The sequence below is a fragment of the Enhydra lutris genome, unplaced genomic scaffold (genome assembly GCF_002288905.1).
Source record: "Enhydra lutris kenyoni isolate GAN:26980312 unplaced genomic scaffold, ASM228890v2 scaffoldscaffold45, whole genome shotgun sequence".
In the NCBI taxonomy this organism is placed as follows: Eukaryota; Metazoa; Chordata; class Mammalia; order Carnivora; family Mustelidae; genus Enhydra; species Enhydra lutris.
Window position 1 is genome coordinate 8,579,715 of NW_019154129.1, and position 137,818 is coordinate 8,717,532.

A 137,818-nucleotide genomic window follows, 5' to 3' on the forward strand; every position below is an offset into this window, starting at 1 on the left:
AACTTAAATTAAAAAAAAAAAACGGTGCTTGATTTTGTTACTGGAAGACTTTTAAGTACATTTGAAACAATTTGGTATGTGGTTCTACTCTTTAAAAAATTAGGGGCGCCTGGGTGGCGCAGTGGGTTGAAGCCTCTGCCTTCGGCTCAGGTCATGATCTCAGGGTCCTGGGATCGAGCCCCGCATCGGGCTCTCTGCTGAGCAGGGAGCCTGTTTCCTCCTCCCTCTCTCTCTGCCTGCCTCTCTGCCTGCTTGTGATTTCTCTCTGTGTGTGTCAAATAAATAAAAAAATCTTAAAAAAAAAAAAAAAAATTAGTATATTCAGGGGCACCTGGGTGGCTCAGTGGGTTAAGCCTCTGTCTTCAGCTCGGGTCATGATCTCAGGGTCCTGGTTTCGAGCCCCACGTTGGGCTCTCTGCTCCTCAGGGAGCCTGCTTCTCCCTCTCTCTCTCTGCCTGCTGCTCTACCTACTTGTGATCTCTCTCTCTCTCTGTCAAGTAAATAAATAAAATCTTTAAAAAAAATTAGTATATTCAAAGGAAATTTGAAAATATACATTAAGACATGTATTTAAACATGATAACATTTTGACTCTACTTTTTCAAACGTAAGTTTGATGAAATCTAGATGCAGATCAAGTATTCCCAATGGAATTTTAACATCTAAGTTGAGATGGGCTGTGTGAAATATATACCAGGAGCGCGTGGGTGGCTCAGTGGGTTAAAGCCTCTGTCTTTGGCTCAGGTCATAATCTCAGGGTCCTGGGATCCAGCCCCTCATCGGGCTCTATGCTCAGCAGGAAGTCTGCTTCCCCCTCTCTCTCTGCCTGCCTCTCTGCCTACTTGTGAGCTCTCCGTTAAATAAATAAATAAAATTTAAAAAATAAAAAGCTTTAAAAAGAAAAATTAACGTAAAATGTCTCATCAATAACCTATTGAAATGATATTTTGGATATAGTTAGGTTAAGTTAGGTGTATTATTACAATTAATATCACCAATTCTCTTTACTTGTATGTGTGTGTGTATATATATATATATCTACATATATATGTATATATTTTTTAAGATTTTCTTTTTTTTTAGTTTTTTTTTGTTGTTTTTAAAGATTTTATTTATTTGTTAGAGGGAGCGGGAGAGAGAGCGAGCACAGGCAGACAGAATGGCAGGCAGAGGCAGAGGGAGAAGCAGGCTCCCCGCCAAGCAAGGAGCCCGATGTGGGACTCGATCCCAGGACGCCGGGATCATGACCCGAGCTGAAGGCAGCCGCCCAACCAACCGAGCCACCCAGGCGTCCCTAAGATTTTATTTTTAAGTAATGTAGGGATTACATGGGCTCAAACTTCTGACCAAAGATCAAGAGTCTCCATGCTTCATGGAGTAAGCCTGCCAGGCACCCCCTTTTATATATATGTATTTTTAACCGAGGTATAACTCACAAACCCAATATTCACCCTTTTAATGTGTGCAGTTTGGTAGATTTTAGTATATTCACAAAACTGTACAAGCTTTGCTATAATTGTAATCTCAGGATATTTGCCTTGCTCCCCAAAGATAGCCCTACCCGTGCCAATTAGCTGGCACTCCCCACTCTTCCTCCCCCAGCGCCGGCTACCACTAATATCCTTTCTGTCTAGGACTGGCCTCTTCGGGACATTTCCTATAAAAGGAAGTATATACTATGTAGCCTTTTGTGACTGTCTTCTTTCACTTAATATATTGTTTCCGAAGGCCGCGCATGTCCGGCCTCTGTCAGTACTTCATTCCTTCTTAAGGCTGAATAATAGTGTGTTGTATGGATATGTTCTACATGCTGTTTATCCAAGAGTGGAGGAACATACGAGTTGCCTCCACTACTTGGCTGTTAAGAATCAAGTTGCTATGAACATTTGCATATATGGTTTTGTGTGGACAGAAATGTTCAGTTCTCTTGGATTTATCTCTAGCAGAGTTGTTGGGTCATATGGTAACTGTTTAACTTCCTGAGGAACTGTGTTTTACTTTTTTAAAAGATTTTATTTATTTATTTGACAGCGAGAGATCACAAGTAGGCAGAGAGGTAGGCAGAGAGAGAGGAGGAAGCAGGCTCCCCGCTGAGCAGAGAGCCCGATGTGGGGCTTGATTCCAGGACCCTGAGATCATGACCTGATCTGAAGGCAGAGGCTTTAACCCACTGAGCCACCCAGGTGCCCCTGTGTTTTACTTTTTAAAATGTGACTCCTGGAATGTCTGCTTTAGGCTCAGGTCATGATCCCAGGGTCAAGTCCTGCATGGGCTCCTTGCTCAGCAGGGCGTCTACTTCTCCCTCTGCCTGCTGCTCCCCTTGTTTGTGCGCTCTCTTTCTCTCTCTCTCTGAAAAATAAATGAATCAAGTCTTTTTTTAAATTAAAGAATAAAATGTGACCCCTAGGGGTGCCTGGGTGGTTCAGTCAGTTAAGCGTCTGCCTTTGCATGATCCCAGAGTCCTGGAATCGAGCCTTGCATCGGGCTCCGTGCTCATGGGGAGCCTGCTTCTCCCTCTGCCTCTCCCCCTGCTTGTGCTCTCTCTCCCATATAAATAAATAAAAACTTTAAAATGTGACTCCTAGAGAGGCGCCTGGCTGGCTCAGGCGGTAGAGCGTTGGACTCTTGATGTCGGGGTCATGAGTTCAAGCCCCACACTGGGCGGAGATGTTAACTTAAAAATAAATACATAAATAAAATGTGACTCTTAGAAGGTTAAGAATCACAAATGTGGCTCATATGATACTTGGTTCATACAGCTGGCCTGGAGTGTCTACTTTGGGCCCAAGCATTATTGTGAAAGGTTGAAAAGAACGTGCTGAAGTGTCCCTCATAGGTGAGGCAAAGGTAGTGCTGGGCAGAGCGGTGGTTGGTACCCTTGAGTAACTTTTCTATTTTATTTTATGTACCTTCTTCATCTCTCGATGGTAATTGACAAAGCCTGCTAACTGGTCTCTCTGCCCCAGGGCTAAATCTCCACCCAGTAGCCAAAGAGATATTTTTAAAAGTGTAAATCTGGTCATGCCATCCCCTGCTAGAAACCCTGCAGTGGCTTTCCATTGCAATTTTATCAAATGTAAATTCTTTCTCAGGGGCTGGCACTCATTTGATGCTCCTAAAATATTTGTCAAATAAATAATGGAAAATGTTTTATGTCTTTTTGTTCCAAACCTATGTATTTTTTTAAAAGGCATTTTAAATGTAAAGAGGTTAACACATTTAAAATTATCTCATATTCAGGGAACCATCCCATGTGCCATGAATGTCCATTTTTCCTGCATCTTTTCTGTCCCTGGGTATTCCATCTTTTAAATTTTAACCGTGGCTAATCTACAGGATGAAAAATTACCTTGTGTTTAATTTGGATTTCTTACTAAGTTGAACATCTTTCACTATTTGTTATTTGGTTTTATGACCAAATAAATGAATATAAGCTTAGTTTGTCTGTATCTAAAATCCACATCAAGGATTTCTGCCCTTTGTCTATATCACGAGTATTTTTTCCCGTATTTGTCATTTGTTGGGTTAATATCTAGAAAAATATAAAAGATACTGCATGCTCACAAATTAATCTCATAGTTCACAAATATAGGAGGTTAAAAGAACTTGGATGTGTATATTGGGAACATTGTTAATAAGGAAGAATAAACAGTAACTGATTTTTATATATTATATGTGCTATTTTACCAAGATCATTCTTTATCTTGGGGGGCAGTAGTCTCTCTCTTTTTTTTTAAGATTTTATTTATTTATTTGACAGAGAGAGATGACAAGTAGGCAGAGAGCAGGCAGAGAGAGAGAGGAGGAAGCAGGCTCCCTACTGAGCAGAGAGCCTGATGCGGGGCTCCATCCCAGGACCCCGAGATCATGACCTGAGCTGAAGGCAGAGGCTTTAACCCACTGAGCCACCCAGGTGCCCCCCCACCCTTTTAAAAAGATTTATTTATTTGAGAGAGCGAGAGAATGAAGGAAAGAGTGAGAGTGAGCCAGAGCAGGGGGAAGGGCACAGGGAGAGACAAGCAGACTCCCCATGGAGTACAGATCCCAGTACCACTAGGTCTCCACTGGAGCTAAAATCAAGAGTCAGATACTCAACTGACTGAGCCACCCAGGTGCCCTGGCAGTCTTTTTTTTTTTTTTTTTAAGATTTTATTTATTTATTTGACAGACAGAGATCACAAGTAGGCAGAGAGGCGGGCAGGGGGGCGGGGGCGCGGGCTCCCTGCTGAGCAGAGAGCCCAATGTGGGGCTCGATCCCAGGACCCTGAGATCATGACCTGAGCCGAACGAAGTCAGAGGCTTTAACCCACTGAGCCACCCAGGCGCCCCGCCCTGGCAGTCTTTTTATAAAGGTGCATTAGGAATTAGTCGTCACTCAGTCTGTCCCAACTGTTTCGCTCGGCCAGTCTAACAGCCATAGACAATAAGTACATGAACGGGTGTGGCAGTATTCAAACAAAACCTTGTTAATGGACACTGAAATGTGAAATGAACATAATATTCCTTTGCCATGACATATCATTCTTTGATTTTGTTTTTCAACCATTGGAAAACGTAAAAAGCATTTTTATCTCCTGGGCTCTACGAAAACAGGAAAGAAACCAGACAAATGTGGCCAACGAGTTGTAGTTTGCCAGCTTCTGTTTTATCCCATCTGAACTTGACTATCTCTCGGTGAGGAGGACAGGGAGGCGTGAATCTCTATTTCCAGTACGTGCAGAAGCAAGTTCTGACAGATGAGGGCTTTGAGCTCACGTGGTCTGAATGTGTTCTGCTCCATCACATGCCTGCTCCGCAGAAAAACAAATGAGAGCAAAGGGGTCAGTGAAGTCAAAAGCTTCTGTTCAAATCCAAAGCATTTACTTTTATTTTTTAATTTTTTTTTATTTTAAAGTTTTTTTTTTAAGATTGTATTTATTTGAGAGAGAGAGAGAGATCACTACTTAGGCAGAGAGGCAGGCAGAGAGAGGGGGGAAGCAGTCTCCCTGCTGAGCAGAGAGCCCGATGTGGGGCTTGATCCCAGGACTCCGAGACCATGACCTGAGCTGAAGGCAGAGGCCCAACCCATTGAGCCACCCAGGCGCCCCTCAAATCCAAAGTATTAATAGGTTTTAGAAACTTAAACCTTTGGAAACTAAGGGTGTTTTTTTTTTTTTTTTAAAGATTTTATTTGTTTGACAGAGAGAAACACAGCAAGAGAGGGAAACACAAACAGGGGGAGTCGGGGAGGGAGAAGCAGGCCTCCCGCCGAGCAGGGAGCTGGATACGGGGCTCGATCCCAGGACCCTGAGATCAATACCTGGGTAGATGCTTAACAACTGGGCCACCCAGGTGCCCCAGAAACTTGGGTTTTTTGTTGTTGTTTTTTTTTTTTTTTGGAACTAAGGTTTTAATCTAAGGTTTGTTGTTGTTGTTGTTAAAGATTTTATTTATTTGAGAGAGAGAGAAAGAAAGCACAGAGGGAGAGAGAGAGGGAGATGCAGACTCCCCGATGAGCAGAGAGCCTGATGTGGGACTTGATCCCAGGATCCTGAGATCATGACCTGGGCCCAAGGCAGAGGCTTAACCAACTGAGACACCCAGACATCCCCAGACCAGATACTTTTAAAAAGGCATACTCTCCTGTCCCTCTGGGAGTAACTGTCTCAACGGTTTCCTTTCCCAGCTGGATCCCATCAATGCTGCCCACTTCAAACTCTGCAGATGAGCCTTTCAAAGGAGACCAGGATACCAGGAGGGAGGTGGAGCCTTAGGAGGCTGGGAGGCTGGAGCTCCAGCCTCACCGAGTTAGACAGGCTTACTCAGAATCCTGGTTCCATCAATCATTTGCTGTGTGACTTTGGAGAAGAAGTTGCCAACCTCTCCGGAAAAGAAAGATAGTCACGTAGGGTTGTTGTTTTCAGTGCGAATTTGAATCGGTGCGATACAAATCGGGGTAAGGCTCACTTTCTTTTTGTCTTGAAGTGAAATCATGCCAGTTCCTTACGTCCCACATAAATTTAAGACTCCAGGAACCTCAGGGTGGGGAGGACCCAGAGGTCTGTAGCACCTTCTGTCTCTGCCACCCCTCCCTGATCTGACAAACAGAAATACCTCCCCCCATGGTCAAAGGTAGTGCTCAGGGGCACCTGGGTGGCTCAGTGGGTTGAGTCTCTGACTGCGGCTCAGGTCATGATCTCGGGGTCCTGGGATTGAGCCCCGTATAGGGCTCTCTGCTCAGCAGGGAGCCTGCTTCCTCCTCTCTCTCTGCCTGCCTCTCTGCCTACTTGTGATCTCTCTGTCAAATAAATAAATAAAATATAAAAAAAAAAGTAGTGTTCAATGATTAGCTTTAAATGTTGCCATATTGTCCCAGAACATATGGGAGCCTAGAACCAACCTGCCGGGCTGCTGTGAAAAAGTGGAGTTAATATAGGAAACGCAGCTGGCACAGAGTGGACCAGGCAAAACAATGGCTACTTGTGTGCCTCCGGGATTCATGGGCAGAGCTTTAATTTAGGAATTCCTTGCATGTGGGTTTTGAAATATTACCCAGGTCTGCCTAGGTGAGGGCAACGTGGCGCGTCTGCGAAGAGCTCCCACGGTGTAGCATGCGCGCTGTCAGAGCTGAACTTTTTTTTTTAATAACAGCTTTATTGGGATGTAATTTACACACTACGTAATTCTCCTGTTTTAAGTGCATAGTTAATTCAGTGGTTTGTGGGGTATGCAGGACTCGTGCAACCATCAGCAGAGTCAATTTACAACGTCTTCGTCCCCCCCACCGCCTGTACCCCATGCCGGACCTACTAGCCATTCCCTGCTCCCCCACCCCCAGCCCCTGGCAACTTCTAATTCACTTTCTGTCTCTATGGATTTGCCTGTTCTGGACATGTCATATAAATGGAATCCTACAGTAAGTGGTCTTTTGTGTCTAGCAGCTTTCACTTTAGTGTACTGATTTCACGACTCATCCATGTCGAAGCAGGTGTCCGTGTGCTCTTCCTTTTCATGGCTGAATAATATTCCGTTGTTTGGAGAGACCAGTATTTTATTTATCCATCTGTCAGTGGACCTTCCGAGTTGTTTCCATACGTGAAATCTTGGTGCTTTATTGGATCTGTTCTTGGGCCGGTTAACCTCCTGTTGCCTTGGCTTCCTCATCTGTAAAATGGGGACAATAAAGGACCTTGATCATAGGCAGGGGCAATACCACCGTCTTTGGACCGTCCATGCAAATTCAAAAGAGGTGCCCCTCTTGGCAGATACCTTTCTCATCCCATGGGAGGGCGAGCAGATGGAGGCTTTGTTGCCAGAAGCAAGGTTAGCTGGGGTTTCCTGGGCTGGATTTCAGCCCTTCTCCCTTAAGTGTATGGTTCTTTGATTTCAGCTTTACAGTATCCATTAAAAATGCCAGTTTCCAAAGTCACGTAAGTCAGCTCCTTCTTTCCTTCTCCTCCTTTAACGAGGTGAGAGCTCCTTTGTCATACACTCATTTGTCACTGTCTACATTCCATTTTTGGATCCCCAATATCCCCATGGACCTTTTTTTTCTTTTTTTTTTTTTTTTAAAGATTTTATTTTTTTATTTTATTTTTTTTAAAGATTTTATTTATTTATTTGACAGACAGAGATCACAAATAGGCAGAGAGGCAGGCAGAGAGAGAGAGAGGAGGAAGCAGGCTCCCTGCCGAGCAGAGAGCCTGATGTGGGGCTCGATCCCAGGACCCTGAGATCATGACCTGAGCTGAAGGCAGAGGCTTTAACCCACGGAGCCACCCAGGCGCCCCTAAAGATTTTATTTTTTATTTATTTGACAGAGAGATCACAAGTAGGCAGAGAGGCAGGCAGAGAGAGAGAAAGAGAGAGGAGGCAGCAGGCTCCCCGCCGAGCAGAGAACCCAGTGCGGGACTCATTCCCAGGACCCTGTGATCACGACCTGAGCCGAAGGCAGAGGCCAAACCCACTGAGCCACCCAGGTGCCCGGACTTTTTTTTCTTTAAGGATTTATTTAGGGGCACCTGAGTGGCTCAGAGGGTTAAGCGTCTGCCTTCAGCTCAGGTTATGGTCTGTGGGTCCTGGGATTAAGCTCTGCCTTGGGCTCCCAGTTCAGCAGAGAGTCTGCTCCTCCCTTTCCCTCTACCTCTCCCCTCTGCTCATGCTCTCTTTCTCTGTCTCAAGTGAATAAATAAAATCTTAAAAAAATAAAAATAAAAATTTATTTTTATTTTGAGGAGGGGAGGGACAGAGTCTCAAGCAGACTCTGTACTGGGCATGGAGCCTGATCCCACAACCCTGAGATCATGGCCTGAGCCGAAACTAAGAGTCAGATGCTCCGGCGCTTGGGTGGCTCGGTGGGTTGAGCGACTGCCTTCGGCTCAGGTCATGATCCTGGAGTACCCACATTGAGTTCCACCATCTGGCTCCCAGCTCCACCGGGGGGCAGGGGGCGCTGCTTCTCCCTCTGATCTCCTCTCTCATGCTCTCTCTCACTGTCTCTCTCTCAAATAAATAAATAAAATCTTTAAAAAAACAAAGAGTCAGATGCTCAACTAACTGCACCACCCAGGTACCCCAAAATTTTTTAAGGTTTTATGTACTTATTTATTTTTTATTTTTTTAAAAAGACTTATTTATTTATTGGACAGAGAGAGAGCGAGCGAGCTAGCACAAGCAGGGGGAATGGCAGGCAGGGGAGAAGCAGGTTCCTGCTCAGCAAGGAGCCTGATGTGGGGCTCAATTCCCGGACTCTGGAATCATGACCTGAGCTGAAGGCAGCCGCCCAACCAGCTGAGCCACCCAGGCGCCCCTTACTTATTTTTTTTATAAAGTAATCTCTGTGCCCAATGTGGGGCTTAAACTTACAACCCTGAGATAAAGAGTGGGGTGCCCTACCATCTGAGCCAGCCAGGCACCTCTCCCTCCTGGACTTTTTTTTAAATATCAGTATTCTTTTTTTTTTTTTTTAATTTTATTTATTTATTTGACAGAGGAGAGAGAGATCACAAGTAGGCAGAGAGGCAGGCTGGCAGGAAGAGAGGAGGAAGCAGGCTCCCCGCTGAGCGGAGAGCCCGACGTGGGGCTCGATCCCAGGACCCTAAGATCATGACCTGAGCTGAAGGCAGAGGCTTAACCCACTGAGCCACCCAGGTGCCCCCCTCCTTGACTTTTTCAAAAAGTTTATCTACATTAGACTTCACTCTTTGTGACGTAAGGTTCTATGGATTTTGCAAATGCATAGTCACCTTGGGTGGGAGAGTTAATGGAGCCTTTCCTGGGCTGGCGGCACAAAGGATCATGGGACTACACGCACCCTGAGAAGTGGCTTTTGCTTGTTTAATGAGGATCAGAAAGCACTGGAGAAATCCTGGTATCTCTAGGGCGAAAGGGGACAAAGGAAGTGTCCGCTGCCTTCTCTGGCAGAACTTGGGAGACCACTGTACCCAGAGAGGCAACCAAGAAAAATGGTGTTAGAATGGAGGTCTCAGATAACAGTCACCAGGATTCCCTCCACCCACCCCAAAGCCCTGGGTAACGCCTGTGTCCTGGGCTCTCAGGCTTCGCTATCTTGGAGGTTCCCAATGCCATAGTGTCAGCGTATGATTCCTCCAAATGTTATTATTAAAGTATTATACGCATGTGATAAAAGAAGAAATTCTAACAGTACAGCCAAGGTCAACAAACTTTCCGTAAAGGGCCAGATAGTGAATATTTTGAGTTTGTAGGCCACACGATCTCTGGTTCGGCTACTCAACTCAGCCTTTGCGGGGTGAAAGCAGCCTCAGACAATACCTAAATGAATGAATACACTTTTCTAATAAAACTTTATTCAAAAAAGCAGACACATGCAGAGTTGGCCTACAGGCCATCGTTGGCTGATCCCTGTAGAAGAGAAAAGCATAGGGGCGCCTGAGTGGCTCAGTGGGTTAAGCCTCTGCCTTCGGCTTGGGTCATGGTCTCAGGGTCCTGGGATCGAGCCCCGCATTGGGCTCTCTGCTCAGTGGCGAGCCTGCTTCCCCATCTCTCTCTGCCTGCTGCTCTGCCTACTTGTGATTTCTGTCAAATAGAATAAATAAAATCTTAAAAAAAAAAGAGAGAGAAAAGCATAAAGTGAGAGGTAGACATGGTACCCCCTCTCTCCAATTCCTGTTACCATTCCTCAGAAGGAACCTCTGTTAATAGTTTCTTGTACATAGTACTGTAGCTCAAAGTGGGGCTTGGAAGCCAGATGCCTTAGATCCTGCCTGGGCTCCTGTGTGCCCAGGGATATATAACATAGGGATACTATTAATATTATTGTATAAAAATGAAATAAAACAAGCCAGGTAACATCATAATTTATGGTAAAATGGAAAAAGCCCAGGCGTATCTGGTTGGCTCTGTCGGTAGGACATGTATGTGACTCTTGATCTCAGGGGTTCTAAGTTTGAGCCCCATGTTGGAGGTAGAGTTTACTTTAAAAAAAAAAAAAATTAAAAGAAAAAGCCCAATCCACTTCCCACCGTCACTGCCTTGCTTATAATAGACATACAGAAATGTATTGTGGAATTGATAAAATCAAAAAGAGTTGAGAAGTAACGAAGATGTTCTACCATAAATGGTTGATATATTTGGGTTCATGACCAACTCAATAGTTGTTCCAAAAATGTTTATTGCATTATTTGATTTAAAATACTCCAAAAAAAAAAAAATCCAGAATTAACGATCATTCTCCTCAGCCAGGAATCAGGGCTGTTCAGTTTAAATTTGGCCCAGCCAATTAGGGGCTCCTGGCTGGCTCGATCCTTAGTGTGGGTGACTCTTGATCTGAGGGTTTTGAGTTCAAGCCCCATATTGTGCCAGGAGCCCACTTAAAAAAATAATGATGGCAAAATAAAATCCTTAAAAATATGTAAGTAAATAACACCCGACCCTGAAACACATTGTTCTTTGCCATTTCAAAATATTATTACTATTTTTAAAACAAATTCCAAAGGCTCTCATAAAAGATAATTGAATTATAAACAAGGGTTTCCTTTATGCTTTACTTTAGTAGATATGGTCAAGGAGCATCAGAGAGTCTTTAAGGACAAAAAGTATTCTGTAAAGAAATGTGACAGTTATTAACGCGGGACATTATCTTTCTGTATTAAGTCTTTGGGGGTTCTGGGTTATTAAAGAAGCCAGGGGAAACACTCACCAGGTTGCCTGGTACACAGTAAGTGCTTAATAAATGTTCTCCATTGCTCGCGTGTCATTTTCTTTAATACAGAAGGGATCTCGATGTTCTCAAGCTTGCTTGTTGCCCTGAGAACCTGAGACTGAAACTCTTCCCCTATCAACCCAGATATCAAATGCCATTATTTTAATTAATTTAAATTCCACGAGTTGCCATCTGGCAGATAAAATCCAGGTGCTGTTTGCAGCAGTCGCTGGACTCTTCCTGTGGTGTAAGAAATCTGCCTGTGAGTGGTATCAGCGTCTGTATTCATTGATTCGATAGAACGTATTTCCTGAGCAAGAGCTATGAAAGGGACCGAGAGCCCAGCCACCTGTGTCCTATGTTTAAGGTGTCCAGAGACTGCGGAGGAGGGGTTCCAAGAATAGGTGTTTCCAGCTCAAGGATGAACCACGGTCTCATGAGACAGGGGACCCACCTTGCTCTCGTGAAGCAGCATTTCTTTTTTTCTGCTCCTGATGGAGCAGCCTCCAATCCAGACCTCGAACATGGTGCCAGGAGAGGCACTCTTTCCCTTGTTTGTTGAATGAATGAATGCGTGTGAGGTTCAGAAGTGTTGAATGAATTTTGCTTTTAACACATAGATCCTCTCCAACCCTCCTTGCCAGATGTCTTTGGGAATAATGTAATTATCCAGGTCAGAAGTTTATTTTTGGAGTTATTAATAGGAAAGTAAATTGAGTCACTGAATAACCCAGTGGCAATTCTGGAGGCGTTTTTGGTTGCCGCAGCTGGGGTTGAGGTGCTCCTGGCATCTGGTGGGTGGACCAGGGATGCTGCTAAACATCCTACAGAGCATAGAACAGCCCCCACCACCACACCCTCCCACAAAGAATTAGGGGGTCCAAGTGGCAGTCATGCTGAACCTGTCCCAAGTAAGGAGCTTGGGAACATTGGCTAGAAGCTTGTGGTGTCTTTGCAGCTGGCAGAGTTCTTTGAAACCCATTTCTGCCACTGCCTACCTATGCCTCAGTTTCCTCTAATGTATAATAATGAAAATAGTAATGCTTTCTTTCAGAATGCAAAGCATGACATAGTGGTTAGAGACATGCTGTGGAATGAGAGAATGCCCTACTTCAAATCTTTTTTTTTTTTTTTTTTTTAGCGTAGTAAAATACAGATAGCAAAATTTGCCATTAGTAACATTATGTACATTCGTATTATGTAGTTATGACTGCTCAATCTCCAGAACATTTTTATGACCCCCGCAACAGGAAACCCCCATAGCCATTGAAGCAGCCCCTCCCTCCACCCCCATAACCCATCCCCTGGCACCACTAACCTGTTTTCTGTCTGTGGATTTGTCCACTCTGGTTATTTCATACAAGTAGACTCCGAGAACATGAGGCCTTTTGTGTCTGGCTTTTTTCATTTACTTGCAATTTTTTTTTTAGATTTTATTTTATTATTTTTTTAAAGATTTTATTTATTTATTTGACAGAGAGAGATCACAAGTAGGCAGAGCAGCAGGCAGAAAGAGAGGGAGAAGCAGGCTCCCCACTGAGCAGCGGAGAGCCCAATGCTGGGCTCTATCCCAGGAGCCACCTTGGAGCCACCCAGGCGCTCTAAGATTTTATTTTTTAGTAATCTCTGCACCCAGAGTGGGGCTCGAAGTTAAAAAGGTGAGATCTAGAGTCGCACGCTCCACTGGCAGAGTCAGCCAGGCGCCCCCTCATTTACTAGCTTGTCTTCAAGGTTTGTCTGTCTCATAGCATGGACTGGTCCTTCATTTCTCCTAGCGGCCGAATGACGTGTGGATAGACCCCATTTTGTTACCCATTCATCTCTCCACGGACATTTGGGCTGTTTTCACCATTTTAGCTATTGCAAATAGGGCTGCTATGGACAGTGAGTGTGCGAAGTTTTGTTGGAGACCCTGTTTCCAGTTCTGCTGGGAAGAGACCCAAGTGTGGAAAAGCTGGATCGCTTTTGCTAGTTCTGTGTCTATGAATTAACCCTTCTGAGACACCGATCTCCTTCCTTCTCTTCTGTCTTGGCTTTGTCATCTCTTAAAAAGGGCTGCATGAGGGGTTCCTGAGTGGCTCAGTGGGTTAAGCCTCTGCCTTTGGCTCAGGTCATGATCGCGGGGTCCTGGGATCGAGCCCCACATTGGGCTCTCTGCTCAGTAGGAGGCCTGCTTCCCTTCCTGCCTTTCTGCCTACTTGTGGCCTCTGTCTGTCAAATAAATAAATAAAATCTTTAAAAAAAAAAGGGGGCTGCATGACAGTTTTATTTCTCAGGGTTGTTGACAGATAATTTTTTTTTATTTTTTTATTTTTTAAAAGATTTTATTTATTTATTTGACAGAGAGAGATCACAAGTAGATGGAGAGGCAGGCAGAGAGAGAGAGAGAGAGAGAGAGGGAAGCAGGCTCCCTGCTGAGCAGAGAGCCCGACGCGGGACTCGATCCCAGGACCCTGAGATCATGACCTGAGCCGAAGGCAGCGGCTTAACCCACTGAGCCACCCAGGCGCCCCGACAGATAATTTTTTTAAAAAAGATCTTATTTTTATTTATCTGAGAGAGAGAGGGGGAATGGGAGACAGAGCATGAGAGGGGAGAGGTCAGAGGGAGAAGCAGGCTCTCAGCTGAGCAGGGAGCCCGATGCAGGACTCGATTCCAGAACTCCAGGATCATAACCTGAGCCAAAGGCAGACGCTTAACCAACTGAGCCACCCAGGTGCCCTGTTGATTGATTAAATGAAGGAGTTAACATCAAGTCCTTCGGACAGTGCCCGGCGGGATGAAAGCACTCAGTGATCATTAGCGATGATTACTGCTCGTGCCTGGTTGTGAGGGTTAAGTAGGATAGCCACTTAAACGTGTTACCTGGCGGGGGGTGCCTGGGTGGCTCGGTGGGTTAAAGTCTCTGCCTTTGGCTCAGGTCACGATCCCAGGGTCCTGGAATCAAACCCCGCATGGGGCTCTCTGCTCAGCAGGAAGCCTGCTTCCTCATCTCTCTCTCTGTGCCTACCTCTCTGCCTACTTGTGGTCTCTGTCTGTCAAATAAATAAATCTTTAAAAAAAAAAAAAGTGTTACCTGGAATGTACCTAAGGTGACAAACTTCTAGGTGAATATTGTCCAAATAAAAACACAGAACTTTGAAGCAAAGGATGCTTACTGAATTTTGCACGATTGAAGAACAGTTGTCTTTTTTTTTTTTTTTAAGATTTTATTTATTTATTTGACAGAGAGAGACCCAGTGAGAGAGGGGACACAAGCAGGGGGAGTGGGTGAGGGAGAAGCAGGCTTCCCGCTGAGCAGGGAGCCCAATGTGGGCAGACGTGTAGTGACTGAGCCACCTAGACGCCCCTCAAGAATGTTTCTGGGGGGGGGGCGCGCCTGGGTGGCTCAGTGGGTTGGACCTCTGCCTTTGGCTCAGGTCATGGTCTCGGGGTCCTGGGATCGAGTCCCGGGATCGAGTCCCGGGATCGAGTCCCGGGTCGGGCTCTCTGCTCAGCAGGGAGCCTGCTTCCTCCTCTCTCTCTCTGCTTGCCTCTCTGCCTACTTGTGATCTCTCTCTGTCATATAAATAAATAAAATCTTTAAAAAAAAAAAAAAAAAGGAATGGTTCTGGGGAAAGGTGGCCCATGTCTGTTTTCCGGCTAACATGGATGAGAAAACAGTGTAAACGCGTTGGGAAGTCATGGGACTCCTGATCACATTTGGTGTGTAAGTCTCTTATTAATATATATATATATATATATATATATTTTTTTTTTTAATTTATTTGACAGACAGATCATAAGCAGGCAGAGAGGCAGGCAGAGAGAGAGAGGAGGAGGAGGCAGGCTCCCTGCTGAGCAGAGAGCCCGATGTGGACTCGATCCCAGGACCCTGAGATCATGACCCGAGCCGAAGGCAGAGGCCTTAACCACTGAGCCACCCAGGCGCCCTCTTGTTAATATTTTTCTGTTGGGTTCTATGGAGCCAGATGGCCTAGGTTCAGATGTGGACTTGTCTTTGGCAAGCTGTGTGACCTTGAACTAGCTACTTCATCTGGAGACTGCACCTCAGGGACCTCAACTGTAAAACAGCACCTGCCTTGTAGGGTTGACATGAGAAGTAAAGAGTTAACATACGGAATGCTCTATGCAGTCCCCTGGGCTCACAGAAAGGGCTCTGCAACCCTGTGAGTCACTTATCTCCCCCCACCCCCCAAATCACATAATAGAAAATATCCCGTTGTTCTCTCTTCTTACCCTTTCAAGAGGGTCTGACCAAGAGGGATGGATAATGGTTTGACTAATTTTCCTAAGAACAGATAAACCAACAAACGCAGGGAAAAAAAGGAAGGGAGGAAAAAGCACCGATATCTACCCACGTTTTCTGGGCCTCTCATCACTGGATCTTTGTTCTGAGTCAGCCGGGTCCCACTACCAAAGCATCTTCTTGAGCCGTTTTTCAAAAATAAAAACGAGACGCTACAATCTACATGCACGAGTGACCAGCCATGGGCAGTCACTGTAGTAAAGAACTTGAATTAACATCTTGCCTCTCCTTTCCCAAAACGCATCCCGGGAAGATGTTGGTCATAGGACTTTGTTTCCATGAGACACCCTGTGGTCATTTCTTTGCTCCTCGTTTTTCCTGAAGGTAGCCCAGTCCCTGGAGCGTGGTAGGTCCTCAACCTATGAAAGAATGGTGTGGGTCAGGATCTGGGGGCTGGGGGTCTCAGGTCATCCTTGCAATAACTATCTCACACCTTCTGAATCATTAAGTGTTTAAAGTTTTATCATTTCATTTGACTCCCAACGGCCCCTTTATTTTTATTTTTTTAAATTTTTAAAAGATTTTGTTTTATTTATTAGACACATAGAGATCACAAGTAAGCAGAGAGGCAGGCAGAGGGGGAGGGGGAAGCAGGTTCCCCGCTGAGCAGAGAATCCTAAGCAGGGCTTGATCCCAGGACCCCGAGACCACCACCGGAGCCAAAAGCAGAGGCCCAACCCACTGAGCCACCCAGGCGCCGCCCCCCCCCCCCCAAACAGCCCCTTTAGACAGAAACTGCCTTCCTCATTTTCCTGGGCAAGAATCTTGAGTTCAGAGAGGTTGTTGGCTTCCCAAATTCAACTTTGCACAATTTCCTGTGAAAACCTAGGTCTTTTGGTTCCAAATCTTAAAGCCCCTTACCCTCCCAAACTGCTTCTAGCTTCACGACCTTGACCTTGGTCAAATGCCTTATCTCCTTTAAGCTCATATCCTCCTAACTAACCCAGTGGTTGTGGGGTTAGGTCATCTTTCCAGGCATGGATTATCTAAGAGTTTAGTTATCCTGAGAAATAAAAAGCGCCTATTAATTCCATTTTTCCCTCTGACACTTCCGTTAAACTATTTTAGACCCTGTCCAACATTGCTTCCAGGTAGATAAATATTTTGGTTCTCAAGAAGGAAAACCAACCGGCTGTTTATGCCAAGTCATGGCACGGGCCCTGGGAGCAGCAAAAATATGTTTTGCTCAGAGAGTAATGATAGGGTGCCCCTCCCTGCACCTACTGATCTACCTAATGACAAGTCAGCGGCTCTAGCCGTTCCTGTCTCCCCGGTTTCCCGTCCCTTCCTTAGGTCCCCAGTTTCTGAACCAGGGTGAGGGCTGTGCAATTAAAAAAAAAAAATTGGCAATGATTAGAAATGGTGCCCCAAGTTGCCTTGCCCTTTGCAGCTCCCGGTGCTTTGGAGACATCTCGGTATTCAGCCTCGCAGGAAGCCAGCATTACTCAGCTGATTTGCGCCTTCTCTAGCGTTCCTCCCCACACACCCGTTCTGGGAGCAAATGGGCTCTACAGCTAATGCCAGGGGAACATGCAGACAGGCTAGCCCGAGCCTCGGGAGTAAACTAAGTCTGGGTCTTCTTCACAGGCCTCAAAGAGCACTGGCATTGTTTTTTTCCAGTAGCTGAGGTGGCCTAGAAGTGAACTCCTCACTCACCAGCTACCCCTAGAGCAAGGCAGGAAAGAGGAAAGAAGTAGTGTCAATGCATCCTCGTGAAAGGCCTTTAAAGTGAGCAGTCTTTTGTCTCCCAAGCAAACCCCTAGCTCCTAGCAGTTAGTAAACATTAGCTGAGGTTTTGAATCCATTCACTCCATCTTTATTGAGCATCTACATGTATGTACCAGGCACTGTGCTAGGCGCTGAGAGGATACAGCTGTGATGTTTCCCTCCTTGAGATGCTTCTAGGATGGGAGACAGGTATTATTTTTCTTCACGTTTTATTATTGTGTAATAAATCACCACAAGCTCAGAGGCTTAAAACAAGCTCTCTTCCCCTCCCACCCAACTCCAGCCTATCCGCAGGTCCAGCCAGTTCAACCTGTCAACACACCTAGACCTGAACTCTTTTCTCCGTGTCCACCACACCTGTCCAGTTCATCTCTGTCTCTCCCATAGACTGTGACCAGCTCCCATCCTGGCCTTCCTCACTCATTCTTGTCCTTTGCAAGATAGCGCTTTTAAAAAACCAGTTTTACTGCAATATGATTCATGTATCATACAATTCACCCACTTGAAGCGTTTTTTTAGCATATTTGCAGAGTGGTGCAACCATTAGCAGAATCGAGTTTTAGGATATTTTCAGAACTCCCCAAAAGAAGTCCTGTGCCTAGGAGCTGACACTGCTTAAACCCTCAACCCCTCAGTCCATAATCTACTTTCTGTTTCTATAGTTTGCTTTGCCTGGTCTGGAGTTTCACGTAGTGGGAATCATTCACTATGTGGTCTTTTGTGTCTGGCTTCTTTCACTGGGCACCATATTTTCAAGGCTCCTATACGTGGCAGCATGTCTCAGTACTTCATTCTTTTTAATTTCCAAATAGTATTTCATGGGATGGGTATACCCGGTTTAAGGTACCCACCATACAGGGCATCGTTTTTACTCATCTATTTCCCTGGTTGGTTTTGAATCCATCCATGAAGATAAGATTCGGTGGTGTAAAACCTGAGTAAGCATTGTGTATCGCTCCCTGCCCCCCCTTTCTCCACCCCAAAGGTCCTTTCTACCCTCCCCCAAGCCTCTAGAGAGCTGGAGGAGAGGATTCCTTTGCATCTGAGAACATCTCATTAGCATTTGTGAGAATTTGTGTGAATAACAACACCTCTTTGGGATCTGGGGGTGACCCAGGGACTGGGATTGATTCCTGGTGAAGTCACTCCTTCCCTCTTGTTTGCTGGCTTCCTTGGTCTAGCAAGAAATCCCACTGGTGGGAATCCTTCCCGTATCTGAAATGCTTGGGGGGCGAGGCTGCCCAGTCACATTTGAATCCTACATTCATTGAACAAATATTTGTTGGGTCCTTGCGGTGTCCCACGTATTTGGGACACCACAGCTCACAAGACGTTCTTTTCGGTGTGGGGAGATGGGACAGTAACTGCGCTGGAGAAAAGTGCAGGGAAAAGGAGATAGGGAGATAGAAAGTGGGACGGGAATCACAATTTTTCTGGCCGTTTTAGGGCAAAAATAATACTCTCCCTGGAGATGGTCACTTAGATGGACAGATGTGTGGAGTTGTATATCCTTTTTGCCCATTTTCTTATTCACCTGTGCAGCCTCGGTTACCATAGAAAAGCTAAGACGCTAATCACTAGTCTGGGCTGCTGTGAGGGGAACCGATGAATGCCAGATGAAGAGGTATTTGGGCCGGTTCCGAGGGACTAAACTTTTCTGGTTTGGACTAGAGCGAGAACATAAGATCTCGCACGTTAGGTTCTGGGTGTATATATGGCAGCTCGGTGAAGGGGTGCGGGGTTAAATACAACTAGTACTAAGGACCACGGTAGTCACTGGTGGTACGTGTCTTCCCACTTCTGTCCCGGACCCTGTTCTAAGCAGCCTGGTCAGCTACACACCCAAGGTCACACGGCTGCCTCTCCCAGGGCCCCCGGGTCTGCGGGGGCGAACCCAGGTCCCCGCGCTGGGCCGGGCTCCGGGCGCTCCTCCCCCAAGGACGGGACACTAGCACCGGCGCTCCCGGGGGCTCAGGGGCTGGGTGGCGCGAGGGGCGCGGGGGGGGGGGGCGGCGCGGGGGGCGCGGCCCCGCGGGAGCGGGGGCCTGAGCAAGCTGGCGGGCCGAGGCGGCGGTGGCTGCGCGGGCGGCGGGCGGGCCGCTCCCTGCTCCGCCTCCCCTGCTCCGCCCTCCGCTCCTGCTCCGCCCTCCGGCTCGGCGCCCGCCCGCCCGCTCCCTGCGCCGCCCGCCCGCTCTCCGCTCGCTCGCTCGCTCGCTCTCGGGCCCCCCATGCGGATGTGACATTTCACGCCGCCGCCATTTTGAGAGCGAGCCGAGCCGAGCCGCCGGGCGCCGCGTCCGCTGCCGGAGCCCCGACGACGACGCCGAGGAGGCGGAGGCCGGAGCGCCCCGAGCGCGGCCGGCCCCTCACCCGCCCGCGCCGCAGCCGCTCCCGCCGGCCCCAGGCCCCGCAGGCCCGCCGCGGCCGGCCAGGCCTCCCTCCCGCCGCGCCCGGCCCGAGGCGGGGCTGACTCCGCGGCCCCCGCCCGGCCGCCCTCCGCCCCCGGCCGGCCCGCGGCCTCGCAGCCCCGGCCCCGGCGGCGGGAGGCGGGCCCCGCGGCGGCGGCGGCGGCGGCGGCCGCAGCGAGCGACGAGGCCGCCCGGCCCGGCCCGCCGGCCGCCCGCCCGCCTCGGCGCCGAGATTGGGCGAATCGCGAGCAAGTACGTGCGCGTCTCCCTGCCGCCGCCGCCGCCGCCGCCGCCGCCCGCCGCGGGCCGCCCCGGGGCCGCCGCCGCCGCCGACGACGCGCGGGAGGAGGAGGAGGAGGCCGCCCCGCCGCCGCCGCCGCCGCCGCCGCCCCGGCTCGCCGCCGCCGCCGCCGCCCGCCCGCCGGGCCCGCAGCCCGGGCTCCCGGCCGCAGGCGAGGCCCAGGCCGCGGCCGACATGAACCACCAGCAGCAGCAGCAGCAGCAGCAGAAAGCGGGCGAGCAGCAGCTGAGCGAGCCCGAGGACATGGAGATGGAAGGTGAGGCCCGCGGGCCGGCCGCGGCGGGGCCGGGGGGCGCCTTCCATTGTGGCCGGGGGGAGCCGCGGGAGCCACGCGAGGGGCTCGCCATCTTTAAGCAGGCCCCGGCGGCCGCGGGCCTGGGCCTGGCCGGGCGAGGCTGCACCGTCATGCCGGGCCCGCGGCGGGGGGCGGTCGGCGGCCCCCTGCCCGGCTCATTGTCCGGGGCGCCTCCCGGCACAAAGCGCCCGCAGCCCGGGCTTGTGAATTAGGGCGCCCCGGCCGCCGAGGGACGGGGCGTGCTCTGGCTGCTGGCGGCCGCCGGGTCGGGAGCCGGGCTCCGGGGGGCCGTGCCCCTTCGCGGGCGTCCCCGGGGCCTGCCTCGTCTGGCCTGGTTCCGGCCGGCGAGCTCAGGGAGCGCTCTGGCCCTCCGCGGACGCGGGGCTCGCCCGCACCTGCTCTCGTGCGATCCCCCGGAGAGCCCGCCCGGGCTGTGAGGCGTTCCCCCCGGATCGCTTTTAAAACGCCACTTCCTAGCGTCGGGCTTCATTTTGAAACACCTGCAAGGAAGGCACATGTTCTCAGCCTTTGGACTGGCCCCGAGTTCTGAGCCGCGCGCGCGCGCTCTTCGTTTCTAAGTTACCTCTTTTGGGGGGCCGTTTGGTGTCACACTCTGTGCGGTGCAGTCAGCATCCTGCCAGGTGTGTGTTTGAAACTACGCCAAAGCCCTCGCTGCACATGACTACCTACATCCGAATCAAAGCTGACTCCAAAGGTAACTAAATTTCCTGCCCATGTGCCCGCAGTTTTCCCAAGTACTTTGAGATACGAGGTGTTGGTTGTAAAGGTTTGATGTAAAGAGTCTTGGGTTTACATGGCTCGGGCGGAGGTGGTCATTGGAAGGCATCTTTTATTTCTCGTGGTCCCAACTACTTTAAGGGCAAAGGCAAAGAAGTCTTAAAAGATCGCTTTCTTACCTACGTCGAGGAGTGAGACTGGCAGGAGTAAAAAGGGGGTACCTGAGTGAGCGGGGCAGTGAATGTTCTTACTTGCTTTGAACGGGGATCTCGCGTTGTGTAAATGAATGGAATCTTGCTCAGGGAGCGGAGGCAAAGCACCATTTGTCCTGTGGAGCGGGTACACGTGTGGGGGCATTGCACCATGGTTGGTGGGAACGCTTACCCAGGACTGGTATTCCCCTGTGAATGACTTACTGCCAGTAACTGGATGTTCACTGAAAAAAATGGCTTGCCGGATTGCAGGACGCAAAGCGATGGAAATGCCTGCAGAAAGCGCTTCCCAGTGGCACTTAACAATGGCAGTAATGGGGGACAGGAGAGCAGAGTCCACACCAGGGCCCTGGGCTGTGTATCTTGGTTGGCCTCAGCAAGGCAGTAGCTTCCCCAGAGCTTTTGGCACATGTGATTAAAGCAGCCAGTCGAGGGAATATGTCGTTGAGACAATTTTGTATATTCTTTTTATGCGGTATAACAAAAAGGGTTGCTGTTCAGTGTCCTTCTTGAATATCAGTCCGTCAAGACAAAAGTCCATTAGTGGTGGCATACCGATGTCCCATGTCCACTGTCTCACCACTTTTCAAGTGTTTTTGAACACGGGTGAGAAGTAATAAACGTGGACATCGCTGAAGAGCCTATTTCTGGGACAGAGCTGTGTGTTTGGGGAAGGAGTCCTGCCCACAAGTTCCGAGGACTTTTCTGTAAGATTGGGGAGTGTAGAAGGGTGGTGGGAGAGGTTTCAGAAGTCCATGCATGCTTCCCAGACTACTTTCTTTCCTCCTGGGCTTTTATTTTTATATCATCAAAGTTCGCTTTGGAAAGGTCACTCCTAAAATCATTAATGTGGGGATGCACTAAAATCTCAAAATTGGTTGGTGAAGGTTGCAGTTAGTAATGCTGATTCCTTAAACTTAAGAAACTGGGTTCTTTTGAGTGGACCCGTGTCCCACATTCGTTATCAGAAGGTACCTTGTCTCTGTAGGACTTGTGATTGCCACGATTGTCAGCGCCCTGTGAGCACCCACAGGTGTGTGGTTTAGAAAGCTGCCTGTGCCTTAGGCCGTCTATGCCAGCCTTTCTTAGCCTTCTCACTGCAAAAACGTGGTGCTAGGTTTATATACTGTAGTTGAGGATCGGAAAGCATGAAAGAAACCTTGGTATTAAAAAGCCAGAGGGGTGGAATTTAGTGAATATCAACTCTAGTTGGCTTCATATGTCGGGCTGTGGTAGTACCTTGAACCTGTTGGGTGTCTTTGCCCTGAGTCCAGTCGAATCAGCAGCTGCAAACTGTCAGGGTTCTGATGAGCTTAAGGAAAGGCAGGCTTTGTCAATGAGGAGCACCCTACCCACCCCTCCTGGGCAGGGCAGGTTTCGAAGGAGCTTGGGAGACTGGTTTGGTTGGTTGGTTTTTTCCTATCAATAGGTCAATGTTAGTTTGCTCTCCTCCTGCTCCACTTTATTGGGATAGCATCTGCTTTCGACTGAACTCTGCGCAGTGCACAGTCCTAGCCTATCCACGGGAGAACAACAACGCTCGGGGATTAGTTATTTTAAAGATGGCTCGTTCTGAGCAGTTGGGAGAGTTATGAAGGGTGACGGGCAAACAGGGAGGGGATGGGGGAACGTGCTGACAGTTCATCGGGGTCGGACCACATGCTTCCTGTGAGGCCTGGAGCCGTTGATCCCCACGGTTCAGGGCGGGAGGCACACAGAGCTGTGGAGCAGTGGCATTAGTGGGTCTGGCCAGGAAGGAATTTGCTTAGCAGTTTATTCATTGTCTAACTCAGAGGCGGTGCAGTCCGAGGGGCTGAAGGAGTGACTTGTGCAGCCCTCTGCCCCCTGAGTACTTGGAGAGGTGATAATCTGGTCTGTGTTATGCCGGGTCCAGTCAACAGGAAGTTTTCCCAAGGCCTTGTTCCTGCTGCATAGACTGGCTAGCGCAAATGTAAGTACCCTGATGTTCCTTCCCTGGTTCTTCTGCCCTGCCCGTGTGAGCAGTCTGTGTTTCACGGTGTAATCTCTGAGACTAATGGGGACAGACAGTTTTGTTTGACTTTTTTTTGTACAACACTCAGACCCCTGCTCTCAGGACCCCAAGCTGGGAGCAAATCAGTGAGTCATCTGCAGTTTTTGCAAAGAATTCATCATTGACGTCTGTGTTTTCTGTCTGGGGGGCAGCAGCCCGGGTGGGTTTGTGTTTCTTTTAAATTCCTGAGGGTAGGTAGAGTTTCAAGTTACTGTGCTGCCGAGGCAGGTTTGAGAGTGGAAAGTGAGTTGCCTTGCACACATGCACCCGGATAAACCAAACCCGTGCATTTTATTCTAAAATGCAGGTTTCTGTAACCAGACAAAAATCACAGAATATGAGAGTCTTGGTTTTTTTCTCAATGTTAGTTTTGGTTGGTAAAAGAACTCTTCGAGGCTACGAAATGAAAACCAACTCTGAAAACCCAGAAGAAATAGAGAAGAAATTAGGCCAGACCTAGAAACATCTGACTCTGAGCTTGTCAGGTTTTGATAGGATTGGAAGTTACTCCCCACAGGCATCACCCCTCCTGAGTTTCTCAGGCTGCTGATTTTGACTATCGGTGAACAAATAAAAGATTGATAACCGCAAATACGGGAAGAAAGCAAATAATTTCCTCCTTCATTTTTATTTTCTTGGGATTAGTTTTGTGGAAAGGGAGAAAGGGGCCGTTGAGTAAACAGCTCCTCGTTGCAGGGCGGTGTGGTGTCTGAGCACAGGCTTCGGGCCAGGCCTGAGTCTGAGTGTGGACTTTGCCTTTTCATTGTGTGACCTCATGGCACGTTGCTTAAGCTCTGGGTGCCTCAGTTTTTCTGCATCCTCCAAAAGGAGGTCAGTCCTATCTTGTAATTGTGAGGGAGGAGGGACAAAGCCCTCGTAAAGTGCCTCGCAACCGAGGAAGCGATCTACTTAGGAACGGAGCAGGTTGTGATTTTGGGTGGTGTGGAGACCGTGCCCTACAGGAATTTTATCTTCATGTGGATTAGGAAGAAAACATAACGAGCCTCAGTTTAAGCACCATTATGGAATCCTGGACTTGAGATGCCTCAATAGTTACTCAAGATTAATGGCCTAATATTTTAAGAAACATGAAGTGGGTAATGGAGGAGACCAGGGGGTCTGGGGCATTGTGACACAGGTACTGAAGTGTGCTGAGCTCAGTAACCCTCCGATGAGCGTATTCTTGTTCTTAGAAAACTTTTCAAGCATCTAGTGATGAATTTGGAGTGGAGAATCAGGTCACTGCGTCTCCAGACTTTGGGAGTCGGCCTTGCATCCTTCCCTGGGTCCCCACCTCCTGTTACGAAGCCCTTTTGGTTTTCCAGCCACCACCCTAAAGGAGGCCCCTGTTGCCTCATGCTGGGACTTTGCAACAACCTTCTTACTGGTTTCTGCTTCCATCGTTCTGAAAGCTCACACGCCTATGAAAACAGACTGCCCACAGGCCTGCTGTGCCCTGTCACCTCCCCCTGCTTAGGAGGGCACGGGTGGGCTGTCTTCCCTGGATGTGGGAACTCGTCCAGTCCAGGCTGGGCCATCGGGATCCTCAGGATTGGCCTGGGCTTCCTTTGTGCTTTGAGCTCTGAGCACACGCAGGTTTGTGCTTCATGGGGGCAGCCCTGGCTTTGGTGGCCTCTCCTTCTGGAATGCAAACAGAACAGATACCCCAGGACGGTGGTTCAGAACCTGTTCCAGTGTCCCCTTCTACACCAGAAACGTCGTCTCAGCTGCTTGGCTTGCATTAGAGTCCTGTAGATGATGCGGTCACCACACGTGTCCCCGCCTCTTCCTTGGCGGTGGTCTCTGTGGAAGGCATCCTTTTTTTTTTGTCCACTGTACTGTGGGAGATCCTCATTCAGGAAACAGCAATTCTAAATCTAAGTGGTAGAACAGGCGCTGGCTGGCTGGCTGGCTGGCAAGGTGGTGTGTGGAAGGGAAAGCCGCAGTAAAGTAAACCCATGTTGCTTCCATAAGCTGCTAATTCAGTGTCATTGTTTTGAAGGTCAGTTGCTTCAAGTGGCATTTTTTTTTTAAAGATTTTATTTATTTGACAGATCACAAGTAGGCAGAGAGGCAGGCAGAGAGAGAGGAGGAAGCAGGCTCCCCGCTGAGCAGAGAGCCCGATGTGGGGCTCGATCCTAGGACCCTGAGATCATGACCTGAGCCGAGGGCAGAGGCTTTAACGCACTGAGCCACCCAGGCGCCCCTCAAGTGGCATCTTTGATCCTTTTGGAAGGAGAAGCTTGTTTTCCAGACAGGGCATTGATGGACATTCTTGAATGACTGAAGGTTTCTTCTGAGTATTTTGAAAGGTGTTTTTGTCATTCTTTCTGCTTTTGTGGATCAGTAGTACGTGTGTAGCCTGGGTATTTCTGTTTGATTTCCAGGTTGAAAGGCTCTTACTCTGGAGGCCAAGCGGTGTAACCAGGTATTTCTTAGCGCGCACTGTGGCAGTTAAATGTTCGGGTCACCTGCTCGTGAACTTGCTGTGAACTAATTTGGACTTAAGAAAGTTGGAGGAAGCAGGATTTTGAGTGTCATGCATAGGCAAGAGTCAGTTCTGCCATCTTTCTAGTAAGTTAACACATGCCTTGGCGATGAGTTGAGAAGTCAGACGTGTTGAAATTCTCTTCAAGAGAAGCAGACCTACTTCTGAGGGCTGGTGAATTCAGCGTGGGAGTAGGGGGTGGGGGTAACAAGAAAGTTTCTTATCTCATGAAATACACTGACCTGTGCAAGAGCTAAATGCTTCCAGAACGTGATGATGACTTGGCTAAGCGAGAGACTAGCAGGAGACTGGGGAGGGAGAGTGGCGTCTGGGAGGACACACCCTGAGAAGTGGTGACTGCACGTTGTCGTCGTTGGGGTTGAGGAGAGCTGGGGATAGGAACCTCCAGGGGGTTACAGTGAGTGCAGAGCTCCGTGCTGTGTGTGGGCTGGGCCCTCATTGGGCTTTGCGTATGCTGCCTTGTAGACAGTTCAGTTCTTTTTCTTTTTTTTTTTTTTTTTTAAGATTATTTATTTATTTATTTGACAGAGATCACAAGTAGACAGAGAGGCAGGCAGAGAGAGAGAGAGAGAGAGAGAGAGGGAAGCAGGCTCCCTGCCGAGCAGAGAGCCCGATGCGGGACTCGATCCCAGGACCCTGAGATCATGACCTGAGCCGAAGGCAGCGGCTTAACCCACTGAGCCACCCAGGCGCCCGACAGTTCAGTTCTGAGGGCAACCTTGAGGGGTGCAGCCCTCCGTTCTGAGGTCACCGCTGCTCATAGGGTCGGAGATGGCCAGGTGTTCTTTACAAGCGCCCAGGACACCTGGCCCGAGGGGGCTTTAGCTTACCCAGTGTTTGAAGCGTGAGTGTTGAGAGACTTGAGTCCAAGTCTCAAGGTGGTGGTCCTCTGTTCTTTTGGCGGGGGGGGGCAGGGGAAGTGTCATTGAAAATCTAAAAGCTGTAGAGGAAGAGGTTCCCTTGTGTGACCACAACTCTTTTTTGTGATTTTTCTGCCTGGCATAGAGTATGAAAACCCAGGGCTGTCTCTGGTTTGAATTCCATGCTGGTGACTAAATCGGTTTTCCTGCCGTCCTGAGACCGATAGGGCAGTGTCTTGCGTTAGTTACCAGCCCTCGGGAGTACCCACCTGGGCAAGGTCTGGCTCTCACAGCGAGTTGCTCAACTGCCTCTGGTGTGGAAATTGGTTGTATGAGTGTATTAAGGTGACCTCTGTTGGAGAGCGCGATACGCCCCAGGGTGTCTGGCTGGCTTTCTAACTTTTCTCTGCTCCCCCTTCTGCCACCCGATTCCTAGTACTTTGAGGAGTTGATGGGGGCTTTTTCAGGAGAAGCCACGAGCTGTTGCTTCGATGTGTCTGCTGAGCAAACCGCGTTGCTGGAGGGCCCCTTATAAGCAGGCGTAAGGGCAGTGCGGCTGGGGTTGCAGGTGTATTTCATCAATGCACTTTTGGGAATACCTTCTGTCTCAGGGCGCTTAATTGACCCTGTGCGGTGGCTTTCGTCAAACAAGTACCTGTAAGCCTTCTCCACTGTTCCCTGTGGCTGCAGCGCCCAGTTCTTCCTCGTGCTTCCTGCCCCCGTTCGGTATGTCTTACCGAACCGGTATGTCTTACCCCGTTCGGTATGTTCTTACGCCGGGGGAGACGTTACTCGGAGAAACTATGTGCAGTGGTTTTAAAACGTTCCTCAGTCCACATTGTTGTCGTGTAAGCATCAGACACTTGGAAGGATCGCCCCCACGATTCTCAGCCACACTCTCGTGTATTTTGAGGAGTGTGTTAAGGATTGAGAGGGTGTACAGAGAGGGTGGACTAGCAGAATGCCCTCGGAAGCATCTGGAGGGGGAGGCGGGCAGGGTGCTCTGGTCCCTTCTTGAGCCCCAGCCTTTGGGCTGACCCTCCCTCTCAAGACTGGGAGCTGCGGTGGCTGAGGAGCTGCTTCTCCTGGGAGGGAGCAGTGTGCGGCCCTCGCTGGAAGGATTCCTCATTCTCTGAAGCTCTTGAGGTCTCCTGGTTCTGATGAGAACAAATCGAGGTCATGTTCCAACTTTAGACCCATCTTTCTCCAGAAATCCACTTGTTTTCATGTGGGGGGCGGGGGGAGATGCCATCTTAGGATGAGGACCTGTGCAGTGCGATGTGGTAGCCACTAGCCGCGGGGCAGAGATTTTGGGATTGGAATAAAATTGGGGCACCCAGCTGGCTCAGTCCAGTCGGTGGAGTGTGTAACTGTTGATCTAGGGTCGTGAGTTCAAGCCCCACAGTGGGTGTAGGGCTTCCATTAAAACAAACAAACAAAAAGCATTCCTCAACTGACTGGCCACATTTCAAGTGTTGAATAGCCACATGTAGTTGGTGGCCACCACCTTGGGCAGTGCAGGTCCAGGGCGTGTCCATCAGTGGCAGAATGTCAGTGGCCAGCGCTGGCCTACACGGTCTCTCTTCAGATCGTGGAGGGGTCTCAGGTAGCATTGAAACTACAGTATGTCTTGGGAAAATTCAGGTAAAATGAATAAAATAGTTCTTTGGGGCAAGCCCTATACAGCAAGGTTTCTCTGGTTATTTGTGATGAAGAACCGGGTTTCTTCCCCTAAATTTCTAGTCCATTATGGACAGTTTCTAAACCATATTTTGTAGAAATACAGTGTAAAAAATTACTTAAGTGAAATAAAATAGAACAACAAAAGACAAGCCCCAGTTGATTATTAAAGTCAACAAATGTAAAGTTAACTGTTGAAATCAGTTATTAGAACAAACACATACGGAAAAAGAAAATTTCAGAAACTGTTTAAGTTCATTGAAAGTGTGTGTATAGGCTGTTAATATAAAGAAACTCGATTACACTTGTAACTGTGTCGTTCCAACATGGTAACCAAACACAGTTTTGTGTGAAATAGCCGTTTCCCCCTATTGAAAGCCTACATGCACACTTTGAAGGAATGCAGAGTACAGGAGTAGTTTTTAAAGTAACAAATAGGGGCGCCTGGGTGGCTCGGTGGGTTGAGCCGCTGCCTTCGGCTCAGGTCATGATCCCGGGTCCGGGGTTCGAGCCCTGCATCTGGCTTTCTGCTCAGCGGGGAGCCTGCTTCCTCCTCTCTCTCTGCCTGCCTCTCTGCTTACTTGTGATTTCTCTCTGTCAAATAAATAAATAAAATCTTTAAAAAAAAAAAATAAAGTAACAAATAATCTTGCTTCCTGCTCGGATGGACGGCATGTCTTACTACTCGTAGGGGATGATGTTTTACCCAGACCATTTCTGTTTTGCTGAAACTCCTGTGAGCCCACCACTGTGGAGGTATACTCATGAGAATTGGGGGTGGGTGGTTTACAGTGGTTTTCCAGAATTTTTCTATGGACAGCTTCAACTGTATCCTATTAAATGTATAGCTAAGTTACCTTTCATTCAGAGAAATGCTTGTGGGTGACACCTACTTTCGGGTTACAGTTAACACATGAACACTAGACTCTCACAAGGTGTGACATAGTCCCCCATGTGATGTGCCACACTGCTTTGACCACACCCTTACTGGCCCCATGCTTTGGTGTTGGGGGAAAGTCAGATTGCTGGAAAGTTTCTACGCTGGTGCTTCATTGTGCTTTTGGTCCACAGAGGGACACCAGTTTGCAGACTCTGCGCAGGGCATGTCCGTTTTAGCCCTGTCCTTTCTGCTTGCTTGTTTGGTTCTGGGATGGAGCCTTGCTTCTGACTCTGTCACACCCTAGTGGCCGCAGGCTTTGCTTGCCGTGGTGCTCAAAGAGTCCGGTTTGCAGGACAGACATTTTGGATCCGCTTCTCAACTGGCAGGTGTAGTGCTGGCCTCCCCGGGGTGTGACTGCCTGAGTGCGGGTTCCTGGAACCCATGTGCAGGGGAGGCCCTCAGGGGAGGGCTCTGAGGAGTGGTGGACAGGAGGGGTCTGTGCCACAAAGCAGGGACAGGACTGGCTCCCCTGGGGAGGGGTGTGGGTCAGCTGCGGCTTTGTTGAGGAGAGGACACAGCTTGGTTTGGGTAGGGACCGCTGGGGTGGTCAGAGGCTGATGTAGAATGGCATGATAAGGTTGGTCGGATCGGGACCTGTGCGTCTGTTGCAGAGGGTTAGGATCTGTGGTGGGTGGCATAATGGCCCCCAAAGATGTCCATGTCACAGTCCCGAGAGCCTGTGAATGTACTCCCGTACATGGCAAAGGTGATGAAGGATCCCTAATGGGGAGATCATCCAGTGCCGCCCAGTGGGCCCAGTGCGATCACAAGGGTCCTTATATGTGAGAGGAGGAGGTCCAGGTCCAGGTTGGGTGGTGTGGGGTGGGATGGGGTGGGAAGGCGGTCGCTGGCTCTGAGGATGAAAAGGGGAACCGAGGAATGGGGGAAGCTGGAAAAGGCAAGAAAAGAGTTTGTCCCCTGGAGCTTCCAGAAGGGAGTCCTGCTGACGCCTTGATGATAGCCCAGTGAGCCCCGTTTTCCGACTTCTAATCTCCAGGACTGTAAAAGAATCAGTGTGCGTGGTTCAGGCCGCTGTTTATGTAATCCTTGGGAGCAGCAACCAGAAACTAATGCGGGACCCGGGAAGTGGGTGAGAAGCAGCAGGTGTGTGCCCGATATATGTAGCCGGCCCCAAACCTGTAGGAGGCTTTGGAGCCGCTCCATGAGTGTGTGGCAGCTCACTCTCACTGAGGGCTCCTCACTGTGTGCCAGACTGTCCGTGTGTTAACTCATACGCTTCTTACTACAGCTCTCACATGCGCCATCATCCCTGGTTCCCAGCAGAGCGAGACCGGGCACTGGGTCATCCTCAGGGTCAGTGGTAGGATTCGAACCCGTGCAGTCTGGCTTCACGGCTATTTACAAGTCGTCATACCCAGTAGGCCCCATTGGTCATAGAAGTTGTGGTTACTGCTTCTTAGTGACACCCCTGTGCTGCCTTCTCCTGCGTCGCTTACCTCACTAGCCTAAAGTGCTGCGCGGCAGTTGGCCGTCCGAGTTGAACGTTTTTTGTGTGGTTCACCACATGCTTTGAATAGAGAAAGTAGCTTACTGCCAAAATAGGCGGGGGCCGCATGTATGCTTCAGCAAGAGGAATATGGTGGCATAAGAAGATCCAGAGCAAAATGGTGTGTCTTTACAGGTAGACAGATGCCTCCCCGCTTAGAGAATGGAAGTAACTGGATCAGGTGTTCAGTAACAGGTTATAATAAGATCCTGAGCTGAAATGAAATCATCCCCAAAGCAGACCATTCAGAACTCTGGGTATGCGGAGTGATAAAAAATTGAGAAGGCTTAGTGGTGGCTCAGGGCGCAAACGTCCTGCATTTCAGAGTCCCTGATTCTGTGGACCTGGGTACCAGAGCCCCAGATTCCTTAAGGAAGCAGGGGCTGGAAGAAGCGGGGTGACCTGGGTGGCCACTCTCCTTGCCTCATTAGCTGCCAGCTAGCTTTGTGGCATTGCTTTTATGGCATATTTTGAATATTTTCCTTTCGGGCCTCTTTCTATGACAGGGAATTAAAAAAAGTTTAAGTGTGTTTATATGTATATGGGTGTGTGTGTAGGCTACTTTGGGAAGCATGTTTATTTTTTTTAATTATTTATTTATTTCTCAGGGAGAGGGAGAGAACACAAGCAGGCAGGGTGGCAGGTAGAGGTAGAGAGAGAAGCAGGCTCCCCACTGAGCAAGGAGCCCGATGCGGGACTCGATCCCAGGACCCTGGGATCAGGACCTGAGCTGAAGACAGCAGCTTAACCAACTGAGCCACCCAGGTGTCCCAGCATGTTTGCTTTGAAAAGTGATTGTAGCAGTCAAAAACTGTAGCAGAGCAGTTTTATTTATTTATTTATTTTTTAAGATTTTATTTCTTTATGATAGAGATCACAAGTAGGCAGAGAGAGAGGGGGAAGCAGGCTCCCCGCTGAGCAGAGAGCCCGATGTGGGGCTCGATCCCAGGACCCTGGGATCATGACCTGAGCCGAAGGCAGAGGCTTTTACCCACTGAGCCACCCAGGTGCCCCAACAGAGCAGTTTTAAATAAAGAAACCCTTACATGGTGAGTGCTAGCTAGTCCTTGCCTGTTGAGTAACCAATTGAAGAAAGCTCAAGTCAGCATGGCCTCTTGGTCTTAGTTTTCCTGAACGTCCCCTCTGCCCACACAGCACAACACAAGACCTCGCACTGTGTGAGAACAGGATCTTTCATTTCTATAATTCCCTCTAAAATGTGCCTTTTTGGACATCACATCAGATGACTTCCCTCCCTCATGCTACAGTAATAGATTCAGGATATTTATTGGTCATGGGTTGTGCTTGAGTTTCTCAGGGAAAAAAGAGGAAGATAGGGGACACAAGTTTTGGCCTCAAAGGATGTGGCCAGGAGTGAAGATGTCCAGAACCATGGGTAACACGCAGTAATGCCCAGGTAGCTGCTACCACAGTGAGCAGCACCCTGGCAGTATTGAGGCCTTCAAGCCGGTTGACTTGGGAGTGTCTAGAGAAGGTGAAGATGAGGGAGGTGGCTCATGGGTGTCCTAGTTGGGGTGTGTGCGCGCACATGATCTCTGAGATGAGCGTCATGTTACCGGATGCCAGCCCCACAAGTCTGTGTGCTCACCCACCATGGGTGGGTGCTGGTGGTCATCTTGATGGGGAACTCAGTCCCAGTATCGCGGGGTTACGTGGAAAGCATGGTCGCTGCCACACTCGTAAGTCTTGAGGACGATTTAGAGTCGGTTATGAATTACTTTGGAGGTACATGGGGAGAGGGAGAACTACTATTGCAAATCCCAATGTTTTAGGGCCAGTATTTCCTTGGAAATCAGAGGCTGTTATTTACAATCTAATTTCTTTTTATTTATTTATTTATTTATTTATTTATTTTTAAAAAAGATTTTATTTATTTATTTGAGAGAGAGACAGTGAGAGAGAGCATGAGCGAGGAGAAGGTCAGAGAGAGAAGCAGACTCCCCGCGGAGCCGGGAGCCCGATGTGGGGCTCGATCCCGGGACTCCAGGATCATGACCTGAGCCGAAGGCAGTCGTCCAACCAACTGAGCCACCCAGGCGTCCCTGCAATCTAATTTCTATTTTGATGAATGAAGTCCTTTCATTTTCTTTTAAAGCCTTTATATTTTTCTTGAAATTCAGTGTTTGGGTATTTTATCAGAAGGCACTTGGTCATGGAGTTTTGCTTTTGAGCACAAAGTGTCACGCCTCCTGCTCAGCAGATGAAGAGACCAAGGCTCTGAGAGATGGAGCAGTTTCTAGACTTAGACCGTCCAGTAGCGCAACCACTCATGGCTGAGTAGGTTTAAGCTAATTCAGATTAAGGAAAATTAAAAACTCAGTTTCTGAGTCTAACTAGCTGTCTTCAGGGGCCCCTTGGGTGCCACGTGCGGTCATGGCTTTGGTATCGGATGGCACAGCCATGGAAGGTCTCCAAGAGCACAGAACATTTGCAGGGGCAGGGATGCTCCCTGTGAGCTGGATTTTAGCTCTGCCTGTAGCGCGCGCTGCCTTGAATAGAACGGGCTAGCATGGCGGAAAACCAGCCGCTGTCTTCTGTAATCACTGAGGAAGAAGTTGCCCCAAACCAGCTCAGCAAAGCGCAGACTTGCTGGTTAATCTGTCACCTCCTCAGACACTGAGTGGGGCTGGGGCTGGCGGGGGAGGCGTGGTCTGCAGACACGTAGGAGTAATAAGATGCCTTCACGTCAGGAGGGTCCACGGACCATGACAGGTCCTGTGAGCGCGTTGTTACTATAGGGTAGAAACAGAGTGCCCCGGAGGTGAGGAGGTGGTGTTCTGGAAGTGGAGAGGAGGACTGCATCAGCTGTGGGGAAGCCACCAGGCCTGGGGTGGTTGCTGGGGAGTGGGCTGTGAGGGACAGATGCCTGGATGCCGAGCGCATGAGTTCCAGGGAACTGGAGGTGAGAGCCAGAGGCAAGGCTTCCAGTAGATGAGGAGAAGCACCTTTGTATTTCCTGGACATGTTCATGGTCGTGTAATTAACACATTGTATGTGCTGTTTCTTTGCTTTACTCCCCATCAGACTTTGAGGTCAGAGGACCAGCGGAGAGCCTGGGTCATTTTCTGTGCCAGTCCGGGTGTACTGCGTTTTTGTATTTTAGTTTCAATCCGATGGGAACATGCCACAATGTTTAATGCTAACTCTTCATTTTACCTGCTTTGGTAACAGTTATAAATCGTTAGATTTGCACCTGCCCTTCTGTAATAAGTCGTTTCAATAAAATGTGTTAGTCACCATGATTTTTAAAATAGCAACTTCTGTTGAGACATAATCCACATAGATCACCATCCCCCATCAAAGCATGCTCCTCAGTGGGTTCGAATATGTTCACAGTTGTGCAACCCTCAGCAGTCAGATTTTGAACATTTTCATCGCTCCCAGATGAAATCCTGTCTGTATTCTTTTGGGACACTCCCCTCTCCCTGCAGTCTCGGCAAGCACCAGTCTCTTCTTTCTTCAGCTTTGCCACTTCTGGACATTTCATGTAATTGGAACCCTACAGTATGTGGTCTCTCGTGTCCAGCCTCTTGCGTGGAGAGTCCCACCCCAGGTTTCTCCACGTTGTAGTTGGATTCGTGCTCCGTTGCGTAGAACCTCGGCTGTGGTTCATGCTGGGTCAGGAAGATGCTTCGGCGCTCGTGGTTCTGCCATTTGCAATAGGTTTTATTCAGAATGTTTTAAGTGGACTTGGGGAACGCCTGGGAGGCTCAGTCAGTTAAGCATCTGCCTTCGGCTCAGGTCATGCTCCCCGGATCCTGGGACTGAGCCCTGCATCAGGGCTCCTTGCTCAGCAGGGAGCCTGCTTCTCCCTTTGCCTGCTGCTCCCCCGATTGTGCTCTCTCTCTGGCAAATAAATAAAGTCTTAAAAAAATAAAGGGACTTGAAACTTTTTGTGGTTATGCATGCGCTTCACTACTAAATTGAATTAACTGGGTGGTGCACAGTGGGGAGATCCGTGTCATTTGAGGGTTCGAGCAGAGCTGCAGAGTGGCAGTAGAGGGATTAGATTTTTTTTTTTTTAAGATTTTATTTATTTATTTGACAGAGATCACAAGTAGGCAGAGAGGCAGACGGGGGGGGGGGGGGTGGGGGGGAAGCAGGCTCCCTGCCGAGCAGAGCCCGATGCAGGGCTCTATCCCAGGACCCTGAGATCATGACCTGAGCCAAAGGCAGAGGATTAACCCACTGAGCCACCCAGGCGCCCCAGATTTTTTTTAAAAAGATTTAATTTTTTTGTTTTAGATCAAGAGTGAGAGAGCACAAGCAGTGGGGGAGCAGTATAGAGGGAGAGAGAAGCAGATTCCTCAGTGTGCAGGGAGCCTGTTGTAGGGCTCCATCCTGAGATCATGACCTGAGCCGAAGGCAGGTGCTTAACTGACTGAGCCACTCAGGTGCCCCGGATTTACTGGATTTTACCATGCATAGCTGTGGGGGCTGCTGCCAGTCCGTTGCTAATGGATCTGGTGCTGGAGTCCATAGGGCATGTAGTCCGCAAGGAAAGATGAGTGAGAAGCAGGGTAGGGGAGGCTGAGCTGGAACCATATCCTTGTGAGCCTCTCATAACTTCCAGGTGCCCTAATGGCCCAGAAGGCAGAGAAACCCCCAGGCATAAAGGAACATGGGCTTCTTGCTCCGGCCTGTCAAGTTGGGGCACAGTGGCTCCCAGGTGGGAACTCTGCAAAGTAGGGCTTGTAATTCCGGTTTAGCTAACCTGGCACACCATAGATCTGCCATTTGGTGTGGTCTTTGGCCTATCAGAGTTTTTGCTGTCAGGATCCTGTTACAGTTTTAAAACTGATGAGAACGCCGAAGAGCTATCAGGAGGCTGGATTACATTTGTCATTGATTGCCATCTGAAAAGCTAAAACTAGGACGAGTCTTACTTATTGAGGAATGATAAACACAAATAACATATGTCTTATAGGAAATAAGTATTTTTCAAAACAAAAAAATTTAATGGGGAATGGCGTTATTTTTATATTTTTTACCAGTTATTGTCTGGGAAGACAGCTGGATTCTGCTTTCTCTCTGTCTCTGCTTTCTGTCAGTTACAGTGTATTTTAGTAGAAATAGAAAACCCAGTCTCACAGAGGCATCTAGTTCGTAAAGGGAACAGTAGTTTAATAGCCTTTTCAGATAATTGTGACAGTTTTTTGATACTATACCAACTTCGGTAGCTTCTTAAGGTTAATTGCAATGTTCCAGTTTGAAACCCTACGAATTAACTATTCTATTATATTGAAATTCATTGGTCTTTAAAAAAAAAAAGATATGTATTTATTTGAGAGAGAGAGAAAGCACGAGCTGGGGAGGAGCAGAGAGAGGGAGAAGCAGACCTGTGCTGAGCATGGAACCGGGGACCTTCAGCTGAGGATGGCCTGAGGTGGAATCAAGAGTCAGACCCTTTGGGGACTAAGCCACCCAGGTGCCCGTCTTGTACTTTGAATCAACCTTGTCTGTACCATTCATTAGTGATTTGGAAAAGTGAGTTATCCAGGTCTTCTGAATGTTGACATACTGCATAGTATAGTTACATTTTAAAAAAACTGAGTGTAAGTCCCTAAGTCACGTTTATGTGCGGTGGCAGCCTTGTGCTGTTACTTAATTGGGAATAAGGTTGTGGTTAACAGTTCTAGAAAGCTCAGTTGGGACAGAGACACCTCTGACTTGGGTTGTGTATGAAAAGTCTTGATACTAACTGACAGCATGGGGGAAGGTGTGGTTGGGTGGTAATCAGGGCAGCATAGTAGCTGTCGACTCCCCTGTCCCCTGTCCCAGCTGCTCTGGGTGCTGCCGTGGGGAGGGAGCAGGCGCTGTTGGCTGGCCCCCTGTGGAGGGGAGGGGCCAGGGACTGGGATGTATAGATGATTCTGTTAAGATGAGTAACAGACTGCACGAGAATCCACGGAGACAGCACTTGAGCCAAAAATACCTGGTGATTCTGGTTATTTTCCTCCCTAACCCTTTATAACAGCTACCATTCCTCTTGTTAATATTCATTTTATTTATATCTCCCCCTCCTCCCATTTTCTCTGTTTTCCAGTAGTTTGTGTGAGTAGTTTGTGTGAGTGGAACAGTTGGAAGTCATTGGGAAATTTTTCTGGATTTAAACATGATTTGTTAACCAGCACACCTAGTTTATGTACCTCAGTGTATCGGCATGTGGTATGCATGTGTTCTTAGACGAGGGTTTCAGTACATACGTGCTTTCAGTTCTGTTCCCGTCGCCCTTCCCTGGCTCCTTGACATTTGGGGCTCCCTCTCCCCTCAAAAAGCAAATTTTGATGCAGACCATTTGTGTACTGCTTTGCACAAGACCATATGAAGATCTTGGGGGCAAGGAAGAGTCAGACTGTACATTGTTTTGTATAGAATCCTTTAGTTCTCTTTTCCCAAGTACTTAAAAGATCTGAAACTTTTATATCAAGGGAGTGTGTGTTTAGAGAGTCAGTAGGGGCGCCTGGCTGGCTCAGCGGGTTAAGCCTCTGCCTTCGGCTCAGGTCATGATCCCAGGGTCCTGATCTGAGGGTCCTGGAATCGAGTCCTGCATTAGGCTCTCTGCTTAGCGGGGAGCCTGCTTCCCTCTCTCTCTCTGCCTGCTGCTATGCCTGCTTGTGATCTCTCTCTCTGTCAAATAAATAAATAAAAATCTTAAAAAAAAATAAAGAGTCAGTAAATTATTTCTTCTTTCTGCCCTACAGGTGATTCCCCCCACCTTTTCTTAAGATCTTGTTTTTATTTATTTGATAGAGATCACAAGTAGGCAGAGAGGCAGGCAGGGTGGGGAGGGGGAAGCAGGCTCCCCGCAGAGCAGAGAGCACAATGTTGATCTCTATCCCAAGACCCTGGGATCATGACCTGAGCCTAAGGCAGAGGCTTTAACCCACTGAGCCACCCAGGTACCCCCCTTTTGTTTTTTTAAATTACTATAAAGTAGAACTGACTTTGGCGGGGGTGGGGGTGGGGTTCTGTGAATTTAACACCCGTATAGCTTTGTGTGACCACTGCCGCAGTCAGGATACAGAGCAGTTCTCTCGGCCCGAAACCTCCTCGGGCTTTTTCTGTGTAGTCATGCCTTCCCCTGCTGCAGACCCCTGGCAATCACGGATGTGTCCTCAGTCCCTCACTGTTTTGCAGACGTCATGTAAATGGAATTGTATAGCATGTAACCTTTTAGATTGGCTGCTTTCTTCAGAGTAGCGTCCGAGGTGGGTGTTTGAATGGTCCATTCCCGTCTGTGGCTGAGCCGTTCTCCCGTGTACGTGCGTTCCCTGCTCCCACTGAAGGACGGAATGAAGCCTCTCGAAATCTTTGTGGCAGCTTTTGTGTGGACGCGAGTTTTCCTTTCTCTGGAGTAAGATGCAGAAGTGTTGGATCACGTGGCACAGTATGGTTGACCTTACGAGAAACTGCCAGACGCCTCACTGGGCGGCTGTGCCATCTTGCGTCCATCGTCCGTGCCTGGGAGAGCCAGTTGATTCGCAGCCTTGCAGCACTTCGTCTTGTCGGTACTCTGAGTTTTAGGCACCCTTACTGGTGGGCAGTAGTATCTTACTGTGGCTCTGATCTGCGCACACCTCACAGCTGCTGGGCAGACAGCTCTGCCGGTGTTCGTTTGCTGTCTGTGTTGTGCTTGGAGTGTCTGTCCGAGTGTTGGGTTGTTTTATTGCTGTCAAGTGCGGAGCCTTTATCTGTTGGGGACGCACGTCCTTTGTCAGGGAGGTGACGCACACGCGTTTTCTCCTAATCTGTAGCTTGTCCGTTCTCATAATGGTGTCCTTCTGGAGCAGAACCGTTCAGTTTGAAAAGCGAAGTCTAGTTTGTCAAAGTGTTCTTGTATGGATTCTTCGCCCCACTACACGTGTTTTCTTCTTAAAGACTTAGAGTGTTACATCTTACATTCGTATCTGAGATCCATTATGAGTTAATTTTTGTGTAAGTTATGGGGTTGAGGTTTTTTCCTTGTGGCTTGTGGATGTCCAGTTGTTCCTTGACCGTAGGTGGTAAAGACCATCCCTTTTCCGTGGAATGGCTTACTCCTTTGTCAAGAAGAGTAACGTTTGTGTAGGTCTGTTACTGGGCTCTCCTGTGCCATTCGCGTGCTCATTCCTTTGCTGCAGCAACACACCCTGTCATTACTCTGGTTGCCATATTGATTACTGAAGCTTTAGAGTGAGTTTAATCAGGTGGTGTAATTACTCAGACTGTGTTCTCTCCAAAATCGCTTTATTTGCTATATTCCGTTCATTTTTCCATAAAAACCTAGAATCAGCTGTAAGTATAAAAATCTTCAAGGTGCATGGGTGGCTCAGTGGGTTGGGCCTCTGGCTTTGGCTCGGGTCATGATCTCAGGGTCCTGGGACCGAGCCCCTCATCGGGCTCTCTGCTCAACAGGGAGCCTGCTTCTCTCTCTCTGTGCCTGCCTCTCTGCCTACTTGTGCTCTCTCTGTCAAATAAACGAATGAAATCTTAAAAAAAAAAATCTTCAGGAGTCTGTCTGGTGTTCAAACATACAGGTGAATTTGTGGAGCTGATATCTTGACTAGGAAGGAGTCTTTCAGTCCATGAACGTGGTGTCTCCTGTTCTGCTGACCCTTCCGTCTTAAATGTCCAGTTCTCACAGGAGACTTTGCTTGCGCACAGCAGATGGTCGAGGTCTCCACTGGTTTGTAGGTGGAAGTGTCTCCTCCCCATCATTTTTTGTTTTTGATTTTTAAACAAAACCAGATTTTCTTTGCTGTTCTCTGGGAAGCTAGTCTTCCTCCCAGGGACTTTTAAACAATTTCTGTGGCCACTAGTGGTTTAAAAGGTATTGATTGTGACTGTTTCTTCATAGCCCTGTGAGTCCCCTAAAAAGGAGGTTGAGGAGGAGGTGTGGTAAGTGGTAGTCTCCCTGCACCAGTGCGTAAAGAAACCAGAAACAACTGAGTGTTCTGTCCTAGGTTGCTGTTTATTTTTTTGTTTGTTTTTAAAAGTTTGTTCTGTGCCCAGCGTGGGGCTCTGACTCTTGACCCTGACCAAGATCAAGAGCCCCTTGTTCTGCTGACTGAGCCAGCCAGGTGCCCTTCTAGGTTGCTGTTTGTGGTTTTATTCAAATAGAGGAACCTATTTGAAATGGCTCTTTCTGGCTACTTTTTTTTTTTTTTTTTAAGTTTTTAATTAGGACAATCAAGAGTTTGCTTAAAATCTCTCCTCTGAGTTTGACCTCATCCCCAGTCCCTAGATTCCTTTTTTAAAAAATCTAGTTCTTAAGAAAAATCTGGACATTTAAGAAGATGCTGCCGTTTGCCAAGGTGTAAACAGACTTCCCAGGCCACACGTAGTTGAGTCAGTCTGTGCTCCGGGACTGTTGTAGGACTCCCAGTCTCTTCCAGTTCCAGATGTGCTGCTAGTGCGTCTCCTCCGCACTCTTGGGCTGATGTCATGCCTTAGGCAGGACTTGGTTTGTACCTTTTATACCCGGGTTGCTTTGCTCTGTGTATGTGTTTACTTTGTTTTAAGGTTGTACATATTCTCTGAACCATTCATACAAACAACACGGAAGCAAGAAGGCAAGGAAGAAAGACACCGTTCCTCAGAAGGAAGCGTTGTGTGCCTAATGTATGGTGGGTCTTCGTCGGTGACCCCTCTCTGGGCGGGCATTCCCCCTTCCTCTAGTTCACTTTCTTTAAGACTGCCTGAGTGAGAGTGGATTTCCGCACGTAAGTGAATTCTGTTAGATAATTGAAGTTTGAAAATACCAAAATGTTTAATACTCTTTTTAGAGAAAAACTGCAGAAAGTGGAGCAAGTGTGTTCAGCTGCACTGACTCTGTCGTTCGGGGTGCATGTCACTCAGTACGCGGGAGCCCTCGGAAGTAGTTGGGATTGTGGAGCTCTGTCCCCGTGCAGAGCGGCCCGTTTCTGTTCCGTTCTGTCTCTCCAGTATTTTTGTTTGTTTGTTTAAATATTTATGTATTAGAGAGCGGGCATGGGCCGGGGGTGGGGGCCAGAGGGAGAAGCAGACTCCCCGCTGAGCAGGGCTCAAGGATCATGACCTGAGCTGAAGGCAGATGCCCAGAGGACAGGCACCCGGCTGCCTCATCTTCATCTGGTTAAACACAGCTTCATCAATGTCTACTTCACCTTGAACTTCACTCATTTCAGGTACAGTGCAGTGACTTTTTGCATATTTACTAGTTGTGCAGCTGTCACCACAGTTTTGCAAGATTCTTAGGCCAAAATGAAACACTTGGAGTCCCTAGTCAGGACCCCTCCTGCCTTCCGCACCCCCCTCTAGGCAACCGTTAATCAGCGTCCCATAGATTTGCCTGTTCTGGGCACTTTGTACTATATGTAATCCTTAATATGCCTATAAATGGGCATTTATGTTTTTAACTTTTCTCTAAAAAATGATGCTTCAGGGGTGCTTGAGTGGCTCAGTCGATGACGTGTCTGCCTTTGGCTGTCATGATCCCTGGGTCCTGGGATCAAGCCCCCCCATTGGGCTCCCTGCTCCTCGAGGAGTCAGCTTCTCCCCCCACCCCGCCCGCTTGTGCTCTCTCTCTCTCTGTCAAATAAATGAATGAATAAAATCTTAAAAAAGAAAATGGAAATGGTATGCTTAGTGTAGATCTTTGGGAATGAATGCTGGTTTTCTTTAGAATAGATTCCTAGGAATGACATTCGAGTAAAAGGGTGTTTGGCTTTTTGGTTTTAATACATACAGCCTTTGGGTCAAATGGTTGACAGCCATTTGACACCACTGATTTTGTGAGACCCTCCGCATCAGTGGGCATTTCCAATATTTTTCTGTGTTAATTTGGTAGATAAAAAGTGGTATCACCTTAGTTAGGGAAGTTGAGCATATATATTAGGTGTTTGTATTTTTTATGAATTTTTTGTTTGTTGTAGTTGGGCTGTTTGTTGAGTTTTAGGAACTGTGTGCATTCTGGATATCAATCCTTTGGCCATGGTGTGATGCAAGTACTTCCTACCTTAGTCTTGTGGCTTCCCTGAAGCTCGGTCTCTGCTGGGGATGCCGGGACTTCCTTTTCTTTCCCACAAGTGGTTTCTTCAATACAAGCTAGCAGATCGTGCCGTTTCTCTTTTTCTGCGGAACAAGATGGTACGTGTGCACCAGCGACACGGACATAATTACGGGCTCTTCAGTCGTGCAGATGGTAGCCCCTCTTGGTGCCCACCGGCATTCACACCAGTCGCCAGAGTGTGTGATGTGACTGGCAGGGCGATCCTCTTGGGAGCTGATGATTTTTGCATAATCAGGCCAAACTGGAGGCCCCAAACAAATGTTTTCATTTAAGGAGCACAAATTCATATGTGACTGTCTTTGGGGATTTTATTTTTGTATACCTCATTTAAATCTGGGTTATTTCAGAGTGTAGAGCTGTCTGTCGGGTCTCAACACAGGGGGTCTGCTTTGAACTGTCAGGCCCCGTGACTTAGAGAAGCTGTGTGGGCGCTGCCTTTGGGCCCTGCAGTGGCCCACCAGAGATGGAGGACCAAGGAAGTCCCTGGTTAGTAGGACAGGACTGCCTCCTGGAAGTGGGCTCCCAGCCACCCTCATGGGAGTTGCATGTGGCCAAGTTGTATATAAAATCATACAAGTCATAAAACCAGAGCACTCGAGAGTAGCGGTGTTAAGCTTTGGTTTCGTTGTTTACAACGCTGCCGATCTGGTCGCCCAGTCTTGAGGAGCCAGATAGTAATAAACAGTAATAAAACCAGAGGAATGGCCAGAGGAGCTCCTGCCTGTGTTGGTCAGGACGGGCTCGATCAGATAGGTGCTTGGGGGTGGCAGCCCAGGTTTGAGCACTGGGACCATCTCAGGTTGGGCAGCAGAAGGTTGCATCTTTTGTCGCAGTGCCCTGAAGGTCATGGGCGGCTTGCTGAGAGAGCGGGAACATTTAAAAAATTCAGAGTCCTTATTGTAGCCTTCAGGGCCCTCCGTGGCCTTGGCCCTGCCTACCTTCTGTCTGAACCTCATCTCCCACTTTTTCCTTCGCCCAGTGCCCTTGTCCCTGTTGGCTCTATCCAGAGTGTGCTTCTCTAGGGCCTCTGCCAGCCTGGCTCCTTTTCATTCGGTGGTCTCCACCCAGATGTCCCCTCTTCCTTCAAGGCTAGCGCTCCTGCGGCTCCGTGACCGTACTGTGTTTTCCCCTCTGTTGCAATTATCCTCTCTTGTCTCCTCCCCCAAGAAAGCGAGCACCAGCACACCAGGGGGCTTATCTCTCTGTTCCTCCTGAACCCCAGAGCCCAGCCCAGCTCTGGGCACATAGGAGACATTTGATAAGTAGATTGACTAAAATACTGAGAAGGGAGCTGGCTCTGCCCAGCCCCACTGGAAATGCAAGCCTTTGCCTCAAATTATTCCCGCCTGGAAAAGGCAGTGTGTGCAGCAAGGAAGTAATTAGAATATTGTCTTAGTTGGTAGTTACTGTAATTGCTGGCACACAGGGCATGCCCGTGTTCTAGGGAGGTAGGTTGAATCCTTGGTCATGTAATGGGAATGGATTAGAAAGCATGTTTTTGAAGCCCGATTGAAGTTTTCCATCTAGGACTATATTCAGAAACTGCTTCTGAGAGGCTCCACTTTCCTTGCAAGGCAGAGAGAGCAGTCAGGGAAACGTATTTCCTCATGGCGCCCAGGCGTGTGTGGTCTTCGTGACTGGGGAGGCAAGTGCGGCAGATGGGCTGTGCTCCTGGTCTGCACCAGCTTCTTGAAATCCAGTGGCTGTGACGGGCGGTTACCTTCAGGAGCCGCAGAGTCCTGGAAGAGAAGGCCCGTTGTGGCGGGGCTGTGAGGAGAGTTACTGGGACCCACTGTCCTCACTTTATTGTCTCCTTGGGAGACTGTCACCTCTTTGTGACTCCCAGGTACTGTCCAAGGGCTGGAGGTGGTCTATGGTTTTGCCTGAGGCCCTGTGTTGCCTTGGAAGAATCCCCCAGGGGGCCTGGGGTCGACCCCCCCCCCCCCAAGGCGCCCACGTACTCTCATTCGCCAGGAGCGCTTCTTGTATCTTAGAGGTTCTGCTTTCTTAGGGAGTGTGCCATCTTACACCGGTGAGACCCTGGTTTGGGGGATGCCCTTCTCCCTCCCCTGCCAGGGCCTCATCAGCTGCCTCCCTGCTTGCCGCTTGCTGGGTCCCATGCATCAGCCGCCTGCTGTCTCTCTTTGCCTCCCCTTGTAGCTAGGCCCAGCGGCTGCACTCTGCCTCTCACCGTTGGCTTCTCAGCTGTCACTTTGCTCCTCTCAGTGAGCTCAGAGCTAGGGCCTGCATGTTAGCATTTATTCTGTGGACCAGAACATCAGCACATGACTTGGATTTGAATTCTGCAATGGAAGAGGGAAGGAGCTGTGTCTGAGCGTTGGAAGAGCTCTCCGGAACGGTGCCGGACGGTGTACAGGACTTGGGTCATCTGATGGGTCGCTCGGTGTCATTTGGCAGACTTGTGGTCTTAGATGCTCTGCTCTAAGGGGGCAGAGCATGGGGAAGAGTTTGGCTAACTGCTTGAGGGGAGGGGTCTAGTGCGTTCGGGAAGGATGACCTGGTGATAAAATGCAGGAGGACAAAAATCATAATACCGATGGTCACATCACTCAAGTGGCAGGAAACAAAAATAGGTAACTGTAGGCATGAGTAAATCATGGCCCGTTAATGGCGCTATTCAGAAATAAATTTCTGTGCATATTATTGTATACCGACTTGGCGTAGCTCTAGTTTATTCGTGTAGTGTGAATACCATTTTTTGTTCAGGAGAAGACGCGTGTACATTGTTGCATATGCGTATGTAGAAACAGTGAGGACGCCCGGAAGGGTATGCATGAGACAGTGGGTTTCTTCATGTTAGGATTGGGAACGGAGGAATCATCACCCCTTATTCATCTCTGTACTGCTCGCCTTGCTCCTGTGAGGTTTCATTCTTTCAAATCCATAGTAGAAATATAGAACCAGGACTTGCACAAAAATGTTTATAGCCCCTTTACTTTGTAATAGCCTCAAATTGGAAAGAACTCAGATGTTTGCAGGTCAGATGGCGTGTCCTGTCCCTGCCGTGGAATCCTGCTCTGCAATACAAAGAAATCAGTTGTTGACCTGAGTCTCCGGAGTTATTATGCTCAGTGGCAGAAGGCATTCCAAATGGTTATATACCTTGTTCATTTATATAACATTCTTGAAATGAAAAATTACGGGAATGGAGAAGGTGTGTTGTTTCCAGGAGTTAGGGGAGGGGCGTGTGCACAAGGCGGGTGGGGATGGCTATGAAAGGGCAGCCCAAGGGTCCCTGTGTTGGAACTGTTCAGTGTCTTTCCTGGGTGGACACACCCACCCACATGTGTCTTAAGAGTGCAAGTGAACAGGAATAGGATTAGTGTGTTGTGTCACCGTTGGTGTCCTGGTTATACATTGTACTATGATTTTGCAAAGTAGTGCCGGGGGATCTGGGTGAAGGGAAGTGGAGCTCTATTACTTCTATAATAATTGTGAAGCTACACTTATCTTAACAGTATGTTTAATAAAGAATGAAATCAGGGTGATCTAATAGAAATTTTCAGGGGTATAGGTTTTGTTGGGAGTAGGCACTTAATAAAGCATATAAAGAAATTCAGCCTTCAAAGCAGCATCGTGCTGCGGTACCTGCGTGGCTCAGTCACTTTGGCGTCCAGCTCTTGGTTTCGGTTCAGGTCATGACCAGGGTGGTGGGGTGGAGCCTGCACTGGGCTCTGCGCTCAGAAGGGAGTCTGCTTCATGTTCGCACTCTCTCTGGTCCTCTCCCATGCCCGCTTGCATGCGAGCTCTCTCTCTTAAATAAATAAATCTGTGTCATCATCAACAACAGAAAACGACACTGTGCCTCTTCACTCAGGACTTTTCCTTCTTTATTTCTTCCTGACTGGTGCCTCTGGGTTCACTTGGGGCCTCCATCTAACTTGTACTTTTATCTGAGGAGTGAACTCTCCTTCTGGAGGACAGACCATGTGGGCAGAGCTGGGCTTTTAGAGGAAGAACGGAGAATGGTCCCCCCTGGGGGCAGTGCCCCTCACATCCAGCTGTAGCCTTAAGCCGCTGGATCCAATGGTAAAGGGAGCTTGTGGTCATCACCTGAATGTCTGCACTGGGCCCAGCACTCAGTAGGGGCTCAGTAAATGGAGTTACAGACTCATGAAACACTTGAAGCAAACTTTACATCCTGTTTGCTCTTCAGGTCCTGCTTCAGCACAGACCCAAGCTCGCTCTTAGGCTGCCCTTTTCTGCCTTGAATGGTGTTGAGAATGGCGGGCATGCTCTGGTGCCTGCTTCATGCTGAAGCTTTCCATATGGAAGTTTAACATCAGTTACATTCCTTGCTTCTTAGGCTTAAGGGTGTTCTGTTTTCTCTTTTTTCAACTAAACTTTTGATTTGAGATGATTTTTAGATTTACAGGAGAGATGTAGTTCATGTGCTGTGTGCCTGTGATCCCCTTCACTAGTTTCCTCCTCTGTTAGCAACTTAGATCAGCAGCTAAGGAACTGGTAACCCAACTCCTGACTTCTTTTTTTCCCCTTTCTTTCTGGACCACTTTGCCTTTTGGAAGTGATTATCTAAATTGATGAAGTTGCTTAAATATGTTCCTTGTCCCAAACCCAAGAATCCTGTGTGTGTGTTGGGGGGGCTTTAAAAAAAAAAAGAATGCTGAGGTAGAGCTCCTGGAGATTCTATGCAGTCACTCTGATGTGGACGAGAGAACCCCCCCCGCCCCAGCCCCCACAGATAGCACTGCAGAGCCATGCAGACATGGCGGGCAACCACAAGCTTGGACGAGAAGGTGACTTGGGGCAGGGAGGGGTTCAGGTAGGGGGTCCATAGGCACTAATGGATTTCCACAACCAGTACTGACATTTCTGAACTATCCTACTGAAATATATTTGGGGTTCTTAATTAAGAAATCAGTATTTAGGAAGATACTGGTGTTCTCATTTACCGTGTGAACTTCTACTTGATGTAACATTCCTTAAAATGGGTGCCAGGAGAGGAGACAAGGGGAGGAGGACCGAGCAGCGGCCAGAGGGCTTTTGACTTGGAATTCCAGGTGAACTGGTGGAGTTGGGAGTTTAGGCCGAGTATGCTGCGTTGGCGCTCCGTGTGCTCTGGCCTTATACTGAGCTGTGGTTTTGCTCACTGCATTGGATCCCTAGTTGGAAGGATTGAGGAGGAATCGGGGGCCTGAGCTGAGACTGGATCTGAGGTGTGTGCTGGGGTCTGTGTGGCTTAGGCAGCACCTGGCGGCAGTACACAGCTGTCGTAGTTAGAAGCCTGTGCGGTGGTTTGTCCCCTCAGTTCCAGCCTTGTTGGGGAGAGGTGTGTGAGTAATCTTTGTGAAGTGGCAGAAGATGTCAAAGCCAGCAAATTGAAAAATCTGCTTTGTTATTTCATCCAGGAGTGGGATTCAGCACTGTTAGCGCCACATCATTTCCATAGCAATCGGCCAGTGTTCTTTGTTGCATAGTCCTGTGTTATGACATCACAGAGGGAAGTCCGTGGGAAGGGAAGCTGAATGTAAGAATGGCCTCCTCAGGAGAAAGAGGAGGAAAATCTGTGTGCTCCGTAACCAGCCACGTTAGCCTCTTCTGTGTGTTTCTAGTCTTGAGAAAAGGCATTTTGTGTCCTTTTGTATATATATAAAATTGGACCTCTGATGCATATCACAGGGTTTGGCATCAGGAGCTTTACTAGTCACAGGAATGGAAATGATCTTTGATTGTATTTGAGTGTCATAAATACATTTTGGAATAACTCCCCTCTCTTCCCCCAATATATGGCATATTTCGGACTTTTTTTTTTTTTTTTTTGAGGCATGCCCTATTGTCCTTGGTGCTTGCCAGGCATGTCCCCAATCTTATTGGAGACCATTGTGTGTCCGAAATTGAGCGCTCTGGTTCACAAATGGCCAAATGAGAGTTCACACATCTGGGGAAGGTCCAATCAGATGGGACATAAAATTCAGGAACAGGATCACTTTATATATAGTGATAAATTCATATACACACACCAATCTTGCACTTCTTTGATGATAATGAAGGCAGTCTTAACCGTTGAAGATATTTCTGGAAGTCAAATGCAGAGGTTTTGTGGGCTTCAGGTACTTTCATCATTGAATTCAGGTCCAGGGATTTACTGTGTCTTAATTAAATTTTTAATCCTCTTGCTGAACTAACTCATTTATGAGGAGCTTTTTTTAACTGGATATTCAGTCCCTTAGGAGCTAGACTTGAGTTGCCAGCTTTTTCTTCCAAGGCCCCATGGCAGTTGGTTGGGAGCTTCCTGAGGCCTTGTCTCTGGCCAGATCGCTCATGTACGTGGTGGACCTAAGAGGGACGTTTTGTCATTCCATAGCCACTGGCCTGACCAGCATCTGCATGCTTGAGGATGGAAAAGAGCAAATTGATCAACACAGCACAAATGTGTAAAAAGTTTGGGGTATTGCTCAGGAGAACCCAGTTCATACGTAGAACTCTATTTATTTTGTCTTTAGGGACCAACTGCAGAGAAATCCTGTCTTAATTAACACTAGAATAGGATGTCTCATTTATAAAATACTAGATTTTTGTCAGTCATTGCATTTAGTTAATCCTACTTCTGAAAAACTGTGGCCCATTTCCCCCCTACCCTACACCGTAGAGTGCTGTGGATGTTGATCGGTAGATCTTTTGAATTGATCTTAATTTTTTTTAAAGATTTATTGTAGAGACTCAATCTTTTTAAAAAATAAAAAAGAGAGAGAGAGAGAGAGAGAGCATGAGCCCATGGAGGGCCAGAGGGGGAGGGAGAAGCAGACTTCCTGCTGAGTGTGGAACCCAGGCTTGATCCCATGACCCTGAGATCAGGACCTGAGCCAAAATCAAGAGTTGGGCACTTAATTGACCGAGCCACTCAGGCGCCCCACCTTGATCTTGACTTATTATTACTATAACTTCCGGTGAAAAAGTACTCCAAGACCCTTAAAGATAGCCTTGTTTCAGCTATAAACTGAATTCACTTGGATCTCAGAATCTTCAGGATTACGAATCAGTTGGGGAATTCTATGACCCGCTGTAGTTCAGACTGCTTATGTCTACAAAGCATCCTAGTTTTAGGTGTGATGCTGTTTTGTATACAGAGTTTATTTTTGAATCATGCATGAAAAACCATATTTTAAGGCAATTGTAGTGGGACAGATTTGAACTGGGGAACTAAGTTAAAATACCAAGCTTACATCAAGCAAATTATTTTAAGATTTATGGTGCATTCGTGTGGTGTGAGAGTGTGTATAGTGCTGACTCGAGCTACTGCTGCTTCTGGAGAGCCTTTGAATAGTTGATGTGTCCTTCCGGTGTTTGTTTATCATGTAAAGGGAAATGAGAATTTATTTGTTCTTATTCCAGCACACTCTGTCTCTTTTATAACAGAGGTTACATGTGATGATATTTATTGCTTGGTATCTTTTTTTTTTTTTTAACTTATAGTTTAGAGAACTTCCCAGATAGGTACATTGAAACACTGCTTTATAAAACACTGCTACATAATATTCTATTGGTGGAATGTGCCATAATTTATTTCATAGTCCTTCATAGGGGTTTTTCCTCATAAAATATTTTTAATGATGGTTTGGTGTTTATTTAGGAGGCTATATGTGGATGAAGTACATTTCAAAATGCCTTTTTAAAAATGTTGCTTTTTAAGCACGTTTTAGAGTTTGAGCTAATTAAACATCAGCAAAAAGGATTTCTTCTCCCCACTCCACTTTGTGTGTGTGTGTGATGGTTGAGGGACCAGTTCAAAAATGTGTGTGTGTGTGTGTGTGTGTGTGTGTGTATATATATATATATATATATATATATATATATATTTAAATAACTTTAACACAGTTGTTAAATACATGTATTGATAGTTAATAAGACGAGTATCAGAATTGGAAGTGATATAAATTTGGCAATATCTGTTTATTGGCCTCCAGAGAGTTCTAAGGTGTATTTTGAGATGCTTAAGGGAAAAAACATGTTTTATATTCAGGCATTACTTAAGATGTAATCTGATAATAGGGAGTTGGTCTAGAGGGGAACCATGGAGGGTGCTGTCCGTGGTGCTGAATCAGACCGCCTGCCGATCTGAATGGGGGGGAAAGGCTCTGAAATGTCACAGGCCTAGAACACACTTAGGTAGCTGTTTTTAAAACCAGATCTCCTGTTCATAGCTAAGACTGTTGTTCAGTCAGCATGTGTACAGGCAGCATAAAGGGGCCACATTAGTTGCAGTGAGCTGTTCTTACATCTGGAAGCAGGGGAGGGTTTATATATGAAGTATGGACCCTTTTGGCTAGTGAAGGCTATTTAAATCCCAAGTCCTGAGGTAACCTTTTTTTCCTTAAAAGTCAAGGACTTGCGTCAGTGCGAGATGATTGTTTTTTTTTTTTTTTCTTTTTAAGATTTTATTTATTTTTTTGCCAGAGATCACGATTAGGCAGAGAGGCAGGCAGAGAGAGAGGAAAGGAAGGAGGCCCCCCACTGAGCAGAGAGCCCGATGCAGGACTCGATCCCAGGACCCTGGGATCACGACCCAAGCCGAAGGTCGAGGCTTCAACCCACTGAGCCACCCAGGCAGTTTACCTTGTATTTGCCATTCATTGCTTCACAGTTTTGAATCCATGCCTTTGATCATATGTAAATGTTTGTCAAGCTGCATTTCAGCAAGCATTTAGAAATCTATAGCACAGGGGTGCCTGGGTGGCTCCAGTTGGTTAAGCATCTGCCTTTGGCTCAGGTCATGATCCCAGGGTCCTGGGACTGAGCCCAGGGAGTCTGTTTCTCCTCTTCTCCCCTTCCCACCCCACTCGTGTACTCTCTCTCTCTCTCTCTCTCTCTCTCTCTCTCTCAAATAAATAAATAAATAAATAACATCTTTTTTTTTTTTTTAAACAAAGAAGAAGTCTTAGCGCATCTTTTTTTTTTTTTTTAAGATTTTTATTTTATTTATTTATTTGAGAGAGAGACAGTGAGAGAGAGCATGAGCGAGAAGGTCAGAGGGAGAAGCAGACTCCCCATGGAGCTGGGAGCCCGATGCGGGACTCGATCCCAGGACTCCGGGATCATGACCTGAGCCAAAGGCAGTCGTCCAACCAACTCAGCCACCCAGGCGTCCCTTAGCGCATCTTTTTATGTGCTTCTCAATCCTTTCCAACTCTTTATAAATGCCAATCCTCCTAGGGACCCCATTTCACACTCCCTCTGCCCCCTCCCCTCAATCTCCAGTTTGTTTTTTGCATGGATTTATACTTCAGTTATCACAGTAATTGTCCAGTGACACTCTGAGTCTCACAATGTGATGTTTTAAAGTGCTGATTTGTGATTGAAAGTTCTAATACACACTGCTATGTGTGTGTATATATATATATATATATTTTTTTTTTTTTTAAACATTTTTATTTATTTATTTGACAGAGAGAGATCACAAGTAGGCAGAGAGGCAGGCAGAGAGAGAGGAGGAAGCAGGCTTTCCACAGAGCAGAGAGCCCGATGCGGGGCTTGATCCCAGGACCCTGGGATCATGACCTGAGCCGAAGGCAGAGGCTTTAACCCACTGAGCCACCCAGGCGCCCCAACACTGCTATGTATATATTTAGTTAACAATATTTCCCTTGGGTTGAGTTTTATTTTCGTTTTTTTTAAGATTTATTTGAGAGTGAGCAAGCGCAGGTTGAGGAGCAGAGGGAGAGGGAGAAGCCGGCTTCCCATTGAGCAGGGAGCCCGCTGTGGGGTTTGGGGCTTGAATCTGGGGACTCTGGATTCATGACCTGAGCCGAAGGCAGACGCTTAACCGACTGAGCCACCCTGGCACTTCGTGGGGTTGAGTTTTAATGAGTAGGAAGGCCGTCTCAGAATATTACTGCAGATAGAGCAAATGTGGCATAGTGATTGTTTGCATCCCATTTAGCATTTTGAAAGCAAAGTTCATATTTAGTGAACATATTAGTAAACACCTTTTGAGTTAGAGTGTGTTCATTATGGTACATTTGGATGATATTAGTGACTGGAAATCATCAAAAGTACAAATATGCTTTTCTTTATTTAATCCAAGACCTGAAGGTAAAAACCATGGAATTTCTCTGTTTTCTTTAAAGCTGGAGATACAGATGACCCACCAAGAATTACTCAAAACCCTGTTATCAACGGGAATGTAGCCATGAGTGATGGGCACAACAACACAGAGGAAGATATGGAGGACGGTGAGTACACGCGGTTTACTTGCACTGGGCAGAAAACTATCAGAAACACAACTAGACGTGCTGTAGGTTTCTTCCCTGAGTACTTCTGAGCTCCTTAGGAGTAGCTAGCTTTCAGGTTTGTATCTGAGGCAAATTTAGGAGACTGTTTTGGTTTTGAATTTCAAGATTAGCTGCAAATTTCAGGGTAAAGTGGTTCTCCCCAGCCTAGGTGAGAAGGTTTAAGTACAGAAGTTTGTAATTGACGGGGGTTTACTCAGGTTTGCAATTTCCCAGCCACTGTTAGTGTTCAGAACAAGTGTATCTTACTCTCCTTTCCTTTTTGTTTGCAGCAAGATACTTCTAGACATTGGAACTTGGCTTTCCATTGCACTCTTTTTGTAGCGTGTATCAGTTGTCTGTAGCTGATAATCCCTCCCCGCTCCCGTTAGGTGTGAAGTCTGAATCGAGCTTCGGGCTTCATTCTCCCACACTGACTTTTGGTGTGTATCATCTATGCAAAAAGTGTATGCATAGGTATATGCATGGACATTTTGTGCCCAGGAGATGACTTTCTTTCAAGGCTGTTTCTTCTTTATAATTTACCAGATAGGTGACCTGTACACTTAATTGCCAGGTCAAAGTCATGAAACGGTAGCGGCCAGTAATCGCTTTATGCGGCCCCTGGAATCTTGCAGTGTGATATGAAACCATGTTCTGTCAAAAGCATGTCCGTCCATCCTCATGAGGGTTGTGTCCTTCCCAGGGGAGTAACGGGGCAGTTGAAAGGAACCGTCAGTCACGGGCTGCACCACCAGAAGGACTGCTGTTCAGACCTCCTGCCAAAAGTTCAGCCTCCGTGAGAAACTGCAGCCGTAGTTGAGCGTTCTCTCACAGAGCCGTTTACCCCCTGGCAGCTGGCTGAGGCAATATCTGAGGAAGGTAAAGAGGCGTGGTCTCCACCCCGCTGCTTTGTTACCTGTGGAGTGCGCTTTCCACGGTAGCTCAAGGGCAATGGTGTGGGTATGGTCTCCGGTCGCCGGGCTCTTGGTTTTAGTGCGGACACCGGAGGTGCCGAAAGTGATTCAGAGAGTGCGGTTGGGAAGGTGTGGCCAGGCCCGGTGTGCAGGTGTGAGGCGGAGACGGTTCCAGTCCCTTGAGGAGCAGTACCTGGCCCACCCCAGGCAGAGAGCTCCCCGTCTAGTTCCACAGAGCAATTCCAAAGGAGTATTTCCTCGCGTGTGTTTTTGGGGGGGGGGCTGGGAGGAGGTGCAGATGTAGATAAAGGGCAGAGTTTCTCGACTTGGGCACTGTTGCCTTTTTGGGTGAATCATTCTTTGTTGTAGGGGCTGTCCTCGTTGTGATTGGATGCCAATGTCATCCCACCCTTACGCCCTCTCCTTGCAGTCCTGACAACCAGAAATAGGACACTGCCAGATGTCTCTGGGGGTTCAGAGTGCCTCATTTGAGAACCACTGTTAGGAGATCCGTAATGTACATGAAAACCCCTTTCCTTTTCAGGCAAATTTTACTACATTAGTAGTAGTAAATAATGTGCCAAACCATAGAACCTAATAGTGGAAATATTCCTGTAGTGAGTTACCAAACGGGGAAAGGGTATTAAAGGACAAAGCAGAGCAGTCTTCGGTAGCACCATGTTCCTGGTTTGGGATTTTAGGTGTCTTTTGAAAGGCCCAGTATAAGAGAGTGAAAAGATTTTTATCTCTTTCATGGTAAGGGGCTGGGAGGGAGATTGTTCTGGTTCTAGGAGTAGAAGCCTTAGTTGAAGGCAGCATTTTCCCAGTTGTGATAAGTATTTTGAAACTCTTTTCTGTGGGATGTTAGCATGTGGCGAGATGTCTAGGAAGTTTGAGGGGTGCTGGGCCAACCAGAAGTCCCTATCGCGGGCTTCTCTGGGCTGTCTGTACCTTAATGTCTTTCTCCAAAAGACTTGTTTTGTTAACGCTTCCCCAAGACTCTGAACTTTAGAAACCCTTTTCTTGAATCTCCTTCTGACATGGGAAAGTACGACACACGATCCAGGAAATGCTGGATTAGGCTTATCTACTGGGCAGAAGGGCCTTCTTTGGGAGCGGAGTTTCTCTGCAAAAGCTAAATGGCCGACAGCACAGACAGGTGTTGGGTGGAGATAGCGAACGTGTCTAAAAGTCCTGGTAACGTGGGATTACGGGCAAGAGTCAGAATCCTTTTCTGGTTGCACCTGCCCATGCTACTTTGGTTTTAGTTTCTTACTCTGTTTTTCCGTAGTTGAAGAGGAGAAGTTTTAGTGTCATTGCAGCCCCAGTAGAAGTTGGTACCCATGAAACAAAAGTAATGTCTGGGGATTAAGGAGGACTTGAAAAGAATGAAAAACAGAGGTCTGATAAAATGACTGTGAGAGCGCTGTCTGGGGACCCTTCAGGCTCAGCTTCTGGCATAAGATAAAACAACAGACCGTATCGCCCTCTACCTTTTTTTCAAGCAACTGGACCCTGGGCTGGTTCATTGGCCTTTGCCCTGCGAAGATGAGGCGGGAGCACGAACCGGCGTGGGGCGCTGCTGTGTGAGGGCAGGGTGGAGGTGGTAGGTGACTGAGTGTTGAGGCTGAGGATGTGTGGTGACAGCAGGGAGCAGACATGCATCGTCCTGTTCTGGACAGTGCAAAGAGCTACGCAGTAACGCACCAAGTGTGGCGTCTGGGCAGGTTGTAGAGTCTGTTCAGATGAAGCTGATTCTGCAGGGTGTGGGACATTCCTCAGAATCCCACGTGAACTGCTTTCCTTTTTTTTTTTTTTTTTTTAAATTTTAAAGTAATTATAGACACAGGAAAGTCGCAAAAATAGAATCCTGAGTAACTTTCACCTGTTTTCTTGGGCAAAGACATTTATGTCTCCTGTAATTGCTTACGGAAGTATGATCAGGCCAGGCCTTTCTGCCAAAGATGGGTTTCTAGCCTGCTCTGCTCTTTCGTAGACCCTCTTGCCTTGACCTTTCAGTATATAATGTTATTTTTCATTTATGTAATTAGTTACAAAGAGTTGAGAGCCATAAGGTGACATTTTATTCACATGAAAGCTCATGTTAAATGTCCCAGTTAGCATATTTCCCGAAGTAAGTCTGTCCTGAGGATGTGCCTGGAATGGGAGGTGGAAGGTCAGTCCACGCATGTGAGCGGAGCGTGTGAGGCAGGGGCTGCGGGACGTCTCTGCCTCTGAAGGGAGGGTTCGCTCTAGGCAGCTTGGTGCCCTCTGCGTTTTGTTGGGTTCTATTTAATATTTAGGATGAATTCTGGAATTCTTTATAAAGTGTGGGGGAGAACAAAAAAGTAGGATACGTTTCATTTTGTGTCTGTGTAAAAACCGAATGCGACAAAGAATGGAATCGTATCGGAAAGCCAGTAGTTGAGTTAGAAGCGTGGCAGAGCTTCGGGACAGTGAGCTCTTCAGGGTCTCATGAGTGTGTGCCTTGAGGTGATTTCTCATTTGGTTGATGGCATTTCTTTGGTCCCCATAAAGCAGGCCTGTTTGATTGGACTCCGCATTTGGGAGTTGCTAAACCCTAGAATACGGCATTTTGTAAACCAGAGGCAAGATCACCATTTAGGGGCCACAGATCTTGAGTAATGAAACCTGCTGTACTCATTTTGTGAGTCACCTCGGATGAGATACACCACAGCCTCGGCGAGCCTCAGTTCCCTCGTCTGCAAAGTGGGAGTGACCTCTGTCTTGGGCCCCCTTGCAGGATTGAGAGGCAGCTCACGTGTGAGTCTGAAATAGTGGCCCACTTTGTTCCTAAGCCGTTCTGACACATGACCTTGAACCCATCTCTTGGCCTTTTCGGGGACTTTTGCCCCTCCGAGGGGCTTAAGTCCTTGCTGCCTCTTGAAGAATCTTGGGTACATACTGCAGCTCTGAGACGGGACGCCCCCTCTGGAGCAGCCCTTCCTTCCGAAGGGCCTGTGCCGTATGTGGAGCTGGGTTACATGGAGCCGAGACATTGGGGGAGGAAGAGTGTCGACACGAGGGGTCAGGGCCAGCTGTCACGCTTACTTTTGGTTCTCATTTCTTTGGTAAAGAATGCCGCCCTCTCATGAGGATTGATGGACATGTTTTCTTCAGAGCAATTCAGGTAGTCGCACACATGCACGCTTTGGAGCCCAAGGAGTCTGTATCCCGGGCACTTGGTTGTCTTAGCGAAGTTTGGAGACTGAAGGATGGAGGCAGCGTGTCCTTACCATGCTCTTCCCCAAGCCCGAGAGCCTCCCTTGGCGCTTCAGGGGCTTGGGGGTCAGGGATACCAGAACAGCCCCCGGTGCCAAACCAGGCAGACCTTCCGTGTTCCTTACAGGGGCACACCTCTCTGCTGGTTCTCGTCCCACCCGGTCAGCTGCAGCCTGTCTGTGGCCACGAGGTACCAAAGTGGAGAGAAAGCACGTAGAGATTAGTATAGCACCTTGACCTTGGGTAGCCGCTTCCTGGCGTTCTGTAAAAGTGCCAGCCAGTAAGATGGCGCGGCCTGGGGAGGGCTGCCCTTCACGGGAGCTGAGAAGCGCCCACACAGATGCTGCTGGGCTTGTCAGGGCTCATCAGCAGCCAATGTCACCTGTAAATGAAGAGTCACCATCTCAGTCAAAGGTGCAGTTCTAAAGTGTGACTTTTTTCCCCTCCCCAAGATCTTACTTACTTATTTGAGAGAGAAACAGGCTCCCCGCGGAGCAGGAAGGCCGCTGCGGGACTCGACCCCAGGACCCTGGGATCATGACCAGAGCAGAAGGCAGATGCTTAACCCACTGAGCCACCCAGGTGCCCCTAAAGTGGGACTTGTAATTGAAAGTCTGCTAAGAAAGAGGCACTCTATCCATACTCCACTTTCTATTGGAGGAAACCTTAATTTCCTAAATTGGCCTTCAGATCTTGTTGAGTAAATGTAACGATTTTTATGATTCATGTGGAGAAGAATACCAGTTTCTTTCTCTTTAAGTTAATCCCCCTTCAGGAGTCCAGGCTGCTATTTTCACAGAAATGGAGAACTGGTGAATTTAACATTTATTTTGGGGATCACTTCTTAGCAGTCTTGTCTCTCAAACAGCGCTGGGCTGCGGCGGGCGTGGCTGTGGCACTCTCTCCGGGTGCCCTGTGGGCCCCGAGCGCCCACAAGCACCTCGCCCCCCTCCCTGCTCCTCTGCAGACCGGGCCCAAGTCAGCTCTTCCCTCTTCCTCCCGGTGCCCCTGCCTTTAGCAGGTATCCCACGAGCGGGGGCCTGTCCACCCACTGAGGGTGACTTGGGAATTGCCAGAGTAGAGTAGACCTTTCTTACAGGCCGAACTCTGGAATCGAGGAGGGCAGGCAGGTGCGTGTCGTTAGCCCTCTGGGTTTGGATGTCACTCACACATGAGCTTGTGTCACCGCACTGTTGTGGGTTATCAGTGCTTAGGAAGGATGCTCTTGCTTCCCTCAGTCAGGGTTAGCTTGCGGGTTCCCGCAGGTGTCGGTTGTCCCACGCGGGGTCCCACGGCTGCTGGCCGTTGGTGCTGTTTGACAATGCCCGAGCCCTGTGATTGACACGGCCTTTTCTTGCAGACACGAGTTGGCGCTCCGAGGCGACCTTTCAGTTCACTGTCGAGCGCTTCAGCAGACTGAGTGAGTCGGTCCTTAGCCCTCCGTGTTTTGTGCGAAATCTGCCATGGAAGATTATGGTGATGCCACGCTTTTATCCAGACAGACCACACCAAAAAAGCGTAGGATTCTTTCTCCAGTGCAATGCTGAATCTGATTCCACGTAAGACAGTTTAAATGATGCGATTACAAACCCACAAATAGTTACGCTATGCGATTGAAGGCCCGATCTGATCGGCCTCTTTGAACTTAACGGTATTGAGTTTCCTTGCTGCCTCTACATAGCCCTTTGATTTTACATTTGATGAAATACATTCCCCTCCTTAAAACTCACTGGTAGGTATTCTGTCCAAATTAGAAAAGGTGTCAGTTTTTCTTGCAAATGAGAAAGTGAGGTTCACGTGTTAGGATCTTCCAGCCCATGGAACCTCGAATCGGGCCCCTGTGCACGGGCTCACTACTGAATTCCGGGCTTTGGTAGGTTATCAGTCCCTGCCCGAAGGGAAAACTGTAGTCCCGGAAAGTCCTCCGGTCCCGTGGCCTCCCCATCGTTGTGTTAACCAGTTCCTGTGTGTGGATTCAGAAAGATCGAATTAAAACGCTCCTGGAGGGTATAACAACATGGGCCTCTTCAGCTTATTTTAGGAATATTGTTTTGTTCCTGTCATTTTAAAAAAGAAGTGTGTAATAAAATGTCTTCAAATTGAGAAAAGTCTTCACGGTCCCATCATTCAGATGAAACTAAAGATTAAGGCTTCACATTTTCTCCCCACTGATTCCTTCTCAAAAGGAGAAGGAATTAAAAACTGTCACCGTTCAGCATTTCTCAGAGGCTTAATTCACATTGTTTGAAGGGGTCCCCGGATCACTAGGTCACCATGTCCTTCTCGTTCCCTATCGAGGATCCCATGAGAAGGCTGTTTCCTTGGGCCATGATTGTGTGGTCACCCCCAGATGGTGGCCCTTTGGAGCTCTCATTGAAGGCTGTTACCCAAAGGGCACTGGCCCTCCCTGTTCTGTCCAGGCCCCAGGGAATGCAGTCCGTTTCCTTGGGCTCTTGGCTGGGATGGGTAAGAAGTGCGAAGCCGGGTGTGTGCTACAGCCTGTGTGTAGGTTAAATTTTTTTCCCCTGTGTTCCCATTATGATCTGGTTTCCGGTGAGTATTTGGGCTGCACATTAGTCTAACAGGCAACTTCACGCTGACAGTCACTGGGGAAACAGCGAGCGGGCCGTGTCCAGTGTGGCCGGCCCGAGCCAGCGTAGTGCCGGTACTGACACTGCGCTCAGGTCTCTAGCTCCAAGCCCTTAGTGGACCTTTCAAGGGCTGTAGCCTTTTGGTTTTTAGACATTGGTCCAGAGGCCCTTTTGTGATCTCTGCTCACCTTGACGGCAGCAGGGCTCTTGGGCTGTGCCGGGATTCGGTGGCTCTTCTTGGAGTCCCCCAGGAGCGGCCGGCGCAGCTCTCCCCGGGAGCTGCTGTGGCGGCGGGGGGGAGGGGGCTCCTGGAGGGCACGACTCTCACCATCTCTCGTTCTGTTGTGTCACTAATACCCGGAGTAGATACTAAAACTACCATGTGACCAGAAAACCAGCCTCTCATAGAATCTGAAGATCAGTGTCTAAAATTCAGAAACTTTTCTGTTTTACTGGTAGCAATAAAAAAAAAAAGAACCTGACCTAAAACTTCGTAAAGAAATTAAAATGAATAAAACCACGGGTTAGATCACTACAGGTGGCCTACGAGCACCCCCAGACTCTTAGCTGTGTTCCCCATTAGAGGTAAATGTGTCGCTCTCCCAGCTCCTCCCACCCCTCCCAAAAAATAAAAGAGGAAGAAGGAGAACTAATGTGGGAAGTTCTGTGTACTGCGTTACTGAAGTGAGCAGACGTCCGTTAAATCGGTCAACTGAGGCTTAGGTTTTCCTTGAACAGGTCGTGGTCCTGCCACGCGCAAGCCGTGCTGAAGATCATAAACTACAGAGACGACGAGAAGTCGTTCAGCCGCCGCATTAGTCACCTGTTCTTCCACAAGGAGAACGACTGGGGGTTTTCCAACTTCATGGCCTGGAGCGTAAGTAACCGACTGTTGACACGGAGTCATCTGAGCCTTACTCCTTCCCGAGTTCCTTCACTCCTCAGAGCCCTGTGTCTTGTAGCATCAAATGCGTGCTTCCTAAGTGGGGCAGGTGTCCGGAACTGTGTGTCCTCCTGTTTGCTGGCTGACGTTTTTAAGCAGCCGGCAGGGCAGTATTGGGGTGGGGGGCACCCAAGTCGGGCATGGTTTCAGGGAACCTCCTCAGTTCTCAGGCCCAGGTTTTTTGGCTGCTCTTGGGAGAGGTGGAACCCAGGAGCGCGCTGTCAGGAGTGTCCTGCTCAGCCCTCCAGCACTGGATCCCCGGAACCTCTCCGAGCCCTTGCTCTGGGGCCCGAGTGCTGGTGCCTCAGGCCATGCCCTGGATCAGCCCCCAGTGCCTCCCGGAGCTTCCTGGAGGGATCTAGCCCTTGCCGGTCTTGTTCAGAGACATTAGTTAAAGCAGATCAAAACGCTGCAAAATCAGAAGCACCATGTGGGGGTTGGAAAAGTAGTGTTTTCCTCTAATACGTAGAGGGCACTGGGGTAATTGTTTAGAACGAAGCGAGCATTCGTGTGTTCTTATGCAAGTTGGATATTCTTATTTTTTATAGGAAGTGACTGATCCTGAGAAAGGATTTATAGATGATGACAAAGTTACTTTTGAAGTCTTTGTACAGGCGGATGCTCCCCATGGAGTTGCGTAAGTTTTTCTTTAATTGGGTGCTCTTAAGAAACACCTTTTGTGCTGTGATGAGAGAAGCACTAGCATGTGAGCAGAGACACACATACTTAACAGATACGCACCCTCTCTGCGCTTGCCCACACAGTCGGGGGGTGTGCGGCTCTGCACGCCAGCCTCACGTTCACTCCTTTGCTTGGCCTGTTTTCTGGAGCGGTTTCTGTAGGCCGGACACTGCTGTGCATTAGGAAGGTGATGGTGGTCGGCAAGATAGCCGTGCATTTCTGTCCTCAAATATCCAGACTGGTGGGGCAGTTCATAAATCCTGCAGAGGAAATGCCCAGATTTTACTCTGAAGACGGCAGGGATAGGAGGGTCTGGGAGCGGCGAGTCTGAGTCAGGAAGCAGGGGCGGAATGAGTGGGTTGAAGATGGTGAGGAAGGTGGACCCCAGCACGGAGGACCGGCAGGAGATGGGATGATTGCTCAGTGGTGGGAGGTCTGTGTGCACAAGGCAGTGTTCAGCCTTACAGGAGGCATGGAGGGGTGCTGGGCTACTTGGCAAGGAGGGGAAGAGGTTGGGGCAGGGAGAGCAGCAGGAGCCAGGAGACCAGCAGGGAAGGCTGGGGTGAAGGTGTGGAGCTTGAGCCGGAAGCTGGACTCTGGCTGTGGGGCCCTACTGCCTTGTCCAGGCCCCAGGGTGAGGCGGCGAGTGCAGTCTGGGAAGACGCTGAGCGGCAGGCACCCGTTTCTTGCTCCCCTTATTTTATCTCCACATGGTCCTGTTCTGGCAAGAGCGCGGGTGTGGGTTGACCCGGATGGCCGGGGCTGGGAACTGTGGGGCGGCCGAGGAGGAGCTGTTACTGAGTCCGGCCCGGCTGCTGTGGGCTGGGGCGTGTGCAGGAAGAATCCAGCTTTCCCTGAGCCTTTTCAGAGCTCAGGTTAGATTCAGACATCAGGACTGGAAGTACAAACAAGAAGATTAAATTTTTGTGGGATTTTAAGCCACCCCCCCATTTTGAAAGTCTTCCCCTATGTTTATGATGGTACTTTACTTGACTGAAAAAGTGGATTGGGGTTTTCCAGCCTCACTAATCACAGCAGATTTCTTGCTTTAGTTTGATCTGTTCAGCCATTATTGCTTAATTTTTATGATTGTAGTTTTTAAAATAACCATCTATAATTGAGGATTCTTGCATTTTCTTGCCAGTTTTTAAAATTCTCCATGGGTGCATTCATACACACGGACACTCACACCCACTCACACACACACACTTGAGCCAGGGCCCTTTGGGACACCTGAGTGTGGCAGCAAGGTCATAGGCTAACCCCTGGAATCACAGAGTACTATGGACCCTGGCCTCGGCCAACAGTAAACATCTCTAGGGTTGATCACGCTTGGTGGCAGTCATATTTGTTCATGGCTTTGCGTTATATACAGAGGGTGCTGGGGAAGGGGGTGGCTTTAGCTGGCATTCTCTTCCTGTGACGATGGGGGCAGTGTGCAGCACGGGCTGCTAATTCTGAGAAAATACATCTTTTCTCCTCAGCAACCACCACTGTAGACTAGGGAGAAAGAGAACTGGGAGTTGAGAAGCCGAACTAGAATTTGCCCCAGTGTACATGCTTGTCTTCGCTTCTCTGTATAACTGCAAAGAGAGGGGTCCTGACTGTGCGTTTCTTGCTGACTCCACATGTGACCTAGTATGTATGCCGTGGACCCACACGGGCCAATCGCACAGGATTCACGGTTGTGTGTGAGTGGTGTGTTGGACAAAGAAGGCAGGGCTGCCGTCAGCGGCCTTAAGCTGCTTCTCCAGTGCTGGGTTTGTGCACTTGGGCGAACAGAGCCTGTGACGGTGCTAAGAACTCCTGGCCCCGGTGCTCTTGGTGCCTGGGGGCCTGGCGTTGAGTTTCTCCCTCGGAGGGGTGCGTTGGCCGTTGTTCCCGTGTCAGGATGGTGGGCAGGAGGTGACGGTGCACGGCAGCGCGGGGGCTCGCCGGCATCTCGCCGAATCGCTCCACACACACTGCAGAAGCGAGGAGGTGTCCTGTGCGGTTTTTCCCTCAACCTCCAACTGATCTTGTAGGTGGGATTCAAAGAAGCACACGGGCTATGTCGGTTTAAAGAATCAGGGAGCGACTTGTTACATGAACAGCCTGCTGCAGACTTTATTTTTCACAAATCAACTACGAAAGGTAAATGGATGGTATTTCTCCCCCTCAACCTTCCACCCACCCTGTTGCTCAAGTCCTAAGGGACAAGCAAAGTCCTGTCACCCGACTTTGCCGTGTCCCTCCCAGTACCACAGTGCTGTCTCCAGAGAGGGCCCTCTTTTATGCGAATGCGTATCTTTATTCCTCAGCGTGTGGACACTTGTGAAGCTAACTTGGGGGATAAAAGTTGGCTGGCTAACAGACCTAACTTCATGGGGCTCTGTAGCCCCGTGATACAGTTTGTTGGTTTTTAATACGAAAGCCATTAGCGGCAACATTTGAAAGTTTTATATCAAAACTGAATGGACAAAGCCACTGGCCGTGAAGTCTAATTTTCACTTACAGGTAAAACTTAGGCTCGTGAGAATACTAATAAAAACCACAGACATGCTTTGGCTCTAATGGAGGATAACTAGTCGGCTGTCCCTTTAGAATGCCGTGTGAACAGCACAGAGCGGTGCAGGCGACATGGGCCCCTGGTTGTGGGGGGCCGCTGGCTGGTCTGCTGGCTGTTCCTGCTCCAGCGGCACTGTCGGTCGCTGCCCCGATAGGACGGTGTCGCGGGGACAGGCGGATGTGGGTCATTGCAATGGCACTTAGGTCTTAACCACAGCTTCTGTTCACAAGTAACGTTAAGCTAAAAAGTGTGGCTTTAAGAGGTAGGAAATAAAAGTGGTTCTCTTTGGATGGTGAGCCGTGGGTAATTTTTTAAATTCGTTTTTACTTTCTTGTGTTTTTTATACTGCCTCTAAAGACTTTCATGATTATTGTTTTTAAAACGTCCTGACCTGTTTGGGGGATAGTTACAAGCCCTGTCCACTGCCTTAAGCCGTGGTGATATTAGAAATGATGCTTTCACATAAAATTCCATTTTTATTTCTTAATCAATCATTTTAGGCTGTGTACATGATGCCAACAGAGGGTGATGATTCCTCCAAAAGCGTCCCCTTAGCGTTACAAAGAGTGTTCTACGAATTACAGCACAGCGATAAGCCTGTAGGAACAAAAAAGCTAACAAAGTCCTTCGGGTATGTATCAGAAACCTGCCTTTCCTTCTTCCTTCTCCAAGGAAGAGTCATGAGTGCATAGTAGGAGGATGGAGAGCAGGGTGTAGGCATTTAAGTACACCCAAGTATTTTTATCACCGTACTTGGTTGGTCCTTTTTGGACATAAAGGCTCTGTTTTAGAATTTTGCTTGAGACCTGATTTACCACATAACGATGTCCCCTCACACACGGAGGAGGACAAAGCTGTGGTGTCCTGCTAGAATCCGGGGTGTCTTTAAACCAGGGCCCCCGAAATAACCTCTGGAAATGAATTTCAGAATAATGGCTGATTATGCAGTTTACTTTTTTAAGTCTGAGTTGCTTAATATGCACTTATTTGAAACGCGGAGGATTAAATATAAATGTTCCTTCTCTCTTTCCAAGGTGGGAAACCTTAGATAGCTTCATGCAGCACGACGTTCAAGAGCTTTGTCGAGTGGTAAGTTCTGCGCCGAAATCGTACACTCCTTAACACTGACTGCAACGGAGCAGCATCAGACGCGGTGGCCCAGCTCAGACCTGCTCCATGCCACACGCGCCCGTCCTCAAGCGGGGCAGAACCAGGCCAGGAAGGAGAGGCAGTATCTGTCTCATTTATGAGCCAGAAAAAATGAGCGGAATTGCTGTTGGAGAGGGCAGTGTGAGGGGAAACTTGGATTTACAGAGCAGGAGGTAGTATGGTTTGATTTTGTTAAACTGGTACATCTGCCCCAGTTACTAATCTGAGAAACCGCAGACTGGCCTAAGGAGCTGTCCTGACCCCCTGCTTCGCTGTTAGAACCGGGACTTCCGTTGTCTCTCCAGAGCGTCCTGACTGCCCCCTCGGCACAGAGGTTCTAACTGGGGCAGCCCTCTGTGCAGGAGATTCTCCCCCAAACCGTCTTTAGTCAGTAGCAGATTCCTGTCCTTCCAGTTGTGGTCAGAGATGCACATGGAGACACACACACACACACAACATGAAATGGTTATTCAAGGTGATTGGCTGGGCAAGGTGTGTTTTCTTTTTTGCAGCACTAGCTGGATTGAATCCAGTTCATTAAATATCCATGGACAAACCAGTCAATCCTGTTGACAGGCTCAACCTCATTAATCTCTTGGTGTGGACCAATACGAGTTAAGTTTAGTGCTCAATTTACATGCTTTCCACAGAGGTAAAATAAATATAAAAAATGCTTCTAAAGGCACTACAGATTACTAATTCATTCCAAAGGCTGTACTGAGGTTAATCTCAACTGTTGCATGTAGATATTTTTGTAAATATCCAACCAAGGAAGAAGACTTTGTATGTTTTCATAATTGCATGCTAAAGGTCTTAATATTTATAGTCTAGAGCTCCTTTGACCGTTGAAATTTCCTAGTCAAGTTTCAAATTACTGTAAATTGAGCATAACATTTTCTTAAAGTCACAACTTTCTCTTCCAGTTGCTTGATAATGTGGAGAATAAGATGAAAGGCACGTGTGTGGAAGGCACCATACCTAAATTATTCAGAGGCAAAATGGTGGTATGTGGTTACCAGCTTTCAATAATGATCTTAAGTGATTTAAGAATGAGAGTATTTTGACAATTAATACTTAAGCCATCTTGTTTTCCTTATTTGTAGTCCTACATCCAGTGTAAAGAAGTAGACTATCGATCTGATAGAAGAGAAGATTATTATGATATCCAGCTAAGTATAAAAGGAAAGAAAAATAGTAAGTCCTATGTACATTTTGGCACGACCTTTTGCTCATTTCTGTTTTGCTTTAATGCTTCATTTACCCGAGTGGTTTTTCGTTGAAATACTGCTCAGAGAAGGTAGCCCAAGTGACGAGTGTGCAGCTCGCTGAGCGCACACGGGCTCAGTCCCCCACCTGGCTCAGGCCGCACGGTGTGGCTGCCTAGATGCCGGTGCTTCCCCACCCTGACCTCCCCTTCTCAAAAGAAACTGCTGTTGGGGCTTTTAACTTCCCCTCCTAAGTTGCGTTTGCATACTTGAAATATTTCCAGAGAGGGGATCGTGTGGGTTACAGCCTCTGCTCTGCACTTCCCTGCATCATATCCACAAGGAGCGATAGTGGGTTCGTTTTCACCGCTTGATGGCGGTCCGTGTGGGGGGTGCATCATAGGCATGTCGAAACCATCCTCTCCTTGATGTGGGGGTCTTCAGCGTGGGGCTCTTGTGCCTAAGGCTCCTTGGCTGTTCTGTGCCCAGTTCCGGTGCATGTGTTTGCGTTCACGGTGAGCGGAATTGTTGGCTCCGTAGCGGAAGCCAGTTTCTCAGTTTCTCAGTTCTAGTCCCTCCAGGGCTGTGTGAGAGCAGCCACTGCTCCCCAGCCACAGCGGAACTGTTGGCTCTCAGACCAAACATTCTGATGGGAGTAGGGTGCCCTCTCAGTTTTAGTACACATGTCCCTGAAGGTCATCGACATTGTGGCCTTTCCAAATGCTTACTGGCCATTTGGATATCTTCTTGAACATCAGGAACGTATTCAGTTGACTTAATGTTGTCGTTGAGCAATTCTGTCACCTGGGATTTATGGGTCTGTGTGGATTTACTTGTCATCCTGGGCGCTGTTTCCCAGCTTGTTTGCATGTCTGGTGGTTTGCGTCGCTGGGTGTTGGAGATCCTTAACCTTTTGTTCTGGCGCGTGTCGAAGTGACTTGCACATAGTGTGGTTCTTCGGAGGCTCATTCTGTGCTCTTTCAGGCAGGAGCCCAGCAGTGTTCAGTGAGGGCTGCTTGGGCGCACAGCTGAGGCAGCACCGTTCTGAGTCTTCTGCCTGGAGCTCCACGTGTGTGGGGCTTGTCGCTGTGGCTGGGGGATCAGAGACCGTTCTCAGGCCGGCGTGAGCTCTGGGGCCTGGGCCCCTCCCCCCCGCTACTATCTTTTGGGCGGTTCTTTCCCCGGCCCCAGATGGTTATCTGCCTTCTGTCGGGGAGGGGGGGCTGCTGGGCCCTGTGTGGGTTTCTCTTCCGCACATGAGCTGGGACCGGGGACAGGCTCTTTCCAGATCCCAGTCCTGGACTGCCCGTTGTCCAGGGTGTGAGTTCGTGCAGCACAGGAGAGTGAGGCCCGTGCGTGTCAGTCCGGCTGGAGCAGCGCAGAAGGGCTTCTGCGTGTGCTCGGGGTGCTTGCCTGGCGGTGTCGCTGAGTTGCTCCCCTGCTTGGGGCTCTCCTCTGTTGCTAAATGGCATTTCAGAATTTTGAGTGAAATCAGCCTGTTCTCTGCTTTTTGTGTTAAGGACACCTGCCCTGACATCCAACTGTTCTCTTATCTGTTACTATTTTATCTTTTCTCTTTATCTGTAGTCCACCCAGAATGGTTTTCTGCCCGTGGTAGGATGTCAGGCCTGCCCCTCCGCATGCGGGTCTCTGGTGAACCTGTCACGTGCTCCCCATGCTCTGCACCTCCCCAGCAGTTGGACGTCCTGTCCGTGTGGATTTGCGTTTAGATGCTGTCTTTTGTCCACTGGTTGTCCTTGGCGAATTCTCCATCTTCCCCACGCCCCCTCGCTTTGTTGTGGTTTAATTGACAGAACTGTAAGCTGTTCGGAGGGAGCCTTGTGATTCTTCTGGACACCCTGTGAGAGGAGCACTCCATCCCGGTGAACACACCTGTCCCTGCACAGGGTCCTCTGTGTGCGAGGCAGGGCATTTGAGTTCTGCTGTCATAGCAACGGGAGGTTCTCGGCTCAGTCCCTGTGTTTGATGCTCGGTCCTTGCCCTGATTCATCTTACTCATGTCCCAGCCTGTCCCTCCCATCCCCACGGTCCCGTTCTCGTCCTGCCCGGCTTCAGCTGTAGCTTTATGATAAGTGTTTGGGTCAGAACCATGTCTGTGTTCTTAGAGGTTCCGGACTTCTGCGGAGCCGTGGTGGGGATGGTCGCGGCAGGTGTGGCGGGTCTCGGGCAGGGGTGGGGAGCCGCCGCCCAGGGCTGTCATGCTGTCGGCTCTCCTCCCCTGCCTGAGGGAGGGTTCTGGGACGGCTGCGTTACCATCAAGGCTCCAGTGAAATCGTTGGCTGACTTTCTTCTCTTTCTGTCTTTCAAGTATTTGAATCATTTGTGGATTACGTGGCTGTGGAACAACTAGACGGTGACAATAAATACGACGCGGGGGAGCACGGCTTGCAGGTAACGTGGGAACCGTGGGCCGCCTTCCCCGTCACTGTGTTTTCGCGTCCTTTGCTTCATTTGTGGATGAAACAGGCATTTGTACCTTTTCATCCACTGCTTGTGGTTAGAGCTCGGGTTAGAGCTTGGGGTTTTACTCCTTCGTGCAGACACTGTATTCTGGGGCCTCCGATCGTGCTGCTGGTGGGGCTGAGCTGCGGGCGGGAGGCTGACATGCAGCTTCTCGGGTAGAGCCGTCCCCCAGCACCCGGGAGACCCTGTGCCGCTGTTGGGTGGCGTCTGTGACTCTGCTCCTCTCCTCACTGGTTTCCACCGGGACCTTTTCCTCCTCTTCTGGTTACAGCGGACATTTTGACTCTCTTGCACGTCTGGTTCGTGGTGGTTCGCGCTTAGGCGTGTGTGTGTGAGATGGAGTTCGTTTTCTCAAGGATCAGGACCTGTAGAATGAGGAGTGCATTTTCTTTTGCTTGTTCTGTGAACACGTTGTGTCCCTGCTTGGTTCCACGAAGCCCCACAGGTACTGTCAGCTGCTGGCAGAGCAGTGAACTCTGTGCACGAGGGACTGGTCCGTCTGTGCTCCGGTGGAGAGACACGGACTGCGGCCTGTCCCGGCTGCCGTCAGGCGGTGTGAGCGGGTCAGCTGCGTCCTCACGGATGCAGCTGACGCATGGGCTCAGCAGTTCGCGATTCCCCACACCGTCCCGTGTGTCCCGAACTGGCCGACTTGGAACAGTGTCCCCGCTTTGCGGGGCGTCACGGGTCAGGGTGCTGCGTTGTGTGCGGCTCAGAAAGTCACTTGGCAAACGCGTGGCTGAGATGTGTTCAGGATACACTTCAGCAACTCACAAGAGTTGTCCTGCCACACCGGGTAGTTTGGGGTCCGGGTTTAAGTGGTACCTGAGAATCATGACCTTGGTGGACTGTGGTAGAGAAACGGTTCTTCTAAGCTGCATGGAAACCATGCTGTGCCTTTGTGTGGCAGGTTCCTCGGGTTTTCGTTTTTCTTTGCAGAGGTACTTTGTCCTCTTGAGCAGCTTCAGGAGACATCAGGGCGCCTTGCCTGTGGCTTGTCACAGACCCAGCTCCGGCTGGACGTACCCGGGCCTGGAAGGAAGGTGTGACTGGGAAGCTGGGCTGGGATGAGAGCCCGGGGCTCTGGTAGTAGTAGGGTTGGGCAGAGGCTTATTTTCGTGAGGAAACGCGTGTCGGCCGAGGTGGGGCCCAGGGTGTGGGAGCTGTGGAGTTGGGCCCCCCAGAGGCCTTGTTGAGAAGCGGGCCGCGTTGCTGGTGTGAGGGTCTGTCTGCTGCTGAGTGAGGACCGTCTCCAGAAGTGGGTTGGACTGTAAGCGCCGAGCGTGTGCGCTGCGTCATGTGCTCGGAAGTGACCGTGCCCAGAGTCGAGGGGCAGGAAGCCGCTGACCAGTGTTGTCCCGCCTGGGACCGTGAGCGGCCGCACTCGCTCCAGCCCGGGGGTCCGTGAGCGCGCCTGCTCTCGCGTCGCCGCAGCCCCAGCTTCTGCTTTCCCAGCGCACGATTTTCTGTGTGTTCCTGCTTCCCGCGGGATTTAATGACCGTGTAACACGGCAGCTAGTGATGAAGCCCTGATTCACTTAGCTGCTACCCCGTGTTGGGCGTCAGAATATAATCCGGAGTAAATTGCTCACACGCAAGCTACTTTAGCAAACCTGAGAGAGATCTAAGCGCAACAGTGGACTTCAGTTTCTGGTTGAAGCATCGTTGACGTGCAGCATCGGTTACTCCGGGAGGGCCACACCGGGGTGTGGCGTTCACGTGCTCTGACCCTGGCACGCCTGTGTCTGGGACCTGTGCTGTAACCAGAAGTTCGGATCTCTTGACCCCCCTCACCTCTAGTGGCCCTTCCCACTTCCTATCCCCTGTCCTCTGACAACCACCAGTTCTCTGTTTGAGCTTGGTTCTTTTCTGTATGTGTGTGTGTGTGTGTGTGTGTGTGTGTGTGTGTGTGTAAGATTTTATTTATCTGAGGGAGAGAGGGGTGTGGAGAACGTGCGAGCTGGGGGAGAGGGAGAAAGTCTCAAGCAGATTCCCCTGAGTGTGGAGCTCAACACGGGGCTCGATCTCACGACCCTGGGATCATGACCCGAGTGAAACCAAGAGTCGACGCTTAACCAGCTGAGCCACCCGCAAGCCTGTTTCTTAAACGGCATTTTAAATGCACCGTAGCTGGACACCTGAAGCTCTTCCTCTCCCACCGAATCTCGCTGACCGCTGTTGCTGTCCTTGCTTCAAGGACTAAGTAGGGCTGAACTAAACTTGCATTTCTTTTTCAATGTTCAGGAAGCAGAGAAAGGTGTGAAATTCCTAACTTTGCCACCAGTGTTACATCTACAGCTGATGAGATTTATGTATGACCCTCAGACGGACCAAAATATCAAGATCAATGATAGGTAATCTATAGTGGGGTGTGAAAGTTAAGATTGAGTCATCGCCTGACTTCGGGGGTCAGTCTCAGTGTTTTGTTTGGTCTTTCTATATTTTCAGTCCATCTCTGATGTATTTAGGTCTGTTTCCTGTCTCAGTGTCCCAAGAACAATGGTTTTAAAGGGACTATTTCCCTTAAGGGATTTCAGGGGCTGCTGCTCCCCTTACTCGCTCTTAGGGATCCCCAGCTCCCTCCGCACTGTGGCAGATGAGGTCCCAGAGGGAAGGGGACTTTCCGCTCTGCCTGTTGTGCATTCACCAGAACGTCACTTTTACCTCAGGAGTGGAATTTGATGTTGTATTCGTTTAAGTAGGATTCTCCCAACATTTTGTAACTACTCAGTTGGTATTCTAGAATGTGCTGGAATTTTCAGGAAGATGATGTAGATGTATGTGTGTGCCTTATTGCAGGTGTTTTCCCCATTCTTACAATGCCAGTTAAAAAGAATGATAGTAAATACTTTATCTGGTTTACAATACGGAAGTTTTGTCCTGGTTCGTTTGGGCACAGGGTAGAGGATGGTTAGTCACTCATCAAACTGGAGAGAGAACGGACCCAGTCAGGTTATTTGCCACCAGCCTGCTCTTTGCGCTTTCATTTTTGCCCATCACTGTGGAGTCTCTAAGAAGCCGTCTCCACCACACATCACAGACTGCAGCCAGCTTGCCGGTGTGTGTCTCTAGGCCCTCACCTTGTTTTTGTTTGTCTGTTTGTTTGCTTGTTTTTTTAGATTTTTTTATTTATTTATTTGACAGAGATCACAAGTAGGCAGAGAGGCAGGCAGAGAGAGGAGGAAGCAGGCTCCCGCTGAGCAGAGAGCCCGATGCAGGGCTCGATCCCAGGACCCAGGGATCATGACCCGAGCCGAAGGCAGAGGCTTTAACCCACTGAGCCACGCAGGCGCCCCTGTTTTTGTTTGTTTTTATTGGCATTAGTTGCCAGCATGAAAAAAAGAAATCATGAGATTTCGCATAAAAGCCCAGATTTTTGGCATCCTTTAGGAATTCTGAACATTTGGCAGAGCAGCCAGGATTGGGCGGCACTGGGCTGGGGTGGCTGCCCCTTCAGGCTCCATGTGCTTGATCTCCTCCGAGTCCTTGCCAACCCGCCTCTCAAGGCACTTCTCCTGATTAACTTTGACCATGTTGTTAAAATGTTTACGGACCCCAGTCATTTAAAGGCAGGTCAAGTTCAGTATGTGAACTAGAAATCACGGGGCACAGGGGATCCTTTCTTCCATGTCTTACCTGTTCAGATCTGATGTCCCGTGTTTCTCAGACTCAAGTATATGCTCTGTGGTCTATGAGCTGGGCAGTCAGAATTACTCGTTAGTAACATTGGAATTATCCGCATCCTAGAGAAGTCATGGTGTATGTTTATCACAAGACTGGCCATTGTGTAATATCTTCAATGTAAAATTCTGTCCAGTATCTCAGTGCGCTTAGAGGCATTTTCCTGCTGCCTGGCTTCAAGTTTCTTCTGATGTCTGAGTAATTAAGTGTTTGATGAATGGGAGCTGCCTCAGAAGTAGTTCATGGGACCTCCTGGGTCCCATTGATGCTTCCCTTTCCAGATAAAGATTAGCCAGTAAATTAGACCGTCTAGCAATAAATAAAAGCCTAAAGGTAAACTATTTCACGTGTGAATGAAACCTGGATTTCTTTAAAAATGTTTTTTGATAGGTTTGAATTCCCAGAACAGTTACCACTCGATGAATTTTTGCAAAAAACAGATCCTAAGGACCCTGCAAATTATATCCTTCATGCAGTCCTGGTTCACAGTGGAGATAATCATGGTGGACATTATGTGGTTTATCTGAACCCCAAAGGGGACGGCAAAGTAAGTGCTGGGCAGGGGGTGGAGTTGGATGTGATGGTGTGTAGGGCATTCACCCTGACCCTGAGCTGTGCCTTTGTCCATGCCTGTCGGGTGGCCTGGACAGCGAAGGAGTCCACTCTGGGCTCTGGGGTATCTGTGTGCCCTCATGCATTAATCGCTGCTACTTCAGAGGTGAATAGTAAATCAGTGATTATACGTGGTGTGCCTCTTGTTATTAGTGTCGAGCTTGGCCCTTTATCCCTTCGTATGTCCAGTGAGGCATGTATTTGGCACTTACGGATGCCAGCAGAGTCCTCCCCACGGCCCGGGCCTGGGTGGGGGCCCCTGTCGATTGCAATCCCTCTGGGTGCCTGGTGGTCCCCACTTGGTGACGCACCGTCTTCCCCTGGTTTGCCTGGATCTGCTCTCGTAGTCTTCCCCAGGGGACAAGGGTGTCCTCGGGGTCTGTGTCCAGGACCCTAGGGCCAGTGAGGAACCGAGCAGAGGCCAAGCCCGCCTCGCTTGACCTGAGAGTTGGTGGAGGGACCCACACGGCACCAGACCACAGTGAGCCTTTCACTGTGAGATTTAGTACTGTTGAAAGTGACTCGGTCCACAATGAGATGGGAAGATCAGTATAATGTACAACTCTGCTGACTTTTATTTAAGTCAGGCCCTCACTTGCTGAGATAATATGTCATGATAGGATCAAATGTCTCCTTTTAATTTCATAACTACACCATAAAATTCAGCTTTACTAGCAGAGGGAGGTGTGCCCTGTCTGATTATCTCAGATCTGTAAAGAGTTGTATGGTCTATTGATTCCCAGTTGAAGTGGGCTGATGGCGTGTAAGACAGAACAGCCAACAGATGCGCCTTCCCGGTCCCCCCGAGTGCGGGCTGGGGTCGGCCAGGGTGCCAGGCAGCTCGGTGGAGGCCCCCTGGTTTGGCACATCCTCGGGTGCCTTGTTTTAGGAAAACCCCACCTCTTCCCCTGTGCGCTTTATCTCTGCACGTCTCCTTGCTCTCCCTGCCAGTGGTGCAAATTCGACGACGACGTGGTGTCCAGGTGTACGAAGGAGGAGGCCATCGAACATAACTACGGGGGCCACGACGACGACCTGTCTGTGCGGCACTGCACCAACGCCTACATGCTGGTGTACATCAGGGAGTCCAAGCTCAGTGAGTAGTGCCCCTCGCTCGGCTCAGCTCGGCTCTGTGGGCCCGAGTCCCCGCTCCCGGGGTGCTCTCCTCCACCGGGCTCACGTGGCCTCCTGGCCAGCTGGGTGGGGCGTGTGGGTTTTCATGTGGACTCTCGGTCCCGAGGACTTGGATTTGAAGATGACTGTGTTGACGAGGACATGGCATTGGGGCCTTCTGAGGAGGTGAGTGACCGTACTTTGTCATGCAGGTGAGGTTTTACAAGCGGTCACCGACCACGATATCCCTCAGCAGCTGGTAGAGCGACTCCAGGAGGAGAAAAGGATTGAGGCGCAGAAGCGGAAGGAGCGGCAGGAAGCCCACCTCTACATGCAAGTGCAGGTCGGCCCCCGGACTGGGCTGCGCACTGTCTGTGCTAGGGTGTCGTGTGTGGGGGCAGGGGGGGCAGGGTGGCGGGGGAGGGCCGGCCAACGGTGGGAGGCGGTGCTCCAGACCATAGAGAAACGTAACCGGTGACAGGGAAGGAAGGAGACCTGGACAAGGGGGTGAACTTTTCGAGAAGGTTTGGGTTCATGGTTCGGTCGCTGCTCTCCGCAGGTTGGTTGCCTGGGAAGAGAAACGCGCTGAGCCTCCTGGCTGGGCCTGGGCAGTAACCCGAGGCACCAGGCAGTGGGCTTCCAGCTCGCCCTGCAGGGAGGGCGTGTGAGTGTGTGGGGGCGCAGGTGTTCGTACTTTCTGACTCAGCACCGATTCCATCCTTCGTCATCTTGATTCTTGTCTGCTTGGGTCTCCTGAAGAAGGGTGCTAGAAACAATGAGATTAGCTCATGTTACTGTTGAAACTTTGCTTTGCTCGGGGTGGTCTCACGGTTGGAAACTCTGTTGCGTGTTTTCTGTGTATTTTCAGATAGTTGCAGAGGACCAGTTTTGTGGCCACCAAGGAAATGACATGTACGATGAAGAAAAAGTGAAATACACTGTGTTCAAAGTATTGAAAAACTCCTCCCTGACTGAATTTGTCCAGAACCTCTCTCAGACCATGGTGAGTGCCGGCCGTTCTGGGGGTGGTTGTTTTGACTTCCAGGTTCTGCCTCCTTTCCTCACTCACTGGACCAGCAGGGACCAGGCATTCAAGCCCTGGCGTACTGGGGACCCTGATGGGGACGGCGGGGTGGTGGGTGGTCTCTGTTGTCCAAGTCAGCAGGGAGAGCTCTGTTGTTTTATTTCTTCTAATCCTGGAATCCTGGCATGCATAAGGAATTAAAGTACGAGCTGATTTTGTTTTAATTAATTTAGCTTTAATTTTTTTTCAGGGATTTCCACAAGATCAAATTCGATTATGGCCCATGCAGGCGAGGAGCAATGGAACCAAACGGCCCGCCATGTTGGATAACGAGGCAGACGGCAACAAGACGGTGAGGGCCATGTGCGGGAGGCGCCGGGCGCCGCCGTGACTTGTCTGCCTCTGGCCTGCTGACTCGTGGGTGGCTGTGGTCTTCACTCTCATTGGCCCCTGAAGTAGTCTAACACCAGCGTCTCTTTTGGAAATAGATGATTGAACTGAGCGATAATGAAAATCCATGGACGATATTCCTGGAGACCGTTGATCCGGAGCTGGCTGCCAGCGGGGCCACGTTACCCAAGTTTGACAAAGATCGTAAGTGTCCCTGGAGCAGCAGCACTGGATCCCAGCGTCTAGACACACATGGGGTTTGGTGTCCTTCCTTTGCCGTGGAGTCCAGTTCCAGATACTCCCCGGACCCCTTCCCATGCTCAGGCTTCTTGGCGAAGCCGAGTGGGCCCGACTGGCTGCTGGTGGCAGCCCGTGGCCGTGCTGAGTCCTTGTGTCCTGTTGTGGCCTCGGCCCTGTGGTTTCCTGCGTGCCCCACGGGCTGCCGCAGAGCAGGGCTGCAGGCGCTCCCTGCCGAGGGCTGGGTAGTCAGTCTTTCACACTCGTGGGCCATTGTGGCCTCTGCCCTTCGTCAGGGGCCGCAGAGAAGGCATTGGTGAACAGGTTGGCTGTCTTCTGGCATGGCTTTGTTTGACATAACACGTGGGTCAGAGCCTGCTAATGCTCTCTCTGAAACGGTCACTTGTTCCTGCTGCAAGGACACACAATATTAGCGTTTTCTCACGGCAGCACTCAGCTAGCTGGTTAGTACCTGGCCTTGAAAATAAGATGCCTGATAAGGTTAAGGCCCTCAGTCCCATCCTCACTGCCTCGGATTAGTGTTTCCCGGGGGCCCAATGTGTGGAATGACACTGGAGTCTAGGGTCATTCAGTCTTTGATGAACCTCGGCGGACACGATGGCTTTCGGGTGCCAAAGGCTGTCATTTTGGTTGTCTCTTGTTCATGTTTTTGGAACATTGTCCCACGTGGTAAGATCCTAACAAATCCTGTTTATTAATCTCGTAGATGATGTCATGCTATTTTTGAAAATGTATGACCCCAAAACACGGAGCTTGAACTACTGTGGGCACATCTACACACCAATATCCTGTAAAATACGTAAGTCCTCTTGCCCTCACCCTCGCGGTTGGTTTTGCTCAAGTCTTGGTTCATCACAGCTTTGGATTCTTGTTTTCCTCGAATGCAGGTGACTTGCTCCCGGTTATGTGTGACAGAGCGGGATTTATCCAAGATACTAGCCTTATCCTCTATGAGGTTTGGACGGCTTGTTGTTCTGTAAACACTGTATCGTTTGTGGTTTGGGGAGGGCTCTTCTCGTTTGTTCTGCTGCCCTGGCTTCATCGTTTGTGAAGTCGGCAGCTAAGTTGGTGGGGCCGGCTGGTGTTGAGGTGAGGGTCACAGTTGTAGAAGCCTAGATGTTTTTTTTCCCCTCACTCGGGCTCAGGGATCATTACGTCTCTGCGGATGGTAATGTTCCCGTTAGCATTTTCACTTACTAGAAATGTAGGGCAGAGAGAACGGAATTCTCCGGGAGAGCAACTGCAGCGTCGGGCCGTGTGGAACACGGACAGACGCTCACCGGGAGCCTTTCTTCTCTTTCACTGTAGGAAGTTAAACCGAATTTAACAGAGAGAATTCAGGACTACGACGTGTCTCTTGATAAAGCCCTTGATGAACTAATGGACGGTGACATTATAGTCTTCCAGAAGTAAGTACTTTTTGAAGGACTGAATCACTTTGTACTCATAGTTTTCCCATCAGCCGCAGAAGTAGGAAACAAAACTGTGTCAAGACCCTGAGTTAGTCAGATTCTGTTCGAAGTAGCTGAGAATGTGGATAGAAGTTGGCCTCTCTCTCAGTTTGGGGACTGTGGGCAGTGAACCTTTTCCTCATAGAACGAACGGTTTCCTAAGAATCAGTGACGAGCACTGCAGCTCCGAGCGGGGCCGCAGCCCGGCCAGCAGCAGGGTGGTTTTCCCGCCCCTCGGCGCGAGCGTCCCCGACACGCACCTGCATAGGGGAATCGTTGAAGTCCCTGTGCCTGTCACACCAGCAGGTCTATGGTCTTAGATGCTTTGTCTGCAGGCAGCCTCGCCAGGGCTCCTGGAGAAGCATCTGGCCGTGGCAGTGTCGAACACGGGTCATGGGGATCCCACGAGCACCGGGCTTGGCGGACGTAGGTTTGGAGGGCCAGGTAGTAAATATTTTAGGCTTCGTGACTACTCGGCCTTGCTGCCTTAGCAGGAAAATGGTTGCCTGTCAGCTCCGGGTCAGCATAGCCTCTGCCGTGAGGCACGTCCTGCCGAGTCCCTCCCTGTATATAAAAGAGGAGGACACGGTTCTGTGTTTGTATCGAGATAAGGAGCAGCAGGTGGGTTTGCATGGGCACGTGGGAGGCTCAAAGCATACCCTCTAGTGTGGTGGCCGTTCCTTACTGTCCTGGCTGACAGAGCAGCTGGGACAGACTCCAGACTCCTAGCAGCCACAGGGTTAGTCAGAACTTCTGTCCATAACTGTCTGTGTCACTGTGGTTTGAGAGGTGGTGCCTTTTTATTTCTTTTTAAAAAACCACTGTGCCTGGCTTGGATTTTGATACAGTCTGCATTCTGTGTCTTTCTCCCCCAGGGATGATCCTGAAAATGATAACAGTGAATTACCCACTGCAAAAGAATATTTCCGAGACCTCTACCACCGTGTCGATGTCATTTTCTGTGATAAAACAATCCCTAATGATCCTGGATTCGTGGTTACATTATCAAACCGAATGAATTATTTTCAGGTATTTGATAAAGGCTCTTTCCCCTTCAGATTCCACATCAGAGAGACCGAGTCCTTTTTAAAAAGGAAGGGGTTGCTGAGGGAGCTGACGGGCTCGGTTCCGGAGGAAGGGCAATGGCCCCGTGGTCTGAGTGGTTCTTGACGGGATTGGTGCTAGCGCTGCCCCCCGACTCCCATCCCATCCACCCCGGCACGATACGGTTTCGGAGATGGCAGTCTCTAGAACAGCTTTGTCTGTTACAGCTTGCCACCGGCAAGTAAACCTGTAGACCTCACCATTAAAAGTGAGAGACCGTTGGGGCACCCGGGTGGCTCAGTCGGTTTGGTGTCTGTTTCTTGATCTCAGCTCAGGTCTTAGTCTCAGGGTTGTGGTTTCAGGCTAAAGGGTTTTTTTTTTTTTCCTTTAAAAAATGCTTTTTTAGGGGCGCCTGGGTGGCTCAGTGGGTTAAGCCACTGCCTTCGGCTCAGGTCATGATCTCAGGGTCCTGGGATCGAGTCCCGCATCGGGCTCTCTGCTCAGCGGGGAGCCTGCTTCCCCCTCTCTCTCTCTCTCTCTGCCTGCCTCTCTGCCTACTTATGATCTCTCTCTGTCAAGTGAATGAATAAAATCTTTAAAAAAAAATGCTTTTTTAATAGCTAATTTCACCGATGTGCTGCTGGGGAAACGCCGGGGAGTGGTTTATTCTCAGCGGGTGGTGGATTTTTAGGCCATGAAAATTCAGGCTGTTTATATCACAATTTTTTATTAAGAACATTAGGTAAATAGTTAATGGTAAAGCTAATAAGCAAATTTCAGTTCACTCCCCAACACGAGCCTTCTTTTCTGACTTTGGGTCCCTTCCTTCCTCCCAGGTTGCAAAGACAGTGGCCCAGAGGCTCAACACTGACCCCATGTTGCTCCAGTTTTTCAAGTCTCAAGGGTAAGGCGGGCCCCATCGCCTCGCATCAGGGTCTGTACTGCCTGCTCTCCAGAGTTGATCCGGACACTGTGGAACCAGTCCCCTGAGTGGGGGCCGCGGCACCTGACATGCCCCTACTTAGTTTCCGATAGAGAGTGGTCACCTCACACATCCTGACCGCACTGCTTCCTGACGTCCGAGGCACGGGCGGCCTCACCCAGAGCCCGACGGACTTTTTAGATCCATGACCCCCCATGTCTCCCGCGCATCCAGCCAGGTCCACCCCAGCCAGGCTCGCGCGCACCGTGTCCCCATTGCCGAGAGCGCAGGTGGGGCCCCCGGGGGCCTAAGGGCTCTGGAAACAGGAGTGTGGTGGGAAGCCTTGTGCCAGGCCCACATTTTGGCTCTGGGCGTAAGGGCAGTGGTTTGTTTTATGCTCACGGGTGTCTTAGGTGAACAAACAAGTCATTTGTTTTATGCTTTTTTGTTGTGTAGTTACAGGGACGGCCCGGGTAACCCTCTTAGACATAATTATGAAGGGACTTTAAGAGACCTCCTGCAGTTCTTCAAGCCTAGACAACCTAAGAAGCTTTACTATCAGCAGGTATGAGTCCGAATTCAGGTAACCGTGGTTGTCAGGACAAGGCTTGGGTTTTGTGGAGACGGATCTGACAGTCTCTCTTTTCTCAACAGCTTAAGATGAAAATCACAGACTTTGAAAACAGACGAAGTTTTAAGTGTATTTGGTTAAACAGCCAGTTTAGGGAAGAGGTACGTGCTTTTTAATGATACGAATTTTTATTTGTTTTTATTTTCATTGGTGTGTGTTTAACGTTTGTCTGTCTAGCCCTTGAAAACTAAAACAACGAAAGAAGGGTGTTAGTGGCCCTTGGTCCCCCTCCTGCCACCACCACTGCTTCTCGAACTGTTTCTTCCTCTGCCCGGCCCCCTGGGCAACAGCAGGGGGCCTGAGAGCCGGGGGTTGGGGGTGGAGGATGCGGACACCCGCTGTTAACCGAGGGCGAGCCGTGCCCCCATGAGGTGGTTGGTGGCTCTAGGAGGTCCGTCCCTACTCGGACCCAAGCGTTTCACCTTTGTAGCTGGGCCAGTTTTGAATGGCCGTGCATGCCATGAGCCATAAACATGCTCATCTGGGTGGATCCGTAGGCTGACATCCTCCAGTCCAACTCGGGTCGTTGTCGAGGCTGACACTCTCTCCCGGTGTCACTTTGCTCAGAGAGCAGACTAGGAGGTGGCCTTCTGTGCGGGGGTTCGCTGAGACGCCGTCCTGTGAATGGCAACCTTCTGGCATCAAAGCGGCATTTCTCAGACTCCCCTGGGGTGGGGCCGGGGGTCAGAGTGCGCGCGTCGGGGCGTTCAGGGTGGGGGTGTCCTGATGTGGGGGGGGGGGCTTGGGACAACTGAACATCTCGTGCAGTGTTTTCCCCTCTTCCAGCAGCGTGGGTGTGTGTGAGCAGAGACCCCCTTATGCTTTCTTTCCTCTTGCCCTTTGCTAGGAAATAACACTCTATCCTGATAAGCACGGGTGCGTCCGGGACCTGCTGGAAGAATGTAAAAAGGCTGTTGAGCTCGGGGAGAAGGCGTCAGGGAAACTTAGGCAAGTATTTCCTGAAGTTGGAGGCATCCCGGGAGAGGTGCTGGCCCTGGGTCCCGCGGCCGAGTTACTGGACCCGTGCTCAGGGGCCGACCGGCTCTCGGCCTGGCTTCTGTGACAGTGTATAAATACGTCATAGCCGAGCCATATTTCCTTCCTTCCTTCCCTGTCTCCTGATCGTTACTAAGATGTAGTAAAGATGAGATTCGGGTAGAAAAGTCAACGCCCGGGGTGTTGGGGTGGCCCAGTCAGTAAAGCGTCTGCCTTCAGCTCAGGTCCTGGGAGCGAGCCCCGTGTCAGGCTCCCCGCTTCTCCCTCTCCCTCGGCCTGCCGCCTGGCCTTCTTGTGCTTTCTATCTCTCTGTCAGATAAATAAAAAAAATCTTTAAAAAAAAAAAAAAAAAAAAAGTTGACACAGTGGAGAGAGGATTGAAGTGCAAATCAGCCGAAACTGGGCAGAGCTGCTCTCGGTTGCATTTGAGAAAACCAGGCGCTTCTGACCCGTGAAGCTGATTCTCCGCCTGGAGACAGAAGCCCGGACTCGGCGGGCAGCGTGCGTGTCAGAGTCGGGCCCGCTCGCCCTGGTGCCCTACCGTCTGCTCCCAGGACAAAACAGGCCTTGGGGCTGTTCGGTTCCCGGAACGTTTGCTCCGTGATACTAATAACAGAATGAGATCTTTATTCTCTAATGAGTGCAGGAGCAAAACACCACAAGTCCTGCCAGTTGGGAACCATCGTGGGCACAGGGCACGCAGCTCCTGGACGCTCGGTTTCCGCTCCACCCTCCGCCCGCATGGGGCCGCGTTGCCTCGGACGCAGGGGCCGCCGACCGGGGTTGTCCGGGGTTGTGCGTGTGCTCCCCGACGATGCCCACTTTGCACCTTTCAGCTCTCTGAAGAGGAAGAAAATATGCAGCTGTCGATAGCTATTTGATAAAGAATTTCTTCTTAGGAAGCTACTCATCCGTCTTTTTCCCACACAAATTGAGGCTGTTCACTCCCCTGTTCTGTGCAGGCTGCTGGAGATTGTGAGCTACAAGATTATTGGTGTGCACCAAGAGGACGAGCTGTTAGAATGCTTATCCCCAGCGACGAGTAGAACGTTCCGAATCGAGGTAACCGGCCCTCCCTGTGGGTGCCCTGGCCAGAGCGACGGCCACCCGCCTCCCTCCTCCGAGGGCACCGACTTGCGGGCGTGGCCCCCGTGCCACGCATGGTCCCCGTAGAGACCGTTCCTTGCAGCTGCTTTGCTCTTACACGTCTTGGGAAGTTAATGTTTCGTCGTGACAGAATTTACATAATGTAGAATTCTCCTCTCTCAGCGCTTCAGGCATGTGCAGCTGAGCGGCCCTCCCCGCCATATGTGTCTGCGCATGTCGGTCCCCTTCCCACACAGCTCCCCGCCTGCTCTCCCCTGCCCCAGGCACCATGTCTTTGACTGCCAGCGGTCCCCATATATGTAGGGTCGTAGAGGCTTGTGCTCAGGAGTGAATTCTGAATACGGGCCACAAGCACATCTTCTGGCCAGAAGCTGGGGCTCCGTGTTGACGGAGGAGTGGCTGGGATTTCCAGTGACGTCATTCGGTCTCCCCAAACTCAGAGTTTCTTTAAGAAAATGCAGATGCCGGGCGCCTGGGTGGCTCAGTGGGTTAAGCCTCTGCCTTCGGCTCAGGTCATGATCTCGGGGTCCTGGGATTGAGCCCCGGATTGGGCTCTCTGCTCGGCGGGGAGCCTGCTTCCCGCTCCACCCCTTCTGCCTGCCTCTCTGCCTACTTGTGATCTCTCTCTGTCAAATAAATAAATAAAATCTTTAAAAAAAAAAAAAAAATGCAGATGCTTTCCACCTCCGAGGTCTCATCCTAACAAGACCTGGACGTGGTGTTGGGCCAAGATAAGCCTCAGCTGCGTTGTCGGAGCAGCGAGTCAGAAGCGAATGCGGCCTTGGTGTGCATGGACCGCGTCGCTCAGCTGCGTGTCTCCTCTGGGTCTGCAGGAAATCCCTCTGGACCAGGTGGACATAGACACGGAGAACGAGATGCTGGTCACCGTGGCGCATTTCCACAAGGAGGTGTTCGGGACGTTCGGTGTTCCGTTTCTGCTGAGGATACACCAGGTGAGGGCTGGGCTGCGAGGTCGAGGACCCACCGCCCCCGGTGCTGTGGGCTTCGCGCTGCTGAGCCGGGGCCCCTGCCCGCTGGGCGGATGCGGAGCTCTGCTGGCGTCCACGCGGGCCGCACGCAGGTGAGTGTGCGCACACGTGTCCTTCACCGTCCGCAGGGCGAGCACTTCAGAGAAGTCATGAAGCGGATTCAGAGTCTGCTGGACATCCAGGAAAAGGAGTTCGAGAAGGTGCGTGCCTTGGGCACTTGGGAGGGGTGTACGCGCTGCGCCCCGAAATCTCGGCTCAGGAAGCAGCTGAGACTTGGGCCAGAGGGGAGCGTGTGCTTGCGCCTGGAATTCACGGAGGAGGGCCCTTCTGTCTTTCAGTTTAAATTTGCCATTGTGATGATGGGCCGACACCAGTACATCAACGAGGATGAGTATGAAGTGAACTTGAAAGACTTTGAGCCCCAGCCTGGTAAGCGCCCTTCCACGGGCCGAGCAGCGGGCGGCCCACCCCGGGTTCTGGTGGCGTCTGTGCATGTGAAGCAGGGAGGAGCGGTGCGTGGCCACGGTCACGTCGGTGGCTCACTGGCAGGGCGCACCGACTGGGAAGCCACTGGCACGGTCTGTGAGGGTGGGTGGGGCTTGGCTCCGAGCCCCAACTTCCCCAGGAGCGGCCCGAAGGGCCGCTGGCCCTGCCGCTCCTGGGCTTGCTGTCCGTCCGGTCTCAGCCGTGTCTCTCTCTCCACCAGGTAACATGTCTCACCCTCGGCCTTGGCTAGGGCTCGACCACTTCAACAAAGCCCCAAAGAGGAGTCGCTACACTTACCTGGAAAAGGCCATTAAAATCCATAACTGACTTCCTTACCCAGTGTGTGCAAGGCGAGGGGCCGTGCGTGGGTGTGTGCCCCTTTTTAACAGCCTAGAACTTTGGTCCACGTGCACTCTGTCCGAAGTCTTCAGCAAGAGGGTTTGCTGCTGATGTTAATTTTATTTTGTTGAGGCTGTTCAGTTTGGCTTCTCTGTATCTATTGACTGCCCTTTTTGAGCAAAATGAAGGTGTTTTTATAAAGCTTGGATGCCAATGAGAGTTATTTTACGGTAACCACAGTGCAAGGCGACCGCCAGCATAACGGGGGTGGGGGAAGGGGCGAGGGCTGCGAGGCTCTGGCGAGAGGCCTCTGGTGTGTTCCCAGTGGGCGGAGGCCGCCCGGCTGCCTTCCTGGGGTCGCGGTCTCCGGCCGCCGCTGGGCTCGCGTGGAGGCTCGTCTGCCGTATTTCCCTCCGTTCTACTTGCCATGACCTTCTGTGCATCTGTAAAGGCAAAACAGAGAAACTCACAACCTAATAAATAGTGCTCTTTCCTTCACTGCGTGTTCTGTCCCCCTTCCTCGGTCCTCCTCCCGCTGCCTGGGTCTCCGTAAATGTGTCTCAGCCGCCAGCCACTACCATTCCGCAGCCGCGCACGCTGTGGAGGCGCCGGATACGGATGCGGGCCTGGCGGGCGGTCCCGGGTCTTTCTGTTCACTTGGAAGCACCGGGCAGACGGAGGTGTGCTCTGCTGCCCCTCGCAGGCCTAGCGAGCTCACCGTCCCTGCGAGCAGTGAAGCGGGTGTCGGTGGAAGTTCTCGAAGCGGAACAGACGGAATGAGACAAGGAGGGCCTTTTGGCAAAGAGGGCACGCTCACTAGTGGTCAGTAGGCTGTCGACTTTGTAAAAAAGTTAAAAAAAAAAAAAAGAAATGAAATTGTATATTTAATGAATGAACATGTACAATTCGCCACTGGGAGGAGGTGACTTTGTTGGGTGCATTTAAGTGACTGTCACTGATGTTGATACTCATTGTGTGTAGTTTTATTTCAGTCCCAGGCTTGTTTCTTTTTATTTTGGAGCTAATGCTGGCTGCGCGTCTAGTTTTGAGAGCAGTAAAATAGAATCAGCAGATCACACTTATTTTTCATCCTTTTCCGGGATTTTTGTTTGTTTCTGTAGCAGCAGTGTACACCAACTCTTCCTGTATATTGCCTTTTTGCTGGAAAATGTTGTATGTTGAATAAAATTTTCTATAAAACCTACAATCCGCTGAGTGGCGTGGAGGTTGAGGGAGGTCTCCGTTCCCCCTGCTGGTCGTGTTGCTCACGGATGTTCCTGGCTTCCTGGGGGTTTTGGATTTTGCCTTCCATTTAAGGCGAAAATGGACCGTTTAAGCTCAAGCAAGAGGAGGTTTTCCGGGAGGAACCCGGGCACACAGGAGGCGGCTGGAAATACTACTGGAACAGTGGGAAGTGATGCCCAGACCCGTCCGTGCAGGTTCCTGGGCTCTGCGCTGGTCTGGATTCAAAATGACTTTTGTTTCCAGGTTTCCACGGCCTCGTGTGTGTCTTTGCTCCCCAGGAGCTGTCTCCCGAGGCGTGCGGGTGGCACGTTGTAGGGGTGTCCCGTGCGCGCCCCGAGCCCTGCTGCCGTAGGAGGAGGTGTGGCCAGGCCAGCGAGGCCTTTGTCTGTGTATGACTTTGGGCATCATTACGTGGTCGATCTTCTGTTTTCGCTTTGGCCGTGGCTCGGTTCTGGTCGGGGTGCTGGCAAGTGTTGTCCCCAAAGCTGTTGAGTGACTGTTCTTACGAAGGGCTGGCCGTGTGGACGTGTTCTGCGTTTGCTTGTCCGTTCCCTCCCAGCTGGGGGCTTGAGTGTCCGAGTTGATAAAACAGTTCTTTGGGGCACGGGGTGGAACTGCCTTTAGCTCATTCTAAACCCCGAGGACGTTCCCGTCTGTTGACGGCCATCTGACTCCCCAGACAGATGCGTCCCTTGGGAACGTGATGGCACGTGAGTGTGACCTGCACGTGGGCGCCGTGGGCAGAGAGAAGCGGCCTCGCTTTACCAGTGAGGAGAGGTCAGTCTTGCCTTTGCCTTCCCTCAGGGTTCCCTGCAGGGAGGAAGCGCCGTCCCACGGGGACTGCAGGGGCGTCTTTGGACCGCGTTGCTGGCCTTGCTCGGAGCGCCAAGGCCGCAGTCTCGGGGAACCCCGCTTCCAGTGGGGTGGGGGCGGGTGTAGCCGCGGTGGTGGCCGGCGGGGTCTGCGTTCGGACCGATGGCAGGTGCGGCTCTGGTGCTGAATGAGGCCGCAGGGTAAGGCACCCCGACCGCGTTCTGTGTTGGATGCGGGACAGCGGACTCTCAGGACCGTGTCTTCCCAGGCGGGCCTCGGCCAAGGCTTTCCCGCCGCGCGTCCCTGTTGGCTTTGAGGCGCGGCGGAGGTGCGCGCGTGGTGTCGGGGACGGACACCCGTGCGGAAAGCACCGTGCGGGGCAGACGCTGGCGCTGGGGGCCCGAGCTCAGCTCCCCGGTGCCTCGGCTCGGCTCAGCGCTGCTGCCCGAGTCTGGGAGCGGCCACCCCGTCTTACGAAGCCTGGGTTCCAGCAGAACTTGATAAAACTGGGCGAGGGTGCTCAGAGCCCCCCGACCCCGCCGTGGAGGGGCCGGGAGCCGGGGCGGTGTTTGGTGGCTGGAACGGTCGGTCGGTGGTTGGCCTGTGTGGGAGCGGCTGTCCAAGATCACCCTTGACGCCAGGCCTTGGCCCTGACGGACACCACGGATGGCTGTGTCTGACGTTGTGTGAGAGCCTTGTGCCCCCGCGGAGTCCAGTCGGGGGGGCCGCAGTCTCTCCCTGCATCTGGCTGTGTCTGTGTGGCCCGGGGCACACGACTGCCGAGCCCCGGACGTGCCGCCCGAGGGGCTGAAGGTGGGTTTTTAATTTAACTTAAATTGCTGCAAGTCGTTAATGAGCTCCACTGTGTTAGAAAAGCCATTCACTTTTTTTTCTTTTTTAGGATTTTATTTATTTGACAGAGCACAAGCGGGGGAGCAGAAGGAGAAGCAGGGATCCCCAATGGGCTCCATCCCAGGAGCTTGGGATCATGACCTGAGCCGAAAGCAGATGCTTAACTGAGCCACCCAGGCGCCCCTGGAAAAGGCTGTTCTAACCCAATTTTCTCTATGTTACGGGTTGTTCCAGCAGTTAGTTCACTTGGAGCCTCTACTTAAAACCTAAAACAGGGGCGCCTGGGTGGCTCAGTGGGTTAAAGCCTCTGCCTTCAGCTCGGGTCATGATCCCAGGGTCCTGAGATCAGGCTCCACGTCGGGCTCTCTGCTCAGCGGGGAGCCTGCTTCCTCCTCTCTCTCTGCCTGCCTCTCTGCCTACTTGTGATCTCTGTCAAATAAATAAAATCTTAAAAAAAAAAAAAAAAAAACTCAAAAAACCCAGAACCTAAAAACTAGTGGGTTTGCCTGACCTTTTCATGAGTGCAGAGCCTTCTGGGCTCTCATTGGATGGGAGCAGAGTTAAGACGGGGCCTCCCGAGCTCCTTTGCCTTGCCAGCGGGGGACGGGAGCCTGCGCGGACTTGCTTTCCCACCTTTCCCTTTGCGGCCCTTTGTGGAAGGCTTTGAAGCCAGAACCACGGGGTTCTCAGAGGGGGCGGAGCAGAACTGTAGGGCGGGTCCCTGCAGGTCTGCCCACTGATGGAGGGATCCAGGAGTGGGCACGCGTGTTCATACCACCATCTGCCTGGAGCTGGTAAAGGCTCGAAGGTGTGATAAAAGGCGCCTGGGTGGCTCAGTCGGTTCAGCTTCTTATGCCTTTGGTTCAGGTCATGATCGCAGGGTCCTGGGATCGAGTCCCGCGTTGGGCTCCCTGCTCAGCAGAGTCTGCTTCTCCCTCTGCCTCCTGCTTCCCGTGCTTGTGCGATCGCTCGCGCGTTCTCTCTCATAAATCAGTCTCGGAGAGGAAAGTGTGCTACGATGCTGGGAGGGAAGGTACACTTGGAGCCCCCATGGCACTTAACCCGTCCCTTCCTCACCGGTGAAGAGCCCCTTCAGGCTCCTTTTCACAAAGTCAGCCTCGCAGTGGGCGGGCGGCAAAGATGGGTCCCGGGCTGTGTGTGGCTGCTGCCTGGGTGCTTGCTTTCAACCCCGGCCTGGGCCCTCACCTCCTCACCTCTGCCCACAGCTACCTGCAGTGGCCCAGCTTCCGCGAGTGCTCCTGGAAGTGGGGGGCCCCCTCCTGACGGAGGCTCGCTAGCTCCTTAGCCTGCCTGTCCCCGGCCAGCACACACCCTCCAGCCTGCCCCTGCGATATGGGGGTGGGGCCCTGTCCCATCTCTGGGTGTTGGCCACGCTCGGGGGAGAGAGTGTCCGAGAGAACTGTCAGCTGTTCTTGCAGCAGTCATCACTGTGAAGCACGCCGTGCTGCCTCCATGCCGCCCAGTGACCAGGTGGTTCTGCCTGGCTGGGCGCTCGGCCTGCCAAGTGCAGGGCTGACCACCTCAGCCGCCCGCTGCCCGGGTGCTCCCAGCTGGCCATCTGGAGGGGAAGGAGCAGGGCCGTTCCCATTTAGCAGTGAGGAGGGCTTGCAGGATCCCAAGGCCGGGTGGGTCTCTCAGCCCCGGGGTCCTTGTGGCCACACTGCTCCGGTGGCCCTCAGGGAAAGTTGCGCCCTGGGAGGAGGTCGCAATCCCCCGGCTTGACCCTGTAGTGCGATTTCGGGACAGGACCACTGAGGCCCCTTGGGGTGGGATCGCTCGTCAAGGCGGTGAGCAGGCCCTGGGGGTCATGGGACAGTAGGGAGGGCTGGGGCTGAGCCCCACAGACAGCGGTTTACTTCGCCACATTGCTGCTGGGGCGGGGGGGTCTGTGCAGCTGGACCTACGCTGGGATTTAAAAGAAGTCAACGTCTGGATTTCCGTTGCGAATCTCCTGATTTTTAAGTCTACGAATGACATTTTCTTACACCGCGTAGTCGGAGTCAGAAAGGTCCAGGGAACAATTGATGGGCTCAAGGCTGGGTGCCGGCCAGAGCTGCGCAGGACCTCAGGGGCCCACAGCCTCGGAAGAAGGGTTCGGTGACGGCTGAGCCAGGCCAGTGATGGAGGACCCCGAACCCCGGCGCCTGAGGCATCGTGAGCAGCGCCGCATGCACGGTGAACCTGTCCTAGGACGGACCGCTCCTGGCTACAGACCCATCTGGGAGTCCCAGTCCACGCCAGCAAGTGGCTCGTTGAGCCCGGGACCCGAACACCGCCCTCGGGGTGCATCCGGCCTTGGCCGCGGCCGCAGAGCCAGGCACGCCTCTGACTCCCCACAGGGCCCGGGCAACTCCACACAGGTGTGGGGCTCCTGCAGACCCAAGACAGGCCCAGTCCGGTGAAGACGGCTCCTGCGCGCTGCTGCTCGCCGTCATTGCGTCCCGCCGTCCCCTTCAGGTGCGGAGCCCAGGTGGGTGGCCCCCGTGTTGTCTCCCTGGATTCTCCCGGTGCCCCCACCCTGTTCTGATGAGAGACGGGTCCCTAGGTACTGCGTGACCAATGTGTCACATGCTCTAGGGCTCTGCAGCTCCTGGTTACTGGAGTGGAGGCCCCCCTGCCTGGGTCTCCGCAGCTAAAGGCTGAGGGAGGGAGCATCACAGCAAATAGCTTTTTTGTTTTTGTTTTTTTAAATTTAACTCCTAAGAGGGACACTCAGTTCAGTTTCCCTCCTGCCCTCTAATTCACGCACTTCCCTTCCCCTTCTATAGGAAATCTATTTTCCTTGAAAAGGTGGGTGAGTAACATTCATCTTATTTTACAAAATAAAAAAATTCCCTCGTGGGGGCACCTGGCTGGCTCAGGCCGAGGAGCGGGCTCTCGGCGTTGTGAGCTCAAGCTCCACATCAGCTATAGAGATCAACTAAACTAAAATCATGAAAAGCAAAAGCCCTCCCTTTGTCGTGTCCCAGATTTCCCTCTAGGCTCTCCCCAGCCCCACCCCAGCCCCTGCAGCCCCCGTGTCACCAGAGGGAATCCCGCCCCTGTCCTAGGCATACAGACACACCCCCCACCCTCAGCCGGAGGTGCAGAGACGTTCTCGGAGATGCCGAAGCTTGACCTGACGGGAAGGGGCTGGGAAAGGAGTCGCCACGTGCACGGCAGTTTCTAAGGGGTCAGATCGGTACTGGGGAGTCTGGGGGGGGGTGACCTCCCTCCCCGTGGCTACCTGAGCACCAGCTGAGCTCTCTGTGCGAGCCCCCCGGGGCGGGAGGGACCCCAGCAGGACACACACACGAAGGGCACGCAGTGGACATTTATTTTGTGCGTGTTCACAGGCGATGGTAGCGGAAGAGCTCCTGCCGGCACACGGGACACGTGTGCTTCACGTCCATCAAGCTGTCCACACAGAAGGGGAGGAAGCAGCAGCCCAGGAAGCACCTGCAGCGACAGCAGCAGTGGGGTGTAGGCAGGGGTCCCCCCCGGGGAGGGGGCAGCCCTGCGGTTCTCCCCAGGGGTCCCCGCTGGCCTTGCTCCTGCCCCATCACCCCCAGGGTTGCTGGGGACCCTGCCCGCCCATGCCCCGTGGCTGCCTCCCCCCCGCCCCCCCCGCAAACCCTACATGCCCGATGCCCTGCGGAGGCGGGGGGGCACTCACCCGAAGATGAAGAGGCCGGTACACAACATCCAGGTGAGGACCCCTGGGACCGGGGTGGTCACCGTGATGATGTAGTTCCCGCAGTACTGACAGATGGACCGTATGGGAGTGGCAGTCCCCAGCCTAGGCAAGCTGGTGAACACTGCTGGGGACAGGGGAGGCGGCTCAGACCCTGGCTGTCGCCTCACCCTCTCTAGTGTCCCGCCGGCTGGGCCCTCCTGCGGGTTTTCCGTGCTCCCCCGAGCGCCCAAGGCCCCCTGTATGGGCTCTGGCTTTGTCTCACAGCCCCCTGTCCCGCCACCCACTTGTCACCAGCCTTTGGGACCCAGGGGCCTGCCTCCATCGGGGCACCCAGGGAATCTGGGAGCATTTCTGGGTTTAAATCCAGCCCCTACAAGTCAGCAAGCCCCCCCGGACAGCACGCCGCACCGTCCCCTTTCCGGGGTGTCCGTGACAGCTAGAGTGGCTCGGGAATCCCTGTCCTAGATAGAAAGCTCCAACCCCTCGGCGAAGTGCGGCGGGAAGGCAAAACCGAGAACCTGTTGGCGTTCACGTGTCCTCTTGCATCTGCACAGTGGGGCAAAAAAATGGGTCTGGCTATTTAAACACCACGGCCATTTCTACAGTCTTGGGTGTGTGGGGAAAGGGCTCTGGTGGTGGCTGAGTTAAGGGAACAGTCCCGGTGAGCTTTAGTGTTCTGCCCACGGACTCGGGGTCGGGGCTGGACAGCCGTTTGCAGCGTGTGGCCTCTGGGGCTGGAGGGGAGGGGGAGCGGGGACTTGGAGCTCCAGAATCTCGGCAGACGAGATCCCTGGCGGGGCAGGGAGCTACAAGAAGAACCGTGTGGCTGGTACGCGCGTCCCTAGTGGTCTCTGGCTCTGAGGGGGTCTTCTCCATCCTGTCCGCGGGGAACGCACAGCCCAGCCCCGCAGCGCTCTACCCTTGGAGACCTCTGAAGTTCACACTCGTGAACCTGGGGGGGTGGGGGCTGCCTGCTCCGGTTGGTGGGGGGGCTCTCACCAAGATTGCACTCCCAGAGCCCTTCCTGAGTGCCCACCGTGGACCAGCCCCCGCCACCCCCCGATTTCCCATCGGAGAGGAGGTGCTGGTGGGGCAGAGTCTCGGCAAGTGGTCAGGGTGGTCTGAGTCTGAGCCCAGGAACGTGAGGGGGACGGGGTAAAGGCACTCACCTGGCTGAATCCCCTGGGCGCCTTGCACGTACATCGGGGGAAGAACGTGAGTCCCTGGAGGCGGAGGGGGGGGCGGCCGGGGCGGTGGTGGCGGTCGGGGCGGCGGCGGCGGCTCTTTGAGAGAGAGGAGGAAACCCACCCTCAGATCCCAGGGCTTGCTGCACGCCACGCGCCAAGCGGACAACGTGGCCGGCCCGAGGGCACCGCCCACTTTACAGGAGGGCAAGCTGAGGCCTGGAGGAATGAACACCCGTGGCCGTATGGCACAGATGGAGCAGCCGCGGTTTGAACCCAGACGTTCCTGGCTCCACGTGTGTCCTCAGGTCCTAGGATGTAAGAGCTTCCTGGAGGCACGGCCAAGAAGCCGAGGATACGGACAGCACCGGGCCCATAATCTCTTCAAAAAAAAAAAAAAAAAAAAAAAAAAAAGGCTCAGTTGGTTAAGCGTCTGCCTGCGGGTCAGGTCGTGATCCCAGGGTCCATCGAGCCCCAGGTCGGGCTCCCTGCTCAGCAGAGCGCCTGCTTCCTCTCCCTGCTGCTCTGTCAAATAAAATAGAATATTAAAAAAAAAAAAAATCTTGAGCATTTGTTCTGTGCCCAACTCAGCTTACCCTTCTCACGTACCTCACTCCATTGACTTGCCGTGTGCTATCACTGCAGTTTTGCAGGTGGGGAGGCCAGGCTCAGAGAGGTTAAGTAACTTGCCTGAGGTCCCCCCGCAGGTATGAAAGTTGAGCACACCCATCTCCAGAGCACATGCCTCTGGACGGGACAGCTCCAAGGGGGGCAATGTTTCACCTCCTGCGCCTAGGACCCTACACCTGCCCACACTGCTCCCAGCCCCGTTCCCTCCTGCCCCACAAGGGGCCTTGCATCCCATGTGGCTGCCAACCTGGCCCCCAGCTCCCAGCCTGTGGCCGGTCCCCGAGGCAGGGGCAAGGCTGTCTGGACACAGAATTCTGGGATCCCGAAACCCAGAGTGTGGTCGGGGAGGGGGGAAGACGGGAACCCCATCATCATGACCGTGTGGTCGACGGGTGGGGGGGTCCACGTGTGTCTATGGGGAAGCACACCGACCCGTCACATGGAGACCTGCCTCTCCCAGGGGAGGGGCCTCGCAGCTTGAAGGGGGCAGCCGGGATCCCCCCACAGTGGCCACAGCCGGAGCACAGGAAGCCCCTCCTCACTTCCGCCACACAGACTAGACTCCCGGGGACAGGTACCCCCAGCAGCCCCACCTGCTGGGTTTTGTACCCATTTTATAGATGAGGAAAGCAAAGGCCAGGGAGGAAGTAACCAGTTACCTGGCCTCACAGGGAGTGAGCAGCTGCCAGCCCTGCACCAACTAATCCTGTCTCCCATTTTCCAGATAGAAAATGGATCCAAAGAGATTGAGTGACTTGGCCAAGATCTCATCAGCAGGGCCAGGACCTCTGAACCGGCCACCCCTGCCAATCTGGGCTGTCTGGCAAAGGGGGTGGGCGGGGGACAGCAGGGGCAGGTTGTACCTGATATGTGGGAACTATTTTTCTTCTTCCTTGACTTTTTAACACTTTTAAGAGAGGACATGGGATGATGGAGACCCCACTTTGTCCCACGTTGGGTCACACGGTCCCCAGGTTGGTGAGGGACAGCAGGAGGCCAGGATTCAGCCCCCAGCTGAGCGAGAGGACCCAGAGCTTCCTCTCCTGCTTCCTGTGGGCCCCAAAGCCAGCCTGTCACCCGGAGCCGGGGTGGGGGTGGGGGGACTCTCACCTTGGGGAGCGTTCCATTTTGGTGCTCCAGGCGTCCTGTGTTCTAGCAAAGGTATCCGGGCAGCATCGGGTTCCGGGTTCTGAGCGGCCGAGCGCTTGTCTCGAGTCCCCATGATGCCTGGTTGTCCTCGGACCAAGAGTGTGGGCCCCCCTGGCACCCCCTGCCACGCCTGGCTTGGGCGGAACAGCCATTGTGATGTGCGCCCTCACAGTGGCCGAGGGCGGGGCGGCTCCCAGGGCCGGGGGGTGGGGGGGTGAGCAGCCTTCCGAGGCGGTCCTTCTCCCCTGGCCCACGGCCCTTCTTGGAGGCCCAGCCGAATCCAGCCCCGAGTTCCCAGAGTGCAGGGGGCAGAGGCAGGGTCAGGGGCCACCAATCCAGAGACTTAAACATAGGAATCCAACAAGCGCTAGTGATTCTGCTTTGAGGAGGTCATCCCACTGGGTGCCAACAGCCAGCAGTGTGGACGTTTGCGTCCTGTTACCGAGAAACGTAGGGAGGCCTATGGACACAACTACATGCACACGTGCGCACAGCACACGTGTGGGCACGTTGCACACACAGATGTGGTGTCTCCATGCAAGCCCCACCACCTCCCTCACCTGCGGAGCTGTGTGAGTTTGGGCCAGATGCTAACTCTTCCCCAACCCCCCATCCCCTGGCTTCCTCAGCTGTAAAAGGGGGTGCTAGATGCTGCCGTACAGGACGGTGAGGAGATCAGATGAAACACACCGGGCACTGAGAATGAAGCCAGGCTGGTATTATTACCGCAAAATGATCATTGGCCGGAAGAGCCCAGAAGACACACTCCCAACTGCAGGAGGCAGCCTGTGTGTCCAGAGCTGGTTCGGAGCTTTAACTAGGGGTCACGGCCAGTGAGAACAAGACCAGGATTTGTGCCAACAAAGGCATGAAGGGAGGGCTCTGTGCTCGGGCACTAAACTCTGTCACAAAATGACGGGGACCAAATGTTATGGTGGTTTCGGGGGGAGATGGGTCTTCCCATAGGACCCAGTAACACTCTTCCTAGAAGTCCATCCCAAAGACCAGCAAAAGTATCAAGTGACATTGGCACAGGGCTAGTGGGGACAGCAGAAAAGACTCAAAATAACCCGAATGTCCATGCACAGCTACTCTGAAACTACCCAAAATAAAGGAAGGAGGGGAGGAAGGGAGGGAGGGAGGGAGGGAAGGAAAGAGGAGAGAAGGAGAGGGAAAAGAGAATACATTTCATAAATGACTATGGGGTAGTCTCTCCAGGACACATCGCTAAAAAACCAAGACTTTATATATCACTCTAACTACGTAAGAATAATTACATATATACTGTGCATGTGCACGTAAAGAAATGGGGAGGGATATACATATTTCCAGGATGGTCCTCACCGCCTGTTACACAGGAACTCAATATCTATTGATAAGTAAATACAAACAAAATGCCCAAGACAAAAGAATGAGTTTTAAAAACTAAAGGCTGATGCTGAGGGAGCGGGGGGCGGGGGCGAGCAGGTTCTCTCCACGCCTGGCTTTGCAGGTTTGACTTTGGAACCCCATCATTCCTTTTACTAATTTACAAGGAAGCACGGACAAAAGAAAAAAGCAACAACGAACAACGGACAGCAACGGAAAACAAACAAACGCGGCTGTATATCAAGATTTCTTCCACGGGACACAAAGCACAAGCCATAAAAAGAAAAAAGAAAAACTTGAAAGACGACTTCATCAAAGCACCTGCTCTTCAAAAGACACCGTGGGGGAAGGAAAAAAGCGTAGCCGCAGGCAGGAAGTAGCAGCAGGACAGGTATCCAGTATATAAAAGAACTCCAACTGAGCAATTTTAAAAATTCAATGTAAAAGTGGACAGAAGACCCAAACGGGCACCCAGGTTGCTCAGTCAACTGGTTAAGCGTCTGCCTTCAGCTCAGGTTGTGATCCCAGAGTCCTGGGATCGAGCCCAGCGTCGGGCTCCCTGCTTGGTGGGAAATCTGCTTTTCCCGCTGACCCTCTCCCTGCTCCTGCTCTCTGACTCTCAAATAAATAAATAAAATGTAAAAAAAAAATTTTTTTTAAAAGACCGAAGCAGACACTTCACAAAAGAGAATACAGGCGTGGCATAGTAGACACGAGAAGGCATCTGGCATCACTAGCCACCCGGGAAATGTGAAAACTGTAGGGACCCCTGGTTAAATTTTTAAAAATGGACAATCCTAATTGTTGACAATGGGTAACCTTATATGCTGCTGGCGTGAGTGTGAAATGACGCGTCACTTTGGAAGGCTGCAGTTTCTTACAAAGGTAAACACAGCCCGCCTGTGACCAGCAATTCCGCTCCCAAGATTTCTGCCCAGGAGAGAGAAAGACACATGTCCAGAGAAAGACGCACACGAGAAGATAAACAGTAACTGTCTTCCTCATCGCCAGAATTCAGAAGCCCAGATATGTGGGAGCAGATGGGTGGATATGATACCAGGGAATGCTGCTCAACAGAAGAAAGAATTACAGGGGCGCCTGGGTGGCTCAGTGGGTTAAGCCTCTGCCTTCGGCTTGGATCATGATCCCGGGGTCCTGGGATCAAGCCCTGCATCGGGCTCTCTGCTCGGCGAGGAGCCTGCCTCCCCCACTCTCTCTGCCTACTTGTGATCTCTGTCTGTCAAATATATAAATAAAATCTTTAAAAGAAAAAAAAAAAGAAAGGAATTACAATCTACTTGGCAAGATGCGTATGCGTCAAAAATGACTCTGAGCGGGAGCCTGGGTGGCCCAGTGGGTTAGGCCACTGCTTTCAGCTCAGCTTGCGATCCCGAGTCCTAGGATTGAGTCCCGGGATGGAGTCCTGCATGAGGATCCCAGCTCTGTGGGGAGTCTGCTTCTCCTTCTGACCTTCTCCCCTCTCATGTTCTCTCTCTCTCTCAAATGAGTAAATAAAATCTTAAAAAAAAAAATTTTTTTTAGCAAAACAAAACAAAACAAAACAAAGAAATCAAAACAACAACAATAAAACCTGACCTCACATAGTACATTAGCTGGTGATTCTATTTGTTTGGGGTTCTAACGCAGACCAAGCTAAGCTCCAGGGAGGGAACTCAAAACAGAGGTTGCTTCTGGGCTGGAGAGTGGAAGGTTGACTGCAAAGGGCACAAGAGAACTTGATAAAATGATGCAAAGATGACTGTCGTGACTACATAACTGTACTCATTTATCCAAACTCCTGGAGCTTGCACCCCTGGATTATTAAAAAGGTAAAAAGGCACCCCAAATTCTCATCATTTGCCACCAGTGGGAGCATACACAGTCTGGAAGTCTCTTGCAAACCTAACCCTAAACCTATCCTATGACCCGGATATATCATGCCTAGGCGTTTCCTCAGGAGAAGGGAGACATGTCCCTAAGAAGATAGTCCTAGCAGTTTAAGATAGCCTCAAACCGGGCGCCTGGGTGGCTCGGTCAGTTCAGTGTCCAACTCAGCTCAAGTCATGATCCCACGGTTATGAGATCAAGCCCCGTGTCGGGCCTTAAGATTCTCTCTCTCCTTCTCCCTTTGCCTCTTCCACCTCCCCACCTCTAAAAAAAAAAACTGGAAACCACTCTGGTGCTCATAAACAAGAGAACAGATAAACTGTGGGATATTCACAGGCTGGACGACTACTCACCAAGGAGAAGGCATCCTTCACAGAACCACATAAACGAACTGCAAACGCATCGTGTGAAAGCAGCCTTCCGCAGGCGTGCGTACTGTATGGTCCCATTTCGATGGACGTCCTGGTAAGACACGCGTCACAGAAGCAATCAGAACAGTGCCTGCCAACAAGCGTGTGGACTCAGTAACAGAAAGGGCTTGAGGGAACTCTGGGCTGGTAGAGACATCCCATGTCTTGGCAGGGGTTGGCACTACACAGGTGCACACGCTCGTCAAAGCTCATGGAGTGGTATGCTGAGATCTGTATCCTTCCTGACAAACGTTTTCAAAAGCTGCAGACGGACACTGAATTCTAGTTAATGACCTGTGGGAGCTGACGTGTTGAGGAGCAAAGTGTACGGCCATCTGCAGCTCACTTTTAAAGTCATGGGAAGGTAAGAAGGGTTGATGGATTCTTGGATACCTCTGTGAAAACATGAACCCTGCAAAACGGTGACAGCTGCAGAATCGAGGTGGTGGGTCTGGGGGTGTTCACCATCATTTCCACTTTTCTGCATGCTTGCTTTTTTTTTTTTTTTAACAGTAAAATTGGGAGAGGGCAAAAAGTAATTAAAGGGAAAAAACTCTAAAAGAGGAAAACAAAAACAAATACAACTTGTATGTCAATTTGATGGCAAAACTACAGAGCAGACGGACTTAAATGAGGCAGCACAGCGCTGTAGAATTTATGGGCAAAATTACACTTGATCCACAGGATCACTCTCTGAGATCTCTGCCCACCCCACGAAGGGGCAGCAGCGATCTGCTCTTCTACCGCCAAGGCTGATGGAATCTGGTGGAAGCTTGACCCAGGTTAGGTCAACCCAATCTCCCTGTGCAGGACTCTGGAACTGGGGCGGAAGTAGACCACTGGGTTTCTGCTGTTTGCATGAACTATGGGCATTCAAACCTAGTGGCTGTGGGGAGCTTTCATTCCTAGAAAGAACGGTGCACGTCTCCCTTTTGTGACGGGAATGCAGCTACACGACAACTGGCATTAGGAGGGAGAATGGGGACCGTCGCTACAATCTACCGTATGAAGAAATAGAGAGTAGTAAGCGCTCAGTGAGCATCTGCTTTGTATGTGTATCATACGTGCAGGCAGCAATACAAGTGTTCCCGGGAGGCCACAGCGCCACCTGCTGGCCACAGTTATTCCAGAGGCTGGGTCCTACAGCGCCACCCGCTGGCCACGATTATTTCAGCGGCTAGGTAGCGCCACCTGCTGGCCACGGTTATTCTAGAGGTTGGCTCCCACAGCGCCATCTGCTGGCCACGGTTATTTCAGAGGTTGGGTTGCTCTAGCAGAGAACCGGGAGGGAGAGACTGGGTACTGCGCTCTCAGGCTGCACATCTTCCCCTTCTTCCGAAGTATCAGCTGCTCGCAGGGTGCCAGCTGTGACGTGTGGTAAGCGCAAAGGTGCCATCTTCAAAGGGGCGGGGGGAGTCCGGGTACACAGGCAGGGGTGCATGGCCTAAAGGTGCCCCCCACACCATGAGCACAAGAGATCTGTGTGCTACTACAGCCCTTTCTCAGCTGATGGGAAAAAAGCATCCCGAGGAAGCGCTCCCGTAACTCTCACAAAGATGTCATCACGAGCACCACCTCTCTGGTGGGGACCTGACTCCCGCCCCACCTCCTCAGCTGTCCCTGATTGCTCTCTCTTGCTCTTTTTTTTTTTTTTTTTAAGATTTTATTTATTTATTTGACAGAGATCACAAGTTGGCAGAGACGCAGGCAGAGAGAGAGGAGGAAGCAGGCTCCCCGCTGAGCAGAGAGCCCGATGTGGGGCTCGATCCCAGGACCCTGAGCCGAAGGCAGAGGATTTAACCCACTGAGCCACCCAGGCGCCCCTCTCTCTTGCTCTCTTACCAGTAACTGTGACGCCCACATCCCCGAGTCTTGCAACCTCTGGTCCGGCATTTCTGCCCACGGGCCCAGTCCCCTTCGCTCCCATGATGACAGCTCATTGTCATCTCTTCTGGTCGGTGGCAGGGTGGGGGGCATGTCCTCTGGAGCCTGTGCACACCCCTGTACGTACTGGTGTGTTGCTGCATCCCCCAGCACCCAGCATGCAGAAGGTGCTCGATTAATGTAGTTTGACTGTACGAATGACCGAGTGAAGGAAGGAACAAACGAGCCGTTGCTGCTCTCATCCAGCCCACCTTATTTGGCTTAAAATCCGTTGGATATCTTACCCCAGGAAACAGGGTCTTTGTAAAGGGTTGAGGCCATGCAAGATGGGGGACAGGGCTGGGGACAGTCTCCTTCCTGAGGGATTTTGGGGACGGCGGAACCCTTCACACAGGGCTGAGATCCAGGCTGTGCCTCTGCACCGGGACCCTCTGAGAGCGAGTGAAGGAGGGAGCTGATGGGCTGGGCTCTCAGCAGCCTCCCTGTGGCGATGGCCACCAGGGGGCAGCATCAGGCTGCACAAGTCAGCCTGGCCTCCTCCCTCCCGGCTCTGTGGGGAGCATGTCCCCATCCTGTCCCTTCCCCCTGCTCCCATCACCCTGCTTCAGGGCTTGTCCAGTGCCGTCCAAGGCTGCCCTGGGGCTGAGGACTCCTGTCTTATCCTGAATCCCTCAGGCCAGGTTGGAAGGAGAGAGGGCGTGAGGCCAGCTGAAGGCCACACAGCCAGGCTGCAGTGGAGCTGGTTTAGACCCCGGTCCCTGGCACCCAGACACAGGGCCTCGTCACAAGGGAGCCAGGATGCCTGGCTGGGCCCCCTGGGGCCTCTCTGTAGGCATCAACTCTCTACCAGACTCAGGGCTCCTGGAGGACTGGTTTTTGCTGGTTCATTTTCTACCTCTGCACCCCCAAAATAAGGCCTAGCACAGAGGAAGCATGTAAAGTGTGGGCTCTGTCACTCGCGGCTGTGTGTGGCCCCGGGGACGGCATCGTCACCTCTCCGCACAATGGGTCTGATAATAATCCTCGCTGCCAACAGTGTTAGGAAGATTTCACGAGACAGTTTTACCTTGTTGTCTGATCCCTTCAGCATGCTTCTATTCTGTCCTATTCCATCCTGCCCCTGGGCATTTGCACTTGCTGTTCCTGCTCCAAACGCTCTTCCGGTGAGCTCTGTCTGCAACAGGTTCATGGATTTGGTTACTTGATCGGTACCTGCTGCTCCTACAACGTCAGCTCTGTAAGAGCAGGGACCTCCTTGATTTTGTTCACATCTGTCTCTTCAGTACCTATCACAGTGCCCTGGACACAGCAGATGCTGTCAAGCTTTGCTGCATGAATAATGGATGAAAGATATCTACGTGAAGAATCTAGCTCTGTGCCTGGCACGTAGAAAGCTTGCAACTTGGGCGTTAGCAGTTAGTAACGTTAATAAGCAAGACGATAACAAGCAGAGCCACAGAAGCCAGGGCAGGAGGCAGGCCATCGCAGGAATGGCAATGAGCCTAGAGTGCTGGCAGCTGAGGGTCCTGGGAAGCCCCCTGGTCCTCTCCTGCTGTGTGACCCTGGGCACCTCACTCACCCTCTCTGGGCTGTGCTACCTTCTTGAGCAATAAGGCTCTGCAGCTGGGGGCCTGCTTAAAAAAAAAAAAAGGCAGTGCAACTCCCCCGCCCTGCTTCCTGCTCTTCCTCTACTCCCAGAAGGGCCCAGCTTGGGCAAGGAAGTGATGGGAGGAGAAAGGAATCCAGAGGAATGAGCTGTAACTATCATTCTTGGGCAGGTGTGGGATGGGACTTTCCCCGGAGCCCTCCCTTCCGTCTGCTCTGTCTGCGGGGGTGCCGGGAGCCCTGGGCGGGAACTTGCTGGGTCAAACTGGGGCATCCCCTAACCTCTCGGAGCTGAATTTCCAGCTCTGCCAACCACCCAGTCTGCTTTCCCTTCCACCCAGCTTGGGGTGCGCGGGGGGCTGGAGGAACGTGAGGAGGTGTGCACTGCTGTAGTCGCCCTGCACCAAGCCCCCTGCCTACTGGGACCAGGGAAGGAAAGCAGGGTTTCTCCTGCCCTGGGTCCCCATGGGGGCCCTCTCATTGAACAGCAGGCACCTCGATGTGAGGGTGACAGGCTTACTGCTTTCCTGGGTGGCTGTCGTCCATCCCCTGCCCTAAGAACTCTGGGACAGAGCCCCCAAGCCTGCCTGGAGGAGGACAGGGGGAACTTCTAGACAGAGAAGGCTCTTGGGGTCTGGGGAATGGCCCCAAGAGCTGTAGGGTGGGGTGTGTGGTTATGCGTGTTTCCATCTGCGTGTGAGTGTGGGGAGATGCTGGTATTGCTTGAGACACGGGTCTGGTGGGGGGGCAGGGCTCATCTGCATGGTGTTTGTGTGCAGAGGTTTGCACGTGGAGGTATGTGTATGTGTGTGTGTGTGTATGTATGTTCCTGCATCTGGGGTGGGCTGTGTTAATGTAGGTGGGCTCCTGTTTTTCCTCCTTCAGCCAGCAGGCATGGTCAGCTGACTTGGACCTCGTCCTGAGCAGTTTCCAGCCTCGAGGGCTGCCTGGAGGGGGTCAGCCCAGGTGCAGTAGGGCTGAGGGCAGGACCCCTCCACTGGCCCCCCCATGCAACTCTTTCTCAACTGTACACTCTCCTGCTGCCATTTTATGGAAAGGAAAATCGAGTCATCTGTCAGGCCCCTCGTCCTGACAGACTTCACTGCATCCAGTGACCCTGCTGTGGACCCTATTTCTTCAGTGGGTACTTACTGGGTACCTACTATGTGTCAGGCAAACAAAACTAGGGGAGGCAGATAAGGCACCTGCCCTGGGGAGCTCACACTTTAGGGGGTACCACATTTGGTTCCAGGTGGGGCAGAGAGTCCCCTCTTTTGAGGTGTAATGCCCAGAAAGAGGCAGTCTTGGAAGATATTGGCGAAGAGTTTCCAACTGAGGGAAGAGTGCGTGCAAAGGCCCTGAGGTCCCGGTGGGGTTGCAGTGCTGTGAGCAGAGAGACGTGAGGTTGGGCAGGGAATGCTGAGACCTGATAAGATGGCTTGGGGCTGCTGCACAGAGGGGCAGTGGCTGGAGGCAGACCAGGAACAGGGAAGTGACTGTCTAGAAAGTAGTGGCCCAAAAGAGACAAGGAGCACTAGGCAGGGAGAAGCAAGTGTTCCCAGAGCCCAAGCTCCCATCCCTGCTCCAGCCCAGGGAGACCCCTCTCTTGAGACATTGGGTGGGGTGACATATCCTGGGTAGGGGGAGGGAATTTCATCTTAAACAGCCTGCGGAATGAGAACCTTGGGGTGTCACATGGTGACATTCAGATCTCAGCCTGTCCCAGTTAGTGCTGTTTGGCCTTGGGTAAGCTGCACTGCTGATCTGAGCCTCAGTTCCCCATTCGTAGAATGGGATGACAATTATTCTGGGTTGCAATAAGGCTTTAAGAAGTTCAAGTGACACACATTACGGCGTGTGGTGTGGCTGACACATTGTAGGGAGCAGAACCAGGCGGCGACTGTCATTACTAGGGCGACACTTAGATTCAAGCAAGAAGTGTTTAAAAAAGCAAATAAAAAACAAATAATGCTTACAGTGTATCCAGCTGTGTCCTAAGCATCCATGGGTGCTCTCCCTTCTGCAACAGGACTTTCATCGAGAGGTGCAGTTGTCCCCATTTTACAGATGAGAAATGGAGGTGCCGAGAGAGGGGACCTGCTGAAGAGACATCCAGTCCTTGAGGACGACAGACCTGTAGTATCAACCCCAGGCACGGCGGCCCCACGCCCCGTCTTCTTCCACCTCACAGATCTACCCCTCCAGCTTGCTCGGGCTCCTTACTGGAATTTTCTTATGTCAAGTCCATCTAAAATGCTGCAGCAGACCAGTCTGGCTTAAAGAGAAATAGGGAGTCATGGAAGGGTTTTGAGAAGGGGAGGGACATGGTGACAAAAATTCTCTCCCTGGCCAGACCTTACTTCTGTCCCCCTGAGCCCTCAGCTCTACTAGGCCTGAACTTGAGCTTCTGACCCTGTCCTTGTAGAGTCCAGTTTTGGCAAGAATCCTGTCAAGCTGGTTTAGCCAGAATTCCCTACCCTCAGGATCTGTCCAAATTCCTCATCCCCTGCCACCTCCCAGGGGATGCCTGACTGCCCTGGCCTGTCTTCTGCGAGAATCCTGCTAGGTCAGCTCAGCCAGAATCCCCCCTTCCCTCCCATACTTCCTTCTAGCAATTTCCCGCTCACTGACTGTGCTCTTTGGCCGTAAATCTCCACTTTTCCTTGCCATATTTGGAGCTGAGCTCCCTCTCCCTCCCACGGAGCAAAGCCCCATAGCAGCGGTCCCGGCACCTTCAAGACAGTCCTGAATAAAGTCTTACTGTCTTAACTAGCGTCATAAGAATTTTTTCTTTAGCAATGGTTGGTTTATGCTTTTGAAAGCTCACTCTGGCCGCTACACAGGAAACAAGGATGGGCACTGATACTGGTAGGCGGGGGCACAAGTCATGGGAAGAGGCTGTTCTTCCTGGTGAGATGGAAGAGGCCCCAGTCATGGCGGAAAGGGACCAGGGGTGGGAGGGTAAGGGGCAGGTAGGTAGGGGACTCTCCACTTCATCCCTGCTCTTAGACCTTCCCTTCCCTGGCTGTCAGCACCTTTAAGGCCCACTCTGGCTCCGGCCACTGTACCTCAGTACCTCACACTCCCTCTCCTCCAGTCCTAGCCCCACCACTCTCCTGCCTCAGGACCTTTGCATTTCCTCTAACCTCTCTCAGGAGTGCCCTTTCCTTATCTGCTTAATTACTGATCTTCCAGAAGATCTCAGGTCAACTAGCACTTTCCAGAGAAGCCTTTCCTGGCTTTCCCATCCTGGGTAACTCTCCCTGCTGTGGGCACAGCAGGATCTTATACCACTGTGATTACTGATTTAAGATCTGCCTCCCCTCTATAACGTCTGGGGTGGGGACAGAACCCACATGAGTTTTGTTTAGTCCCAGGCTTGGAACAGAGTCCAGGTGCAGTAAATATTTCTCAGGTGGCTGAAGAGATCATCGGTCCTTATTGGGCAGAAAAGTTAGGCCAGTTCTCATCTGTGGCTGGCTCAAGTCGGGCCATTAGGCTAGTGCCATGGGATGGGGCCACAATGGTGGGCTGATGTCTCAGGTCGCGGGAGGCTCAAGCCATGACAATTGGGAGAGAGAACTCTTCCTGGGACCTGTCTTGTCTGACAGCGCCTAGGGCAGGGCCCTCACTGAACCACGGAGGCTTATCCAGGGCACCACCTGGCACCCTCCTTATCCACCGGCCTGCTGTCTCAACAGGAGGTGACTCCTCCTGGGCGGGTACTGGGTGGGCACTTTTTAAACTCCTGGACGCTCAGCACCCCACAGAGTCTGGCATGGGCGGCACACCCCGTGAATGACTGTAGCCCAGAAATGGACCAAACTTGGGTGTGAAATTCTCAGCGACTGTGGTTAGTTGAGCAGGAACAGGAAGGCTGTTCTTGCTGCTGTAACGAAACACCGCAGACCGGGTGGCCCAAGCAACAAACATGGACATCTCACAGGTCTGGAGCCTGGGAAGTCCGAGATCAGGGTGCCAGCAATTTGCTTGCCGGTGGAAGACCGTCCTCCGGGCTGGTGGACAGCTGTCTTCTTGCTGTGTCCTCAGTGGTCTCTTTGTAGGCAATCAGAGGAGGAAAGGACCGCACCACAGGGAGAGACTGAGAGGCAGGCAGAGTCGGGTGCTCCGGCAGGGCCCAGAGTCCCAGGATAGCTCCGGGATTCCTCCCCCCTTCCACCAACCTGAGCCTCGGTCCAGCACTGGGCTTGCTTTTAGGGGCTCCTCTTGCTGCGACTTGCTGTGACCAGGTGGGGGCAGGGAGGTATCGCTTCTCTGTGCCTCAGTGTCCTCTCCTGTAACACGAGAGTCTTGTCATTCACCTGCACAGACGCGGGACTCAAGGACTCTACAAGAGGGTGCAAATTAAGAAAAAAAAAAAAGAGAGAGAGAGAGAGAGAGAGAGAGAGAACAAACCAACAACTTTCCCTCTTTTCGTTTTCTTTGGTTTTTTTTTTTTTTTTTTTTTTTGCTTTTTTTTCCTCCCCCTCTTTAATTCCCTTCAGTTCTTGGCTTGTCTCCCTTCTACCTCTCTTTTCGTTCCTTCTCGCCGTTCCCGGAGCTCTTTCTCTCCGTCAAGATGGAGGCGCCCGGGGCCTTCCGGATTCGGGAGCGAAGGTCAGCTTCGGGCCGGACCCTTAGCGGGTGGTTAAGGGCGGGACCCGCACAGGCCCTCCACTCTTCAGGGGACTTCTCCGACCTGCCGTGCTGCGCGGGCGGGCATCCCCACCGCTGCCCGGCCCGCCCGGCGTCCCGCGCCCTCCCCGGTCCCGCGCTCAGACCCAAAACTCCCGCCGGCGCAGCCGCGTGCGCGCGCTTCCAGGCCGTCGGGCGGTCCGGCCCGCCGCCCCATTGGCTGGGGACTCGTGGGGGCGGGGCCTCGGGCAGCCCCGCCCCCGAGGACCACGCCCCCTCCCGGCCCCTCAGCTCTCGCAGTCAGAGCCGAGCTGCTGGCGAAGCGGAGCGTGTCGCAGGTAGGGGAGCTTTCCGGGTCCCCCAGAGGGGTGTGGCGGGGTGTCCTCTCCGGGACGGCGGGAGCGCGGACCGGACCTCGGCCGCCTTGTGGCCTTGTGGCCGCCGCCCGCATCCAGCCCCCTCTTGCATGGGGCTCCGCCGGCGTGGGGGTCCGGGCTGGGTCTGTAGGCCCGGAGGAGATGCCCGGGCCGCCGCGGCCTGTCTGGGGAGAGCAGGTTACTCATCCCCGGGAAGGGGGCGGGTGTGGCCGCAGCCGGAGGGATTTGGGGCGGACGTCCGGCAGCGCTTGCGGCGTGCAGGGACAGCCTCCCCTCGGTTTGCCCGTGGGCTGGACCGCGAGTGGGGGCCTCTCGGGGCGGAGCGGGGAGGTGCGCGGACCCCAGCCGGGGCGGCGGGCGTGGGCGGTGGGACCCGGGTTGCGGGGGATGTTGGGGCGGAGGGAGTCGTCCTGGCGCCGCACGATTGGCCGCATCTGGGGGAGGAGGAGCCGCGGGGCGCTGTCCGACTCTTTGCGCCCGGTTGGGGGGCCTCAGGGCGGAGCAGAAAAACTTCACCCGCGCCCACAGGCTCCCTCCCAGCGCGCCCCGCCGGCAGCCCGTTTGCAGGCCGGAAATGCAGCGCTGTTTTTTGATTGTTTAAAAGAAAGTCCCCGGCCCCCGCATCTTCTCTGGGGTTGGAGTGGATGTGTGTATGGGGTGGAGTGGGTGGGTGGGGGGACGGGGAAATCAGCCTGTTCCAGGCAGGGCCTGCGTTCCCCTTGGCGGAGGTGTCTCACGGCAAAAGAGGAGGCCTCCCGCCTCAGTTTCTCCATTTGTATATGAGTGGTATAACTTCTTTGATAACGGGGTGTGAGAGAATAAAAGGAGGAGGCTAACCCAGTCCCGGGAGAAGCATTAGCTGCTGTCGTATATTTTCTTGCTTTTTTTTATATTTGTCTGTCTCCGCCTCCAGTCTGGCCCCGCCAATCCTCTCGTCTCTCTGAAATCAGAGGGAACTTGTAAAAACAATCGGTTCAAATCAACCCCCTGCCTTAAAATCGTCCGCTGATGTCCCTATTGTCTAAGTCCCAAACTTGTCCACAGGGCTTTTTGTTACCTTCCATGGCGACCCTCTCCAGCATCCACCACCTCCTTCCTTCCCCTGGGCCTTTACTCCTGCAGGTCCCTCTGCCAGGAGTGACCCCCTCCCCACCCCCACCCCCCAGAAGTGACCCCTGTAAGACTCAAGGCAGCCTCCCCTCTTCCGCCAGGCCCTCTCCACCCACTTCTGCGCTCCGGCTGGGGGCGGGGGGGGGGGGGCTTGGTGGCCGCAGGTTCTCAGTGCTTGGCTGCCCATCCTCCCGCCCCCACACCCCCAAGTGGCGCCGGAGCCCCTCCAGCGCAAGAACAGGGTCCTGTAGCGTCGCGGAGCTGAGCCAGACCCAGCGGGGCCCTGGGGCGCTTGGTCGCCATTAAGGGTGGGTTCCCCCGGGAGGGGAACGTCTGTCTTTGTCCCGCGGAGTGGCCGAGCAGGGCTTTGGTTTCTGTCTCATCAGCAGCGACAGCAGTGGGAGGGATTATTCTAGATGGCCCCATGCCTGACAGTTCCCCCATTAGCGGCTCAGGTATTGTTGGCTGAGGCCATTGTAGCGGGCACCGTCTGCACCGCGTCCGGGGGCCTGGGATGCTGCATCAGTGTCCCGTTTGACAAATGAGGAAACAGGCGTCGAGTGGGGAGGTCACTTGCCAGGGGTCACAGGGGCAGCGGAGAGCACAGTCGGGCCTGAAACTACGGTCAACACCCCCCACCCCGCGAAGTCCGGGGGTGCGGGGAGAGCTGGAGGCAAGGATGCAATACGGGAATGCGTGACCCGAGGGTGACGGGGTGCAGAGTTGGCTTCTGGTTACGAGCTGACGGGGGCGCAGGGCCCTTGGAAGTGGGAGGCGCGGCGCTGGGGGACCTTCTCCGCCGGGCGGGGCTGGTCTCCGCGACGCCGTCGGGGTGCTCCGGGGCGGGGGTCAGGCGGCCACGCTGGAGGGGCCGCGTCGGGGTCCCCAGCCGCGGGTCCAAGGGTTTCCGGCCTCTTCTCAGCACTCTGGGGCCCCAGGGAGGTGGGGGGGGGAGGGCGGCAGGGCACTTTCCGGCCAGGGGTCTGTCCGCGTCTGTCCGCGGGCGGCACCCTCCCGCCTTGTTTGTGTTTCTGCGGCGGGCCCTACAGGCTCCGGGCGGCCGCTGGCCCGCGGTAGCCCGCCGCCCCCGGCTCCACTCGGCGCTCCTCCCCTGGCCTCCTCCGCCCCTCCCCTGCCTCCCCTCCATCCACTCCCTCCCATCCCGCCGCAGCTCTCTCCCGAACAATAGAGTGGGAGGTGGCAGAGGTCCGCCTCGGGTCCCCTCCCGGGGCCTCTCGCTTCCTGGGACCCCTCTGTCCTGCCTCCACGTAGCGGACTTGCCCCTCCACAGTCAGCCCTCCGTTCTGCCAGGTGGGGGCCCAGCTGGCCTGGAGGTGGGGAGGGAGTCACCGAGTCTCAGCCTCAGTTTACAAAGGAGGAACCTGGGGTGCCCTAGAGTAACTTTGTGAGTCATCCAGAATCTCACCCCGTCCACCCCACCCCCACCCCCGTTTCCCTGCCACCCTCTCACCGGGAGTTGACACCTGCCAACCCACTGGCTGTGAAGGGCGGGTCGTGAAGCCGTCCCACGCCGATGCTGCTCTGTTCCCTGCACCAGCAGCACCTGCCGCACTGGGAGCGCCTTAGGACCACCCCATTCCCGCCTTTCAGAATCAGAGTCTGCATTTTATCACCGTCCCCACACACTCGTGGGGGACCCTAAAGTGTGAGAAGCTCTCTGTGCCTTAGTTTCCCTACCTGTAAAATGGGGATTAAGGCATCTCCCCAGCTGTGCTGCCGTGGGCATGAATCTAGTTCAATTACATGAGTGCCCAGCGGTGAGCCCAACAGCGAAGTCGGTGGGTCGTGGGCAGTGGCCATCAGATGAATCAAAGTACAGCCTCACTCTTGTCCCCTTTCCCCAGCCATGGCTGGTTCTCCAGTGCCTTGCCTCCCTCCTCTGTATGGGCTGGTTCAGAGCCACCCCCACGTGCCAGCAGCGGCCTGGCCCTGCAGCTGGGAAGCGTCCACACGTGATGCCAGCCCTGGCTTCCCCCAGCCAGAAACCCATGTGAGGCTCAAGACACCCCCAGTTTTCGGTCTACGCTTGGAGTGGCCTGGCTTTGCCAAGAACCACACAGAGAAAGAAGCACCCAGTGTGATTAAACCCAGTTCTTGTTCCCCTAGACTCCCCCCAGGCCCCCGTCTTCCTGCCGTCTGGGAGAGGTGTGAAAGCTACCCAGAACGGAGTCTTGGGAAGTAAACTGCAAACTCCGTCTCACTAAAGTGTAAATGACTGAGAAACACTGTCCATGCTCCCCTCCCCGGAGAAAGCACTTGGCTCTTTGGCTTCAGACGGATTCATCCTTGCTGTGGTTGCTGGGTTCTCAGGGTGGGGAGGCGGGAGGTGGGGGCTTACAGGGGTCTGCAGGGTTGTCTGGAGTCCCCAGATAGGTGGGTGGGCTGAGGGGAGGTGTTGGGAAGGCCAGAGCCTGGTGCCTGGGTAGACTCTCAGAACCTAATATGAGGACACGCAGCGCCTGTGGAAAATTCCCAGGATATTTTGGGTTGAGGCCCCCTTCTCCACGCTTTCCGGGGAGAAAGGCCCTGCTGACATACCCTCCCCGAGGGCAGCCAGGGTGGGAGTGACTTCCTGGCTCCCTCACTTCTAGGACCTTGGGTCCCCCTCCCCTGGCTCTGGGCACTGTTTAGAACCTGGGGTGGAGGCTGACTGAGGGAAGGGGAGCGTGCCCCCTCCCCCCTTCACCCCCTCAGACCACCCATGCTCCCCTCCCCCGCTTGCTTTTGCTCCAGAACATTTCCCCAGTTTAGTTCTTAGCTGGGGGGCCCAAGGCAAGCTACTTGACACTTTGTGCCTCAGTTTTCCCATCAGCGAAGTGGGGATGAACGAGTAGAGCTGGACGAGGTGCCTAACTCCAGGACACTGCTCTTGTCCCTGTGGTTGTGGGTCTCCAGTCCCCAAGCGTAAGCTCCTGAGGGCAGGAATTTGCTGCCCTGGTGTCCAATTTTCCTGCGCATAGTGAGTGGTCTGGCAACTGCTGGAAGGGATGTAGCCTTCGTCAGAGTCCTCAGGGGCCCGTGCAAGCCCCCAGTGTGCTTGGGGGACAGACGCAGCCCCACCTGGTCCCCTGGTGTGCACACACAGGCAGTGACAAGCCCGTGCATGTGAGGACACACATATACGTGCGCACAGACACGTACATAAGCACAGGAGCTGTGACGCACCCTGGCCAGGGACATTTAGGCCACTGTGCTGCCCGTCAGAGGCCCCTCCCATGTCTGGGCTTCAGGCATCTTCTTGCAAACTGCTCCCGGCTGGCCATGGGGCGCTGTGGGGAGTTAAGGGGTACTGGGCTGGTGGTGGAGGGGGCTGGTCCTGGAGGGTGGGCCCTGCCTCCGCGGGAGCCCTGGAACCTGGTGGGAGGTGTGTCTGGCCCTCTGTACACCCTGTCCCCATCTGTGTGTGGAATGGGGTCGGGGGGTGGGCAACAGCTGCAGGGTTGGCTCCTGGGTGACTGGCTACCCCCTCCCCCAGCTGTTTTCCTGACAGCTGGACTCTGACCCCAGCCTTCCCCACACAGAGGCCATTCACTCCTCTTTCTCTTTGCCGGCCCTGGGGGTGGGCTGGCCTCTCGCCAGGCCTGCCCCAGCTGCCCCAGCTGCTCTCCAGCTCAGATGGGCTGAGAGAGGCGGGCAGGGCAGTGGTGAAGGACCCGGGGTCTCCCTGCACCCCCCGCCCCAGCCAGTGGTGCCCTCCGGGCCGGTTTCTAACACTGCTGGGCGTGAGCATGGCCGTCACCACCCCTTGCTGGACTGTGCTAACGAGAGAGCATATCAAGTTCATGGTGGGCGCCAGGCCAATGCACCTGGTTCTTATGCTGGTTAGGAAGGGAACGCTGCCCTCCACCAGCCCCCGTGCTGGGCCCTAGGGAGGTGGAGGGACCCTGTGCTGCCCTCAGGTTGCTCGCCCCCACAACCACGGGCTCCCATTGGCATCTCTGAGGTGTATTTGGGGAATCAGGGATGTTCCAGTGGAGAGAAAGGGGGCCCCTAATTTGGGTTTGTTTCATTAATTCAGGGGGAGGTGGGCATGGTAAGGGGCATGCAATGGACAGAGGGATGGATGTGAAGAAAGGAGGAGACACATGACATTGATGATGCCCTCTAATTTGTAAGCTGGCCCTCGTCTCCTGGCTCTCATCTCCCCATCCCTGGTGCCTACCACACTGCCTCCTTGCTGGCCTTCAGCCACACCTGGGCCCTTGCCAACCTCAGGGCCTTTGCGTAGGCTGTTTCCCCTACCTGGAAGAGCCTCCCGGTTTTTCAGATGGTTGACTCTTATTGTTAGGGCCCTGCATGTACCCTCATTAGAAAAGCATCTCCACCCACTTACTTTTTCTGTGTATTTCTTACCAGCCCTTTTGGGAATCTGTGATGATCTTATTTATATTCTTATCTACCTGTTTATTCTCTGCCTCCACATTCAGGCCCTGTGTCTCTAGTGCCATGACCAGAGGGCCTGGCACTAGTCACCTGTGTGTGGAGTGACCCTATGATGACAGTCACAGCAGTGGTTGCTGGCGGTTACTGCTCACTCGTGCTGGGTCGATGCTGAGTGCTTAGCGTGTACTCTGTGATTTTAGCTTCATGGCAAAATTGTGAGGGCAGATGTGCCTGACTGCAGAGGAAGGCAAGGAGACTGTGGATGGTGGGGGTGGGGGGTCCCCTGCCTGCCGCTGCTGTTCCCCCTGCTGTCCCGGGAAGCCTGGGCAGGACGCTCCTTTCTTTGGGCCAGCCCCCTTCCCAGAACCCCAAGCACTGGAACATTCCGGGACTCTATGACCTGTGCTGCTGGGTCACGCTGGAGCCCTGAGCCCCAGCCCAGCAGCCGGGACCTTTATGAGCTGGGGGCTCCCCGGTCCTCCCTGGCCACGGCTGCAGCTGAGAGAAGGGTCAGGAGGTACTATGTCACTTCCTCCAGAAGGCCAGCCAGCCCCCTCTCTTCCTAGCAAGACAGAACTAAGGCCAGACAGGGGAGTGTGGGGGGCTGTGGATAGAATGTGGGGGAAGGGGACAGGGGAGAGGTTGGGCCCTTTTCGGGGAGGAATCAGGCCTGGGTCTCGGGTGGCTTGGGATGCGGGCAGAGGGTACACTCCTGGGTGATGTAGGCCGAAAGCCCAGGGCCCGGGGCCACAGAGTCACCATCAGTGAGGGAAGCAGGGTGGCAGTTGGGGGTTCAGGGTGATCAGATCTTTGAGTTTTTCCCAGAGTAGTTGGAAGCCCCCGTTTGCGAGAGCTGTGTTTAGGGCAGCCCGTTTTCAGTGTGAAAACCCTGCGTGAGCCCCACAAACCTTCGGGACTGCTACCGCCCCAGCTCGCCCTGCGCGCCTGGGCCGGGTGAGTTCAGCGCTCCGCCGCTGCTGCCCTGGCTGTGGGGCCTGGCTCGCTTCACCTTCCCTGCCGTCACCAGCCCCAAACAGGTGCCCGGGGATGCCCACTCAGCTGCCCCGTGTTACAGATGGGGAGATTGGTCCCAGAGAGCAGGAAGGGATTGCTCAAAGCCCGCCGGCTCCCGAGCTTTGCTCTTTCCTGTTGGGCTTAATCCAAGGCCAAGTCAGAGCAGGTACCTTAGTGGTCACATGTTCAGGGCAGTGGCCACGTCCTGCTCTTGGCACAAGTGCCAGAGCCGGGCAGCAGCTAGGGAGTCCGCCGCCCCCAGAGCCCGAAGCCGGGTCTGAGCCCGCCTCTGATGCATGCTGAGGGTGACCATTGGCGTTCCTCGTGGCCAGTGGCCCAGGCAGGGCGCCTGCTCAGCGCCTGGACACGTAAGGGCCTCTGCAGTGGCCTGCCACGTTGGGTCCCTCGGGCTCGCTGTCCTGGATGCAGGCTAGAGACAGCCCCCGGGGGATCCAAAGCTGGGGTCTGTGCCTCTCCGGTTTGTGTCCAGAGTTTCTTGGAGGAGCACTGTGTGCTGTTCTCTCCCCTGCCTTTCCGCCTTCCCCAGGGTGCCTGGCACTTAGCGGGTCAAGTCTGCTGGGGAGCTGGAGTGTGACCTAGGTGGCTGGCATTAAAGCCCGCCTGCCCTCCCTCCCTCCTGCTCCTTCCCTCCCTCCATCCCTTTCATGAGTATTGACTCAGTGCCCCGAGTGTGCCAAGATCTGTGCTGCGTGGAGGGGACGTAGAGGGGACTGATGGCATCCCTGTCACGGGGCAAGTGGGCATTTCCTGGCAGAATGATGCCAGAGGGAGGCCTAGGACTGCAGCAGGAGCTGAGGCACCTGACCCAGCTGGGGCAACCCGGGCATGTTTCCAAGAAGGTGACCTCTATGCTGAGTGAGCCTTGCACCCCAGCCAAGAGCAATGGGTCTCGACTGGCAGATTGTCAGACACAGGGCTGGGGGTGCATCTGGGGGGCCCCTCCTTGCAAGGCATTAGCCCCTGAGAACCCTCTGTCTCTCCTTAGGTTAGCCATGTCATCTGAGCCTCCGCCACCACCACAGCCCCCAACCCACCAGACTTCGGTGGGGCTGCTGGACACCCAGCGGGCCCGTGACCGGTCACCGTCCCCTCTTCGGGGCAACGTGGTCCCCAGCCCACTGCCCACCCGCCGGACAAGGACCTTCTCAGCGTGAGTCTTGGGCTAGTCTGGTGAAGCTTCCTAAGATAGGTCTCCTGCCCAGAGCCAGAATCATTGTGTCTGGTCATCTCTGCCTCAGTGTCCTTATCTGTCAAATGGGGAGATAAATGGGTTCGGGTAAGGACTGATGGTGCAAGACTAGGAAGGTACCCTGTAAACTCTGGGGGGCACTGCCCCAGGCCCCTTGAGCCTGCCCCAAGCTGGGGGTCATAACAAATGGGAAATCAATGGGGTCTTAAATGATTGGGTGTTAACCGCAAACAAGCCTCTTCCTTTGTGAGACCTCGACTTCCTCAGCTGCAAAATGGGGACAGTAGCAGGTTGGCTACAGAGCTGCAAAGGACCTACACGGTGCCTGGTAGATCCAGATCTCGGGCCCAAGGAGTAGAGGCTGCTGTGATTAATAATTAGTCCTCGGAGGGATGCTCAGAGAGCTTTTAGTCTAACCACCTTTCCAGATGGAGAAACTGAGGCCCGAGAAAATTTGCCAGGGTCATCAGAGAGTGTCTCTTACTGGAGTCTGTGTGAATGGTTCCCATAGTTGTGTAGTGCACAACTGCACAGCTGGACATTATGCCCCTGGCTACTGCCTGGGGCACAGCTTTTGAGGGGGAGGTTCTGGGATGAGCTGGGTGTGTCCCGGGAGAGTGGGAGGCTGTTTTGGGGGGCTGGTGGGGGCTTCCTCACACTTTCCTCATCTCTGTCAGGACGGTGCGGGCTTCTCAAGGTCCTGTATACAAAGGAGTCTGCAAATGTTTCTGTCGATCCAAGGGCCACGGCTTCATCACCCCGGCCGATGGCGGCCCCGACATCTTCTTGCACATTTCTGAGTGAGTCAGGGCTGGTTTGTGTGGTTTGGGGCTGGGGCAGGGGCTGCCTAGGCCCCAAGGAGGCAGGGGGAGGGTGTGACTTTGGTGGGCGCTGTGTGTGAGGGTGTGAGACTCTGCCTGTGACCTGTGTGTGACTGTGCCTGGGGGTGGGGTGGTGAGACTGTACTTGGCAGTGGTGTGTGTGGGAGGCTGCAGGCGACAGTCTCTGTGTGTGTGTGTGTGTGTGTGTGTGCGCACGAGAGCTAGAGAGCGCATGTGTACACACGTAAGTATGTTGAGAACCCCTGGGAGGGGTCTGAGTGCCCGTGTGTATCTGGTGGATGGGGACGGGGGCACCCCTGGGAGCTGCAGGAGTCGCATCGGACCTAGGGCCTGGCTTCCTGCTTACCTAGGGGAAACCACTTGGTGAGGCTAGGGGCTGCATGACCCCTGTGCTCCAGGAAGGAAGGCTGGAGCTGGACCCTCTGCCCTGCCACTTGCTCACTGACGTCCTTCCTTCCTGTGTGGAAACCCTCGGGAGGCCCAGGGCGCGGCCCACACATTCGAGATCTCAGTGCTGGAAGGCAGCCAGCAGCCTGCGCTTTTCTCCCGCCTTCAGATATGGGGGGTCCCTCCTCACGCACCCCTTACCCCTGCTCCATTCTTTGGCCTCTGCTTCCCCCGATCTTTCAGTTCAGGCTGTGGCAGGCTGCGTCCTACCCCACACAGCAGACCAGGCCATAGAGGAAAACCCCGTTTCTGCAGGCAGGCAGGGCACTGTCCCAAGTGTCTGTTGGCATGGGCGAGTGATCCCTTCCGGATGCTTCTCCCCGACGTTCTTGCACGTGGGGCCTTCGCTGCCCCCTCTACCGTGCACACACGAGAAAGATGCGGAGTCCGTGCGTCTGACGTGTGTCTGCACACGTAGACTGGCGTGGACGTGTATTTTCATCTTGCCCCTGTCCAGAAGGGATCGGTAATGGTTTACAAGGATAGTCGCAGGGCACCATGAAAAATAAGTTAGTAAGGAGATTTGCTGGGAGCAAATCAGAGAGGTGGAGACACGGGATGTCTGCTTCCACGGCCGGAAGTGGGCTGCAGATGTGTAGTCCTGGGCTTCCGGGTGGCCGGATCCGAGAGGGAGGCACCATTTGCTAGGGGGGGTTCTTCCATCAAGACAAACCAGTTCCAAGAGCTGAGGGGGGTGTTCCTCTTGGAGGGGTCCTCAAGGGGGCGTCAAGATGGGCACCTCACTGGGACGGGTGAGATGGTGGCTTGTGCCCCCCTCAAACGTGAGAGAATCTTTCTGGGGCGGTCACAGGGAGAGGACGCTTTCTGGAACTAGCTTTAAGCACAGAAAGGACTTTCCTGAAGCTTGCTGAGTGCCTGGGGAGTCGGAGGGCAGAGGTGCACGCAGCTGGGTCTGGGGGGGCTCCTGGGACCACGGTGGGTGTGCCGCAGCAGCTTAGGAAAGTTGTCGCACCAGCGCTCGACGGTGACTTGTCTTCCTCTCTTCGGCTCGGACCAGCTTTCCCTGCCCTTCTGTCCCCAGGCCCATGGTGCCTCTATTTAACTGAGAGTGTGGGGCCCTGGACGGGCTGAGCCTGGTCTCGGCCTCTGCGTCAGGGGAGATGAAGGGGGCCACCGAGATGGGGTGGCCCTCTGACCAGCAGGGGCTGCGGTCCTTTCTGAGTGCGGGGCACTGAGTGCTGTCTCCTCACCCCTGCAGTGTGGAAGGGGAGTACGTCCCCGTGGAAGGCGACGAGGTCACCTATAAGATGTGCTCCATTCCCCCCAAGAATGAGAAGCTGCAGGCCGTGGAGGTGGTCATCACCCATCTGGCTCCAGGCACCAAGCACGAGACCTGGTCCGGCCACGTCGTCAGCTCCTAGGAGAGGCCGGAAGCACCCCTTTCTCCTGGGCTTGCGGGAGACTTTGGGGGGAGGAGGAGGCAGGACCAAACTGGAGATGCTGGTCTGCCGCTTAAGGTGGGGCTTCAAAGGGAGGAGCCCGTCGGTCCCTTTCAAGTATCTCCTGGAGGAGGGGGCGTGGGGGGCAGGCATGGGGGTGCTCTCGGCCACCAGCACAGCCTCTGACCATTGCAACAGTCTCTCACCATCTGAAAAGCATTAAAAGCATGGAAAAAGGGGTGCCCGCTGGTGGCTGAGTGGAGGGTCCAACCCCAGCCCGGGGGTGGGTCAGGCTTCCCCAGCCCACAGAGTCCTTTGTGCCCCTGGACTGGAGACTCAGTCCCCGGGTCCAGTCCGCACCAGGGCTGACAGGGGTCCTGCACGTCTCCTCGGATGCACTCTTACCCATGTGGCCACCTTCCTCGTGTCCATGGCCCCGGGCCCAGGCCCTTCTCTTGCTCCTTGTGGTTGGTTCTGGGCGGGGGAGAATCTGGCTCAACAGTGCGAGCAGGGGAGGGCTCTGGTGCCTTGCAAGTGGGAAGTGTCACTACTGGGCATCTGGGGAAAAGTGTTTCTCCGGGAGCCCTGAGCCTTCCCCCCTTGGCTCTGCCGAGCTCCACTGCATCCTCTCCTAGGAGCCTGGTGTCCTTCCGCCCTCAAGGTGAATGATCATTTCGAAGGCATTTCACGTCCCTGGTCCTTCAGCTGGTGGGTGGGCATGGGAGCAGGGAGGGTCTTTGTCTAAAATCAGACCTTTGTCCAGATCCATCCAGAAGAGAGTCAGTGGCTCGCTTCTGGGCCGGCCTGGTCAAGTCAAAAGTTAGAGGAGAAATGCACCTTTGGTGTGGGGTTTTCTTGTAAACTGGTGTTAAGACATGCTTGGGATTTTCTTCTTTCCTTTTTTAATACCGAAGGCTCTCAGTCAGAGCCAGCCCTGTGCGCGCTCCGCTGCCGACATTTCGAACCTTTGTAGATATTTGCTGTCAACATATCCTTGGGAGTTTCTTTGCGGTGGTTTGGTTTGGCTTGGCTCTCGTTGTGATTTAAAAATAGAAATAGCTGGGTAATAATGTTTTGAAATATGGGGCTTATGTGTAGTCAGGAAACCATGTGTCAGTGCAGGGAAGTGAACCCTTGAAAGCCCGGGGGGCAGACGGGGGTGTGCGCACAAGAGAGGCTGGCCGGGGGTGCAGACCCGGGAGCATGCCGGGAGCAGGAAGGCCCTTGTCGGGTGTCTGTCTGTGGTCCTGGTTGTCTTTCCGTCTGGGAAGAGCTTCCTTTGAAAGGGGTTGGAAGGTAGAAATATTTTGCTGACGACTGGTGAGTTTTTAAAATACACAGATAAGTGTGTTGACTGTGTGCGTGTGTGTGCGCGCGTGTGTGCTGGCAGACGGTGCAGTGAAACAGCGCAGTGAAGCGAGCAGTTGGTGTGCTTTTTCCTGGCCCATGGGCCCCCCCCCCCTGCCACCGAAGGGCCCCTGCGCCCCCTGCCTCCTGCTGGGTCCGCGGAGGCCTTTGCTGGCTGCGGGCCGTGCTTCCGGAGCTCCTTTTGGGAGGACGTCTGATGCTGGTGACAGAGCTGGGAACAGCATCCGGGATTCCTTCCACATCTTTCCTCCCACCAGCCGCTTCTCTCTCAATAAAGTGTGTTTTGTGCAAGGCTCTGCGTTGTTTGTGGAGGTGGAGGCCGCTGCCTCTCCTGTGAGCTGGCAGGTAATGGGCCTGTCCCTGGAGTGGGGCGGACACAGTCATGCTGTTTCATTCATTGTGCTTCACAGGCTGGTTTTTTGGGGATGGTAAGAGAATGGGACCGTCCCTTTCCCCTTAATCATCCTTCTCCAGTGTCGGGCAGGTTAGCAGTGGAATCAGGCTTCGTGACAACAAAATGCCACTTGGCTCCGCGGAAGCACTTGAACTTTTACTGTGTTGAGTCTGCGTGTTGAGAGCAGGGGCAGGCCGGCCGAGGGGAGGTTGGTGGTGGGAGGTGTGAAGGCCGAGGGCCTGGGTGTCCAGGCGCACAGTGGGGAGGTGCAGGGTGTAGGGGGACGGGGCTGCAGGCGGGGCTGCTCTGGGTGGGACTTACGTGTCAGCCTGGGAAGGCCTTGCCCAGCCAGTGTCTCCTGAGGGAGGGGAGGTCGTTTTTGACGGTGCAGCGTATTTTTACTGCAGTACTGGTTTTCAAAGTGTGTTTGAACAGTTACAACCAGGCCAAGGGACCTGCTGAGGGAGAAGCCAAAGCGGGCGTTTATTCCAAACAACGAGCTCTGTCAGAGGGCCGCACGCGGCCAGTGTCATCGGGGGGAGAACCTGCAGGCGGAGCAGGAATCCTGCTCCGAGAGAAGAGCGGGGGGCCGTGGGACGGAGCCCAAGCGGCCTGATGAGGCCAAGGTCAAGGAGCGGTGGTGGGGGAAGAGGAAACAGCCCTTGGAGAGGAAGTGATTCAAGGCCACCTCCACCCTGACAAATCTGCCAAGTCTTCCCGACGGGGCGCTCCCCATCCACTGGCTGGAGACCTTGCCAAGTGTCTCGCAGATCCTGAGCTCCCCCCCCCTCAACTGCCTCCCCCCCAGGATGGAGTGCAGGCACCTCCGTGAAATACTGGAGGGCCTTCCTGGGGGCTTCTCCCTCAGGAGTGCCCGGCTGTGTCCTCCCTGGGGCCGCTCACTCCAGGGCCAACCTCGGCTGCCCTCCTGCTCAGCATTTAGCTACTGTGTTGAAGATTCTTGTGGTGTCTAAGCTGCCAGCTCTGGAAAGCTGAGGGGGTGACTTACCCACACCTGCACAGCGGGGCTGGTAGTGCCTGCCTTACAGGCTTCCCGGGGTTCGTGGAGGTAGTAACAGCCTGGCTGGAGGTAGCTGGTGTGTGCTGTAGGGGCCATACCCCGCCCGACGGAGGAGCAGACAGGCTGAGATGAAGCCGTCCCGAGTCATGCCGCCGGTCAGCAGCAGAGCCAGCGCAGGGGAGGCAGGCAGAGGAGATGGCTGGTGGCACAGAGGCAGGCCCCAGGGACGGGGAAAGGGGCCCAGGGGTCTGCCCCAGAGTGTCCGCAGGCAGCCACAGTGGGACACTCGGGAGGGGTGGGCCCAGCCTGACACCTTGGGGCACCTGCTCAGGGCAGCCCAGGCAGGGGTGTCTCCAGTTATAAAGGTTAGGGCGAGTTTCAGTAAGACCCCGTTGTCTTGCGCTGCTGTTAAAAACGTAAGGCAACTTGCGGATCCTTACCCCGTGGGCAGGAAGGCGAGCCCAGAAGCACCAAACTCTGGCACTGCGGAAACCCTGGGAACACCAGTGTCAGAAGCAGTGGCCTTCAGATCTGCAAGGGCTGGGTTTTCCTGCCAGAATCTGAGCCGACAGCACAGCTGATCGTCCACTTTACCGTTCATGTAACCGTCAAAGAAGGAAAAAGGAAAAAGGCCTCCGAATGAGAAACAGGAAACAATAAAATCAACTTTAATTTGCCGCTTTGCATTGTCAAAGGTCGCTACAGTATCGTTTACAAAACCCAGCAAGGAAAGGTATGCCTGCGTGGCTGAGTCCTGGGAACCACTGAACAACGTCGGCCCTGCGTGTGGGCGCGCAGACGGCCCCCAACTGGACCCCCAGCCAGGACAAGCCTGGTGGGGCCTGGGAGGCTTGTGGAGATGAAAGCACCTGGTGGGGTGGGGGTGGGGCAGCGGGGGTGCAGACCCCTGTTCAGATCGGCCAGGCCCGAGCAGAGGCCGCGCTGTGGACTGGAGCGGACTGTGGGTCTGCGGGTCCTGACAAGTCCAGATACTGAAAAGTGACCTGTGAACCGTTTTGTTGGAAAGCGCTCTTCCATGGGCTGCCTTCCAGCAGCACGAGGACCTCGCTGAACTCAAAGCACGGAGTGAGGGTCACAGGCCCAACCGTCGGACGGCTCCCACCCCGTCGGTCCAGGTCTGGGTGAGGCTGGGGCAGGCAGGCTGGTCCACATGAAGATCTGCGTGCGGCCCTGCAGCTCCTCTTCTGTTAACGATCCGGCCTCTCATGTGATCCCTGAGAAAGCAGAGGGGAGGGAGGCTCTAGCATCTGGGGGCAGGGCTGCTGCGGCCCACGTGCTCCCATCCCGAGGGGCGGAGCCCCAGCAGTCTGTCCTAGGTGTAGTGAATTCAGAGCTCGCCCCCACAACTGCAGGCCAGCTGAGAGGCAACCTTGTTGGGGTCAGTGGTCACGTGGTGGCCACCTGTCTGTGGGCCACGCTGCGGTCTGCATCCCATGTGCTGCTGAACTCAGTCCTGCCTGGTGGCCACAGGGCCTTTGCTTTCAGAGTCCTCCTGGGCTGACAGCGGGCAAGAGTTTCCCCTCAGGAGGTGTTGCCAGACTTCTGTTCCGGGGAGGGATGGCTGTAAACATCTTGTCCTTTCTCATCACCAGATGCCCCCATGCGTACTGACACAGGGGGTCCAAACATTGCCAGTTACATTGTTCACAAGACCCACGAGGAGGGAGGGTCTGGGCACATTCATTCTGTATCATTCTAGAATGATGGGGAAGGTTCCCCAAAACCGTGTGTACCGTGATTGCACATGTGGAGGGTCTGAGACTCGGGGGCGGGGATAAAATCGGGTTGGAGGCCTTCCTTCCGGCCGTTCTTGACAAGTCTGCTGCTCCTGGTACTGGGGGTGGAGGCCACGTCGTCAAGGCCCCAGGACGTGTGGGGAACCTGGCACAGGCTGGGGTTCGCGGGCATGTGAGGGAGGGAGGGATCCTGAGTGTGGCCACGGTGACCCTTCCAGCCTGTCAGCGGGATGCCCTGCCCTCCCTCAGGGAAGGGGCTGTTAGGGGAACAGCTCTTCACAGATCCTGCGGGTGTCCTCGGGGGTCGTCACCGTGTGGCCCACGGTCCTCGGGTCGGTGAAGATCTCGTGGTCATTCCCGCCCTGTGAAGACATGGGGGAGATATGGGCGCCTCGCTTCTCCTGGGCGCGGGTGGCATGAAACTGAGGAACTCGCCCTTTTACCAGCAGGCAGGCCGGGTCGGTTACCTGGGCCTCCGGGAGAAGAGCAACCCGAGCCCAGGCATTACCGAGAAGGGCTTTCTCACTTTCCCTTGAACTGCAATTTAGCTTGGAACGTGTAATTATGCCTCTGAAAGCAATCACGATGCTCTTGTGAAGATCTGAGGCTTCTTTTTCTATAAAGCAAGCGCGGCAGGTGACAGCAGTCCCTGCCACTGTTTGAACCGTGCTCCAGGCTGTTGTCACAGGCAGCGCAGCAGGGCTGACAGCCCACCGTGGCGTCTGGCTGTGACACGGACACACGGGCCTCCAAGCCCAGAGCAGCCACTGGTGACTACCAAGTACTTGGTGGCACGTGGCCAGGGCAACAGAGGAACGGAGTTTATTTGATTCTAATTTGTTTACATTTAAATAGTTCCTGTGTTTGGCTTGCGAGTGAGCCAGGAGGCCCGGGTGTAGACCCTGCCTGGACCGTGGCCGACGGGTGAGCCAGCTGCTGCAAGGGGGGGTAACGCCGCCCCCCGGCCGCGGTCGGCACCTGCCCCTCAGCTCGTGCTTCCCCTGGGCCACTTCCAAGAGTGGAGCGCAAGACTGCTTCTGCCAGACCTTGTATCCGGGGGGCCCTGGCCCGCCACGGGGTGGGTCCTCCAGTGTGTACGGCATCCCCATCCCGCCCCCGGTCTGGGGTGAATAAAGCGGGCTTGCTGCTGTTCCCACACGCTGAGCTCCAGGAAAGCCCCTGCTTTGCTTCTCATGCAATTTCCGAGAGTCTCCTCAGTTAGCCTGGACGGTCTAACTCAAAACATCAATTAGTTTATAATGCGATGAAAATAACTGCACAGTAAAAATGGATTTTTCTCCTAAAGATTCTATAAGAAACATCTGACATGCCTTTAAAGGACTCACGGACACGGTAATTCCCACTGCTCTCACTTTTGTGAGAGTTACCTCACCCCGAAGTTTAGGAGGGGCTGCTGCTGGGGCCCAAAATGCAACAGGGGGAGGAGTCAGGTCGGGGGCCACGAACTTGGAGCCAAGTCCGGGAAAGTCCCTTCCCAGCGCTGACTGGGGGAGCTGCTGGGGTTCTGCCCTTGCCTCACAGATTTCTGTGCCGTCAAGTGGCTCTGGATCAGCTCTAGGCGTCACGCCCACCAGGGGCCACCTAAGCAAGTAAATGTGAAACCAGTTCATGTAATGCTTAGAATTAAAGTCGGCTTCCTCCTACGAATAGCACGGGAGGTAAAAAACCGCCACAGAGAACTTAACGTCGTAGAAACAGATTTGTGAACTATCCAGAAAAACCAACCATCTCTCGGGATGCATTCAGTCCCTGTCACTCATTCACTCGGGAGGGAGGAGTCTGGATTGACACATGAGCCCAACCAGCCCAGGGAGCACCTACTACCCACCAGGCAAACCGAACCTTCAGAGCGGAGGCAGGGAGAGGACAGGAGATGGAGGGGAGAAACTCCGTAGGGCAGAGTACGGAGGGGAAGAGAACCTAGAGTGACAAGGGAGGCACCAGTGAGCAGAGGAAGGGAGGGGACAAGCCACATCCCGGAAGTCAGCTCAGCGGCCCACCAGGCCAGGCAGGTAAGGACTTGGGATTTTATGTCAAGCCACCCGTAAAGCTGCAACCAGGGCACACGATCAGCTTCACCTTCTGCAGGACGGACAGGTGGGGGATGAGGACGAGGAGCAGAAGCACAGCAACGAGGAGGCTGTGCAGCCAGCCAGGGTTGGGGGCCGGTTGCAGACGCCCTGCCCCAGGGCACGACTCTGAAGCAGCTGCCCCACCTGTCCCTCCCGGGAGACCTGGTCCACACGGGGCGGCTCCCTGGACTCGGTCTCGGCACCACCAGCACCACACACCGCAGACTTTAACCTCCCCTCCTGCCAGGGCACCTGGGCTCTTCTGGAGCTCCCTGGGGCTCCCAGAGGTGGCACACCGGAGTCAGAGGGAGGTCGGGAGAAGCAGAGGCACAAGGCGAGCTAGTGTGAGCACCCTCCTCTAGAATCAGGCTTCAGAGAACTGCAAATTCCAAACACCAGATTTGCACAGGTCACTAGGGTCCGGGTGGGGAAGACGCTTTTCTGAGAGATGACAAAGGGAACCAAGCGGGAAGACCGCATCGGGGGGCCGGGGACGAATGCCAGATGGAGGAGAGGCCTCCAGCTCAGTGTAAATGGCCCATTAATATTTAAATATTTGAGGCGAAGGGCTGAGGGTGCCACAGAAAAGCAGACGGCAGGGCTGAGTGGGGTCCGGTCTCCCTGTTACCCGGCTGTGTTTATGCACACGCTGTTGCTGAGCTGATGCGGGGGGGGTGTCCGGTGAACCCCGAGGATCCTGATGGATAGCTGAGGAAGGGAACACAAATCACGTGTCCCTGGCCTGTGTGCCCTGCTGGGCAGGAAGCAGGGCCAGGCCGCTGGACTCCGAGGGGGTCTCTGCTAGGAACACCCATCTGGGGCTCAGGTCCACTCCGACAAGTCCACTTCCGCCGCATGTGGCTGTTCATCTCCGGGCAGTGTAACAGGACTGATCAAATTTCTAGGTATCAGGGTACAAAGGCCAAAGGGACAAGGGCTCAGTTTCAAAGCCCCGGGGAGGGGGGGTGGTGCTCCCTGGGCTGTGGTGACAGTCACCACGGTAGCTGTACCAACACTTCTAGGGCCAGTACCCCTGGCCTGCAGGCCGCCGCGTGAAAAGCCAAACGGATCTGAGTACGTGCTGCGCGGTTGGTATGCAGCTGCTTTCTCAACGTGATCGTTAGCTGGTAAGGAAGATATTTGATAAAAATGTATGCCCTTAGATAACTATACTGATTTTTCCTAGAAAGAAGTTAACTGTTACACTTAAAAAAGCAAACAAACAAAAAAAACCAGTCTGGCCCCAGGGTCATGATGTTTTGAAAACAATCAGGTGACTCCGAGTACTTCCAGGACGGGACCCAGTGGCTTACAGTCTGGGGACTAACCGTGCGGTGGAAAGCAAGCCGGCTTGCTGTCCTGCTGACGCTCCCGGGGTGACCCTCTGGGTCTGCTCATGAGTCTGGCGTACCCCCTTGTCCCCCAAACGGGGCTGAGCATTGGGTGATGGGATTGGGCATGGATGTGCCTACAGGAGATGCTGATTTGTAGCCATCAGTGACCGTACCAGGGGACTCCCTGCGGGCTGGCCACACTCTAGGGGTCTGGAGTCAGTGTCCCCGTGAAGAGAAGAGCTACAGCAATGGCTGCTGCTTCTTCAGGGTTTATCCAGCCAGTCCCCTTCCCCCCGCGCTGATCTCAGGAGTGACACGACCACAGATTCTGGTGTCCAGAAGGAAGGCGGGTCAGCAGGGACCCCAACAAACACCCGCACTCATGGTGTCCCCCCGGTCCAGTGTCCGGCTTCCCGTCCTCCCACAGGGGAACTGGCAGCACCCCCTCAGCTGGGTGGGAACCTCTAACCCGGTCCAACTTCCTCCAGTCAGATCTCAGGGAGCAGCAATTTTCCTGAGGCCCCTCTGGGAGCAAGGAACATCCCTCTCTCCATGCTAACCTACCACTAGCCTGCCACTAGCCCCCAAGACTTGGGTCTCAGATTTCACACTGACACGCACGAATAGTAGGACAGGTCTGCACAGAGGACACATTCGGTGCTGTCATCAGCTCTCAGGCATCCTGAGGGTGAGCGCAGGAGATGCCAGGCATGGCCAGGCCGCCCAGGGCAGGGCCAATGGCCAACTCCGTCCGCAGCCTGTGCAGGAACTCAAGGTTCACTGGTTAACACGCACCGTCCACCCTACAGGCCCCAATCTCTCAGAGGAATCTCATACTGGATGAGCTTTTCTTAACTTCATTAAAAGCTGCAGACTTCATAGCCGGCTGGTTCCCTGCTGGGAGAAGCAAGTCCTGCTGCCTTTCCTGAGCCGGCCCTGGGCTAGCCACCCTCCCTCTAGGACCTCCCTTTCCTCCCACCGCTTCAGAAGAACTGCATCCCCATGGGGCTGACGGGTACCACGGCTCACGACACAGAGATGTGTGTGGTCACCCCGTGGGCAGCGGTGGCCAGATTGTAGGTCTTCTGGGTTTCAAAGCTGCCTCTTCCCACCAGGCCGATAGGGACTTCTTTAAAGCTTATTTTAAAGACAGATTTTCCTTTTTAACATTTGTGGAAAACCAACTGTTGCGTGATTTGATAGCATTTTGGAGGCGATGTGGGGGAGTGACAAGAGGCTTCCGGATGCCGCCCGGTCACTGACCTGCACCGCACCCGGCCCTGCGTGGAGCCCGTTGCCGCCCATCCCGCACATCCCGCCAGGCTGCCCAAGGACCTGAGGACAGAATGTCCAAGGGTCCAGCTCAGGGTCTGACACTGAAGTGCTTTAGAAACCAAAAATTTGTTTTCTTCCTTTTCTCAGTTTGATACTTTAAAGCTTTATTTTTCAACAGAGAGTAATTTGTGGAGTTCAAAATTTAAAGAAAGGACGGAGTGCCAAGTGTCTCTCCCATCCTTGTCCCTAGCTCTCAGGAGGTCTGTCATCTGCCTTCTTGGGTGTCGCTTCACATTCCCTTTATGCACTTACGAGCACGTGAAGAGAGATTACGCCCCCTCTTTAGACAAAAGAGGCATGTGTTACTTGTACTGCTCTGCACCTTACGTGGCTCGCCTGATAGAACAGCCCGGAGATCAGTCTGCATCAGCGGTTTGTACGGCCACGGGGCATTCTGCCGTGTGCACAAACTGCCTTGTGCGTCGTCAGTCACCTCCTGCAACGGTGCCCCCCAGTCCTGCCACTCTGCGTGTGCCCGTCCCGAGCACAGAAGCGGACAGAGAACTCAATCACCCAAAAGCATCTGCTGAGTCAAAGTCAATCAGCTGTCGATGTTCATGACTGTTAGAATGTTTTCATGTTCCAACCGCCCGAAAGCCAGGAAGCGTTAAGCCAGCAGAAGCTGTCTAGCCGGGGAAGATGGAAAGGCTGGGGGTGGGGCGGAGTCAGGTGCGGCAGTCTCCCCGCCACCTCCCTCCCTGCCCCGAAGCCATGCAAAGCAGTGTGGGGTGCCTCTCTGTGCCCTGGCCATCCCTTTCCCTGCACCAAACCAAGGCGCTCCAGGTTGGGCCTGGAGCCTTGAGGCTATACTCAGAGCTGGGTTTTAACAGACCCTGGTTGTTGTGGCTGATGGGCAGGATGGGGAGGGGGGTAGGGACTGACAGTCAGTCCAGGACTGCCAAGCGTTTAGAAAAGCAACGGCCAATGTAGTTTCTTCACTCTGCTCTCTGAGGGTGTTCCAAGCAGGGCATGGGGGAGGGGCTCCATGTAACATCAGATCCCGCCAGACGGAGGCGGCTGCTAGGGCTGGAGAGGCTGCCAGGCAGGCCTCTAAGCCTGTGGCGCTTGGCAGGGAAATAGCTTTTTTTTTTTTTTTTAAATTAAGTAGGCTCCACGTCCACTATGCAGCCCAACATGGGGCTCGAACTCATGACCCTGAGATCAAGACCCAAGTTGATATCACGAGTCAGATACTTAACTGAATAAGCCACCCAGGCGCCCCTGGGAAATGGCTTTTTACTGACAGTTCTGAGCCCAAGTGCTGTTTCCCTGGAAACCAGCGAAAACATCCGCCTTGACGTGAAGGAAGAAAACAGCTTTTAGAATCTATCGCAGAATATGACACGTTTAAAGCTAGTGTCTGGATGGCTCTATGCCTGTTCAAGGTTTAGATGGTTGGACCGTTACTTCCCATTTCCAGGAAACCACCGACAGCAGCGTCAGAGAGGGCAGAGATCGGCCACCACGGTGTCAACAACCACAGTCTCAGGGCCTCTGCTGGGAAAATGGGTCATCCAGCCCCTGAAACCTCGTTTTCAAAGAGATTCACTAACATGGGTAAATAAAATAGGTACGAGAACAAAGCAGAAAATCCAATAGTGAACACGCAGGGTCCACTTTGGGGTCGCGGACACCCACAGTGAAAAGACTGGGAGGTGCATCAGCTGTGACCACATGTGACTTACACTTTCTCCCTTGAACTTTCTCCCATGCTCTACAGTGAATGTTAATTATGAATCAGAAAAAAACCATCCATAAGAAGTATCTGCCTTTAAAAAGTAGGTGAAACCCAAAACCAAACAAACAGAATTGATGTGCTCGAGTTTCCAGATGGAGAATTCCCAAAAGCAGGCATCCTCTGCTAATCTCAAGAACCACATTCCATTCTGCAAAGTCCCCAGTGAGGCTTCTGGGGGCTCTTTGCACACAGCAAGAGTGTCATCACGGAGAAAAACCTGGCTTCACCTGTCTCGGCAGCTCTCTTCCCGGCCTGGCGGAGCGGGCAGGGGGCCGGAAGGGCTGCGGAGGCGCCCAGCCATCCCGAAAATCCCGCGTGTGACTGTGTGAGCTCGCTTTCTCCAAGACATCGAAGTCCGATGCAAAAGCATTTCTGCAGCCAAAGAATTTCACCAAATGGACACGGTTGCAAACCACTTCTCTCTGTCATTAAGAACGAAGCTAAAGGACAAGCCTCCAGAAAAGCAGCACCATGCGGTCCGGGAACTAGAAGAGAATGTTCCCCACCGCGATGGAGGGACGGTTTGCTGGACTGGAAAGCCTGCGTGCTTAGAGACAAGGTAGTTTGTTCTGGTGCCACCAGTTCTGTCACGGGCTGTGTGACCCTGGGAAGTCACTTACCCTTTCCGTTTTTTTTTTTTTGTTTTGTTTTGTTTTTTAAGATTTATTAATTTGAGAGAGAGAAAGAGAGAAAGAAAGAATGCGAACATGGGAAAGTACAGAGGGAGGGAGACAAGTAGACTGCTTACTGAATGGGGAGTCCGCCGCAAGGCTGGATCCCAGGACCCCGAGATCACACCCTGAGCTGAAATCGAGTCGGATATTTAACGACTGAGCCACTCAGGCGCCCCGAGTCCTGGTTTTATCCTTTAGAAGGATGGACACGAGCCTATATGGAGCAGAAGTCTCTTTAATGCTAGAAGACCTTATGTGGGGACCTTGCTGAAAGGCTGGTAGGTCCACCCCAGAAAAACCTTAGCAGAACGGCAAGTACTCTGCAGTGGATCACAGACAAGACAGTAAGCAAACTCTGAATGTCCAGGGCATACCTGCTGGGCGCAGGATGGCCACGAAGCCCGAACCAGGACCTCTGATGCCAAGATAATTCCCATCACCGGGCGGCATGTGAAGGGAAGTGGGCGGAGGGGCCCAGAGGGCGATAGGAATTTAAAGGAAGGGGCCTGGGCAGTGAGTGGCTGGTGCCGAGCCTCCTCTCAGGGCCCCATCTGTCCCAAGAAGAGCCCCGTCCTGCTGCCACAGTGGCTCTGGGGAAATCCCTCCTCTGCAGTCCTCCTCCTGGTGCTGACCTTCGACACGGCTCTGCTCTCAGCCCCGATTTAGACTCAGTCCGGCACCTGTCCATCAGGGACAGCTCCCCAAACCCTGTGTGTGAGATGCGCACCGCTAACACAGTCCCTGATGCGGTCTCTTGAGTTTGAGACTCTTGAGATTCCCCATCTTCCTACCATTTAGGATGCCTTGTGCCCAACTCATAATGAATGTCCCTGAGGGAAAACCACAGTGGAAAAATGACCTAAAAATGGCCAAGGGCCTGGAAGTGGACAAAGGACTGGACAGCGGCACTGGGGCAGGTGTTCTGGAAGGCCGCAAAGTGAGCCTCGAAAGGGCTCTGTGACCGACCCCACTGAGGTGTCTGGTGTCCGAGCGCAAAGGGAGGGGGGCTGATTCGCCCCTCTCAGGGGAAAGCAGCCCCTGCTCCGTGTGAGCTGGGCCAGTGCGTACTGCGTGACGGAGCGGAAAAGGCCCACGTGTCCACGTCCCCTTTTCCAGCCCAAACCAAACAGTCCAATTCCAAAATATGCTCCTGTACTTACGGGCATGGTTTTGTCCCCGAAGAAATAGATGGTCTTATAGCCGTCATTTTCCACGTGTCTCAGGCAGTACCGCTTGTCCCAGCCATCAGGAAAGACGTCAATGCTGATCTGGCCTCCTGCCAAGGGGGGAAGACACAGAAGCTAAAGGCGGGAAAGAGGTGAAGGGCATGTGGCTGAACCCAACGCGCGGTCTACTCATCAGCAACTGGAGGGCTGAGGTCGGTTTTTAATACCCTGATTTGCTATTTACGCTATTTTAGGGACTGGTTCTAGAAATTAATGGGACGTTGCTTTTTTCCAACATTATTTCACCCAAAATTTAAAAGCAAAAGACAGATCGCCAGCTCAGAACGAGGAATGCGTTTGTTTTCAAGCGCTGCGCCAAAGGCATGGGTCTAAAGGAAGCAGGCTGGTGGGAAATCCGGTAACAGCTTCAACCAGCTGGGCTACCCCGAGCTTTAATACGCTCTGGCTCTCGGGGGCGAGGCCCAGAGCGGGCTGCGTGCGGTACATCTCGCAGGAGAAAGGAAAAGCAGGTGCAAAGTGATTCGCGGGAAGCTTTCAGGCGCACTAAACCCTTGGAAAGCTTTGTCGGGGAGACATGCACATCACGGTTCAAGAACACTTGAACATCTACCTGCTCTAGCAGATGTAATCTCTTTGCAATTCGAGTTTTCCTACAACTGTGTGCTCAGGGAGGTGGTAAAACAAGAGTGCTCTACGTAATGACCCATCAGCGCTGCCGGAAGTGTGTTTGCTTCAAGCATCTCACAAGCATATTCTACGGAAGACCAAGGCCGGCCAAGACACCAGCGCTGCGGAAAGAACTCTGTCGGACAGAAACGCTCGCGTGCTGGTCTGCCACTGCAGACACAACCTCCGTGGGCTCATATAAGACCCCTTTTCCTCCAGGGCCTCAGTTTCTTGATTTGTAACACCAACCCAACTGGCTGCTATGGATCCCTGCTGCTCACGCATGATGAGATTTCAAATCTGTTCGGCTGAGCGCTACTCTGGGCCAGGAAGAGAAGTGCCAGGGCAGGGCGGGGGCGGGGGGGGCGGTGCACGCGGAATCCTGCCAGGTGAGACTTTAGAACCCAACCCGGCGGCCAGGGAGAGTCTCCATGAGGGCTGACCACACAGGAGTGCTCGCCCCTGCACCCCTCTTGCCCACCTTCACACCAGGCACAGCCCTATTCCAAGAGCTCACTGGCCCCCACAACCCCCCTTAGCAGGTGGTTACCGAAGCCGGAAGCCGGCCCGAGTGCACCGTACCTATGGAGAACGTGACGCCTTTGCCTGCAAACTCTTTCTGCAGGTCTGCTACGAACTTCTGTCTGATGTTTTCTTTCTGAGAAAAACAAGGAGATACCGATTGTCTAGTGCATGTCAGTCCAGAAGGCACCCCTCAGCCGCCGGCCACCAGGCAGCACATCGTATCTCCACTCCAGAGACCCAGGCTGTGTCGGAGGGACTCACTTTATCAAATTCGTAAAACTCAGCGCGCTCTTCTTCACTGCAGCTTCTCCCGATCGGGGACACGTTCAACATCCCGCTTCGGAACTCAATGAAAGTGCCCCTGGAGAGGAAAGGGGACGAGCCCCGGAGAGATGTTATTTGTGTGGACGACTTTACAGACTTTACAGACGGGTAAGCAGGCTCAAATTTCCAGAAGGCAGGGGCTGGTATGATCAACACTTCACTGGGCTGGGCTCAGACACAGGGTAGCCTTGGGCCACAGGCGGCTAATCTGAACTGAGATTAGATTTCAAAGATAGAGCACGAAAAAGGAATGTCACCCTCGTTCGAAATGCTCTGTGTTGACTATATGTTAAAATGACTTTATTTTGGCTACACTGAATTAAATAAAATATGATTAAAAATAATTTTGGGTTTTTTTTTTAATGCAGCTACAGAAAACTTAAAATTGCCCATGTGGCCCACATTATTTCTGTTGGACAGTGAATTTTATCGTCAATAAAGAGCTGTGAGGGGGGCCTGGGTGGCTCAGTTGGTTGGGCGTCTGCCTTTGGCTTAAGTCATGATCCCAGGGTCCTGGGATGGAGCTCTACGTTGGGTTCCCTGTTCACTGGGGAGTCTGCTTCTCCTCCCTTTGCCTGCCTGCCTACTTATGCTCTTCTCTGTCAAATTAAAATAATAATAATAATAATAAAAAAAAGAGCTATGAAAATGATTACCATCTCTCAAGTTCCCTGAGGAATCTGAAAATTCATGCGCCTGACATTTTTGCTAGTGACCTCTTGAACCCACCGGTCTGACCACACAAAGCTATGGGAAAAGGCTCTAAGGGCTGCTTGGTGAGCCTCCGTCATTCCGACGAAACACAGCTGCTGTGGCTAGCTGCTACGAAATGGTTGCTCTGATCACAGAACGTGAGAACAGCTTAACACTTTTTTTAGTTACTCTGAATAAAGATTTAAAAAAAAAAAACCCAAAAAAACATTTTCCCCCACTGTGTTTCCAGTTTGAATCTCAAAACAGTTTCTTAAAAGCTCAAGTAACCGTGAACTATACTTCCTTACAATGCAATTTAAGGGTTCTGTGACTATGTGCTTGGAAGTATCTTCTAGTTCTAAATGCTGATGCCTGTGAGGTTCTAGAACCTCTTCCCTGGGTCCTTTCTGTCTTCCGCACACAGCCCTGATCTTGAGCCATCAGCCACCTGTAAATACCAGGGACACAGGCCCAGTGTTGAGCTGAGGGCCTGCTTCAAGGCCAACACAGCCTCCTGCTGCCTGAATTCATGGTGGGGATCTCATGCTAACTTGAAATTACAGATCTTCAGAGAACACTGAAGCCAGAGGTGATGGTATTTTACTACATGAAGTCAAACTTCCAAATGACAGCAATTAATGCAGATTTTATGTCATACCGTGGGCCGAGCGAGCAGGGCCGTGTGTGGGCTCTGGCCTGGATTTCCGGGGTGGCTCCCAGGTGGCTCCTGGATTGGGGGCTGATGCTGCTTTTCACACTGCTCTTACAGGCCTCCCCCCGGACCCACAGTCTTGGCAAGCATCTTAGTTTCTGCTTCCCATCATGTGGAAATGCTTCGTTTATGGATTTACTCTTCCACTAGAAGGTTTCCAATAATGTTTTACTAACTAAGCACAGGGCTCGGGACTAAAGTCAGCACCTACCCATCCAGTGCGACTCCTCCCCATGCCAGCATAGCCTCTGCTGAAAGCAAATCCACCTTTTCTTTCTTTCTTTTTTTTTTTAAAGATTTATTTATTTATTTATTTGACAGAGATCACAAGTAGGCAGAGAGGCAGGCAGGGGGCGGGGAGCGGGGAGCAGGCTTTCCGCTGAGCAGACAGTCCGATGCGGGGCTGGATCCCAGGACCCTGAGATCATGACCTGAGCCGAAGGCAGAGGCTTAACCCACTGAGCCACCCAGGTGCCCCCCAAACCCACCTTTTCTTCGGGAGTTTAATTCTTGCGATGTAGCTCAGACAGTAGTTGATTAGATCTTGGATTAGGGCCTCGCCCAGGTGACCTTGAATACTCTAGAAAAAGAAAACACTGGGGTTACTTGAATCGGGGGAGGTATTTTTGAAATAACTTTATAGCAAACCCGGGGCTTTAGCCACTACTGGCGAGGGTGACTAGGCTGATGTGGCCAGCGTGACATGCCCCGCTATGTTTTTCCTTCTCTCCCTGCGTGAAAACATAAGGCAAACCACGAAGGGCATTAGTTAAAGCATTTCCTGCTTCATGACTCAAGATTTTTGTACAAATTATCTTTCGAATGCTTCAGGGAAGGCCCAAAGAGTTTATCACTGCTGCTTTTATTCAATTAAAGTATCTACAGACGCTGACAAAGTATCTTTGTTCCACTCAGGCTTTCTCATATGTCTGAGTGGAATGATCTTGTTACTAGCAACGGCTACACAGTACCTCTTAAAAATGCTTGTAGTGAGGCAGCCTGCCCTCGCTTCTGCTAGCACGACAGAAATATCAGATTAAGTATCCTTAAAAAAACAATGCTGAAATTTAGTTAACCATTTGGAATATGTGATAGTCACAGGGCTCGACACTCAAGACGTAGAAAAGAATACAGGGTAGAGGTTCACTCCTTCCCCGGCTCCTCACCTCCCGGACACACCTCCCCAGAAGCATCCAGTGTCAAACAGCTTTTTGGAAAGCATTTTAATAATAGTATATAGTTGTCTGGATACTCTAGAACCTACCTGTTTACATAAGAGTTTCCCATCTTTGTATGCAACCAGGCCGTTTTCGGGAAACACATAATCGTATTTTTCAACCACTGGAACCAAAACAAGAGAAAAGTCAGCGTGCAAGGAACTGAAGCTGGTTTCTCTTTCCTGATTAACATGTCTCACCGATAAAACAGGGAAACTCCAGTAAGGACTGTAAAAGGGTATCTCGCCTTAACAGGTTCCGAAGGTGGGGAAAAAACGCCTTAAAAAAAAAAGACTCTAATTACAAATGTACAAGATGGTGGCCAGGCTGGTGTTCAGAGACCTGGTGGTGGGTCCTCTCAGATCTCTGCCTTCAGCCCCCTCTACCTGGAGAGGAAGATGTGAGCCAAGGACGGCCCCCAAGCCTCCCTGTGGACCCGCATCACCAGGGCAGTGATGAAAACGTGCAGATTCCCAGGCTCTGCTCTCAGGCCTTCTGAATCAGAACACGCAGGACCAGGCTAAAGATCAGAATTTGAAAAATAAATAAATAAATATATATATATTTTTTAAAAAGGTCTTTAGGTGATTCTTATATTATAGCAGCCAGATTTGGAGACCACTCATATAATTCTAAATGGGTTCCCAAACTTTAGTTGCTTGTTAAAATGCAGACTCCCGGGTGCCCTGTGTTGGGTGGGGCCCTCACATCTGTATTTTCACAGGTTCCCCAGGTGATTCTGATACAGCTGGGTCTTCAACTTTCTTCTAGCTTGTGAAGGTTCCGAGTCTGTTGTTCGGACTCACACTCTTTGAAACCTACAGACAGTGCCCTACCCTGACATAAAGCCTCTCTGAGCCTGTGGTTAAAAATATGGCCAGAGGCAGAAAGGGCCATCGGGGCCGGGTAACAGGATTTCCGGGGCTTAATGTGCCCCATTATGTTGTTTCAGTGTCTCTAAGTAGAGCATCTACGAGAAAAATGGAAGAGTAAGCAGAACAGAGAGCTTTAGAGAGAATGCATAGATTATGCTCGTCCAATACACTAATCCAATAAAGACAGCCTACACCGATTTGGACTGTAGGATACTACAGTCAAAACACTGGTTCTCCATTGGGGGTGACATTGCCCCCCACAGGGTATCTGGCAATGTCTGGAGACATTTTTGGTTGCCACACTGGGCACGGAGGTGCTCCTGGCATCCCGTGGATGGAGGCCACAGGGGTGCTGCTCAACATCCTACAGTGTGCACAGGACAGCCCCCCACAATGGAGAATGATTGGGCCCAAAATGTCAACAGTGTCCCAAAGAACGATCATCTCTCCACCATCTAGTTCTTAGAGGTCAGGCACCCTAGAGGCCCTGGGGCTACAAGATGAGTAATGCAGAGTCAGAGTCTTCCAGAAAAAACAGACGGACAACTAGATAGTTTGCAACATGCAGAGAGTGTCCTGCTGGCAAGGCTGTGCATCACAATCTCCTGGGGTGGGGGTTGGGGGGGGCTGCTAAAATATGATTCCCAGGCCCCAGAGACCTCAAGATCTCCAGTGAAGGGGCCAATAAGAACCCCTGGCTTCCTGGGGCCTGCGTTGGAAGTCCTGGTTCACCAGGTAGGGTTAAGAGCCTGGGTGTCCCATGATTAGGGAACTCTGAGAAACACGGTGTTAGAGCAATGGAGAGGAGGCCCCCAGACCTGGAAGGCATCTGAACACCTGGGTGAGAAGGACAGTTAGGAGATGGGGACTGAACTGAGCTCAGAGAGTGGACGGGGATAAGGCAAAGCATTCCAGGCAGTGACACACACATTCAAACTTCTGGGTGACCCCACCCATGTATCTGGGAACCGAGTGGTCCACCACCAATTCCAGAAATTTATTTATAACATTAAGAACAGAGGAAAGAGAAAGCAGAGAGAATGTCCAAACAAGGCAGCAGGAAGCCTGCCACACGGGGAGGAGGGCTCAAGGCTGCCTAAAACACTTCAGGGCCACAGGTCCCAATGTCCTCACAGGAAGCTGCCATTAACCAAACGTAACTTACCATCCTTTCCCAGCTGCTCCTGCACTTTCTCAAAGTCTGACCCGCCTACCACACCAATTTTGATCTTCTGCCTCAAGTCTTGTAGAAAGCCATCCATTTCTTTGGTAATTTTCTACATTTCAAAAAGGAAAATAAAAAGTCATGAGCCATAGAGTAACCAGGAGACTGAAACTCAAAGAGTGATACAACCCTGACTTCCATATATGCCAGTTCAGGCTCTAGGTCTGTAGTGAGTCCAAATGTTTTAGTTGTGATTTGGGGAAATCAACTTTTTACCAGAAAAAAATGTGTTAAATTTTACTTATTCTTACCTAGCTTAAAACACACAAGCGATATATTAACAGCTGCTGTGTGCTGTTCTAGCTCTTCCGCTTTGCATTCACATACTTGCCTACATGTGCAAAAAGAGAGAGGTCTTATTTTCTGACACACAAGTGGACTCATTCTAGGTCTTGTGCAGTGACTTGTGTTTTTAGCAGTGAGTTGGGATGACCGTCCCATGCCGATACACAAAGATCTAGAACATTCCTTTCGAATGCTACACGGTACTCCACTTACGGGTTTAAGTTGCTATTTTAGAACAAAACATGATAAGATTACAGAGGACATTCAGAATTGATTTGTTATAATAATACAAAACCAAAAATAAATAAGTACAACAGCAAGAGCACACAATTTTTTTTAGTCTCTCCTAAAAGAAAAGCTCTTATGTATCGACAGTGGTCTCAATGGTGTAACTTTTTGCTAGTTGAAGTCTGAATTGCGGACTAATTAAATAGAAGTTATGAACATGAAAAAAATATTCCTGCATTAAGACAAATCACAATTCATTTTTTAAAAGTTATTTTGTTACTTTTAGTAATCTGAATTGTATATTCACATGGGGTATCTATTTTTTTATATTTTTTATTTTTATTTTTGAGAGAGAGAATCTTAAGCAGGTTCCATGCCCAGTGTGGAGCCTGATGCGGGACTTGATCTCACAACCCTGAGATCGTGGCCTGACTAAAATCAAGAGTAGGACACTTAACCAACTAAGCCGCCCAGGGACCCCTAACTTATTATTATTTTTTAAGTAAACTCTACTCCCAATGTGGGATCTGAACTCATGACCCCGGGATCAAGAGTGGCATGTTCCACTGACTGAGCCAGCCTGGAGGCCCTCACACTGGGTATCTTTAGAAATGAAGTTAGCAGAAATTAAAAACAAAAACAAAAAACCAACTTCAATACATAAACATCTAGAGTTCAATTTTCTCCTTTTCTTTTCTTTCTTTTTTTAAAAGATTTTATTTATTTGACAGAAAGAGTGATCACAAGCAGGCAGAGAGAGGGGGGAAGCAGGCTCCCTGCTGAGCAGAGAGCCCGATGCAGGGCTCGATCCCAGGACCCTGAGATCATGACCTAAGCTGAAGGCAGAGGGTTTAACCCACTGAGCCACCCAGGCACCCAAATCTTCTCTTCCGTCTTAAAAAAATAAAACAACAACAACATTTTAGAGAAATATACACACAGGATTAATAAAACTGTACAGAAGGGCTTATAACAGAACACACACTTTTTTACACCTTCCGTGGAATCTCGACATAGCAGACAAAATTTAGAAGTGCCGCGGCAGCCTCTACGAATCAATGTGAAAATGGGTCCTGGAGCCCTCCAAGTGGCCGGCTTCCACGTGACGTCAGGATGGCAGGAAATGGGGAAGACTCCTGACGTCAGCATGGCAGGAAGTGGGGAAGATGCCCTGGATTACAAAATATTAAAAATGCAATACTTTTGTCTTCAAGCAGAACCCAAAGCTGCAATTTCTTTTCTCTTAACCCCAGTGCACACTGATGAGCTCCGTGGTACTGTGGCCATCAGGCTTGTCTGCAGTGTGTGTGTGTGTGTGTGTGTGTTAGAAGGCCCCTTCTCACTTCCGAGGGGCAGCAAATATTTTTTTGACAGGAAGTAAGATCCAGCTCCTTGTGAGCATAACAGAGCATCTAAACTACCCACAGCAGAGGTTGTTGGAGCAAAATAATCACAGACCAAAGTTGTTGTGATCTTCCCAAATAACTCTGTGTTGCTAATCACAAGGAATTCTTTATAAGTCATCCTGGGTAAAAATAAAAGAGAAAGGTCCAAAAGCTTGAAATTGAGGTCAAAGCAGGATAAAAATTCACCTTCTGAAAAAACCAACTACAAAAGACTTCTTTTGGGACAATAGAGGAAAACTGATGGGGCAAATAAGAGTCAGCAGAATAGGGTGCATGGGCCAGCATTAACTCGCGTCGGGTTCCGCGAGGTACGACTGCAACGCAGCCACATGCATTCACTTGCATGCTGTCTGTGGCCGCAGTCACACAGCCGAGTAGTTGTGACAGACACCACATGGCTGGCGGTGTCTCAACTCTTTACTATCTGTCCTTTTACAGAAAAATGTCTGCTGACTGCTGAGCTGGGGCATTAAATAACAGGAGGGAACTGGTGACACGTTTCGTTGGTGATGATGATGATGGCACTATGGTCACCACAGATGTCTTCAAGAGATCCAGGCACAAATATTGAGGGCTGAATTACCATGATGACTGTGGCTTTGGAAGGGGCTCATCAAAGAATAAAAGTGTAGAAAAGTTAATGTCAGTCATCGCTGATTTTAAGTGGCCAGGATACACCTATTCTGTATACTAGTTTTGCAGTAATTCTGTATGTTTTAATTTCTTTTGAATTTCGATTTTATTTTTTTAAGGTTTAAAAGTAAGGTGCACCTAATGTGCAGCTAGAATTTATAGCTCTGAGATCTAGAGTCATATGCTCTAGGGACAGAGCCAGCCAGGTGCCCCTATATGTTTGAATTTTTTATGACATAAAGCCGGAAAATAACTTAGTCAGGTTTAGGACCGCCTTCTTTTGCTCTAAGTCTCAACTGTTTTTGGATGGAATAACCTTTCTTAGGAAAGTTACTCAGCACAAGAAAATTCTACTAAAATAGTGATATGTGCAGAGCTCTGGACTCCGTTCTAATTAGATTTTATCTGCTTATATCATATCGTGTGTCAGCAGCTGCAAGATAACCCATTCTTCTGCTTCTGGACTATAATATGCTTATCACTGTTTGGGAATGCATGTTTTGAGGGAGGGAAGGTATTATATTATTCTATAATGAATAGATCTCTTGCTAAAATATTTTTTTTTTTTTTTACCTGGACCACCTGGCACCCAGAAACAATTTTCTTTTGTTAGACTATTTTTTTTTTCAGTGTTAAAATGATCAGTTTGCTGCAAAGAATATCATGTTTTTCAAATGTGTTACAGGAATACATTGTGAGTTTCTTTGCTATTTCATACTTCATGGTCATCTATCCAGATTCCTTCTGGAAGGCAGAAGTACCTTCTGGAATGGCACAACCAGCAGCCAGAACAGCTTCCATCTTGGAGCGGTGGCAGAAAATGGCAAACTTAGCAAAGGACAATGCCCTGCAGCCCAGACACTTGTACCAGATTTGCTGTGAGAAACAGAGGTCACGGTTTCACTGAGTCTCGGTTTCCTTATGTTTAAAAGTGTAAAAGAGAGGCCCTTGGGTGGCTCAGTGGGTTAAGCCTCTGCCTTCAGCTCAGGTCATGATCTCAGCGTCCTGGGATCGAGCCCTACATCGGGCTCTCTGCTCAGCGGGGAGCCTGCTTCTCTCTCTCTGCCTGCTTGTGATCTCTGTCTGTCAAATAAATAAATACAACCTTTAAAAAAAAAAAGGGTAAAAGAAATTATCCTACATGGTAGGAAAGAGGGGAAAAGGTTGAGAAGGTCCAGTGA

General features: G+C 51.9%; 4 protein-coding genes across 12 annotated transcripts in view; 2 read left to right on the forward strand and 2 right to left on the reverse strand.

The window, feature by feature from the left end:
• Window positions 1–20,031: 20,031 nt before the first annotated feature.
• On the forward strand, window positions 20,032–83,641 carry LOC111155980 (ubiquitin specific peptidase 7). 3 transcript variants are annotated; one of them, XM_022516477.1, is made up of 31 exons: window positions 20,032–20,163; window positions 51,840–51,944; window positions 57,501–57,699; window positions 59,470–59,608; window positions 60,223–60,311; window positions 62,380–62,488; window positions 63,404–63,534; window positions 63,938–63,992; window positions 64,976–65,056; window positions 65,156–65,246; window positions 67,587–67,669; window positions 69,986–70,095; window positions 71,813–71,969; window positions 72,986–73,130; window positions 73,360–73,490; window positions 74,016–74,150; window positions 74,422–74,523; window positions 74,660–74,765; window positions 75,526–75,618; window positions 75,707–75,774; window positions 76,128–76,228; window positions 77,146–77,299; window positions 78,151–78,218; window positions 78,693–78,801; window positions 78,891–78,968; window positions 79,715–79,815; window positions 80,826–80,925; window positions 81,804–81,923; window positions 82,088–82,159; window positions 82,298–82,388; window positions 82,666–83,641. In XM_022516477.1, exons 1-31 carry the CDS (start codon window positions 20,082–20,084, stop codon window positions 82,770–82,772), a joined length of 3,312 nt encoding a protein of 1,103 aa, XP_022372185.1. In that variant the 5' UTR covers window positions 20,032–20,081; the 3' UTR covers window positions 82,773–83,641. The 3 variants fall into 3 exon arrangements, with proteins under 3 accessions (XP_022372185.1, XP_022372186.1, XP_022372187.1); XM_022516478.1 differs by lacking the exon at window positions 20,032–20,163 and adding an exon at window positions 46,481–46,511; XM_022516479.1 differs by lacking the exon at window positions 20,032–20,163 and adding an exon at window positions 52,687–52,862 and having other exon boundaries at window positions 51,888–51,944.
• Window positions 83,642–89,013: 5,372 nt separating this feature from the next.
• Window positions 89,014–104,309, reverse strand: LOC111156167 (lipopolysaccharide-induced tumor necrosis factor-alpha factor homolog). 4 transcript variants are annotated; one of them, XM_022516872.1, is made up of 9 exons: window positions 104,037–104,309; window positions 103,693–103,856; window positions 101,485–101,608; window positions 98,970–99,077; window positions 95,963–96,071; window positions 92,316–92,484; window positions 90,561–90,674; window positions 89,371–89,512; window positions 89,014–89,153 (listed from the first exon to the last, which is right to left on the reverse strand). In XM_022516872.1, exons 5-9 carry the CDS (start codon window positions 96,056–96,058, stop codon window positions 89,045–89,047), a joined length of 630 nt encoding a protein of 209 aa, XP_022372580.1. In that variant the 5' UTR covers window positions 96,059–96,071; window positions 98,970–99,077; window positions 101,485–101,608; window positions 103,693–103,856; window positions 104,037–104,309; the 3' UTR covers window positions 89,014–89,044. The 4 variants fall into 4 exon arrangements, with proteins under 4 accessions (XP_022372580.1, XP_022372579.1, XP_022372581.1 ...); XM_022516871.1 differs by having other exon boundaries at window positions 89,371–89,515; XM_022516873.1 differs by lacking the exons at window positions 98,970–99,077; window positions 101,485–101,608; window positions 103,693–103,856; window positions 104,037–104,309 and having other exon boundaries at window positions 89,371–89,515; window positions 92,316–93,453; window positions 95,963–96,026.
• Window positions 104,310–104,444: 135 nt separating this feature from the next.
• LOC111156061 (calcium regulated heat stable protein 1) lies at window positions 104,445–116,593 on the forward strand. Of its 2 annotated transcripts, none has more exons than XM_022516643.1 (4): window positions 104,445–104,481; window positions 112,055–112,219; window positions 112,936–113,058; window positions 114,767–116,593. In XM_022516643.1, the coding sequence occupies exons 2-4, from the start codon at window positions 112,062–112,064 to the stop codon at window positions 114,927–114,929; spliced, it is 444 nt and encodes a 147-aa protein (XP_022372351.1). In that variant the 5' UTR covers window positions 104,445–104,481; window positions 112,055–112,061; the 3' UTR covers window positions 114,930–116,593. The 2 variants fall into 2 exon arrangements, with proteins under 2 accessions (XP_022372351.1, XP_022372352.1); XM_022516644.1 differs by lacking the exon at window positions 104,445–104,481 and adding an exon at window positions 110,515–110,551.
• Window positions 116,594–118,387: 1,794 nt separating this feature from the next.
• The window catches only part of LOC111156004 (phosphomannomutase 2), a 20,763-nt gene continuing 1,332 nt past the window's right edge, over window positions 118,388–137,818 (reverse strand). Inside the window, exons 2-8 of one of the 3 annotated variants that reach the window (XM_022516531.1) lie at window positions 134,026–134,137; window positions 132,033–132,109; window positions 131,257–131,348; window positions 129,301–129,400; window positions 129,097–129,172; window positions 127,822–127,937; window positions 118,388–118,965 (exon numbers count right to left, since the gene is read on the reverse strand). In XM_022516531.1, coding sequence (XP_022372239.1) covers window positions 118,939–118,965; window positions 127,822–127,937; window positions 129,097–129,172; window positions 129,301–129,400; window positions 131,257–131,348; window positions 132,033–132,109; window positions 134,026–134,137 — 600 coding nt within the window. In that variant the 3' untranslated portion in view covers window positions 118,388–118,938. Of the gene's footprint in view, window positions 119,850–127,821; window positions 127,938–129,096; window positions 129,173–129,300; window positions 129,401–131,256; window positions 131,349–132,032; window positions 132,110–134,016; window positions 134,138–137,818 lie in introns of all 3 variants that reach the window. The other 2 variants (XM_022516529.1, XM_022516530.1) reach the window with 2 other exon arrangements.

Coding starts and splice junctions, on each gene's coding strand:
- LOC111156061 (XM_022516643.1), top strand. CDS start 112,062: ATGTCATCTGAGCCTCCGCCACCACCACAGCCCCCAACCCACCAGACT. Junction 112,220..112,935: donor CGGACAAGGACCTTCTCAGC/GTGAGTCTTGGG, acceptor CATCTCTGTCAG/GACGGTGCGGGCTTCTCAAG. Junction 113,059..114,766: donor ATCTTCTTGCACATTTCTGA/GTGAGTCAGGGC, acceptor TCACCCCTGCAG/TGTGGAAGGGGAGTACGTCC.
- LOC111155980 (XM_022516477.1), top strand. CDS start 20,082: ATGAACCACCAGCAGCAGCAGCAGCAGCAGCAGAAAGCGGGCGAGCAG. Junction 63,993..64,975: donor TTCAAGAGCTTTGTCGAGTG/GTAAGTTCTGCG, acceptor TTTCTCTTCCAG/TTGCTTGATAATGTGGAGAA. Junction 75,775..76,127: donor CTAGCCTTATCCTCTATGAG/GTTTGGACGGCT, acceptor CTTTCACTGTAG/GAAGTTAAACCGAATTTAAC.
- LOC111156167 (XM_022516871.1), bottom strand. CDS start 96,058: ATGGGACCATACAGTACGCACGCCTGCGGAAGGCTGCTTTCACACGAT. Junction 92,485..95,962: donor TGAAGGATGCCTTCTCCTTG/GTGAGTAGTCGT, acceptor CGCCCAAGCCAG/GCGTGGCAGGGGGTGCCAGG. Junction 90,675..92,315: donor AAAATGGAACGCTCCCCAAG/GTGAGAGTCCCC, acceptor TCTCTCTCAAAG/AGCCGCCGCCGCCGCCCCGA.